Here is a 138,266-nt window from a genome sequence, read left to right as displayed (position 1 = left end):
CTGAGATGAACTCTGCCTTGTTGGCCGCAGACCGGCAGTTCCAGAGGCTGCCGGAGACCTGGAACTCCACGTGCGTCGTGCGCGCTGGGACCACCAGGTTAGAGTGGCAGCGGCCACGCGGTGTGAAGCGTTTGTGTGGCCTGTGCAGAGGGGAGAGAACAGGGATAGACAGACACATAGTTGACAGGCTACAGAAGAGGCTACGCTAATGCAAAGGAGATTGGAATGACAAGTGGACTACACTTCTCGAATGTTCAGAAAGTTAAGCTTACGTTGCAAACATTTTATTGACTAAAAATGACGAAGATGATACAGTACTGCTGGCTGGTGAAGTAGGCTAGCTAGCAGTGGCTGCGTTGTTGACTTTGTTTGAACGTGTAGCTGGCTAGGTAACCTATTTTCGTCACGGGGGACGAAAATAGCTGGCTAGCTAACCTCGATAATTACTCCAAACTACACAATTATCAAACTATGACAAAGTCAACCAGCACTGCACTAGTCAAATCGTTCCATTGAAAAGTATTAGTTTCTACAGTGCTGCTAGTCAGTAAAGGTTGGCTAGCTAGCAGTGGGTTTGATGATGACTAGGTGTGTTGACTAAGTCTGGAGTCTGGACAACGGCGTCGCGTCGCGGCTGGCTAGCTAACCTCGATAATTACTCTAAACTACACAATTATCTTAGATACAAAGACAGCAAAGACAGCTATGTAGCTAGCTAGCACTACACTAATCAAGTCGTTCCGTTGTAATGTAATCATTTCTACAGTGCTGCTAGTCAGTAAAGGTTGGCTAGCTAGCAGTGGGTTTGATGATGACTAGGTGTGTTGACTAAGTCTGGAGTCTGGACAACGGCGGCGCGGCGCGGCTGGCTAACTAACCTCGATAATTACTCTAAACTACACAATTATCTTAGATACAAAGACAGCTATGTAGCTAGGTAGCACTACACTAATCAAGTCGTTCCGTTGTAATGTAATAGTTTCTACAGTGCTGCTAGTCGGTAGAAGTTGGCTAGTTGGCTAGCTAGCAGTGTTGACTAAGTTAGGAGGACTGGTGGCATTGTCATGCTGGAGGGTCATGTAGGATGAGCCTGCAGGAAGGGTACCACATGAGGGAGGAGGATGTCTTCCCTGTAACGCACAGTGTTGAGATTGCCTGCAATGACAAGTTCAGTCCGTTCAGTCCGATGATGCTGTGACACACCGCCCCAGACCATGACGGACCCTCCACCTCCAAATCGATCCCGCTACAGAGTACAGGCCTCGGTGTAATGCTCATTCCTTCGACGTTAAACGCGAATCCGACCATCACCCCTGGTGAGACAAAACCGCGACTCGTCTGTCAGTGAAGAGCACTTTTGCCAGTCCTGTCTGGTCCAACGACGGTGGGTTTGTGCCCATAGGCGACATTGTTGCCGGTGATGTCTGGTGAGGAACTGCTTTACAGCAGGCCTACAAGCCCTGTCCAGCCTCTCTCAGCCTATTGCGGACAGTCTGAGCACTGATGGAGGGATTGTGCGTTCCTGGTGTAACTCGGGCAATTGTTTCCATCCTGTACCTGTCCCGCAGGTGTGATGTTTGGATGTACCGATCCTGTGCAGGTGTTGTTACACGTGGTCTGCCACTGCGAGGTTGATCAGCTGTCCGTCCTGTCTCCCTGTAGCGCTGTCTTAGGCGTCTCACAGTACGGACATTGCAATTTATTTCCCTGGCCACATCTGAAGTCCTCATGCCTCCTTGCAGCATGCCTAAGGCACATTCACGCAGATGAGCAGGGACCCTGGGAATCTTTCTTTTGGTGTTTTTCAGAGTCAGTAGAAAGGCCCCTTTAGTGTCCAAAGTTTTCATAACTGTGACCTTAATTGCCTACCGTCTGTAAGCTGTTAGTGTCTTAACGACTGTTCCACAGGTGCATGTTCATTAATTGTTTATGGTTCATTGAACAAGCATGGGAAACAGTGTTTAAACCCTTTACAATGAAGATCTGTGAAGTTATTTGGATTTTTATGAATTATCTTTGAAATACAGGGTCCTGAAAAAGGGACGTTTCTTTTTTTGCTGAATTTTTTTATTTTTATTTCCCGCGGATCTGCTCATGTCCAGGGCCCCTGACCTCCGGGGGCCCCCACTGATTCTGTTAATCACTCTCCCTTAGATATATTAGTCAAGGCAACATATGTAGAATTGCAGGAAATTAGCTTTTTAAACTGCAAACGTCTTCTGCTAACAGATCCCTCGTGTAGCGGCTAATTGTATAGCTAATAGGCTATGTTTGTAGATCTACTGAGGTGAATGAAGCTACAGCAGTCAATGTGATAATGGCTGGGTACATATTATTATTTTAAATTCTGTTCTCCAAATAGCATTTTTGAGATTTTAAATTGTATAAAAATGCAGTAAATGAGCTTCAACTGTCTTCAGTTATGTAGCTCACTCCTGCCTATGGATGTCACGTTCGTTTTACTGCTACAGTCGATAGATTGCATCTGAGTTATTTATTGGTGTGTAGGCAGGATGAAAGCTGCCATTTTTTTAAACTTCCTAAATTGTATAGAGGCAATGTAAGCTGATCAATATGGGTAACATATTGTATCTGAAACCATTTTCAAAGTATGATTTTCTAGTGATAAGGGATGGAAGACCAACACCTTAGTTGAGGCAGTGGTGGGAAAAGTATCATATTTTCATGCTTAAGTAAACATAAAGATACCTTAATAGAAAATGACTCAAGTAAAAGTCACCCAGTAAATACTACTTGAGTAAAAGTCTAAGTATTTGGTTTTAAATATACTTAAGTATCAAAAGTATAAATAATTTCAAATTGCTTATATTAAGCCAGGGGCACATTACAACATGCAGACATCATTTACAAACTAAGCATTTGTGTTTAGTGAGTCAGCCAGATCAGAGGCAGTAGGGAGGACCATGGATGTTCTCTTTAAGTGTGTGAATTGTATTTAATTACTTAATGCTAATTAATGCTATATGATACCTTGGGTAGCCTACCTAGGTAAACAGGAGTTGGCATTTCGTGGCAGCGATGAGGGCCAGCTCATCAAACAGGCCCAGGGACAACTATGTGGAACTATTACATGCATTTGCTGAATTTCTTTTAGTTAGCAACCCATTTAGAGGCCGCCACCATGTTTGCTTTTTGCTCATGGCCTATGATGGAATTTTCAATGAAACTGATGCGCTCTTCCGTCTTCTGCAGAACAAAGTGATGGATAAGGATTTCTGCCATACCTGTATCAGCGACACAATGAAAGCTTTAATTGTTTATATGATTTGAGCAGAAATGTAAACAGTCAGAGTAGAGAGGGTGCAAATCTACTATAACATACTGGACAATATCAATGTTCAGATGATAGCCAGGTTTGACCACTTTGGTGAACTTAATTCCCTTGGCTTAGTGCAATGCAAAAAATGTACAGCTGCAGCTATCGGTAAGCTGCTCAGATAGCTGATGCTTAAAGTTAGTGAGGGAGATATAAGTCTCCAACTTCAGCGATTTTTGCAATTTGTTCCAGTCATTGGCAGCAGAGAACTGGAAGGAAGGGCGGCCAAATGAGGTGTTGGCTTTGGGGATGACCAGTGAGATATACCTGCTGGAGCGCGTGCTACGGGTGGGTGTTGTTATGGTGACCAGGGAGCTGAGATAAGGCGGAGCTTTACCTAGCAAAGACTTATAGATGACCTGGAGCCAGTGGGTCTGGCGGCGAATATGTAGCGAGGGCCAGCCGACGAGATCATACAGGTAGTGGTGGGTGGTATATGGGGCTTTGGTGACAAAACGGATGGCACTGTGATAGACTGCATCCAGTTTGCTGAGTAGAGTGTTGGAGGCTATTTTGTAAATGACATCGCCAAAGTCGAGGATCGGTAGTATAGTCAATTTGCACCCGTGACCAGCTCCAAAATAGAGGAGGGTTGTTAAACATTATTTTATTTGCTTTGTGGATAGTTGTGTGTGTTTTTTTTTATTGGGCACAGTGGAGGGTAATGCATTTTTTCCCTGGTTTACCTTTGCTCTTTTGCAGGTTTTACTATATAATTTCTTCCATCCTAGCCAAATTTCCTCATCTGCTTGCATTCACCTCCCCTATATCAAGGTGTTTTGGTACTTCCCTTATACCACAGGTCAATATAGTCTACCAGTCTAACGGTCTATCCTTCCCTCTATCCACCATTCATAGTGACAATAGTGCAGTGAAAATGTCATTTGAATAACGACGCAAAAGCCCTGTGATTTGAATGTTTCATTTGATTTGGACCAGTTGTGGATCTACACTCAACAGTTTATAAGGCCTAGAAAGGCACAGTAGCAGGCTTGTCTGGCTGCATTTTTCCTTCTGATACTGAATGTGCTGTCTGTTACAGATCATCATTCTCCCATGTTGTCCAATATACAATGTGGCCATATGTGCTCCTGGCAGGCCCAGTTATTCAAGAAAAGCTTAACACAGGTCTGCCTCCTCTCCAATCCGAGCGGCTATTCCTCGCGCACCTAGAACCTTCAATATAGCCAAAATATTTATAATTTTACTTTTTCAATGTATTTATTACCTTTTATATGTGGCATAAACACAACCAGTCACATTTTTTAAAATCTGATTAGGCTACTTCAAAAGTCTCCTGTAGGCAGGTGCATGTTCATCCAAAATATAATTCCAGCATCCTCAAAATGGCTTGATGTTAACCAGGTTTCCATTCAACCTTTTTATGCGAGTAAAGTAGCCTATATGAATTTGACCTTTCGGGTAGGATTGATGAGTTTCAAAGGGAGAACAATTTTAGTAGGGTGAATAATTTGAGTGCAACATTCCCTACATCAATGTATATTATGAGCAATTTGAGGGATATGGAAATTACATCTACATTTTGACAAAGTCCGCATTCTTACTTGATAGCCTAGGCAGCCGATAGTGGGCGCTAGATCTGCATTATCATCTAGGTTTGATGTGCCCAGCTGGTAATACACTCGTGTACCCCATGGACCAGCTCATACATAAAGCATCATCACTTTCAGGCTGCAAAGGCATCATTTCCCTCCTTAACTAAATTTAATGGCGGGCCGACCCCCCCCCCCCCCCCCAAAAAAAAACGGGAAAAATATTTCTACTGTCTTAATAAAACAACATTTTTCACCAACATTTTCTGTTTTTCTGACATTTTAGGATGTTGCACACCCTTGGCTTACTTGAGGTGGCTAATATTTGTGTTGTGACATTTCTACAAACCAAATAATATCCTCAAAACTCTATAATGTTATTTCTTAGCATATTAATTAACAATAGTCTAAATAAAAATATGTATTGCTATGGAGCTGTTTTAGATATTTTTTTCTACACTGAACAAAAATATAAATGCAACATACAACAATTTCAAAGATTTTACTGAGCTACAGTTCATATAAAATATCAAAACTGTTCGCTGCTCTGGCACCCCAATGGTGGAACAAGCTCCCTCACGACGCCAGGATAGCGGAGTCAATCACCACCTTCCGGAGACACCTGAAACCCCACCTCTTTAAGGAATACCTAGGATAGGATAAAGTAATCCTTCTAACCCCCCCCCCCCCCCTTAAAAGATTTAGATGCACTATTGTAAAGTGGTTGTTCCACTGGATATCATAAGGTGAATGCACCAATTTGTAAGTCGCTCTGGATAAGAGCGTCTGCTAAATGACTTAAATGTAAATGTAAAATGTAAATGTAATATAAGGAAATCAGTCAATTGCAATAAACGCCCTAATCTATGGATTTCACATGACTGGGAATACAGATATGTATCTGTTGGTCACAAGGTAAATGGCCCACCTCGGGTTCGTGCCGTGGGGGAGAACTTCGTGGGCTATACTCGGCCTTGTCTCAGGGTAGTAGGTTGGTGGTTGAAGATATCCCTCTAGTGGTGTGGGGGCTGTGCTTTGGCAAAGTGGGTGGGGTTATATCCTGCCTGTTTGGCCCTGTCCGGACAGGGACACAGTGTCTCCCGACCCCTCCTGTATTTATCCTGCAATAGTTTGTGTTGGGGGGCTAGGGTCAGTCTGTTATATCTGGAGTAGTTCTCCTGTCTTATCCGGTGTCCTGTATGAATTTAAGTATGCTCCCTCTAATTCTCTCTCTCTTCTCTCGGAGTACCTGAGCCCTAGGAACATGCCTCAGGACTACCTGGCCTGATGACTCCTTGCTGTCCCCAGTCCACCTGGTCATGCTGCTGCTCCAGTTTCAACTGTTCTGCCTGCGGCTATTGAATCCTGACTTGTTCACTGGACGTGCTACCTGTCCCCGACCTGCTGTTTTGGACTCTCTCTCTCTACCGCACCTGCTGTCTCTAACTCTGAATGATCGGCAATGAAAAGCCAACTGACATTTACTCCTGAGGTTATGACCTGTTGCATCCTCTACAACCACTGTGATTATTATTATCTGACCCTGCTGGTCATCTATGAATGTTTGAACATCTTGGCCATGTTCTGTTATAATCTCTACCTGGCACAGCGAGAAGAGGACTGGCAACCCCTCAGAGCGTGGTTCCTCTCTACGTTTCTTCCTAGGTTCCGGCCTTTCTAGGGAGTTTTTCCTAGCCACCGTGCTTCTACATCTGCATTGCTTGCTGTTTGGGGTTTTAGGCTGGGTTTCTGTACAGCACTTTGTGACATCGGCTGATGTAAAAAGGGCTTTATAAATACATTTGATTGATTGATTGATTGAGATACCTTAAAAAAAGGTAGGGACGTGGATCAGAAAACCAGTCAGTGTGACCACCATTTGCCTCATGCAGCGTGACACATCTCCTTCGCATAGAGTTGATCAGGCTGATGATTGTGGCCTGCGAAATGTTGTCCCACTCTGTGCGAAGTTAGTGGATATTGGCGGGAACTGGAACACGCTGTAGTACACGTCGATCCAGAGCATCCCAAACATCCTCAATGGTGAGTATGCAGGCCATGGAAGAACTGGGAAATGTTCCGTTTCCAGAAATTGTATACTGACCTTGTGACATGGGGCTCTGCATTATCATGCGGAAACATGAGGTGATAGTGGCGGATGTATGGCATGACAATGGGCCTCAGGATCTCGTCGCGGTATCTCTGTGCATTCAAATTGCTATTGACAAAATGCAATTGTGTTCGTTGTCCGTAGCTTATGCCTGTCCATACCGTAACCCCACCACCAACATGGGGCACTCTGTTCACAACGTTGACATCAGCAAACTGCTCACCCACACGACGCCATCTGCCCGGTACAGTTGAAAACGGGATTCATCTGTGAAGAGCATACTTCTCCAGCATGCCAGTGACCATCGAAGGTGAGCATTTGCCCACTGAAGTCAGTCACAATGCCAAACTGCAGTCAGGTCAAGACCCTGGATAGCAGGCAGATGAGCTTCCCTGAGACGCTTTCTGACAGTTTGTGCAGAAATTGTTGTCCGGGTGGCTGGTCTCAGATGATCGCGCAGGTGAAGAAGCCGTATGTGAAGGTCCTGGGCTAGCGTGGTTACACGTGGTCCACGGTTGTGAGGCCGGTTGAACGTACTGCCAAATTCTTTCAAACAACGTGGAGGTGGCTTATGGTAGAGAAATGAACATACAATTATCTGGCAACAGCTCTGGTGGACATTCCTGCAGTCAACATGCTAATTGCACGCTCCCTCAAAACTTGAGATATCTGTGGCATTGTGTTGTGTGACAACCCCATTTTAGAGTTGCCTTTTATTCTCGCCAGCACAAGGTGCACCTGTGTAATGATCATGTTGTTTAATGAGCTCCTTGATATCCCACACTTGTCAAGTGGGTGGATTATCTTGGCAAAGGAGAATTGCTCGCTAACAGGGATGTAAACAAATTTGTGCACATTTTTGAGAAATAAGCTTTTTGTATGTATGGAACATTTCTGGGATCTTTTATTTCAGCTCGTGAAACATGGGACCAACACTTCACATGTTGCGTTTATATTTTTGTTCAATATATTTACAGTGCATTCTGAAAATGTTCAGACCCTTGACTTTTTCCACACTTTGGAACGTTACAGCCTTATTCTAAAATTTATGAAATTGTTTTTTCCCCTCAACAATCTACACACAATACCCCATAATGACAAAGCAAAAACAGTTTTTTAGAAATGGTTGCAAATGTATTCAAAATAAAGAACTGAAATGTCACATTTACATAAGTATTCAGACCCATTACTCAGTACTTTGTTGAAGCACCTTTGGCAGCAAATTACCCAATTCTTATGTTGAAGCATGTCGGGGTAGGTTCCTTGATCCTTGTCAATCATTGGTGAAATCAGCAGTCAGACAATATCTTCTTTAAGTAAATCAATCAAACCTTTATTAATGCAATTGCAGACAGAAGTTAACAATGGAAACACAGCATGTATGTCTCAGAGTAAGTTCTGCGACCAAGCAAAGGGCGCATCGGATTATATACCTGTGATCACTCCCTGGTGGTGTGATCACCTACATCAATGTATATGTCCAATGAGTTGAGGTTATCTTAATGCAGATACCTAGAACAGTAGTTTCTCTAAATTCTAAGTATCATCAGCATTTTCCACTGTCGCACGAGATCAAAGTGGCCAACCTAGACAGTGTTTACTTCTCAGCTCTTTACCTAGTTCTGGCCTGTCTCTCGCCTAGCCTGCAGGTACGTTCTTGCAACAGCTAGGGCATAACTGCAATGACTAATATAGATAGCTTGTGCAAAGTATAGTGGCAGAGTTCAGACACATCGCAACAGTATAATAGTGAGATCTGCTATTATAAGGCCTGTACCAAGCAAATGCGTCTTAAGGTCCCCTTAATCAATAATGAGGAGGGTCTTTGGGACCCTTCCCCTACAAGCACCTTTGGCAGCTGCCCCCACCATGCTTCACCGTAGGGATGGTGCCAGGTTTCCTACAGACGTGACGCTTGGCAGTCAGGCCAAAGAGTTCAATCTTGGTTTCATCAGACCAGATAATCTTTTTTCTCATGGTCTGAGTCCTTTAGGTGCCTTTTGACAAACTCCAAGCGGGCTGTCATGTGCCTTTTACTGAGGAGTGGCTTCCGTCAGGCCACTACCATAAAAGTCTGATTGGTGGAGTGCTGCAGAGATGGTTGTCCTTCAGGTAAAGGTTCTCCCGTCTCCACAAAGGAACTCTGGAGCTCTGTTAGAATGACCATTGGATTCTTAGTCACCTCCCTGACCAAGGCTCTTCTCCCCCGATTACCCAGTTTGGCCGGGCGGCCAGCTCTAGAAAGAGTCTTGTTGGTTCCAAACTTTTTCCATTTAAGAATGATGGAGGCCACTCTGTTCTTGGGGACCTACAATGCTGCGGACATTTTTTGGTACCCTTCCCCAGATCTGTGCCTCGACACAATCCTGTCTCGGAGCTGTACTGACAATTCCTTCGACCTCATGGCTTGGTTTTTGCTCTGACATGCACTATCAACTGTGGGACCTTATATAAACAGGTGTGCCTTTCCAAATCATGTCCAATTTACCACAGGTGTACTCCAATCAAGTTCTAGAAACATCTCAAGAATCAATGGAAACAGGATGAACCCGAGATCAAAATTTCGAGTCTCATAGCAAAGGGTCTGAATACTTATGTAAATAAATTAGCTACATTTTCTAAGAACCTGTTTTCACTTTGTCATTCTAGGGTATTGTATCTAGATTGATGAGGGAAAACATATTTAGTAAATTTTAGAGTAAGGCTGTAATGTAACAAAATGTGGGAAAAGGGAAGGGATCTGAATACTTTCCTAATGCACTGTAGGTAGGTGATAGAAATGGCTTACTATTCCTCGCCAGGAGAGGGCGTAATCCCCTTGTGGGATGAAAAGTACTTGACCTAGGCCAAGGAGGGTTGTGGAATCATTCAGGTCCCAGACAGTCTTGAAGGTAGCTATTGAAGTGATACGTTTTTTAAGGTGAGCAGAGTTGGATTAAACATTCACGTTAGAGGTAGCAGGTAGCCTAGCTGTTAAGCGAGTTGGGCCAGTAAACGATACTGTCTCTGTTTGAAGGTTGTGGATCTTCCACAAGGATAACAATCCCAAACAAGCATCAAAAGCAACTTGGAATGGTTGAAGAAACAAGGAGGGGCCAGTGGAGAGTCCAGGCCTGAATCACATCCATTATCTATGGTGAAAGCTGAAAACAGCAGTTGGTGGAGGGCACCCCTCAAACATTGAAGAATTAGAGCAGTTTTCTCCTGAAGTGGGCCAAATTGCCAGTAGAAAGGTGCAGCAAGGTCATTGATGGCTACAAGAAACATTTGTTGACAGTGATCTTGGCCAAAGGCTGTGCAAACAAGTATGAGTGCCAGAGAGACAATAATTTAGTCCATGCTATTTGTCTTTATTTTCTCAATCAATATTCTAAACTTAAGTTTACAACAAACAAAAAAATTCTGCCATGTTGAAAGTTCAATAACAAGGTGTGGAGAAAAGTTTATTTTTAATTTCAATTTATTTTAGAGGAAATAGGGGATTATTTAAGAAAGTTCAGGGGTGCCAATATATTTGGAAGCAACTGTATATCCAAGACTAAAGTGTCAGCTGAGATTACACATAAACATTCTCCAAATTACTATGATGGATCATACATGAATCATCACTGCTGAAGTGAAGGCCATCATCTCTTGGAGAATGCTACTTTTTTACTAGCTTTGCGACAGTATCAAAAATACATTTTGGATTGTTCTTATTCTCAATTAGGTTTGAAAAATAGGCTGATCAAGCAGCAGTGAGGGTTCTTCGATATTGCACAGTACTGTCTTTCCAAGCTACTTGGAAGACTTCCAGTTTGGTGGAGCACCATTTCCGTTCCAATTTTCTGGAAGCTTGTTTCCGGGCTCGAGTATTTTCTGTATACCAGGGAGCTCATTTCTTGTGACAAATGTTTGTTTTTAGGGGTGCGACAGCATCTAGGGTATTAGATCCTCAGGTGGTTAAGCGATTTTTGTAATCCGACATCCTTGGGTAGATGGATGGAGTCTGGAAGGACATCTACCGGTAAACAGTAGCAATAATTTTCTGTTATAAATGTTAGCAATACCTCTGCTTTTGTAGGATATGGTCACTAGTGTAACCAGGAGGCCTCATTTAACACAATTCATCAGGCTTGAGCCATGTTTTCATCAGGCCAATCACATCAAGGTTATGATCAGTTCATTGGCTATGACTGCCTTGGAAGTGAGGGATCTAACATTAAGTAGCCCTATTTTGAGATGTGAGATCAAGTCTGATTGTAGTCAGCTCTTTCAATAATGACAGGAATGGAGTAGGTCTTTATTCTAGTGAGATTGCTAAAGCGAACACCGACATGTTTAGTTTTGCCCAACCTAGATCGAGGCACAGACACGGTCTCAATAGGGATAGCGGAGCTGACTACACAGACTGTGCTAGTGGCAGACTTCACTAACACGGCAGGGTGGCTAACAGCCTGCTCTGCACCCTGTCTCACTGTGGAACTAGAGGAGTTAGAGCCAATTATCAACTTCCTCACTATACTTACACCATGAAGCCACAATTCAAGACAACTTCATTTCCCCAACATTCTTGCCCCATATAGCCAAGTTGTACAAATGACATACAACCAGTGGAGGCTAGGAGGAGCTATAGGATGGGCACATTGTAATGGCTGGAATGGAATAGTATGAAACCACATTTGACACAGCTCCATTAATGCCATGCCAGCCCTTACAATGAGCCCATCCTTCTATAGTATAGCCCACCAGCCTCCTGTGCGTACAACAGTTGTGATACAATGGAGTTTTTCTGTACAAAAATTACAAGTGTTGTGAAGACACCAATGGCTGGGTAAACATTGCATAAACAAACTTTATAAAGTTTCTTCGAAAAAGTAGTTCACTACTGCTTGATAAATTATCTAAATGAGACATTTCTACAAAATTGCAAGAACGGCTCATGCTGGAGTCAGATGTTAAGTGTAATTTTGCCTATTAAAACAAAAACGGTTTCAAATGATAATTAGGCAGGTCTGATGCCATAAAAGGAAATGGCCTACTTCACCTATATTTTATTTCCTTTTGTAAAAAACAGGCCTCCGTCTGTACAAACAAACCAATCAAGCATTACGTCATACTGTAGTATTGTTTTAATCTTGTATTGAAAAATAAATTAACGAAAATAACTTTAAAACTGCAACAGAAGAAAATTAAGTTTACAAACATTCTTTGCCAGCAGGGGTGGAATTGCAGTGCTCAATGTAGATTACTTTACAAATGTATATAAAAAGAATTTATTGGACATACACAAATCACGAAAGCATTCATTTAAATACAGTAAACTGCACAGTGGCCTACCACGAAACCATTGTTCTCCCAGCTACAAAAAAGGTATAGAAAATGTATTTATATATGTATATTTCGTACACATGCCCCATTTGGGATGAGTAAAAAAAAAAAAAAAAAAAAAAGTACAAAACAGCACACATTAGCAGTAATGGTCTGGATGGAATAATTGCAACAGAATAACAATTCTAATACTTCAATAGAAATATACAAAATGATTCACCTTAAGAGCAGCTGGTTGAGAGATGTCGTGGGAGGTGGGAGGGTGACGCTGAACTAATAGGCAGGCTACAACTAGCTATACCTCGATCGGTGTGTAACTGTGAAGTTTCAAAACGGCAATGACAAGTGTTAGAGAAACAGAGCAGTGGTTGTTCTTACATTGATTGATATCCATTCACTCAGACAAGCAGGAAGGAAAACGAGAAAGCTCTTAGAGAAGACAAGGAGCACATTGTAGCTTAAATAGTTACTATAACAATCAGTTTCCATTGGCTGGAGGGGGGGGAAGATGCGTCTCACAAGACATCCAATCAGCAGTCTGATCAAAGAAAAGGAGGCGGGCTCATCCTTCTCCACACTGCCAACCGCTCGTAATACCGCCTTCTCATTGTGTGTCCGAGTTAAGTGACGAGCAGCTAGGACCAATTACAGAGGGTAAAGCTGTAAACTTTGGTTCTACGGGCGAGTTGGCAGTGTTAGTGTGGGCAGTGGTCCATCGGTCTCCCATTTACTCTAACTTGCCGTGCTGTGACACCGGCTCGCTCAGACAAGCAGAGATTGTTGACCACACTCAGCCTAATGTTATCCTCCATATAGTGATCGCCCAGAGGCTTCAACACCTGGGGAGAGAGACAAGAGTGGTGGGAAAGAGAAGGAGGGGAAGACGTCAGATGAAAGGGAGGGGGAAAGGAGGATAAAACCTATAACTGGAGGTGTGGAGAAAGGAGCAAAGAAAGGAAAGCAAGCTTCATTTGTTTGTTCGTACATTCATCCGTGGCAGCTCATCATGCGCGCACACACACACACACCCACCCACCCCCGATGTCACCCTACCCGCCCTAAACCCCACAACACATGGGAACTCAACCATGAAAGTGCCAACCTGTACTCTACATTTGTGGTGAGAACCAGGTATAAAATGCAGTTTTTAAATACTAAACCAGCATGGCATGGGGACCATGAGCTATCAAAAAAGAAAACATTTATATATAGTCCTAAAAATGGACACCGGAAACCAAGCGAAGGGGGGGGGGACAGCAGGTGCTAGTTTTTCTTCTTGACATTGTTGTTCGAGGCCAGTCTCGTTCTCTGGGCCGTTATCAAGGAATCCAACGGGACTCGACTCCTCGCCACCTCAAAGAGTTTGGAAAAGATCTGAAAACAAGGCAAGGGAAGTATTGTGGCCGTGTTAATGACATTAGTAGTGACGTTTGAAGTTATTTCTGCCTCAAAAATGACAAAAGGAGCCTTTTTCCCCTCTGTCCACCTCTCACCTTTCGTGGCGTCCTCTGTGGCAAGCACAAAGTAAAAAAAAAAAAAAAAAGAGGGAAGACTAATTAGTGGGGAAAGTAGTGAGGGAGGTGTCCCAATTCTCTTTCCCCTTCTTCCAAAGTGTGCACTTGCACCCTCCCTCTCATGGATTTAACAATGGTTGAAACTCCCTCAAGCCAACACTTACACCAATACATTTATTTTAAATCCATGGCGGGCGCACACTTCTGGAGAAAGGGTAAAGAATCAGGGTGCAACCAGAGAGACAAAGGCAGATAGGGAACAAGGAAAGGGAAGAGATGGGCTGATGAGGAAAACAAACTTCATTTGGGGAGATTGTAGTTTGAGGGGGAGGAAAGAGATGTTTGGGTGAATCACATTCGGTCACATCCAAATAGGTTAGGAAAAGAACAGCACAAAGAGTTTGGGAGCAAACACTCTCTGTGACAGAGTAAGCAGGAGAGGGACATGGTGTGAGACAGGGAAAGGGAAGAGAGTGAGGGGGTAGAAAGAGAGAGCAAAAGGGAGTAAAAGAAGAGGCATACATTAAAAAGGGAGATAAGAGGTGTTCAAATAGGAGTGAAAGAGCCTGGGCAAGAGAAACAGAACATGCATAATATTCTGATTGCTCAAGAGACGTGCGGCAGCCATTTCTTGCCCCCCCACCCTCCACTCCCGGGTCACCCACCTGCTCCCACAGGGTCTCGGCAACCTGGTCGATGACACTGCCCACCTCGCGGAACTCGCCGGAATACTTCACATAGGCCCAAAGGCAGAGCGCAGCCAGTGCCACGCCCATAATGAGATTACACACCGTGGCCACTGTGTTGATACCCAGGAAGCCCGTGACCAGCGATGCCACGTACATGGCGAACATGACAGCGAAGAGCGTGGCGGGCGTGCGCGCCGCGTAGAAGATGTTCTTGCCATCGTTGTGTTTGATGAAGTTAGTGAAGGCCTCGTCCAGCTCTGCTTCCAGCTGCTCCTGGTAGCACCGGCAGAAGTCCTCGCCGCCCATTTTCTTGACCGAGCGGAAGTGTTTGACCGCCACCTGCCGCAGGTTCGCGTGGCCGCACTCCAGTTGATCGGGGGCCATGTAGGGCTTGTCGCCTCCGCACACCTGGGAGAAAGGAGAGTTCGCCATGAGGGACAAACACACTGCAACTCATTTACTTATTGAATATTCAGTGTTTTCTAAGCCCATATGGGCTGGGCATCTGACAGATGCAAGACAATTTAATAGCAATCAAACATACACGCATTTCCGATCGCAAATCAACCCCTAGCCTCTAAGTCTAGACACGTCTCTTTGACACTCAGATCTGGGAGAACAATACTGGTCAAAAGTTTTAGAACACATACTCATTCAAGGGTTTGTTTATTTTTTACATTGTAGAATAGTGAAGATATCAAAACTATGAAATAACACATGGAATCATGTAGTAACCAAAAAAAAAGTGTTAAACAAATCAAAATATATTTTATATTCTTCAAAGTTGCCACTCTGCCTTGATGACAGCTTTGCACAGTCTTGGCATTCTCTCAACCGGCTTCACCTGGAATGCTTTACCAACAGTCATGAAGGAGTTCCCACATATGCTGAGCACTTCTTGGCTGCTTTTCCTTCACTCTGCGGTCCGACTCATCCCAAACCATCTCAATTTGGTTGAGGTCTGGGGATTGTGGAGTCCAGGTCATCTGATGCAGCACTACCTCGCTCTCCTTCTTGGTCAAATAGTCCTTACACAGCCTGGAGGTGTGTGTTGGGTCATTGTCCTGTTGAAAAACAAATGATAGCCCCACTAAGCCCAAACCAGATGGGATGGCGTATCGCTGCAGTAGCCATGCTGGTTAGGTGTGCCTTGAATTCTAAATAAAATCAGAGGTCACCAGCAAAGCACCCCCACACCTCCATGCTTTAAAGTGGGAAAACCGTATGCGGAAATCATCCGTTCACCCACACCGCGTCTCACAAAGACATGGCGGATGGAACCTCACCTCAAGCTGGTTGAGAGAATGCCAGGAGTGTGCAAAGCTGTCATCAAGGCAAAGGGTGGCTATTTGAAGAATCTCAAATATATTTTGATTTGTTTAAACTTTGGTTACTGCATTATTTCATAGTTTTGATGTCTTCACTATTATTCTACAATGTAGAAAATTAAAAAAAAGCTTGAATGAGTAGGTGTTCTAAAACTTTTGACCGGTAGTGTACACTGAACTAGAATATAAAAAGCAATATGTAGTGTTGGTCCCATGTTTCACAGAGCTGAAATAGAAGATCTCAGAAATGTTCCATACAAAGCTTATTTAGCTTAATTTCATGCACAAATTAGTTTCCATCCCTGTTAGTGAGTATTTCTCCTTTGCCAAGATAATCCATCCACCTGACAGGCGTGGCATGTCAAGAAGCGGATTAAACAGCAATGATCATTAGACAGTTGCACCTTGTGCTGGGGACAATAAAAGGCTACTAAAATGTGCAGTTGTGTCACAACAGCACCACATACGTCTCAAGTTGAGGGAGCGTGCATTTGGCATGCTGAGTGCAGGAATGTCCACCAGAGCTGTTGCCAGTGAATTTCATGGTTATTTCTCTACCATAAGCAGCCTCCAACATTGTTTTAGAGAATTTGGCAGTACGTTCAACCGTCCTCACAACCGCAGACCACGTGTAACCACGCCAGCCCAGGACCTCCACATCTGGCTTCTTCACCTGTGGGAGAGTCAGACCAGCCACCCTAACAGCTGATGAAACTGAGGAGTATTTCTGTCTGTAAAACAGCCCTTTTATGGGGAAAAACTCATTCTGATTGGCTGGGCCTAGCTCCCCAGTGGGTGGGCCTATGCCCACCCAGTTCCACCCATGGCTGCGCCCCTGCCCAGTCATGTAAAATCTATAGATTAGGACATAATGAATTTAATTTAACTGATTACCTTATGAACTGTAACTCAGTAAAATCATAAAAACTGTTGCATTTCTATTTTTGTTCAGTATAGATCAATACAGAAGAAACAACGTAAATGTGAACATCAGCACACCAGACTACACAGGAGTGCTATACACCGGACTAAATCCACCAAATCCTTTCAGATCTACAAGGAACCATGTATGTAGACGCTAGGAGGGCACAACTTCGTTGAGAGCAAAAACGGAGCCATTTCCCCGAGTTTATTTAGAGCCGTCTAATGAAGATTGATGGTTAAATGGACAACAAAAAAACGAAACAAAAAAGCTTTACGACTAAATCAATCTTGAGTAAAATGTAACTAGTAACACACGCCACAACTCCTCCGCACAGATGAAAACGCTCCGACTGCTTTTATTAGTCAGTCATACGCTAAATTGGATGCTTAAAACGGAAAGTAATTGTTCAATTACCTGCTCCATGCCTTTGTTGTAAATGTCTTTTGCTCCTGCAACAGCTGCGAGGTTGTTGGCTTCAGCTGTTGCCTAGGTGACAGCGGGAGAAAGCAGAGGGGAAAAACGCAGGATTCCTGAGATTAGGTTCCTTTGGTCCATCGACGTTCTCCTACAGTCTCATGAAATTCTACTCAAGTTTTAAAGAGCCTATATGGAATATGTGTTGCCTCTGGAGGTATTCTTCAGCCAAAAGGGCCCTCTAAATAGACAGAAATTGGTCAGAAATGACTTCATTGGACAGAAAGGGGCACAACTCACCACACCCATTGTTTGCTAATCTCTCATTGACTAAGTAACATAAATGGTATCAAAAGGCTTTGGGATGCAATGAATGTTCATTTCACAATACATTTGGTCAACTACAAGTGAAAACACGAGAATGTTTCAGGGTTGTATTTACAAGAACATTTTGCAACAGAAAACAAGCTTTCTAATTGGATAAATTCAGGTAGTGCCTCCCCGTTTTACACCCCCCCCCCGGTCTCAAACTATTCCATTCCATTTTGTGCCTACTGAATACAATCCAGTTTTTTGTTAGGGGAATTTATCATTGGCCATCTGGAGAGTGAACTACCTGTAACATTGACTTGGGATGAGGCAGCTCCTCCCCTTGGTATATTTTCATGTATGCCTGTGTCGAAAAAAAAGAAAGAAGCAAAATTTTTTTCAGAAGAAGAAAAGGAATTGAGGAAAGGTGGAGAGGAGGAAAAAAGGGTATATAAAAGTTGAGGCATATAGAAAATAAAATGTTATTGGTCACATACACATATTTAGCAGATGTTATGGAGGTTGTAGTGAAATGCTAGAGTTCCTAGCTCCAACAGTGCAGTGGTATCTAACAATACAAACGAAACGCAAAGTAAAAGAATGGAATTAAGAAATATATAAATATTAGAACGAGCAATGTCGGAGTGGCATTGATTAGAATACAGTACATACATATAAAATGATTAAAACAGTATGTAAGCATTATTAAAGTGACCAGTGATTCCACGTCTATGTACATAGGGCAGCATCCTCTAAGGTGCCGGGTTGAGTAACTGGCCGGCTAATGATGGCAAGCTATAAGCTTAGAAGGAATGTTTGAAACGATCGACTTACTTTGAAATACTGTACAAGGTCTCGACACGTCACTTTGGATCCTCCGATTTCTTTCTCCACCAAGTTCTCCGGGGACAACAAGATTGGCACTAGGTTGACTAGCTCAGTCTTGAAATCGTCATCAATATCTAGAGGGGGAGACAAGTGGGAAATGCATTTCTTATTTAAGGTCTGTTGACATTTTCCTTTTAAAACACCATCGGACCTTAAATGCAACTATATAAAGGCAAATGTGTTGTTTTAGAACTTTGAAAGGTGACCTTCGTATTGTAATAGATGGCATTTATGTAGCACTTTTCCTCTAAGATCTAAAAATGCAAGTCCGCAGTGAACCATCTTCCCTACGCACACCTGGATATCTGAGATGATTGATATAGCATTATGGTAATAGTTTCACCTTACCTTCTGATTGGCTAGATAGACTTTTGACCATAGTGATTAGACCTATCCAATCGCTTCAGATCGACAGGAGTGCCTTGGGGTAGGGGCTGGTTTATTTGGAATTGACAGAATTGGCTAGGGGGTACATTGACTAAAGCCTGTTTTAACATGGACAGCACCATCAACTCTCAACACACTCAGAAGTAGAAGAGGAAATCGACTACTTTAAAAATAGCGACAGCTCTCAATGGCGCTGTTCATGCTCTGAGACAGGTGTGCAATCTTTCCTCAAGGGTAATTGAGCAACCTTTTCCTACAGCGTACCTGTGAGTCTGCCATCAAAGTTGGGGTTGGTGGCCACCTTGAGGCCGGGGTGGGGCAGGAGGAAGCAGCCAATGTTAGAGAAGCAGGAGTGGATGTGCTTCCTGACATTCTGCAGCTCCTCGTGCTGGTTCTGTTTCACCTGCACACAGTGGAGAGACCCTTGCTTATTCAAGAAAATGGTTGGACAAATATAGTTGGAAATAGCCTGGTCTCAGATCTGTTCGCTCTAAAAACCCTGACAAAGGCAGCATAGCTGTCAGTGTTGGCATCTACTCCATCTATTCCTTCAGAACCCAAGTGTGCAGCTTTTGTTGTCCATGTGCTGTATAGCCTACTACTGGTTGTTGTCATGCCAATGTCCTGTGCTGTATAGCCTACTACTGGTCGTTGTCATGCCAATGACCATAGGAGTTGGCAAGACTGCACAAACATAGGACACCAGGCTGTTTTAACAGCAGATGCAAAATTAGAACATGTGTAAGTGCTTTAGTTCCTGAAATGTCAGATGTTAAAGCTCTTATTTTCTTCGAATGGAGCAAGTGAAAAAAATACGTACTTGTAATCTCTTTTCCAGGAAACTCTTCCCTCCCTCTAAGCCATAAGAATGCTCGTATGGGTAGCTCCAGTCTCTTATAAGAAACATTAAAGTCTGTTGTGGAAGTCAAGGAATAAATATTAAACAAGATACTACATGACTATCGATTTTTCACAAAATGTCAAGTAATGGCGACCATATTGAATAAGACTCTAGAGATGCCCATTAGCTCCATCTCAATGACTTAAAAATCTCCTCTTCATTATTATCCAATAAGAAAGGCATTGCAGGCCATTCATTCAGGAAAGGCAGCAGAGAAATGCAATCATACCTGAAAGGGTTTCTCATAGATTTCTTCCAAGGCCAGCCTTCCATATTCAGTAAAGAGCTAGGTAGGGGAAAAACAAAAAGTCAGGGATAAAGCAGAGTTATACTTCACGTCCTTGTCAAAAAGGTCAACAGTCAATCTATTAATAACAAGGAGCCGTCATGCAGCGGACTGTTGCTGTCTAATAGGATAGTAATGTCAATAACACGCTTCATTTCAGAGTCGTCTGTTGAGTAGGTTTTAAAGAGGCTATATATACACACGCATATATAAATCACTTTTGCTTCTAGGGGTGCTCGAGTCAAAAGGGGTACAGTCACATTTCAAGTCAAAATGTGACGTTCATTTAGCATTTCAAACATCCATATCTTTAACAAGGGAGGAAGCAGCTATACACTTCCATACAAGCGCTCTAATTGTGACCCACTAAGTACAATAGTTCCACCTGCATGGTTGATCAAAGGAATATCATGTACACATTTTCCCCTCGGAGGGCTATGATATAACCTCAAAGGAAAGATCCTTGTCAAGTTGTTCGTGGAGTTCAACGTCCAAGGCAGTGTTGAAGACTGGATTGTTCTGGAAGGGGGAGTTAACAAACATGGACACACACAAACCTGGAGATGTTGAAGGTCATCTTCCTGCACATTCTGAGACAAGTTGTAAACCTAACGGGTGACAAAACATCAATAACCTGAAGTCTACATAGATCACATTTTCAATCACTGTTTTGCATGAATTGAAAAGTTGGTACAGGGAGGAGGAAAGTCTGGTGTTCAATCATAGTCTAGAACTAGCACATGACAGTATAACTTCAACTGTTTATTTAGCATGCAATAACATGCACGCAAGTCTCAGGAAAATTGCCAATTTTTCAATTCCTCAATCCAGATACTTACTGGCGAAAAGGGGAATAGGTAGAGTGGCATTCCTCGTCCAAACAGCCTAGAATCACCCATTATTGTTTGTTCAATAATGGCAATTAAACATACGCACATTGTCGATCTCCCCTAATTCTTTGAGCAGTGAATACCTTAATATAAAGGGTACACAATACTGTGAGGGGGGGGGTTGCATCATACCTGTACAGAGCTGGTCATGGTGCTCAACGCAAACAGTGTCGCACAATCTTTGATGGTTGATTGGCTGTCGAAAGCCCCCTGTGTGTCGATTAGAAGAACAGCAACCTGCAGAGAAAGGATAAATCAATTAATAAGTCGTATTCTTTACCAATCAAGGGGTATTAAATCAGTTGAAATAACCAATGGACAACTGGAAATCTTATATCGTGTATTTTAAGGGACATTGCACTCCAAAATCGTAAATACATTTTGGAAATCCAGCTATACGCCGCAATCCAAAATGAATCGAGACAAAACAGCATATCATTTCCACATTTTACTGGTGGTGTTGGATACGGACTCATCTTGATTGTTTTAGTGGTCTGAACATTTCAAACAAACTTTGATTTTGGAGTGCAAAGTCTCAACAATTCAAACCTTAGTTGGGAGAAAATGTGTGCCCATCCAAGGGTAAAGCGACTTTGTATTTACCTTGCTCCCGTCTGGCTTGTCCACCACAAACACCTCGCTCCAAGCCAGGATGCCCGTGGTCTCCCTCTCGCAGCCCCCCCGCCAGGTGAAGCCCGTCAGTGGCTCCTCGTGCCCACCCAGCCAGGAGCAAGATGTCTGAAGAGGAAGAGGACACATCAAAGCAGGAGATTGGCGATCATATGAGCCATGTAGCTACAGTACCACGACTCTCGTTGGCTGAAACAGTCCTCTCAGGCCCTGCCCAGAAACGACCTCTAGCCATTTCCCCTAGACAATTCATGTAAACCTGAAAGGTATAAGCGAGCAATATGGTCAAGGCCCTACCAAGCCTATTAGAGGGCAAGAAATACTACCATCTACTTCAGTACCTGCTTATACCCATCAGATGTAGTCCAGATATCCTTGAAGTGTCTAGAAGCTAGATATTTTTTCCTCTGGACCCTACTCTCATATTGAACACCCCTAACCCAGGCCCTCCTGTTTGTTAGCATACCTGAATGACATATTGATGGCGATCCCCGCTCAAACCTTGAGGGCCACACACACACACACAAAAGCAGCCTTTATACCTGGAATAAAGTTCTTGCAAAAGTGTGCCAAAGTCCCAAGCATTGTGCTGCCCAAAAATCAGCTTAAAGCACAGCTCAAATGGATTACGGTCACCCCCCCTAAACAAGTTATGAACAGCAAACAGGTTTAGCAAGTTGTGGCAGAAATTCTGATAAGTTTACTCCCTAAGCAGCCAATGAATGGAGTGAATTAATTCCTCACAGCTCTTAGTTTCACTGAGTGAAAAGTATAAGGACAATGTTTTCCAACTCAAGATAAGCATCTCTGGTTGGTTGTGTGATTTCATCTAACGAGTTGTTTGAAGTCCATGTAATATTTTCGAGCAGGGCCAATAGTGTACTGAATTTCAAAGGACACTTCATGTTAACAGATGTCCCAAAGCACTACCAGGTAGCCCAACAGGCAATATTTTCAGTAAGTGATACTGGATCATTTCACAGCGCATCTGCAGAAAATAGCTCTTCAATGCGGCAAAACACCACAGGTCATAAAGCACTCAGACTCACAAAGTTCACCAGACATGTGACATGAGCCGTGCTCCAGTTCTCACAAGGGTTTGACAATGGGTTCTCTCCGGTCGGGGCAAGTAGGCCAGAAGTCTACTGGTCACCAAGTGAATTTCTACTTGGAAATCTACTGGCCTCTATCGACTTAGCCAAAAAGCATGAGTTTACATTCAACAACAAAAAACAGAGTTAACCTGTTGGGGATAGGGAGTCAGTATTTGCACGGCCGGATAAAAAACGTACCCGATTTAATCTGGTTACTACTCCTGCCCAGTAACTAGAATATGCATATAATTATTGGCTTTGGATAGAAAACACCCTAAAGTTTCTAAAACTGTTTGAATGGTGTCTGAGTATAACAGAACTCATATGGCAGGCCAAAACCTGAGAAGATTCCAAACAGGAAGTGCCCTCTCTGACCAATTCTTGGCCTTCAGTCATCTCTATCCAAAACAGAGGATCTCTGCTGTAAAGTGACACTTTCTAAGGCTCCCATAGGCTCTCAGAAGGTGCCAGAACGTTGAATGATGACTCTGCGGTTACTGGCTGAAAAACAGTAGCGCATTTGGTAAGTGGTCGATCTGAGTACAATGAGACGGGTGCGCGCGTGCACGTGAAGAGTCCATTTTCTTCTTTGAGTCTGAACGAAAACAACTTCTCCCGGTCGGAATATTATCGCTATTTTACCAGAAAAATCGCATAAAAATTGATTTTAAACAGCGTTTGACATGCTTCGAAGTACGGTAATGGAATATTTTGAAATTTGTCACGATATGCGCCGGCGCGTCACCCTTCGGATAGTGTCTTGAACGCACGAACAAAACGCCGCTATTTGGATATAACTATGGATTATTTGGAACCAAACCAACATTTGTTGTTGAAGTAGAAGTCCTGGGAGTGCATTCTGACAAAGAACAGCAAAGGTAATCCAATTTTTCTTATAGTAAATCTGAGTTTGGTGAGTACCAAACTTGGTGGGTGTCAAAATAGCTAGCCTTTGATGGCCGGGCTATCTACTCAGAATATTGCAAAATGTACTTTCACCGAAAAGCTATTTTAAAATCGGACACCGCGATTGCATAAAGGAGTTCTGTATCTATAATTCTTAAAATAATTGTTATGTTTTTTGTAAACGTTTATCGTGAGTAATTTAGTAAATTCACCGGAAGTGTTCGGTGGGAATGCTAGTTCTGAACGTCACATGCTAATGTAAAAAGCTGGTTTTTGATATAAATATGAACTTGATTGAACAAAACATGCATGTATTGTATAACATAATGTCCTAGGAGTGTCATCTGATGAAGATCAAAGGTTAATGCTGCATTTAGCTGTGGTTTTGGTTTTTGTGACATTATATGCTAGCTTGAAAAATGGGTGTCTGATTATTTCTGGCTGGGTACTCTGCTGACATAATCTAATGTTTTGCTTTCGTTGTAAAGCCTTTTTGAAATCGGACAGTGTGGTTAGATTAACGAGTCTCGTCTTTAAAATGGTGTAAAATAGTCATATGTTTGAGAAATTGAAGTTATAGCATTTTTGAGGTATTTGTATTTCGCGCCACGGGATTCCACTGGCTGTTGACTAGGGTGGGACGCAAACGTCCCACCTAGCCCAGAGAGGTTAATGTTGAACCCTGCCTTATATTCTAGTATGTTCCAGACTGGCAGGTTGAGAGCCACTGTGTTTGCATTGTGTTTTAAATTGTATTTGCCTTAAATTCCTGAGGGCCGGGGGCAGTATTCAGAAATTCAGATGACTGACGTGCCCAAAGTAAACTGCCTGCTACTCACGCCCAGAAGCTAGGATATGCATATAATTAGTAGATTTGGATAGAAAACAAATCTGAAGTTTCTAAAACTGTTAGAATAATGTCTGTGAGTATAACAGAACTGATATGGCAGGCAAAAACCCAAGGAGAATCCATCCGGATAATTTTTGTTTTGAGGCGTCTGCTCATTCAAATCCTTGTTATTGGGAAAATCTAAGGAATACCTCCCAGATTGCAGTTCCTAGGGCTTCCACTAGATGTCAGTCTTTAGAAAGTTTCAGGCTTGTTCTTTGAAAAATGAGCTAGAATTTGTAGTTTTTCTAGGTGGCTCCCATTTTGACTGTAGTAGTGTCGCGTGTTGATGAGGGCGTGCACTTCGTTATTTATCTCCGGTAATGAAAATACTATTCTCCATCTTAAATTTGATCATTTATTTACATATTAGGGTACCTGAGGATTGATTAGAAATGTTGTTTGACTTGTTTGGATGAAGTTTATTGGTAACTTTTGGGATTCCTTTGTATGCATTTAGAACGAGGGAAACAGGTGGATTACTGAATCAAGCGCGCCAACTAAACTGACTTTTTTGGGATATGAAGGACTTTATCGAACAAAATGACCATTTGATGTGTAGCTGGGACCATTGGGATTGCAAACAGAGGAAGATCTTCAAAGGTAAGTGATTTATTTTATCGCCATTTCTGACTTTCGTGATGCCTCTGCTCGTTTGGAAAATGTTTGTAATGCTTTTGTACGCGGGGCGCTAACCTCAGATAATCGCATGGTATGCTTTCGCCGTAAAGCCTTTTTGAAATCTGACAAAGTGGCTGGATTAACAAGAAGTTAAACTTTTATACAATGTAAGACACTTGTATTTTTATGAATGTTTAATATTACGATTTCGTATTTTGAATTTGGCGCACTCCGATTTCACCGGATGTTGTCGAATTTGATCCCGTTAACCTCTGGGACAGGGGGCAGTATTTTCACATCCGGATGAAAAGCGTGCCCAAAGTAAACTGCCTGCTACTCGGGCCCAGAAGCTAGGATATGCATATAATTAGTAGATTTGGATAGAAAACAACTCTGAAGTTTCTAAAACTGTTAGAATAATGTCTGAGTATAACAGAACTGATTTGGCAGGCAAAACCCCGAGCACAATCCATCCAGGGAATTTTTTTTTTGAGGTCACTGTTTTCCAATGGTTTTTATGGGAGACCTGATTTATTAGGGCCCATATTGCAGTTCCTATAGCTTCCACGTGGTGTCAACAGTCTTTAGAAATTGTTCGATGTTTTTCTTTTGAGAAATGAAGAAGTAGGGCTGTTCTTTGTAGGTGTCACTCTGAAGGGCTTTAGTCTTTTGTTGCGCGTGAACTGGAGCGCGCTTCACGTTGTTTTTATCCGGTATTAGAAACAGTTTATTCCGTCTTAACTTTTATCGTTGATTTACATTTTAGGATACCGGAGGTTGGATTAGGAACGTTTGAAATGTTTGGAGGTAACTTGTTTACAGGTAACTTATTAGATACTTTGTAGTCATGTTGGAACCGGTGTATTTCTGAATCAAACGCGCCAAATAAATTGACATTTTGGAGATATAAAGAAGGAATTTATCTAACAAAACGATCATTCATTGTGTCACAGACATTTGAGATTGCAAAAAGAAGATCTTCAAAGGTAAGGCATTTTTTATATGGCTATTTCTGACTTTTGTGTCGCACCTGCCTGGTTGAAAAATGATTTTCATGTGGTTGTATGCTGGTTTGCTTTTGCCGTAAAGCCTTTTTGAAATCTGACAAAGCGGCTGGATTAACAATAAGTTAAGCTTTATTTTGATGCATTACACTTATATTTTTGTGAAGGTTGAATATTGATATTTCTGTAGTTTGAATTTGGCACGCTACAATTTCACTGGTTGTTGTCAAATCAATCCCGCTAAAGGGATTCGAGCAGGATTCGCAATTAAGGGATCCATAAGAGGTTTTAATGGGATTTCCGTACTAAGAGGTTAATGTTGCTGGTCCCCAGGAAGAGTAGCTGGAATCCTTAATAAATACAAAATACAACATGTAACGATGTATGCCTATGTACATATACTACATAAGCCTGAGTTTCCTCTCCTGGTTGTAGGTCACATGTATAACAGTCCTGGTTATACATATAAGCCAGTGTGATGAGAGAAATTACATATTTACCTGATTTGTTTGATATTAATAGTTAGCAATTAATACTTAACCTGTTAGGGCTAGGGGGCAGTATTGACACGGCTGGATAAAAAACATACCCGATTTAATCTGGTTACCACTCCTACCCAGTAACTAGAATATGCATATACTTATTACATATGGATAGAAAACACCCTAAATTTTCTAAAACTGTTTGAATGGTGTCTGTGAGTATAACAGAACTCAAATGGCAGGTCAAAACGTGAGAGATTCCTTTACAGGAAGTGGCCTGTCTGACCATTTCTTGAACTTGTTTTCCATCTCTATCATTTACTAAGGATCTCTGCTCTAACGTGACACTTCCCACGTCTTCCATAGGCTCTCAGAGCCCGGGAAAAAACAGAATGTCGTCATTCCAGCCCCAGGCTGAAACACATTATCGCCTTTCTCAAGTGGCCGATCAAGGGACACTGGCTTATGCGCGTGACCCCGACCGCCCCCGCCTTTGGGATTTTTTCCTCTGTTTGCCGAAAAGGAGATTCCCTGTCGGAATATTATCGCTTTTCTACGAGAAAAATGTCGTAAAAATTGATTTTAAACAGCGGTTGACATGCTTCGAAGTACGGTAATGGAATATTTAGAATTTTATTGTCACGAATTGCGCCATGCGCGCGACACTTCTTTACTATTTCGGATAGTGTCTGGAACGCACGAACAAAACGCCGCTATTCGGATATAACGATGGATTATTTTGGACCAAACCAACATTTGTTATTGAAGTAGCAGTCCTGGGTGTGTATTCTGACGAAGACAACAAAAGGTAATCAAACTTTTATAATAGTAAAGCTGATATTGGTGAGTGCTAAACTTTCCGGGTGTCTAAATAGCTAGCCCGTGATGCCTGGGCTATGTACTTAGAATATTGCAAAATGTGCTTTCACCAAAAAGCTATTTTAAAATCGGACATATCGAGTGCATAGAGGAGGTCTGTATCTATAATTCTTAAAATAATTGTTATGCTTTTTGTGAACGTTTATCGTGAGTAATTTAGTAAAATGTTAGCGAATTCCCCGGAAGTTTGCTAGTTCTGAACGTCACATGCTAATGTAAAAAGCTGGTTTTTGATATAAATATGAACTTGATTGAACAAAACATGCATGTATTGTATAACATAATGTCCTAGGGTTGTCATCTGATGAAGATCATCAAAGGTGAGTGCTGCATTTAGCTGTCTTCTGGGTTTTGGTGACATTATATGCTGGCTTGAAAAATGGGTGTCTGATTATTTCTGGCTTGGTACTCTGCTGACATAATCTAATGTTTTGCTTTCGTTGTAAAGCCTTTTTGAAATCGGACAGTGTGGTTAGATTAACGAGAGTCTTGTCTTTAAATGGCTGTAAAATAGTCATATGTTTGAGAAATTGAAGTAATAGGATTTAAGGTTTTGAAAATCGCGCCACAGGATAGCAGTGGCTGTTACGTAGGTGGGACGAATTCGTCCCGCCTAGCCTAGAGAGGTTAACAAATAGGAAATAATTTCTATCCTGTTAGAGTCTGTTTTTATGGTCTCCACTCGTTCCCTGCAGGTAATCTGGGTATGGTCACTAGAGATGGCTTGAGCTGACAAATGAGTTAAAGACTGCATTACATAGACAAGATGTGGTGGGTCCAACTGAGATAACTCTTCCAAGCTTAGAACAAGCCCTCATTGTCTCAAAATTATCCTTCCATCTGGGAAACTAAGCCAGGGTGGGGTTAAGACAACAACCCTGTGTTGATAATGACAGGATGAACCCAGAGTGGCTTATGATGCTCCTTGGTCTGCATGGGAGGGGTTGAACCAACCACGTCTAAGCATTCTTAGTGTCAGCTATATAAAAGAACTCTGCATTTGTGTAAAGGTTAGGTGACTCGGTCCAACACTCAAGGGTGTGGGGTCGACCAGCCTCATTATTGCAATAATGAATCAATATTAAATAAAGATGATTGTTTGAAGAAATGACACTCGATTAGAATATTCCACCACAGTGTAGCGTTACATGTATAGTATGACAAGCTTTCATCAAGCCTCACCTTGTTGTACACAGGGCCTAAGATGAACACCCGCATCTAGATTTTGACATTGGCGGGTAAGATGTCAATTTCACCAGTCACATTGGCGGGTGGTCAGGGCTCCAGTGCGGGCACTGGCACAGGCATAAAAGTAGGTCTAGTTTACTTGAAACGAAAGTCTACTGAAGTGAGGCTTTGTCCTTGTGTTTCTTGGCTATTTACATTGTTTTTCAATGTTTGAATTTCAACTGCTAGGGAAGAGAACACAGCTAGTAGTCAGACTCAATCTCACAGGCAGAAAGTCACATTACCAAGGTAACCTGTGAACATTTGTCTCATCTGTGATATTTTTGGTAAAAAAAAAAAAAAACTCAGGGTCACAAACATATGAAATATACCACATTACTTCTTACTAGTAATACATACATTTTAGAAACATTACATTGGGTTTAATGGGTTTTGTGTAATTTCAGCAAAAAAATATTTTGGCTGGTCAAAACAAATCTGTCTGGTAGATTTACCTGCCACAGTGACTGGTGGACCAAAAAGTTAATTTTAGGCCCTGATTTTAGGCCCCTCATGTAGCCTGTACAAGGAAAGCCTATGTATAACCTCACCTGGTTGTACATGAAGCGCAGCATGAAGTCCAGCAGGAAGGACTTGCCCTTGCGGAAGGCACCGGCCACCGACACCACCACCACATTGAGGTTGCGCACATGCTCCTGCAGCAGGATGCACTCCAGCGCCGCCTCGTCGAGCTCAAAGGCGTGGTCGTCCTCGTGAGCCACAACGATCTGGACCGGCCTGGCCGACAAGGCATCTTCCTCCGACAACAGGGCCTCCTCTTCCTCAGGGCTCATCTTATGAGGCACACCCTCCACACCATGCTCACCTGGTAGAGATGTTTAGAATCATGAATTGAGGATCTTCCCCTTAATAGAGAATGTCCACCCCCAAATCAGAGTTTGTTAAACATGATCAAAGTGGTTACTGGTTAGATAAAGTGGATATTGCACACAGATACCTGCATATGCCTAGTAGTTCACCCACAATATAAATTCAACTGTGTTACTTATTTTCAGGGAATATTAATCCATTACGCAATCTTTTTCCATTCAACAATGTTAAAATAATCTGGAGCCATGTTAAACCTAAATCTTGGATTACTGGAACTAGGCCAAATCTTGGAACTATAGTGTCCTTTTAAAGACAAAGGTACAGTGATTCCTCTAAGTTACGTCATACTGCGGCACACCTTGCGGGCTGCTGCAGCATGTTATCTATTTGTCAGCCATTTTTTTCTGTTAATGCAAGTTATTGCTAGTTTGACTACCAGAGGGCATCTTTGAGAAGCATTTGATAGTCTTCCGTATCGGCATTACCAGAACTTAAAACCTTTTGTAATAACATCGTATTGATTTTAAAAAAATTGGCTTAATTAATATTATGGTGTTTCTATTCAGAGAAAAACAAAACCATCAGGGTCTCCATTAGGATGGGAATGGAAAATATGGCGCTGTACAACAGGACCAAGGAGTAGGCCGTCCTTGTAAATAAGAATTTGTTCTTAACTGACTTGCCTAGTTAAATAAAGGTTACACTAAGAGCATAACATTTCTGCACCCTAATTTTCAAATTCTTGTCTAAACAATACCCAAAACAGACTAAGTGAAAATAAAAATCTCATTGATTTATCAAGACCAGTCCTCATGCTTGTCTCAGAGGAGCACGAAACAGTGCCAAAATATTAGTAAGCTTTTGCTATTAACTTCAACATGCTCTTTAAATAAGACCTTCACCATATCTAAAAATATTTTTCTCAATGATTACATTAAATGATTGGAGGACTATATTAACATCTAAAGGGCATTTTCCATTAGATATTCTCCGATATTCTCACAGATCCTAAGGGGCTTTTATATAATTCTAAATGAATTAATAATAATCGCTTTGTTTAAAAAGTAGCGATATTGGAGATTTCGTTTTCGTTTAACCTGGAGTGAGCGAGAAAAAGGCAATTCTTGAACATGGGGTGAGACATTCTTACTGATTTGTAAATAAAGCCAGTTTGTCATTTAGAATTATTTCTTTCTGGAGAAACCTAACTTGATTATTTAGCAGATATCACTTGCTTAAATTCAGTCAACACATATCTTAAGAATATTATCGAATATTTGAACACTCGTTTCTCCATGCTTGTCTCAGAGCAGTGCGAAACGGTGCTGAAATAGACGTCCACAGCGGGAAGGCTATGTATTCTGTGCCCACTCGTGTTCTCTCTTCGGTTACACATCCTTGGAATAGCAGAACAGCATAACGGTCTGGGCGGCCCTTGTTGCGCCTGGTGAGCAGTTGGTCAAGTTCTGTTGTCAGAAGAGGAATGGAAATGTTAGGGTGAACAGAAAACCTGACGAACCCGCCACGTATGTTGACTCTACCTGTCGGAGTTGTAGTTCCAGAGCTCACAGTTGTGCCTGGCATGGATTGTGACTCAATCTCGTTCCTCGCCCTATTCAACGCGAGTGAGTCAATGATTCATCTGACAAACAAAGAACTTTGTGTCCTGCAAGCCCAGGCATTGATCAAAGCTGGCGAGACATTCAAGAACATCATCTTCACAGACGAATCAGCTGTGGCTCTTCAGCAATTTGATCAAAATTGACACAGAAAAAAAAGATCAAAAAGATTAACAAAAGCATAAAGATGTTGAAGAAATGTTGCTTTGAGTTAGAAATGTAACACTTTAGAGTACTTAAGCATTGAATACATTGCAAATTGAGGGATTTCACATCAGTAGCCGGGCTATAAAAAGTCTATTGTCCTGATAATAGGAAACATTTGCATGATATGGTTACAATAATGTAGCACAATGTATCTACCTTTCCAATTACTTTTAGAGTTTGGGATTTACAAATGTGCGCTTTCATTAATTAGTTACATTGTTTTAGTTCGAACGAAATTGTTTTATGTAGGATGCTACATTTGACCAGTTGCAATTGAAAGTAGGCAAAAAAAGAAAACATCCTACTTCTATTAGGTTGTTAAGCCTCAGCCTACCACAGACAGTTAACTTATTTTATATAGGTCTAGGCTCCAAAGAAATAGACTCCAATTAAGCCCTTTTGTTTGTAAAGTCAAATTAAAAATTCTTATTTACAATGACGGCCTACGGCCAAACCCGGAAGACACTGGGCCAATTATTCGCCGCCCTATGGCACTCCCAATCAAGGACTCAAACCAGGGACTGTGGTAAAGCCTTTTGCACCGAGATGCAGTGCCTTAGACGGCTGCACCACTCAGGAGCAATGACCAAAATATATAAACTCAGCAAAAAAAATAAACGTCCCTTTTTCAGGACCCTGTCTTTCAAAGATAATTCATAAAAATCCAAATAACTTCACAGATCTTCATTGAAAAGGGTTTAAACACTGTTTCCAATGCGTGTTCAATTAATCATTAACAATTAATGAACATGCATCTGTGGAAGTCGTTAAGATACTAACGGCTTACAGACGGTAGGCAATTAAGGTCACAGCTATGAAAACTTAGGACACTAAAGAGGCCTTTCTACTGACTCTGAAAAACACCAAAAGAAAGATGCCCAGTGTCCCTGCTCATCTGCGTGAATGTGCCTTAGGCATACAGCAAGAAGGGATGAGGACTTCAGATGTGGCCAAGGAAATAAATTGCAACGTCCATACTGTGAGACGCCTAAGACAGCGCTACAGGGAGACGGGTCGGACAGCTGATCATTCTCGCAGTGGCAGACCACGTGTAACACCTGCACAGGATCAATACATCCGAACATCACACCTGCAGGACAGGTACAGGATGGCAACAACTGCCCGACACCAGGAACGCACAATCCCTCCATCAGTGCTCAGACTGTCCGCAATAGGCTGAGAGAGACTGGACTGAGGGCTTGTAGGCCTGTTGTAAGGCAGGTCCTCACCAGACATCACCGGCAACAACGTCACCTATGGGCACAAACCCACCATCGCTGGACCAGACAGGACTGGCAAAAAGTGCTCTTCACTGACGAGTTGTGGTTTTGTCTCACCAGGGGTGATGGTCGGATTTACGTTTATCGTCGAAGGAATGAGTGTTACACCGAGGCCTGTACTCTGGAGCGGGATCGATTTGGAGGTGGAGGGTCCGTCATGGTCTGGGGCGGTGTGTCACAGCATCATCGGACTGAACTTGTCATTGCAGGCAATCTCAACACTGTGCATTACAGCGAATACATCCTCCTCCCTCATGTGGTACCCTTCCTGCAGGCTCATCCTGACATGACAATGCCACCAGCCATACTGCTCGTTCAGAGCGTGATATCCTGCAAGACAGGAATGTCAGTGTTCTGCCATGGCCAGCAAAGAGCCCGGATCTCAATCCCATTGAGCACGTCTGGGACTGGGTGGATCGGAGGGTGAGGGCTAGGGCCATTCCCCCCCCAGAAATGTCCGGGAACTTGCAGGTGCCTTGGTGGAAGAGTGGGGTAACATCTCACAGCAAATAAATGCAGTTGACAGTGAGAGGACATTTCTGTTTTTACTGTGTACACACACACACACTTTTTCCCCCAGAACATTAACCGTGTGTAGGTAGATGTGGAAAGAAAGATACAAATGATTTGTTGCAAGTTGGGGGGGGGTTCACACCTGGCTCAGCTATTAGACAATTCTTTAGTAAAGGTTGAATAGTCTATTGTTCAGCTAATGGCCCATCCTGCTACGCTTGTGAAAAACTAATAATACTTTTCCCCCTTAGATTCCAATTGATAGTGTTTTTTAGCCACAATCGGCCCCAACATCAATTAGTACATTTGGGCACAGGCGAGCATGCTGGACTTCGGGCTAGAATGTTGAGGGTTTGAAACCTGCTCCCTGCTTGTTTCATTACATTATGCCGTCTCAGAGCAAATAGCCTGGATTGTTACTCCCATCTCATTCATCGTCCTCTTCCACGTGTCATTCTTCGCCTGAGTGGCTCGCTTGTGGGCATGATGTACTGTTTTTTATTCTGTATATATGAATTACAAATCAGCCTTTACTTAAATCATGTTTCTACTCTATTGCATAGTTACAATGTGTAATCATTGATGTCCCAGGCGTGGTAAACACTGTTGAAGTGTATAATTGTAATACATACATGCAGACACAGCATCATTCAAAGAATGGATTTTGATACACCTGGTATTGGATATGGCTGACAAAAACCTTGCCAAATAGCAATTTTCGTAAATCAACTTTACGACAAAAGAATACGCACAACCGTTTGTCTCTACGGTAACATCCCTCTCAATTGTACATTTTTTGCTTGACTCGTTATGACGATATAATTACTTAAATTTGCTTCCACCATAATGTTTTGTCAGCCATCTTTGCTGAAGAAAGTCACCATGGAGGGGTGGCTCGCGTCAAATTTGTCATTGGAACCACTCGATATGATTGGACATGTAAAAACCTTGGGACCCAAAAGCATAATCAGTGCTCCAACGCCCCCTTGCGGTGGTCTGGAGCAATGAAGCAGTGATGCTGGGTACCGCTAAGTCCCGCGGTGTAAACTCGCAACTTTTAAAGGGAGGAACCCCTGTACTCTGCAGTGAACCCGATCAAGATGCCGGGATGTCAAAGGTTTTTGTTTTCTAAATGTTTGGAGTGTTAGCTAGCAGCGAGTTGGTGTCTGTCTGGTTGCCTTCCTGTTTCCTGTTTCACTACGGTGTGGTTTAGACAGGTAGTCTATGGTCTGAGAGGTAGTCTACGCCCACTCCGATCACACCAGTAAGGTTCTTGAGAGGAAAATAGTTTCATTTGTGGGAACCGTCTCTTTAAAACAGCAGAAACAGCAGACTGCAGTCATAACAATAATGGGTCCCAGTCATAAGTCACAAGCTTGGATGTCAAAAGTTCTTGAAGCCAAAGCAACAACACTGAAGTCAAATGATACGAGAGCAGTAATCATGAGTAGGCCTAAATGACTTCATGATTCATTTGATGGATGCAATTCAATGAAGTTGAACTACAATATATGCGGATGTTCTTTGAATAGTTGAGCTGCTCTTTGGGTGAAACAGAGCTGAAAGAATACTGTCTGTACCATAAGCTCACTGAAATGCACAACAGGAAACTAAGTGGCCGAAACTGGGTTGCCAAGTTTGCGAATGGTAAGAAACAAACATTGGTTAGAGCAGTTAGAACACACACACACACACACACACCACTAGATTGCAGACTGTGCAGCCATGCCAGCGCGACATCAACTCTGCCTCCCCGGTCCAATTGTTTCATTAATAAAGTCTGTGGGCTCTGGTTCGGTTCCCCCTGTCCTTTCAAGGACGGTTATGGGGGAGGGGGGGGCATAATGAGGGGCACACGCAGCCACCCTCATCACATTACAGTAGATAACACTGCAGTAATCGCCAGCCAGTCGGGGAGAACGCAAGACAAATAAAGCCCCCGTCGTTTCAGACTAGATCAGCACAACATGAGTGCGACATTTAAGAAGGGGGTTCAAAGGCAAAGCAACCAGTCATGTGCTAATTGCTTGGCTAATCGAACAACTCGATAGACATCTACACAACAAGCAACTGTTCATATCCATGGCCTTGACTGGCCTTGGCTGACCATGACTGATTGGGGGAGGGGGGATTTGACCACCATGACCGGACCCATCGTATATACTTAATATGGGCAATAAGGGTGCTTGACTGAGCACCTCAATGGACATCTATTAAGCTTAAAAATAAAATACTCGTCTCAGACCAGGTCAATCAATAAAAACGCATAAGTCTCAGACCAGGGCACAGCGGGTAACATCCGGACAACTCCGACAAACCTAAACCTGGACTAAAAAGCACGTTCAATGGAGAATGGCCGGAAAATGTCCGTAGAGGCATAGGCCGACACCTAGCGCAGCACCGGAACGGGCATACACGGCCGTGGAGGGTTCAAAGTGTGCGCAGGCCTTTGTTCGTGACCAGCACTAGCTAAACGCACCTGGAGTCGCACTGTTACAGCTGGAATGGAGCAAAAGCCCGCACACACGGCAGCCCTCCCGGAAACCTAATCTAGAGTAACGGCCAGAGGATGACCATTCACAATGTCTCCATCTGGCTAGGCTGCATTCCAAACTTGAAAGCCTACTCACTAGCCTCCGTCGCAGTCTACTCCACCTTCAAAGACCTGAAAGGCCTGAATGGGTTTAGGCCTATGCCATAGCTGGCTGGGCAATATGGTTTTCAGATTACAAGGGGAGTTGGAAGATGGACTGAAAAGGTTTAGCAGAGGGAAGGAGATTTAAGATGGGATTCGACACAGTTTCATAAAACCCATTGGTTCTAACAGTAGAACAAACCACCTATGAGGATAAAAGCTCCTTTGGCCAAATTAGCAGCTGGAAGTCAATGCTGCTGGGAGGAGCGAGTGATGAACGATCTGACTAAGTACAGGATGAGAGCGAGTTCTCATGGCTGAGGAAGACTTTCTGCATTATTTAGAGCGCTTTGCTCATATACCAACATGTCATCATGCCAAACGTCAGGGGACCAGCCAAGATGGGTGCGAGTGACAAGAGTCAACTAGGTGCTTTTTTGAGCTCTCCTAGCGGTGCCGTTGAGGAACTACAGCAAGCGCACTGGTTTTGTTTGGAACAACACCTGCATACCCACCATCACACAATTACTGTTTACGCAACCCAAAAAACGTCTCATTATAAATATCGCAATTTGGGTCAGGTGAGCATAATTTGAAAGCTTGTTCTATTGCCAAGTTCTAAAAAAAATAAATAAAAAAAATAAATAAAATCACAGTAGAGACTCGGAATACATATCGTATCGGCACAAAAGTATCATGATAATATCGTGAGGTCCCGGGCAATTCCCAGCCCTGGCATTCAGATGTGTTCTGTGGCATATTTTCTTTACAATAGACAAACTGAAAAACAAGCTCACTGTTTAGAAACACCCAGGGTATGACGCCATGTCATCTTGTAACTGTACATCAAACATAGCGATCATAAAACACTGACACTGTATATGACACAAGTTTATGATATGGAAATGTGACGTGCACATTTGGACTCACGCGTGTTTGGCGGGGGGGGGGGGGCAATTTAGTCTGTTTTTTGTTGCTCCATTATGGTTCTGAAATCACCCACTAATTAACTTCTCATATTTGCAGATTAAGTGATTGAGCTAGTAATGTATGAATATTTATCATTTACAAAAAAAGCTATGACATAGCCAATGAATATATAGCGCAACTTCAGATTTCACCCCATCTCAAAATCAAATTGTTTTGACCGTTTGGAAGTTTAGTGCGCTTACTTTCTCCTCCTGCTTTGCCCATGCAGAGTGCCTCGCAAAGTGATTGCTGTCTACGTTATGAAAAAGGTCAACGTTACCCTGTATATCTAAAAATGACCATATACACGGATTGCTTAACGCAAAACTACCAAAACTATTGCTGATGGTGAACCTGAACAATCAAAAAAAAATGAAGCCCTGTTCAGCAGATAGCCTATAGCCAGATGAGAGTTGTGTCTACAGTAGCTTACTACACAGAATGTTCAACAGAGCATAGATAACTTATATAGGTTGTCACTAATAAAGTCAAATATTGCGCAAGCCATTTTAGCATTTGAATGCTGAAGATGTGCAAGATCAGGAACAGGCCACCTACTGCACATTGGTCAGCGTGTGAAACTGGGCAGTTTGACTAGGCTACTGATAATTCCTGGGGTTGTTTGGCATGCAAAATTACTTTTAGATCAATGACTGTCAGCACAGTTACATGCTTAGTTCGATACTGAAGAAGAGGACGCATCAGTTATCACAAAACAGGAGGACTTTTCGGGAGGTAGAAAAGTAAGGTGCGCAATAGAAAGTGAATCGTGAATTATAACATTCAAAAATCGATTTTCTGACCAATGCATGCTACATTTGGATCGGTTTTGGGACCGATGCAGTCTACGCGTAAACATTTGAATCGGTGAATCGTGACATACCTAGTGTAGAGCGGGACTGGTTTTGTGAGCTTTGGAAGCGTGCCTCATCAAGCCCTTTATCCAAAGGGCATCAACACCAGAGAGTTGTAAAGGTGGGGAGAAAAAGTACAGGAGGGATACAGTAGTGGTAGTAAACTCTAGGCTGCTGTGCAACTAGTGAACAGCAGTCGTCGCCACAAATCTGAAATCGATAATCAAATACCATAAACATGAAGCAAGATATTGGGCATGATGAGACCTATAACCCATATTACATCTCAACATCAGAAAAAACCCAAAACAAAACGATCTAGGCTAGAGTACAATGGCACTTCAGATGTGCTGGCATGCCTCCCTGCCAACAGTCTAGGGGAATCAACCATTCTTAATATGTTAGTGCTATGAGGTATTCTTGGGACATCCCTACCCTAAACACTAACCTTACCCACTTTAAAATTTAACCGTCAATGGGTTAGGGACGTTAATCTGTTAATCCAAACGAAACCGAACAAAATCCTGCCATAGGTCAAATGCAGCTAACCTAGGCCCTGCAATGTTGTTCACTTAGGCCAATGTTCTCTTGCTCACTTAAGCACTCTGTTCAGATGCATGCGAAGATACCAGTGTAGGCCCGAAGTTGCAGACATTCCTCTCGGTTAGTTTTGTATTTTCCCTTCTAATGGTTAAGGTTAGGATTATGAGAGGGGAAGCTGATCCTAGTCAATAAAATGCATTTATAGAGCCCTTTTTCATCAGCCGATGTCACAAAGCACTGTACAGAAACCCAGCCGAATAACCCCAAACAGCAAGCAATGCAGATGAAGAAGCATGGTGGCTAGGAAAAACTCCCTAAAAAGGCCAGAACATAAAAAGAAACCTAGAGAGGAACCAGGCTCTGAAGGGTGGCCAGTCCTCTTCTGGCTGTGCCGGGTGGAGATTATAACAGAACATGGCCAAGATGTTCAAACGTTCATAGACGACCAGCAGGGTCAGAATAATCACAGGTTGTAGAAGGTGCAACAGGTCAGCACCTTAGGAATAAATGTCAGTTGGCTTTTCATAGCCGATCATTCAGAGTTAGAGACAGCAGGGGCGGTAGAGAGAGAGTCCAAAACAGCATGTCCAGGACAGGGTAGGACTTCAAGTGAACAGGTCAGGGTTCAATAGCCGCAGGCAGAACAGTTGAAACTGGAGCAGTAGCATGACCAGATGGACTGGGAACAGCAAGGAGTTATCAGGCCTAGGTAGTCCTGAGGCATGGTCCTAGGGCTCAGGTCCTCAGAGAATGAGAGAAAGCAAGCCATCCTAGAGCCAGAGATCTCTTCCATCAGCAGTTGTCCACTGTGACAGAGATAAATGTCATGTTAGGATGACAGGACTCCCTTTTTAAGAGTGTGCCTTGCAGTGATGCAACTCGCACAACTGGAACTCGCCCCAGTCAAGCACAATTTATTGCTAGTCAGTAGACAGTCTAAGCACACAAATTAAAGCATACTCTGTCATTACTGCAGGGGAGGTATGTTGGTTGAGAGACTAAGCTAGGCTAAATGCCTACTCCAACTAAGCTAGCTAGCTCATAAAATGTTAGCCAAGAGGTGCAAAAGCTTGGCCTAGGTCTTAAAGGTGGAAATGGGGAGAAAAATTGGAAAGGAAAACATTTAATTTGACAGTCAGACAGAAGACCGTAGCCTCAAGTTGCCTATAGAAACAGGAGATGGGCTCCTGCCCTATGGTCCATCCTAGCTCAAGCCTCAGACAAGGCTTAGCCTACTTCTTAGACGGACGCAAAATATCCCAATAATAGCTTTCCTATTGCCATCCTCTTAATCTCCCATGCTTGGATGGATGGTCAGACAGTTCTCTCCTTGTATAGGAACATTTCTATTCCTAACAATTCCAAGACGTTTTAATTCCTACACCTCTGACCTTGCCTCATTTCAAGAACTCCAAATTAAGAAGTCCAAATGAGCAGAAACAACTTAAAGGGATACTTCAGGATTTTGGCAATGAGGCCCTTTATCTACTTCCCCAGAGTCAGATGAACTTTTGGATACCATATATATTTTAAAATGTAAATATATGTTAGTTTGAAGGAAGTCGCTAACTAGCGCAATTACTAACTAACATTATCACAATGACAGGAAGTCTATGGGTATCTGCTAGCCAACACTAGTTAGCATTGGCTCACAACTACCTCTTAACTTCTTCATACTGGACACAGATAAAAATGGTATTCACGAGTTCATTGGACTCTGGGGAAGTATCCCTTTAAAACATGAGCCCCCCCCCTCCCTCCAATCAACCATGCAATCCCATGGTATGACTGGCTTGGTCAATGTTCAAAAACACACCATGTAGAATAACCCTAGACTTGTGCAGCAGGAACAACTGCTGCAAGTAAACAAACTTGTTCTCTAGGGCTTAGTGGAAGCAGTGAAAGTGTAATGGCCTACTTCCATGCTTGTTTGTATGCAGTCAGTATTGAAACAGTTAATGATACAGTAGTTGGCAAGCTAAAGTATCACAAGTACGCACAGAATTCCAACATCGATGGTCAACTGGCTAGGCAAACTAGCTAGCTAATCCTCTTGAGAGGTTGTGTAAGAGAGAAGACGAGCAACAGCAGCTAACTAACGTCTAGCTGGCAAAATTAATTCCAAGTAGGCAAGACAGTAGACTAACTGCAGTAGACTAACATTAGAAGGTAAAGAGGCCAAGGACCCTATGCTCTAACAAACCTTTAACAGGTTAGCTAGCTATCCAACTAATTTAGCTAGCTAGTTACACAAGTTACACAAAACACTTATGCCACTCATGTCATCCTGTACTTAGGCAGATCATTAATTTTAAACAAGGCAATAATACTAGCAAGCTAGCAGTCTCAAACGTTTACAAGCTCACGCTAGCTAACAGTAGTAGCTATCTAATAATGGCATTGACACCTGAAGAGTACCGTTAGCTTTGACGTAGGGTGGATCATGCCTTCATATACTGTACGGCACCAGTGTTGGCTAATGGGTAGTTTGCTAGATAGCAAAAAAACTAAGATTAGTTGGATTTACTAAAACTAGCAAGTAAGACAAAAAAAATGTCAGCCAGCTAACATCAATTAGCTAGCTAGCATTACAAAAAGGAACAGTCAGTACCCAGCTTATTGTGAAGAGCTAACTTAATACCTGCTAGCTAGCTTTGACTTTGTTGGACCGAAACATTGGGGATCTCATAATATTTAGTTTGACACAATGAAGACGTTAACATTAATTCAACATTTTCTTCGCAAAACTGAAAGGTGATGGTGAGTAGGAAACGAATAATGAGATGGGATGCTCTACACTGGAACTCGATAGCATTCCCTCGTCCATGATAACGTTAGCTCAGAATGAAAATAACAGGGCTATTATCGTCAATCCCACAAAACAACCCAATTGTATTCATGTTTAGATATCATTTACTACATAAGGACAAATAATACCTTCGCCGAAAATGCTCTTTTTGCAATTTTGCTGAGAGTGATTCCGATGCTTCAACCTGCTCTCCTCCGCCATCTTGACCCGTTGAAAATAATCAAATTCAGTTGACGTCAAAAAACACAAACCCCCACTTGCCTTTATCAAGTTCAAACGATGAGGTTTTCCGCGGGGTCCTAAATTAATGAATGGAATAAGTAGAAGCATTGTTTGCGCTTTGATTGAAAGCCTCAACCTTCTGATTGACTTTAGTATTTTTTATTATGGTCTGATAATGGGCATTGTTCTTGCCATACAGACACACACACACACACACAAACACACACACACACACACACACACACACACACACACACACGACACAGACACACACACAAATGCCAAAACTAAATTAAAATATATTCAAAATATTAAATATCGTTTAATGAAAATCATGTTTTGATGTTCTATTTGATGTTTAGAGATCTAGGATGGTAATGTGTGATTATTGAGTTGCCCATGTGATCATGCATTTTTCAGTTGATGTGCCAATTACTCAACCATGTAGACTGTGTAGAACCATGTAGACTTTTTATAAATGGGAGAACAAAATAATGACAATTTCCCCCCCACAAAATATATAGACAGACTGTGGAACGTAAACTAAAACTATACAGAAATAGTTCAACTCCATGTCACTTATCACCAATTCCACAGGTGTACAAGGACCGAAAGAGAAATAGGCCGAGCTCACTATAATCTATTAGACATGGGCCGGTATTGTGAGGGTACCGAGCCATCAATGATCTAGCACATGTGAACCAATATAACAACCTAAAGTATCATATTTATATAACTAGGCTACATTCATTTTCACCGCCTTAACTGTGGTACATAAAGCAAAGCAAGCAGGGGATTGTAATGTTATGTTTCACGCTTCACTGACTAGACACGTTAAAGCAGTCAATGAAGTAAAGATTGACTCAGTGGTCTTCCCATATTGATCCAAAATGTTCTCTATCCTTTTTTTGGTCACATTTAAATTGTTCATTAAAGGATTAAAACCTACAAAGTCAAGCGTGCATCTTCGTGGACCATTGTTAGTTTGTGGGATGATCTAAGTGGAGCATGCTATGTGATGCAAATAAGTGGTGTTAGGAAAAGTCCTTGCAAATGCATTGGCCATTTCACTATCAAAGCGCTCAGACCTTTTAGATAGAAGCCAATGAGTACATTTACGTGCACACTAATAATTCGATAACAAACGGATTATGGCAGAAAGCCGAGAATGCCATGTAAAAACCTTACTCTGCTCATCTTAATCGGCGTAAGGTCATAATCGAAGTAAGCATGCGCCGATTAAAAAACTTGGTTTTCTGAGAAATATTTCGAATTATTAGGACATGTAAACAGTTTAATCGAAGGTTCCAGCGGTGTATCTGATCTGCGCATGTGCAAAACACTGTAAGCGCGAGTGAAGTTAGTTCAGAAAAACTGAAAGTTTGCATCTTAAAAATAGTTTTCATATTCAAACGTTATATTAACACAGAATCAAATAGTCTTAGTAAAAACTAATATGGTCACTGTGATTTCAGATGTGTCATGTACACATGATTATTAGGGAAGTCATTCTTATTGCAAAGCATGTAAACGTTTTAAACGTGCTATTATATTAACCTGACTATCCATCACAATAAATCGCACTGTTGTGTACATGTAACCGTGCACGATGAGTCTGATTGCCTCTTAGGGATCGGTCGAAATTTACACAATTATTACCCAGAGGAAAATGGGGGAGGGTCGTGCTTTTTCAATTTCACTCAGGGGAAGGGTTTAGTATTTTTTTGTATTTCATTCATGGGAGGGTAATGTAATTTGTTATCGATTAAATGTCAGCATTTGTCAGCATTTTGGAATTTAAGTATTGAATTTGACTATGTATAACTTTGGTGTACAATCCTCCCAGCTAGCAATGAGGAATCGGCCCATAAACGGGGATGGAATTGATTGAATCGGCCCGGCATCGGGTGTCGGACTTGGGAATCAGTCTACCGGAATTCAGCCGACTTTGCCGGCATCTTATCAGAATCCCCCCAGAAGCGGCTTGATGCAAATTGTAATAAATGTATACAAAATTACCCGATTTAGTCATTTTAAATATTACTATTATACATTTTATGCATACAAATTATACCCATCCACCAAAAAAAGGTTATGTCGGAGGAAACACCGTACACCTGGTGACCACAGGCACAGGAGTTGCTACAGCACAATGGGACAAGGAAAACCCCGGCTGGCCAAATCCTCCCCTAAATCAGACGACGCTGGGTCAATTGTGAGTCGCTTCATGGGTCTCCTAGTTGCTGCCGTCACAGGCATCAACTAGCATCTGTAGCAACGCGCAGTGTCTCAGACCACTGCGCCACTCGGGAGGCTTCATCAACATTTGTTTTCAATGCTTATCAATTGCCTTGCACAAAGTATCAAAATACTAAAATACAACTTAAACAGGACTCTTAAAGAATTTAATTTAAATGTTAATTGTATGTTTTGATCACAGAAGCAATGAGAAAATATGGAAAAATAAATACATGTTAATTAAATAAAGCAATCTGTGTAATCGTCTGCCAGAGAGTAGCCCCAATCGGCCAGAGACCCAAGTAATACATTTGCGCCAGATAAGTCACACCGGAATCATCCTGAGCTCAATCCCCACATCCTAGCCATAAGTAATACTGCCTAAGGCGGCCCAGACTCGGGCCACATGATGTTGGCCGAGTCTGACTCTCAGCCGAGTGCCCCGACGCAGCTTCCCTGTGGCTCAGTTGGTAGAGCATGGTGTGTGCAACGCCAGCATGGTGTGTGCAACGCCAGGGTTGTGTGTTCGATTCCCACGGGGGTCCAGTACAAAAAACAAAACATAAAAACAAAAACAAAAAAGTGTATGAAATGTATGCATTCACTACTCTAAGTCGCTCTGGAGAAGAGTGTCTGCTAAATGACTAAAATGTAAATGACTCTCAGCTGGGATCGGTGCTGCTCTCTCTCATTCTTTCTCTTGCTTTTTACCTTTCCATTGACTGTACAATCAGTCCCTCTTTGTGCTTAGCCTATCCAGCACATTGGCATGTAGAGTATTTGGTGAATAAAGTATTGCTAGTAGTAATGATGTAGGGGGCTAGTGCGCAACAGAAATGCTGCATTCAAAACAACTGGGAACTCTGACATCAAATTTCTGCACTTATTTCAGCATGAAGCATTAAAAACATGGCATTTAAGAGGTTATTGTCTTGTTCTTCACTGTAATCAGAGGGCAAATATCAATAATTTGCATGCCAGTCTCTCCTGGCTGAAAGTAAAGGAGAGACCGACTGCATCCTTTTTTGTTTTAATGTAAGAAGCATTAATGTAGTTAAAGAAAATTGTGATAAATAAAAAAGTATACCAGTTTCCCGATGTATCAATTCCATGGCACACGGTTTATGAACTGATACGCAACCAATATAATGTTATATATATATATATATATATATATATATATATATATATATATATATATGAGGGATACAACCTTCCCAGCTCAGCAGATTTTGCTGCGAAGAGCCAGAGTCATTAGATCATTTATTTTGGTACTATCCATACCGTATGTAGCTTGTTTTTGGTCACAGGTCCAGGATGGCTAAAGAATTGCAACATTTACCTGGAGATAACACTGCAGATAGCACTACAGATTGATTTGAAAAGTCAATCAATCAATAATCTAAAAATACTTTTAGGAAAAATGTATCTTTCGTTTACAGTCTGTAGGAACTATGAGAATAGAAAGGTTCAGAACGTTTGTGGAAAAATCACAGCACAGTTGACGAATATATGGCAAATAGATGTGTGGATATGGATGGTGTTATGAGACAGATGGGAGGGGCTGAATGGAGCTGAAGGGTGGGACTAATAACAACAAGATAGCTCATGTAAAATATACTGTGTCCGTAAAATGCATATAGGTTCAGAACTTTTGTGAAACAGCACAGTTAAAAATATATGGCAAATAGAAATCAAACTGGATGGACATCAGAAATAGATGGGAGAGGTTGAGGGTAGAGGAAGGATAGTACTAAAACAAACAAAATATAACTATTCAACTATATAACTAGTAAAATAGATGTTGTCTGTAAAATGTATATAGTATGTATAAGCTGAAAGTAGAAGCCTAAGTTGTTCATTAGTTTACTCCAATTACGGGAGGCGTGGTAGGGTTGGTTGAACCCTGATCTGTTTCACCTGTCCTTGTGCTTGTCTCCACCCCCCTCCGGGTGTCGCCCATCTTTCCCATTATCCCCAGTGTATTTATACCTGTGTTCTCTGTCTGTTGCCAGTTCGCATTGTCCGTCAAGCCTACCACCGGTTTTCCCCTTGCGCCTGTCTTTTCCTATAGTTCCTGTTTTCTAGTTTTCCAGGTTTTGACCATTCTGCCTGCCCTGACCGTGAACCTGCCTGTCGTTCTGTACCTTGTCACACCGCCCTGTATTATTGACCTCTGCCTGCCCTGACTCTGAGACTGCCTGCCGTTCTGTACCTTTTGACTCTGACCTGGATTACTGACCTCTGCCTGCCTTGACCTGTCGTTTTTCCTGCCCCTGTTCTAGTAATAAACTTTTGTTACATCGACACTGTCTGCATCTGGGTCTTCCCTAAAACGTGATAAAAGGAAAATATATTTTTAAAAGGTGTGTGTGTGTGTGTGTGTGTGTGTGTGTGTGTGGTGTGTGTGTGTGTGTGTGTGTGTGTGTGTGTGTGTGTGTGTGTGGGGGGGGGGGGACAGTACCAATCAAATGTTTGGATACACCTACTCAGGGTTTTTCTTTATTTTTACTATTTCTACATTGTAGAATAATAGTGAAGACGTCAAAACTATGAAATAACGCATATGGAATCATGTAGTAACAAATATATTTTAGATTCTTCAAAGTAGCCACCCTTTGCCTTGATGACAGCTTTGCACTCTCTTGGTATTCTCTCAGCCAGCTTCACCTGGAATGCTTTTCCAACATTCTAGAAGGAGTTCCCACATATGCTGAGCACTTGTTGGCTGCTTTTCCTTCACTCTGCAGTCCAACTCATCCCAAACCATCTCAATTGGGTTGAGGTCGGGTGATTGTGGAGGCCAGGTCATCTGATGCAGCACTCCATCACTCTCATTGGTAAAATACCCCTTACACAGCCTGGAGGTGTGTTGGGTCATTGTCCTGTTGAAAAACAAATGATAGTCCCACTAAGCGCAAACCAGATGGGATGGCGTATCGCTGCAGAATGCTGCAGCCATGCTGGTTAAGTTTGCCTTATTCTAAACCACTGACAGTGTCATCAGCAAAGCACCCCCACACCATCACACCTCCTCCTCCATGCTTCACGGTGGAAACCACACGCAGAGATCATCCGTTCACCTACTCTGTGTCTCAAAGACACGGCGGTTGAAACCAAAAAAAAAACATTTGGACTCACCAGACCAAAGAACAGATTTACACCATTCTAATGTCCATTCCTTGTGATTATTGGCCCAAGCAAGTCTCTTCTTCTTATTGGTGCACATTAGTAGTGGTTTCATTGCAGCAATTCGACCATGAAGGCCTGATTCCCACAGTCTCCTCTGAACAGTTGATGTGATGTGTCTGTTACTTGAACTCTGTGAAGCATATATTTGGGCTGCAATCTGAGATGCATTTAACTCTAATGAACTTATCCTCTGCAGCAGAGGTAACTCTGAGTCTTCCTTTCCTGTGGCAGTCTTCATGAGAGCCAGTTTCATCCAATCAAATTGTATTCGTCACATGCGCCGAATACAACAGGTGTAGACCTTAAAGTGAAATGCTTACAAGCCCTTAACCAACAATGCCATTTTATTAAGAAAATACCCCCCAAAAAAGTAAGACATAAGAATAACAAATTATTAAAGAGCACTATTTAGGAACCTCTTGGACCTAGACTTGGCACGTAGGGTACCACTTGCCGTGCAGTAACAGTGAGAACAGTCTATGACTAGGGTGGCTGGAGTTTTTGACAATTTCTAGGGCCTTCCTCTGACACCGCCTGGTGTAGAGGTCCAGGATGGCAGGAAGCTTGGCCCTGGGGAAGTATTGGGCCGTACGCTCTACCCTTTGTAGTGCCATACCAGGCAGTGATGCAACCCAACAGTATGCTCTTGATGGTACAGCTGTAAAACCTTTTTGAGGATCTGAGGACCCATGCCAAATCTTTTCAGTCTCCTGAGGGGGAATAGGTTTTGTCGTGCCCTCTTCACAACTGTCTTGGTGTGCTTGGACCATGTTAGTTTGTTGGTGATGTGGACAACAAAGAAACTTGAAGCTCTCAACCTGCTCCACTACAGCCCCGTCGATGAGAATGGGGGCGTGCTCGGTCTTCCTTTTTCTGTAGTCCACAATCATCTCCTATGTCTTGAGCACGTTGAGGGAGAGGTTGTTGTCCTTGCACCACACGGTCAGGTCTCTGACCTCCTCCCTATAGGCTGTCTTATCATTGTCGGTGATCAGGCTGTTGTGTCATCAGCAAATTTAATGATGCTGTTGGAGTCATGCCTGGCCGTGCAGTCATGAGTGAACAGGGAGTACAGGAGGGAACTGAGCACGCACCCCTGATGGGCCCCCGTGTTGAGGATCAGCGTGGCGGATGTGTTGTTACCTACGCTTACCACCTGGGGGCGGCCGTCAGGAAGTCCAGGATCCAGATGCAGAGAGAAGTGTTTAGTCCCAGGGCCCTTAGCTTAGTGATGAGTTTTGAGGGCACCATGGTGTTGAACGCTGAGCTGTAGTCAATGAATAGCATTCTCACATAGGTGCTCATTTTGTCCAGGTGTGAAAGGGCAGTGTGGAGTGCAATGGAGATTGCATAATCTGTGGATCTGTTGGTGCGGTATGCAAATTGGAGTGGGTCTAGGGTTTCTGGGATAATAGTGTTGATGTGAGCCATGACCAGCCTTTCAAAGCATTTTATGGCTACAGATGTGAGTGCTACAGGTCGGTAGTAATTTAGACAGGTTACCTTAGTGTTCTTGGGCACAGGGACTATGGCGGTCTGCTTGAAACATGTTGGTATTTCAGACTCAGACTCAGACAGGGAGAGGTTTAAAATGTCATTGAAGATACTGGCCAGTTGGTTAGCGCATGCTCGGAGTACACGTCCTGGTAATCCATCTGGCCCTGCGGCCTTGTGAATGTTGACCTATTTAATGGTCTTACTCACATCGGCTGCAGAAAGCGTGATCACACAGTCGTCCGGAACAGCTGATGCTCTCATGCATGTCTCAGTGTTACTTGCCTCGAAGCAAGCACGGAAGTTATTTAGCTTGTCTGGTAGGCTCATGTTACTGGGCAGCTCTCGGCTGTGCTTCCATTTGTAGTCTGTAATAGTTTGCAGACCCAGTCGGAGCCGGTGTAGTACGATTCAATCTTAGTCCTGTATTAACACTTTGCCTGTTTGATGGTTCGTTGGAGGGCATAGCGAGATTTCTTAGAAGCTTCCGGGTTAGAATCACGCTCCTTGAAAGCGGCAGCTCTACCCTTTAGCTCAGTGCGAATTTTGCCTGTAATCCATGGCTTGTGGTTGGGGTATGTACGTACAGTCACTGTGGGGACGCCGTCCTCAATGCACTTATTGATGAAGCCAGTGACTGATGTGGTGTATTCCTCAATGCCATCGGAAGAATCCCGCAACATATTCCAGTCTGTGCTAGCAAAACAGTCCTGTAGTTTAGCGTCTACTTCATCTGACCACTTTTTTATTGACAGAGTCACTGGTGCTTCCTGCTTTAATTTTTGCTTGTAAGCAGGAATCAGGATTAATAATTATGGTCAGATTTGTCAAATGGAGGGCGAGGGAGAGCGTTGTACGCATCTCTGTGTGTGGAGTAAAGTTGGTCTGGAATTTTTTCTCCTCTGGTTGCGCGTTTAACATGCTGATAGAAATTAGGTAAAACTGATTTAAGTTTCCCTGCATTAAATCATAGCACTTGATGGTTTTTGCGACTGCACTTGAAGAAACTTTCCGTATTGACTGATCTTCATGTCTTAAAGTAATGATGGACTTTCATTTCTCTTTGCTTATTTGAGCTGTTCTTGCCATAATATGGCCTTGGTGTTTTACCAAATAGGGATATCTTTTGTATACCACCCCTACCTTGTCACAACACAACCGAAGGAAAGAATTTCCACGAATTAACTTTTAACAAGGCACACCTGTTCATTGAAATGCATTCCAGGTGAATACCTCATGAAGCTGGTTGAGAGAATGCCAAGTGTGTGCAAAGCTGTCATTTCATAGTTTTGATGTCTTCACTATTATTATACAATGTAGAAGATAGTAAAAATCAAGAAATCCTGTAATGAGTAGGTATCCAAACTTTTGACTGGTACTGTAGATATTATAGAATACTAGTAGGCTACTAAATAACATTTCCAGTGGCACATTGACTCATCTAATGATGAAGATGAAGCCATTATCTATTTCTGACGGTGATGGACGATGTGCTTATCTTGAAAATAGCCCATGTCAAGATGACTTACTTTGAAAAACAGTGCTGCTGTTTCTATTTTTTCTAAAAACAGATAAGTCCTCTCTTTTCAGCAATAAGCATTTGCTTTCCAAATGGAACATTTTTCCCACAATTGCAAACAGACAGCTGCAACCAACCATAGAAATGTAATCCATAGATGGCAGTTCCCATTCAAGTCTTGACTGGCAGCCATTGCGAGTGTACCCTTGAGTTCAATAGTCAAATTGCCAGGGTTAGAGGATCCAAAGCCCGTCTATGGATTGATTATATGACTATGGCCACAATGAAACAAATTGTATGTTTTGCTAGCATGCTGGCCAAATTGCAGCCTTTCCGACTGTAGGCAACCGGTAACTGCCAAAATAAAGGAAACACTTGAGTAAGTGAGGGATAGAAATAATATGTTATGGTGTGGGTGCATTTTCCTGGCATGGTTTAGGTCCACTTGTAGACTCTATGCCAAGGCGCATTGAAGCTGTTCTGGCAGCTTGTGGTGGCCAAACACAATTTTAAGACACTATGTGGGTGTTTCTTTTATTTTGGCAGTTGCCTACATGTGCTTGTGATAAAATTGTATCCACAGTAAGTTTTTAGAAACTATTGATCCTATGTGGCAAAATTATGCTCTCTGTTGTATTCTGAACACTGACAGTGGGCTCCTGTGGTTGGGCCCCCTTTAGGATTGGGCCCAGTCCCTGACTCACACAATTTATGTATTATGCAGTTTTTATTTGTCGTTTTTTATGAATCAGTTACCCAATCAAGGCACGGCCCCCCCAGTTACCATCGTGTGCCCCCTACCTCCTCTACTCCCCCCATCTGACGATAAGCAGAGCGGCAGCAGGCAGGAGCAGGCTCCTGAATCCTCCTGTGCTTGACGTTTGCAGTAAAAATATATACACTGCTCAAAAAAATAAAGGGAACACTTAAACAACACATCCTAGATCTGAATGAAAGAAATAATCTTATTAAATACTTTTTTCTTTACATAGTTGAATGTGCTGACAACAAAATCACACAAAAATAATCAATGGAAATCCAATTTATCAACCCATGGAGGTCTGGATTTGGAGTCACACTCAAAATTAAAGTGGAAAACCACACTACAGGCTGATCCAACTTTGATGTAATGTCCTTAAAACAAGTCAAAATGAGGCTCAGTAGTGTGTGTGGCCTCCACGTGCCTGTATGACCTCCCTACAACGCCTGGGCATGCTCCTGATGAGGTGGCGGATGGTCTCCTGAGGGATCTCCTCCCAGACCTGGACTAAAGCATCCGCCAACTCCTGGACAGTCTGTGGTGCAATGTGGCGTTGGTGGATGGAGCGAGACATGATGTCCCAGATGTGCTCAATTGGATTCAGGTCTGGGGAACGGGCGGGCCAGTCCATAGCATCAATGTCTTCCTCTTGCAGGAACTGCTGACACACTCCAGCCACATGAGGTCTAGCATTGTCTTGCATTAGGAGGAACCCAGGGCCAACCGCACCAGCATATGGTCTCACAAGGGGTCTGAAGATCTCATCTCGGTACCTAATGGCTGTCAGGCTAGCTCTGGCGAGCACATGGAGGGCTGTGCGGCCCCCCAAAGAAATGCCACCCCACACCATGACTGACCCACCGCCAAACCGATCATGCTGGAGGATGTTGCAGGCAGCAGAACGTGCTCCACGGCGTCTCCAGACTCTGTCATGTCTGTCACGTGCTCAGTGTGAACCTGCTTTCATCTGTGAAGAGCACAGGGCGCCAGTGGCGAATTTGCCAATCTTGGTGTTCTCTGGCAAATGCCAAACGTCCTGCACGGTGTTGGGCTGTAAGCCCAACCCCCACCTGTGGACGTCGGGCCCTCATACCACCCTCATGGAGTCTGTTTCTGACCGTTTGAGCAGACACATGCACATTTGTGGCCTGCTGGAGGTCATTTTGCAGGGCTCTGGCAGTGCTCCTCCTGCTCCTCCTTGCACAAAGGCAGGGGTAGCGGTCCTGCTGCTGGGTTGTTGCCCTCCTATGGCCTCCTCCACGTCTCCTGATGTACTGGCCTGTCTCCTGGTAGCGCCTCCATGCTCTGGACACTACGCTGACAGACACAGCAAACCTTCTTGCCACAGCTCGCATTGATGTGCCATCCTGGATGAGCTGCACTACCTGAGCCACTTGTGTGGGTTGTAGACTCCGTCTCATGCTACCACTAGAGTGAAAGCACCGCCAGCATTCAAAAGTGACCAAAACATCAGCCAGGAAGCATAGGAACTGAGAAGTGGTCTCCACCTGCAGAACCACTCCTTTATTGGGGGTGTCTTGCTTATTGCCTATAATTTCTACCTGTTGTCTATTCCATTTGCACAACAGCATGTGAAATTTATTGTCAATCAGTGTTGCTTCCTAAGTGGACAGTTTGATTTCACAGAAGTGTGATTGACTTGGAGTTACATTGTGTTGTTTAAGTGTTCCCTTTATTTTTTTGAGCAGTATATATATACACTACCGTCCATTAAAATAACATGAAATTGATCAGAAATACAGTGTTAATGTTGTAAATGACTATTGTAGCTGGAAACAGCAGATTTTTTATGGAATATCTACATAAGCGTGCAGAGGCCCATTATCAACAACCATCACTCCTGTGTTCCAATGGTACGTTGTGTTAGCTATTCCAAGTTTATCATTTTAAAAGGCTAATTGATCATTAGAAAACCCTTTTGCAATTATGTTAGCACAGCTGAAAACTGTGTTCTGATTAAAGAAGCAATAAAACTGTCCTTCTTTAGACTAGTTGAGTATCTGGAGCATCAGCATTTGTGGGTTCAATTACAGGCTCAAAATGGCCAGAAACAAAGATGTTTCTTCTGAAACTCATCAGTGTATTCTTGTTATGAGAAATGAAGGCTATTTCATGTGAGAAATTGTCAAGAAACTGAAGATCTCATACAGCGCTGTGTCCTACTCCCTTCGCAGAACAGCGCAAACTAGCTCTAACCAGAATAGAAAGAGGAGTGGGAGGCCCTGGTGCACAACTGAGCAAGAGGACAAGTACATTAGAGTGTCTAGTTTGAGAAACAGACGCCTCACAGGTCCTCAACTGGCAGCTTCATTAAATAGTACCCGCAAAACACCAGTCTCAACATCAACAGTGAAGAGGCGACTCCGGGATGCTGGCCTTCTAGGCAGAGTTGCAAAGAAAAAACCATATCTCAGACTGGCCGATAAAAATAAAATATTAAGATGGGCAAAAGAACACAGACAGGAAGATTGGAAAAAAGTGTTATGGACAGACGAATCTAAGTTTGAGGTGTTCGGATCACAAAGAACATTTGTGAGAAGCAGAAAAAATGCTGGAGGAGTGCTTGACGCCATCTGTCAAGCATGGTGGAGGCAATATAATGGTCTGGGGGTGCTTTGGTGGTGGTAAAGTGGGAGATTTGTACAGGGTAAAAGGAATCTTGAAGAAGGAAGGCTGTCACTCTATTTTACCCTGTGGATGGCGCTTAATTGGAGCCAATTTCCTCCTACAACAGGACAATGACCCAAAGCACAGCTCCAAACTACGCAATAACTATTTATAGAAGAAGCAGTCAGCTGGTATTCTGTCTGTAGTGGAGTGGCCAGCACAGTCACCAGATCTCAACCCTATTGAGCTGTTGTGGGAGCAGCTTCACCGTATGGTACGTAGGAAGTGCCCATCAAGCCAATCCAACTTGTGGGAGGTGTTTCAGGAAGCATGGGGTGAAATCTCTTTAGATTATCTCAACAACTTGACAACTAGAATGCTAAAGGTCTGCAAGGCTGTAATTGCTGCAAATGGAGGATTCTTTGACGAAAGCAAAGTTTGAAGGACACAATTTGTTTTTTCAATTAAAAATCATTATTTATAACCTTGTCAACGTCTTGACTATATTTCCTATTCATTTTGCAACTCATTTCATGTATGTTTTCATGGAAAACAAGGACATTTCTTAGTGACCCCAAACTTTTGAACGGTAGTGTAAATAAATGTGATATTTCAGGTTTTATTTTTAAAACATTTGCATACATTTCTAAACCTGTTTTTGCTTTGTCAATATGGGTTATTGTGTGTAGATTGATGAGGGAAAAAAAGAATTGTATCAATTTGAGAACAAGGCTGTAACGTAACAAAATGTGGAAAAAGTGAAGGGGTCTGAATATTTTCCGAATGCACTGTAAGACCATATATGGTCATAAATATTTTAAACATTGCACCCAACGACCCAAAGGGATAATGTTACATTACCATCACGCACACAGTGATGATTGCAGATGTGCTTATCTGATTTCCAAATATTATCGTGGATTGGACTGTGGCAACACACCTGTCAATAAACACCAATCATTGATCAAATCAATAAACCCCCTCATCCTACCCTTGGAACACATTAGTAACATCACATTATGTGTCCAAATCGTAAATATTAGCATCAGTGCCCTTTCGTTGACCTTCACACATGTCAGTGTCCTCTTTGGACTAGGGAACATACAGAGGAACAGGGTGTTTTCACAGGCCTTTCTGTGGTGGAGAATAGAGAATAGAGCCATAATGGCAGCCATTTCATACAGTGCTGACTTGGTTTTCATGTTTTCCTCTCTCTTAGTGGCCTGGGGCACTAGGAAGCCCTGTGCCCATGTCATGTGATGGGGGCCCAACCTGAGCAAGTGAGGGTGATTGAATCATACCGATATACTGAGAAATGTCAAGGCCCGGAGCTGTCCTGATACACACGTACATCCACACACAAGGACTAACAGACCCACACGCAAAGACATTTACCAAAGCAACATTTACACAAAGGCTTACTCACAAAGGCTTACTCATGGAGCCCTCAAACTCCATTGAGAGAAAATGTTTGGACAGGGAGATTCAATTAGACGTGGGCGAACCATTCTAAAGGCCACCACTTTCATGCTACAGCTATTAGTAATGGTAATGGACATTTACCCTGTCCCCACCCCAATGGACATTTATCATTGTTACAGTTGTAAATATGTATTTAAAAATAAAATGTATTATTTAATTAGTATTATCATTATTGTTTCATTCAGATGGAGCTCTGAGCTTAAGAATTTCACTGTACCCTGCAACTAAATCTGTGACCCTGTGCACGTGACTAATAAAATAAAATCTAATGAAATTACAGTTGATTTTCACATTTGGAGGAATTTAACTGCCCATCGATATGAATCTTGTCACGTCGTTCGTCGGAAGGAGCGGACCAAAGTGCAGCGTGTGTATCGTTCCACATATTTTATTGAACTGTGAAACTATGCAAGATACACAAATAAACTAAAGAACAAAAACAACAAACCGTGACGAAGAGGCGCAACATACACTAACTCAAAAACAATCTCCCACAAACCCAGGTGGGAAAAACAACTACTTAAGTATGATCTCCAATTAGAGACAACGATGACCAGCTGCCTCTAATTGGAGATCATCCCCAAAAAACAACAAAGAAATACAAAAACTAGAACATAACATAGAAAATCCAAACTAGAAAACCCCCATCACACCCTGACCTACTGTACCATAAATAAATAACAGCTTTCTATGGTCAGGACGTGACAGTACCCCCCCCCCCCCCCCCCAGAGGTGCGGACACCAAACGCAACCTAAAACAACAAAAAAAACAGAGGGTTAGGGTGGGTGACTAATGTCGGTGGCGGCTCTGGTGCAGGACGAAGAACCTTCTCATCCCGCGGATCCTCCAACAGAGGAGGCGGCTCCGGTTCGGGGCGTAGCCCCCGCTCCACCCGCTGATCCCTCCGCTTTTGGGTCACTGGACCCTGGATCGTCGCCGAAGGACCCGGACCGTGGATCATCACCGGAGGTTCTGGACTGCAGACCGCCGCCGGAGGTTCTGGACTGCAGACCCTCGCTGAAGACTCTGGACTGCAGACCGCCGCTGGATTCTCCGGACTGCAGACCGTCGCTGGAGGCTCCGGACTGGAGGACGTCGCTGGAGGCTCCGGATTGGAAGACGTCGCTGGAGGCTCCGGACTGGAGGACGTCGCTGGAGGCTCCGGACTGGATGACGTCGCTGGAGGCTCTGGACTGTGGGCCGTCTCAGGAGGTTCCGGACTGTAAAACTGTCGCCAGAAGCTCCGGACTGGGAATGCGCACTGGAGGCCTGATGCGTGGGGCTGGCACAGGTGGAGCCAGACTGGTAACACGCACCTCAGGGCGAGTGCAGGGAGCAGGAACAGGACACACTGGACTGGAGACTCACTGGAGGCCTAGTGTGTGGAGCCGGGACAGGTGGCCCCAGACTGGTGACACGCACTTCAGGGCGAGTGCAAGTAGCCGGGACAGGATATACTGGACTGTGGAGGCGCACTGGAGGTCTGGAGCGTATGGCTGGCATAACCCGTCCTGGCTGGATGCTCAGTTTAGCGCAGCAAGTGCGGGGTGCTGGCACAGGATGAACTGGGCTGTGAAGGCGTACTGGCGACACAGTGCATAGAGATGGCGCAGGATATCCTGGACCGAGGAGGCTTACTGGAAACCAGGAGCGCTGAGCCGGCACAATCCGTCCTGGCTGAATGCCCACTCTAGCATGGCAAATGCAGGGTGCAGGCACAGATCGCACCGGGCTATGAATGCGCACTGGTGATATAGTGCGCATCACAGCATAACTTGGTGCCTGACTGGTCACATGCTCCCTACGGTAAGCACGGGAAGTTGGCTCAGGTCTACAACCTGACTCCATCAATCTCCCCGTGTGCCCCCCCCCCCCCCGAATTTGTTTTTGGAGCTGTCTCTCGGGCTTCCGTCGTTGCCGTGCTAGTTCCTTGTTTTGTCGCCGTTCCCCTCTCGCTATCTCCGCCTGCTTCCATGGCAGGGTCCCCTGCCATTACCTCCTCCCAGGTCCAGGATGTCCTCCACTCTCTTCTCTCCCGAGCCCAGGATCCCTGCTCCTCCTGGGCACGCTGCTTGGTCCTTTGGTGGTGGGAGATTCTGTCACGTCGTTCGTCGGAAGGAGCGGACCAAAGTGCAGCGTGTGTATCGTTCCACATATTTTATTGAACTGTGAAACTATGCAAGATACACAAATAAACTAAAGAACAAAAACATCAAACCGTGACGAAGAGGTGGAACATACACTAACTCAAAAACAATCTCCCACAAACCCAGGTGGGAAAAACAACTACTTAAGTATGATCTCCAATTAGAGACAACGATGACCAGCTGCCTCTAATTGGAAATCATCCCCAAAAAAACATAGAAATACAAAAACTAGAACATAACAACATAGAAAATCTAAGCTAGAAAAAAAACCTGTCACACCCTGACCTACTCTACCATAGAAAATAACAGCTTTCTATGGTCAGGACGTGACATCTTGGTAGATAACATGTATGTATAGCAGTATTATTCACTATACGTCTGTAGCTGTATATTTGCAACCATTATATAAAAGTTACTTTATTTTGGTCATATTCATTTTGTTGTTATAGCATAATAAATATAATTGTTGTCAAATGAATTGGATTAGGGTGTTTGTTCAGACATATTTTCAGAATGAATAGTGTTGTCACGGGTGTGCGTATTGGTAGTGAAGTCAGGTGCAGGAGAGCAGAGAGTTGTGAACAGGCGCACTCTTTATTTGGGCAGAAGCACAACAAACGGACGCAACAGCGTCAAACCTCCAGCCAAAATGCAAAAGAGAAATGCGCAAAATACAGTCACAAAAACAAACGTTAATAATCCAACCTCCTATGGATTACACAAGAATACCCAGGGAGGAAATAATCAGCCTGGCGCGTCACACTGAACATGTAACAAAACAATTCCACACAAGGGCATGGGGGGAACAGAGGAATATATACTGCTCAAAAAAATAAAGGGAACACTTAAACAACACATCCTAGATCTGAATGAAAGAAATAATCTTATTAAATACTTTTTTCTGACAACAAAATCACAAAAATAATCAATGGAAATCCAATTTATCAACCCATGGAGGTCTGGATTTGGAGTCACACTCAAAATTAAAGTGGAAAACCACACTACAGGCTGATCCAACTTTGATGTAATGTCCTTAAAACAAGTCAAAATGAGGCTCAGTAGTGTGTGTGGCCTCCACGTGCCTGTATGACCTCCCTACAACGCCTGGGCATGCTCCTGATGAGGTGGCGGATGGTCTCCTGAGGGATCTCCTCCAAGACCTGGACTAAAGCATCCGCCAACTCCTGGACAGTCTGTGGTGCAACGTGGCGTTGGTGGATGGAGCGAGACATGATCTCCCAGATGTGCTCAATTGGATTCAGGTCTGGGGAACGGGAGGGCCAGTCCATAGCATCAATGCCTTATCTTGCAGGAACTGCTGACACACTCCAGCCACAAGAGGTCTAGCATTGTCTTGCATTAGGAGGAACCCAGGGCCAACCGCACCAGCATATGGTCTCACAAGGGGTCTGAGGATCTCGTCTCGGTACCTAATGGCAGTCAGGCTACCTCTGGCGAGCACATGGAGGGCTGTGCGGACCCCCAAAGAAATGCCACCCCACACCATGACTGACCCACCGCCAAACCGGTCATGCTGGAGGATGTTGCAGGCAGCAGAACGTTCTCCACGGTGTCTCCAGACTCTGTCACGTCTGTCACATGCTCAGTGTGAACCTGCTTTCATCTGTGAAGAGCACAGGGCGCCAGTGGCGAATTTGCCAATCTTGGTGTTCTCTGGCAAATGCCAAACGTCCTGCACGGTGTTGGGCTGTAAGCACAACCCCCACCTGTGGACGTCGGGCCCTCATACCACCCTCATGGAGTCGGTTTCTGACCGTTTGAGCAGACACATGCACATTTGTGGCCTGTTAGAGGTCATTTTGCAGGGCTCTGGCAGTGCTTCTCCTGCTCCTCCTTGCACAAAGGCGGAGGTAGCGGTCCTGCTGCTGGGTTGTTGCCCTCCAACGGCCTCCTCCACGTCTCCTGATGTACTGGCCTGTCTCCTGGTAGCGCCTCCATGCTCTGGACACTACGCTGACAGACACAGCAAACCTTCTTTCCACAGCTCGCATTGATGTGCCATCCTGGATGAGCTGCACTACCTGAGCCACTTGTGTGGGTTGTAGACTCCGACTCATGCTACCACTAGAGTGAAAGCACCGCCAGCATTCAAAAGTGACCAAAACATCAGCCAGGAAGCATAGGAACTGAGAAGTGGTCTGTGGTCCCCACCTGCTGAACCACTCCTTTATTGGGGGTGTCTTGCTAATTGCCTATAATTTCCACCTGTTGTCTATTCCATTTGCACAACAGCATGTGAAATTTATTGTCAATCAGTGTTGCTTCCTAAGTGGACAGTTTGATTTCACAGAAGTGTGATTGACTTGGAGTTACATTGTGTTGTTTAAGTGTTCCCTTTATTTTTTTTAGCAGTGTATATATACAATGTGATTAGGGAATGTAAACCAGGTGTGCGGGGAACAAGACAAAACAAATGGAACAATGAAAAATGGAGCGGCGATGGCTAGAAGGCCTGTGATGTCAACCGCCGAACGCCGCCCAAACAAGGAGTGGAGCCGACTTCGGTGGAAGTCGTGACAAGTGTACTATCATAGTGTGACTATAGTGTACATATTATTCACAAATATGTCATACTATGATTCTGACAAAACACAATATTATTATCAAATACCTAAGTAAGTGAAATATATATCCAACATCTGTATCAGGGATAAGACTTCAGCCAAGTGGAACACCCTTTAAAACACTACAGCCAGCATAAAAATACTTTTTCTAGACTCCCGTCTCTGAAGTCCAATCCCATTTACAACAATAACAGAGACATCTTCCGTCTTCCTCCGAGGTGATTGGTCACATGGACTGGGGATGAAAAATGGAGTCCTCACGGCCTAGTATTTATCTGTGACCTTTGGTGCATGGGTGAGTTCATTAGGATAGTGATGTACAGTGGATCGGTAAGAGATCAATACCAACACTGTGTTCCAAATGGCACCCTTTTCACTACTTTTGACCAGGGTCCATAGGGCTCTGGTAAAAGATAGTGCACTATGTAGGGAACAGGGTGACATTTGGAATGCACACAGGTCTGCTGACGTGGTGAGGGCAACATGGAGTGGCACACTTTCCTTGCTGTTATATGTTGTTTTCAGTAGCTCCCTATTGATCTAGCTTGGCTAATGACCTCAGGGTTGGCTAAGGCTCTGGTCTTAGCTCGTTAAGCAATACTGCTGAACTGCATGGACCTGTGTAAAACTGGTGTTAGGGTTCCAGGGACATAGTGTATATATACAGCCTTCAAACCTTAATTGTTAGTACAAGTTTTTAAGCCCCTTTGCTCAGCCTATTAGCCTGGGGCGGTATGAAACAAGCGTCTCAGAGTAGGAGTGTTGATTTAGGATCAGTTTTGCCTTTTAGATTTTAAACAATAAGACTAAATGGACGGTGGAGGGCTTGCAAACCATTACAGACTACAAAGGGAAGCACAGCCGAGAGCTGCGCAATGACACGAGCCTACCAGACGAGCTAAACTACTTCTATGCTCGATTCGAGGCAAATAACACTGAAACATGCATGAGAGCACCAGCTGTTCTGGAAGACTGTGTGATCACGCTCTCCGCAGCCAATGTGAGTAAGACCGTTAAACAGGTCAACATTCACAAAGGCTGCAGGGCCATACGGATTATCAGGATGTGTACAGCGAGCATGCGCTGACCAACTGGCAAGTGTCTTCACTGGCATTTTCAACCTCTCCCTGTCCGAGTCTGTAATACCAACATGTAATACCACCATAGTGCCTGTGCCCAAGAACACTAAGGTAACCTGCCTAAATGACTACCGACCCGTAGCACTCACGTCTGTAGCCATGAAGTGCTTTGAAAGGCTGGTCATGGCTCACATCAACACCATCATCCCAGTAACCCTAGACCCACTCCAATTTGCATACTGCCCCAACAGATCCACAGATGATGCAATCTCTATTGCACTCCACACTGCCCTTTCACACCTGGACAAAAGGAACACCTATGTGAGAATGCTATTCATTGACTACAGCTCAGCGTTCAACACCATAGTGCCCTCAAAGCTCATCAATAAGCTAAGGACCCTGGGACTAAACACCTCCCTCTGCAACTGGATCCTGGACTTCCTGATGGGCCGCCCCATGTGGTAAGGGTAGGTAACAACACATCCGCCACGCTGATCCTCAACACAGGGGCCCCTCAGGGCTGCGTGCTCAGTCCCCTCCTGTAGTCCCTGTTCACTCATGACTGCATGGCCAGGCATGACTCCAACAGCATCATTCAATTTGCCGATGACACAACAGTGGTAGGCCTGTTCACCGACAACGACGATACAGCCTATAGTGAGGAGGTCAGAGACCTGGCCGTGTGGTACCAGGACAACAACCTCTCCGTCAACGTGATCAAGACAAAGGAGATGATTGTGGACTACAGGAAAAAGAGGGCCAAGCCCGCCCCATTCTCATCGATGGGGCTGTAGTGGAGAAAGTTGAGAGCTTCAAGTTCCTTGGTGTCCACATCACCAACAAACTAGCATGGTCCAGGCACACCCAGACAGTCGCGAAGAGGGCACGACAAAACCACTTCCCCCTCAGGAGACTGAACAGATTTGGCATGGGTCCTCAGATCCTCAAAAGGTTCTACAGCTGCACCGTCGAGAGCATCCTGACTGGTTGCATCACTGCCTGGTATGGCAACTGCTCGGCCTTCAACCGCAAGGCACTACAGAGGGTAGTGCGAACGGTCCAGTACATCACTGCGGCCAAGCTTCCTGCCATCCAGGACCTCTATACCAGGCAGTGTCAGAGGAAGACCCTAAAAAATCTCAAAGACTCCCCTGGTCATAGACTGTTCTCTCTGCTACTGCAAGGCAAGCGGTACTGGAGTGCCAGGTCTAGGTCCAAGAGGCTTCTAAACAGCTTCTTCCCCCAAGCCATAAGACTCCTGAACATCTAGTCAAATAGCTACCCAGACTATTTGCATTGCCCCCCACCCACCTTTTACACCACTGCTACTCTCTGTTGTCATCTATGCATAGTCACTTCTATAACTCGACCTACATGTACATATTACCTCAACTAACAGGTGCCCCCACACATTGACTCTGTATCGGTACCCCCCTGTATATAGTCACTATTGTTATTTTACTGCTGCTCTTTAATTACTTGTTACTTCTATTTCTAATTGTTATCCGCATTTTTTTTTAAACTGCATTGTTGGTTAGGGACCCGTAAGTAAGCATTTCACTGTAAGGTCTACACCTGTTGTATTTGGAGCATGTGACTAGTAACATTTGATTTGGAGAGCTGATCCGATATAAACACAATTTGCTTGATACTGTACATACGGCCCCTGGTCCGAGATCTGTTTGTGCTGTAGAGCCAACTCCTGTGGTCATTATCATGTTGTGCACCAATATCCCTTTTAAAAAAAGCCAGCAGTCCAAACTTCAGGGCTGGATTAGATCATGAATTCAATAAAATCATTTTTTGTTGTTGTTTTTTTTGTTTTTTTGTACATTATTATGGTAGTTTGCTACCATACGATCACTACAGGCGTCACTACAGACCCTGTAGTGAGGCGTCATTAAAGACCCTGGTTCGATTCCAGGCTGTATCACAACCGGCCATGATTGGGAGTCCCATAAGGCGGCGCAGAATTGGCCCAGTGACGTCCGGGTTAGGGTTTGGCAGGGTAGGCCGTCATTGTAAATAAGAATTTTTTCTTAGCTGACTTGCCTAGTAAAATAAAGGTTAAATAAAAAATGTAATAAAAAACAGCACAAACAGATCTGGGACCAGGCTATTAGCCTAATGCTCCGGCCAGCAGATATCCCTTCCTTAAAGTGACATTCCAGTCTCCTTTTCCTTGATGTTTGCAGTTGTCTATAAAAAAACACTATTTTGCGCAAAACTTTTTTTTGTCTTTAGTATGTGTACTTTACTGTATTGAAACTTGGGATATTGCTTTTCAACAGAAAAAGTTCAAAAATGGCTGGAGGACGTCTTTACGGCTCTGTATCAGGGGCTATTTATATGGATGGTCACAGACTTAAGGGGTCAGGGGTTTGAAGAAGGCCACACTGGTCCTAAGACTAAGGACTTCAACTAAGGACAATGTGTCCAAGATCCTGTGTGGCTCAGTTGGTGGGCACATGGCACTATCAATGCCAGGTTAGTGGTTTCGATTCCCACTGGGGACACATATACAAAAAATGTATGCACTCACTGTACTGTACATTGAATTGGGTAAAGTGTGGCTATATGGCATATATTATACATTATGGGGTGGTTTCCCAGACACTGATTAAGCTTAGTCCTGGACTAAATACATATTACAATGGAGTATCACATTTGACAATTCTTCTGAGTCTTGTGCTAGGCTTAATCTGTGCCTGGGAAACCGGCCCTAAAACATTCAAATAGCATCATAGTGAAGCAATGACTGTATATATGAATGGACAAAGACATCGATCGCGTGACAACATTCATTCCTATGTGAAAAGTCAATTGCGCACTGAAGCCAAATTAAGTTGATTAAGATAACATGCGTAGTTTGAGCTACTCCAGGAAGTGACGTTGCAGGGTAGCTCAGTGTTGCTCCCTGTCATTGAGTAACTCAAGTAGGAGGCTGACCGGGGTACTGCAGGCTGCTATTAGAAACTATATAAAACTTATTCTGTGTGATTTTTAAATAATCGGTTCAAGGACATACATCTGGTGTATTAGAAGCAAATATTGGTAACTATTGTACCATGACTGTCTTAAAAAAACATTATTTACACGAAGACTGACCACGAATATAACACGTTTTCCTTTCACTATAATGGGGGATCTTGTGTTCTGCAAACAATGCCTGCAGTACCGCGGTGTGCCTTAAACTTCCGTGGCTTCAATGCGAAGGGGCAGTCGTTCTCCCTTGCAGTGAAGACACGTTTATTTATTTACAGGGGAATTGGCAAGACATCGAATCTGCATGCCACCATTTTGGCGGGGTCGAGATATGGCCTGATTACACTCTGATCCCAAGACAGGTATGAGTTATCCTGGGGTGGGCTGAAGTGTGTCAGAGGAGTATGTTTTAGCCAAAGTATTAATGTCCTTGCTCCACTGCCTGAAGCGGGGGGGGGGGGGGGGGGGGGGGGGACTCAATGATTAAAGACATCAGGGAAATGCTCATCAACTATTCCCTGCCTGTTTCAGTCCATTGTCTTCTGTTTGGTACATAATGACCACAACCCTGAGTTTTTACCCCTTTTTGTGATATCCAATTGGTAGTTACATCGACGCAACTCCCGTTCGGACTCGGGAGAGGCAAAGGTCAAGAGCCATGCGTCCCCCGAAACAATACTCTGCCAAGCCGAACTGCTTCTTGACACTGCCTGCTTAACCTGGAAACCAGCCGCACCAATGTGTCAGAGGAAACACTGAACAACTGGTGACCGTGTGCATGCACCTGGCCCACCACAAGAGTCGCTAGAGTGTGATGGGACAAGGACATCCCGGCCGGCCAAACCCTCCCCTAACCCGGACGACGCTGGGCCAATTGTGCATCGCCTCATGGATCTCCCTGTCACAGCTGGCTGCAGCACAGCCCAGGATCGAACCCGGATCACTAGTGACGCCTCAAGCATTGCGATGCAGTGCCTTAGACCGCTGCGCCACTCGGGAGACCCTGAGTAGAATAATCTAAAGAAAGCCTAGAGGGTAGACTAGATACAAACCAGGTGAGTTTTTACCTCCGGCCAGTGAAGATGAAGATGACTGTTCAAAATGCTGACAAAAACTACTGTAGCAGAAGCCAATATAGGGTGTAAACTAAGAAGAATCCATGTTTAAGATGAGAATGTCTTTATACACTGCTCAAAAAAATAAAGGGAACACTTAAACAACACAATGTAACTCCAAGTCAATCACACTTCTGTGAAATCAAACTGTCCACTTAGGAAGCAACACTGATTGACAATAAATTTCACATGCTGTTGTGCAAATGGAATAGACAACAGGTGGAAATTATAGTTAATTAGCAAGACACCCCCAATAAAGGAGTGGTTCTGCAGGTGGGGACCACAGACCACTTCTCAGTTCCTATGCTTCCTGGCTGAGGTTTTGGTCACTTTTGAATGCTGGCGGTGCTTTCACTCTAGTGGTAGCATGAGACGGAGTCTACAACCCACACAAGTGGCTCAGGTAGTGCAGCTCATCCAGGATGGCACATCAATGCGAGCTGTGGCAAGAAGGTTTGCTGTGTCTGTCAGCGTAGTGTCCAGAGCATGGAGGCGCTACCAGGAGACAGGCCAGTACATCAGGAGACGTGGAGGAGGCCGTAGGAGGGCAACAACCCAGCAGCAGGACCGCTACCTCCGCCTTTGTGCAAGGAGGAGCAGGAGAAGCACTGCCAGAGCCCTGCAAAATGACCTCCAGCAGGCCACAAATATGCATGTGTCTGCTCAAACGGTCAGAAACAGACTCCATGAGGGTGGTATGAGGGCCCGACATCCACAGGTGGGGGTTGTGCTTACAGCCCAACACCGTGCAGGACGTTTGGCATTTGCCAGAGAACACCAAGATTGGCAAATTTGCCACTGGCGCCCTGTGCTCTTCACAGATGAAAGCAGGTTCACACTGAGCACATGTGACAGACGTGACAGAGTCTGGAGACGCCGTGGAGAACGTTCTGCTGCCTGCAACATCCTCCAGCATGACCGGTTTGGTGGTGGGTCAGTCATGGTGTGGGGTGGCATTTCTTTGGGGGGCCGCACAGCCCTCCATGTGCTCGCCAGAGGTAGCCTGACTGCCATTAGGTACCGAGATGAGATCCTCAGACCCCTTGTGAGACCATATGCTGGTGCGGTTGGCCCTGGGTTCCTCCTAATGCAAGACAATGCTAGACCTCTTGTGGCTGGAGTGTGTCAGCAGTTCCTGCAAGAGGAAGCCATTGATGCTATGGACTGGCCCTCCCGTTCCCCAGACCTGAATCCAATTGAGCACATCTGGGACATCATGTCTCGCTCCATCCACCAACACCACGTTGCACTACAGACTGTCCAGGAGTTGGCGGATGCTTTAGTCCAGGTCTGGGAGGAGATCCCTCAGGAGACCATCCGCCACCTCATCAGGAGCATGGCCAGGTGTTGTAGGGAGGTCATACAGGCACGTGGAGGCCACACACACTACTGAGTCTCATTTTGACTTGTTTTAAGGACATTACATCAAAGTTGGATCAGCCTGTAGTGTGGTTTTCCACTTTAATTTTGAGTGTGACTCCAAATCCAGACCTCCATGGGTTGATAAATTGGATTTCCATTGATTATTTTTGTGTGATTTTGTTGTCAGCACATTCAACTATGTAAAGAAAAAAGTATTTAATAAGATTATTTCTTTCATTCAGATCTAGGATGTGTTGTTTAAGTGTTCCCTTTATTTTTTTGAGCAGTATATATTCTAGATATCGTAGCGATCCTCGCTATATGAGCCAAGTTACAATCCCCACCAAGTGGGTTAACCCAATCAGTGCGATGCATAGGGTGTTTGCCTTTCACGCCATCGACCTGAGTTTCCCTGCAATGTTGCCCATGAGGCTATCGGAGAGGCGTGTACACGTGAGGACTTGGTATAGAAAAGCGTATGAAGACACACTCCTGAAAGAATGGGGGTAATGTAGCGACCTTAACACACCTCTCGACCTCTTTCAGGTTTTGACCTCTTGGCGTAAGTTGTTGGCTTGGCAGTCGCTGCATCAGTGTTCGAGTCCCGGTCATGGGTACCCTCCTATTCGCTACAATATACAGTAAGAGATTATTAATTTGACATTTTATTCAAACATTTTCCCCCCTATATTTCTTGTCAGTCCACCAGTAGTATGGTCTCAAAATACAATTATTTTGCACATACAAGCCTCATAGCTATATTAATCTCAGGCCTGTGTTTACTTCCTGGAAAAGTCTATTGATGATGGAAAAAGGAATCATCATAAGACTTTTTTGCTCTTGCTTGATTTTTGAGCCCAGTTTAAAGAAAAACATTTAAACCAGGTCAAATGGATCCTGTGTTGGGTTATATTCTGCTCCCCCTTCAGATTTGGTCGCTCCTTGTTTTTTGGTGCAATTTTAAGCGATAGTTCAACCACAACTCTAATATACTACATAATCTGCTGCAACAAAGATCATGTTATAAAATCTCATGACAAGTGAAAATATTTTATTTCTGTGTCCAAAATGTTGGGGGAACAGAATTTTAATGGGGGATCAGGATTTAGAAAACACAGGATCATTTTGATATGGATTAAATGTTTTAGAAAACTGTGCCCAGTAGGCTGAAAGTAATATCATAAAAACTATAACAATGATATGTTGGACTGTATCAAAAGTGGACTAATGAAAAATATACAGTACCAGTCAAAAGTTTGGACACACCAACTCATTCAAGGGTTTTTCTTTATTTTTCACTATTTCCTACATTATAGAATAATAGTGAAGACATCGAAACTATGAAATAACACATATGGAATCATGTAGTAACCAAAAAAAGTGTTAAACAAATCAAAATACATTTGAGATTTGAGATTCTTCAAAGTAGCCACCCTTCGCCTTGATGACAGCTTTGCACACTCTTGGCATTCTCTCAACCAGCTTCATGAGGTTGGAATGCATTTCAATTAACAGGTGTTAATCATGTTAAAAGATCATTTGTGAAATGTATTTCCTTCTTAATGTGTTTGAGCCTGTCAGTTGTGTTGAGACAAGGTAGGGGTGATATACAGAATATAGCCCTATTTGGTAAAAGACCAAGTCCATACTATGGCAAGAACAGTTCAAATAAGCAAAGAGAAATGACAGTCCATCATTACTTTAAGACATGAAGGTCAGTCAATCCGGAACATTTCAAGAACTTTGAAAGTTTCAAGTGCAGTCACAAAAACCATCAAGCGCTATGACGAAACAGGCTCTCATGAGGACAGCCACAGGAAAGGAAGACTTCTGCTGCAGAGGCTAAGTTCATTAGAGTTACCAGCTTCAGAAATTGCAGCATAAACTTTTCAGAGGAAACTGCGTGAATCAGACCTTCATGGTCGAATTGCTGCAAAGAAACCGCTACTAAAGGACACCAATAAGAAGAAGAGACTTGGGCCAAGAAACACGATCAATGGACATTAGACCGGTGTAAATCTGTCCTTTGGTCTGATGAGTCCAAATGTGAGATTTTTGGTTCCAACCGCTGTGTGTTTGTGAGATGCAGGGTAGGTGAACGGACGATCTCCGCATGTGTGGTTCCAACTGTGAAGCATGGAGGAGGAAGTGTGATGGTGTGGGGGTGCTTTGCTAGCGACACTGTCAGTGATTTATTTCAAATTCAAAGTACACTTAACCAGCATGGCTACCACAGCATTCTGCAGCGATACGCCATCCAATCTGGTTTGCGCTTAGTGGGACTATTATTTGTTTTTCAACAGGACAAAGGACCCAAAACACACCTCCTGGCTGTGTAAGGGCTATTTGACCAATGAGAGTGATGGAGTGCTGCATCAGATGACCTGGCCCCGACACTCACCCACCTCAACCCAATTGAGATGGTTTGGGATGAGTTGGACCACAAAGTAAAGGAAAAGCAGCCAACAAGTGCTCAGCATATGTGGGAACTCTGTTGGAAAGCATTCCAGGTGAAGCTGGTTGAGAGAATGCCAAGAGTGTGCAAAGCTGTCATCAATGCAAAGGGTGGCTACTTTGAAGAATATAAAATATATTATCTTTGGTTACTACATGATTCCATATGTGTTATTTCATAGTTATAATGTAGAAAATAGTAAAAAATAAAGAAAAACCCTTGAATGAGTAGATGTGTCCAAACATGTGACTGGAACAGTGTGTATTTTTTTATTTTGAGTGAAATGCCTCTTTAAGGGTTACACACCCACCATCAACAATTAATATTATCAAAACGCTTCCAAGAAACATGTTTTCTGAAATAATAAGCTGATGGTTTCGGGAACTCATTGTGATTGTATATTACGAGTAAGGTGCCACAGGTAACAAAGAAAAAGAGAGTTGATGATTTTCTTCATCTGCTTGTGTGTAGTGAGCCTTTGATACTCCAGTGTGGTCTTGAGGGAGAAAATCAACTCTGGCAAAACTAGACCACAGAGTTCTACAGCGGAGTGTTTCTATGACATGGGTGACTGAAGGCCATAATCTCCTTCGCTCTCTCTCCCCCTCTCTGATGGCTCAAGAGGAATTCTTCTCACTTCTCTTCTTCTCTCTATCAGTATATTGAGTACATTTTTACATCTCAAAGGGGTCAGGCATAGCCTACAAAGTCACGTCACATTAGTAGCCCGTTTTGGCTTCTAACACTATAGGCTAGCTAGTTTACTCTCTCACTGCCGCGGGGGGAACCCAGGTTATAACTCAAAAGCCAGCGCAGTAATGGAAACACACCGATGACGAGGCATGTTGCTGTACTATGTCGCTGCACTGTAAACAAACATTGTCTGACACTCGTCCCATATGTAAATCGACCTGCACCCCGTGACTGCTGCTGATTTCCTTAAGATTCCCAGTGCCAGGGCAGGTGTAAAAAAACAAGCGCATTTTTGGCACTAGGCCTTTGTAATTTTAGAAATGTACAAAGGCCTATTGCCGTCGACGACAGTAGCAGGTTGAGGTTAATTTAGAGCCAGATCATCCAATCTCAGGCTCTCACAGCTGGGTCGTATACATTAGTGCAAAATATAGCTAAATGTGTTGGAACGGATTTCAGTCTGTTTTCTTCCGTTTGTGCCAAGTGAATATGACCCTGGTGAGAAAAAGATGGATTGCTACAGCCAGGGAAGTGTGAAGAAAAAGAAGAGGGAATTAAGGAAGGCCAGACGGTTGCTTTTCATGCTTCACTGAAGCACACAGACATGCTGAGTGGGTTTGGTCTTTTTGGGACACAGCTCTGTTTACCCCACACACATCTTCTCAAGACCCCAAGACCAGAGGGGCAGCCGGGCAGGAGACACTACCATGGGCTGCCGTGGTTACAGTTGAATATAGAGCAGAGGTCTCCAGATCATTTTTTCACGAACCTCTCCCAAAGTACCAGCATCAGTGCTTAACAAACCTCTGCTCAAGGACCCCCCCGCTATTCCACATATTGGATCTAGTCCAGCACTAGCACCCCTGATTCAACTAATTAAAAACGTGATTAGTTGACCAGTTGAATCAGGTGTGCTGGTACAGGAATAGATCAAATAAATGGAACAACTGGGGGTACTCAAGGAAATGTCTGGGAAACACTGTTCTAGATAATGCAACCCAGAGCTACAGTGCATTCGGGAAGTATTCAGACCCCTTAACTTTTTCCACATTTTGTTACGTTACAGCCTTATTCTAAAATCGATTAAATACATTTTTCCCTCATCAATCTACACACAATACCTCAATATGACAAAGAGAAAACAGGTTTTTAGAACATTTTGCAAACGTATAAATAACCCCCCCCCCCCAGAAATATCACATTTACATAAGTATTCAGACCCTTTACTTAGTACTTTGTTGAAGCACCTTTGGCAGCGATTATAGCCTCAAGTCTTCTTGGGTATAACGCTACAAGCTTGTAAAAAACAGAAACACCTTATTTACAACTTGATCGGAGTCCACCTGTGGTAAATTCAATTGATTGGACATGATTTGGAAAGGCACACACTTTGCATGTCAGAGCAAAATCCAAGACATGAGGTCGAAGGAATTGTCCGTAGAGCTCCAACACAGGATTGTGTCGAGGGCACAGATTTGGGGAAGGGTACCAAAAAACTTATGCAGCATTGAAGGTCCCTAAGAACACAGTGGCCTCCATTATTCTTACATGGAAGAAGTTTGGAACCACCAAGACTCTTCATAGAGCTGAGCAATTGGGGAAGGGCCTTGTTCAGGGAGGTGACCAAGAACCCGATGGTCACGCTGACATAACTCCAGAGTTCCTCTGTGGAGATAGGAGGACCTTCCAAAAGGACAACCATCTCTGCAGCACTCTAACAATCAGACCTTCATGGTAGAGTGGCCAGACAGAAGCCACTCCTCAGTAAAAGGCACATGACAGCCTGCTTGGAGTTTTCCAAAAGGCACCTAAAGGATTCTCAGACAATGAGAAACAAGATTCTCTGATCTGATGAAAGCAAGATTGAACTCTTTGTTCTGAATGCCAAGTGTCACGTCTGGAGGAAACCTGGCACCGTCCCTACGGTGAAGCATGGTGGTGGCAGCATCATGCAGTGGGAATGTTTTTCAGCGGCAAGGACTGGGAGACTAGTCAGGATCAAGGGAAATATGAATGGAGCAAAGTATAGAGTCAACCTTTATGAAAACCTGCTCCAGAGTGCTCAGTACCTCAGACTTGGGCAAAGGTTCACCTTCCAACAGGACAACGACCCTAAGCACACAGCCAAAACAACACTTGAGTGGCCCAGCCAGAGCCTGGACTTGAACCTGATCGAACATTTCTAGAGAGACCTGAAAATAGCTGTGCAGCGATGCTCCCCATCCAACCTGACATAGCTTGATAGATCTGAAGAGAAAAATGGAAGAAACTCCCCAAATACAGGTGTGCAAAGCTTGTAGTGTCATACCCAAGAAAACTTGAGGCTATAATCGCTGCCAAAGGTGTTTCAACAAAGTACTGAGTAAAGGGTCTGAATACTTATGTTAATGTGATATTTCAGTTTTTTATATTTTATACTTTTGCAAACATTTCTAAAAACCTGTTTTTACTTTGTCATTATGGGGTATTGTGTGTAGATTGATGAGGGGAAAAAACGATTTAGAATAAGGCTGTAACGTAACAAAATGTGTAAAAAGTCAAGGGGTGTGAATACTTTCCCGAATGTACTGTATATTGATAGTTTGGCAATTGCTTTTCCAAGCAAGACGCTTTGCAAACCTCTTCACTGTGGGGGCCAGCCGAATGCCAAGATGCGACCAAAATCGACAACGACTATATCCTCAAATCATTTTGCTCATAATCATAATATGATTTGCCTGCTTAATTGCTTCCACATAACTTCAAATGGTCTAAAGTGTAAAAGTGGTTTCCATAACCCTGTGACCTAGATGTCAGGACACCAAATTCTAGGTTAGGAACTGCCAGTCCAACTTTGATCTTGCTAAACTGCTGAATATCCCTCTCTGTATCATGAAACATGACAAAGCTGCAGAAATCTCAAGAAGTCTCACTGTTCTCATTGTTCAAATAAAATTTAGTAGCTATATAACGTTCTATAAATGTTTAATGAAATAATAAACAAATTATAACCCCTTAAAGGTAACCTTATTGCAAAGTGTTACCAGAACTGAATATATAATAGAATGCTAATTGGATAGGCACCTATCGGAATGAGAATAAAATGACATCGTTGTGTATCGACTGGCAAATGTTTTAATGACTGCACATGCTCACAGTGAATTCTTCAGACGTGGTGGTGGTGTGCCAAGTACAAACATGGAGACACAGTATAACTGGGAACACTAAACACATCCAACCCGCATGGACCTTCAGGGTTTGGAACGCTTGAAACACAGTTTGAGATGTCTTCTTCGAAAAATGTAGTCTTGAGAGAAGACAGACATCTCGTAACAGCTGAGTATTTTCCAACCCTAGATCCAGGGACAGACATGGCGGGTTGCTGCTGACCATCAGATAGTAAGCTGACAGTCCCAAGTGTTCATTTTAGTTCTAATTCAAATGGCCCTCCAAAGAAGAGGACCATCGACAGAAAAAGGTTAGAAACACCCCTTACAGAAAAAAACACCTGATTTCACATGTGGAAAATCATATGATTTGAAATCACATGGAAATGTTTTTTCTTGGAACAATTCACATGTGAAATGTAGTTTTTTTCCATAAGGAACTGTTCTTATTAACATAGTGCCCGGACGCCCACTCAACTGCTATACACACATATGTACAATATAATGTGAACGGGTTGTTCATTTACAAACGCTGAGTAATCTCTTATATTGCAGAGTTAGGCACACGCATTTCCACTAGTTTGAACCAGTGTTTCCTCTAGCTGAGAGCAGCCCTCCACTGTCTAAATTGTTTTGCCCTCCATTGGTTTCAATTTGTAATTTTTATCCCAGCTGCCCTTTGGGAATCTTCTGAAAGTTATAAAACTGGCCACTGGCCATTGACATCACCTTAGAAATGAAAATGTACCGTAGGCCACTGTCTTTTGACCACTAAAATAGGTCACGCAACAAAAAGACAGAAGTCAAATTCGGCCCTCATCAAGTCAGCACAGGAAATGTCAAATCAATTGTGGTGCAGAGTAAGCAGCCCTGCCAGGATGCATAGTTGGGCTTTCTTCTCCCGCTATCAGTTACAACTGTCAGCCCAACCACTCGTAGCTCCTTCAAATAATTTTTGTAAACAAAGGAAAAAATACAACTAAAATAATTCATTAAAATAGTTCATATGGGGGGGGGGGGGGGGGTGATCTTAAGTGTTTTTAACACCTCGCTTTTCCATTCTCAGGTTCGAGAAAGTGTGTTGACTCTCCACTCTCGCGTTGTTTCTTTCGCTCTCCTTCATTCGGCGCTCTTCCTTTCTCCCCTATCCGCTCCTCTCCTTGTTGATGGCGAACTAGTGCGGCGGCCATCTTGGTTTTCCAGGTCTCAGAGGTGTGAGGAAGTGGAGAAGCAAAGCTTGAGGGTGTAAGGGTTGGAACCATCTGCAGATGGAAAGACAGAATAGGAAGAAGGGATGAGGAGAGGATAAAAAATACATGACTTGCACACACGTTTAACTCTATACATTTACTTTGTGGGGTGTGTGTGTGTGTGTGTGTGTGTGTGTGTGTGTGTGTGTGTGTGTGTGTGTGTGTGTTTGCTCTATAGATTTCCTAGATCACAGGGGAGGTAGCCTGCAGGTATAATCGTTTACTACTTGTTATAAGCATGCACAAGCCTTTATAATGTATTTTAATAATGATTATAACATGTCATGTCTCTTTATGCATCAACATTTCAACTGAATGCCTGGTATTTACTAGTCAGGATCATGTCTCAAGTTTTAATGTCACATGCACAAGTACAGTGAAATGCATACTATAAGCATACTATATACAGGAAATATTTAAAAAGTCAGTTCCAGTACAATATTTACATGTACAGGGATACTGGAGTGACGGAGGTAGATATGTATAGGGGTAAGGTGATAGGCAACAGGATATATGTGTAGAGTCAGTATACATGTATGTACATATCATGTGTGAGTGAGCGAATGATGGAGTGAGTGTTTGTGTGTTGTGTTGTGTTGCCCCAAGGGGTTACTCCTTATATTCTGTATTCTGACTATTTTCAGCTAACTGGGACCTCAGGCCTGCCACCCACAAAGAGACTGTGAAAGCTATTATTACTAGAGAAAACAAAGCTTTCTCCTGCAATTTTCCTCCTCTGCCACAAAAACAAATAATGAAAGCACCCGATGGAGTTGTTTGAGGGGGGCTCCATTTTTGTTTTACCTCACAGTAAAAAAAAAAAGAAAAAAAGACCAAAAGTCTATTGGCTTTTGTTTGCGTTGTCAGGCCAGTGTGAAGGTGAATACCTGCTGTGTAAGGGAGGAGCACAAGGGAAGAATAAAACAAACATGTCTTTAACTTGTATTGTAGTCGAAAAATAGAGAGAGTGAACAAATGTGAACGATGATGAAGGCCAGTGATGAAGAGGCGTCTAGCAGCTAGCTTGGCGTGTTGATTCTATTTGGCATTGTCCGGATGGATGGCGGTATATTCAAGCGGTTAGGATTCCTGGTTCTCACCCAGGCGGCCCGGGTTTGACTCCCGGTATAGGAACGAGTCCTTGGGCTCCCGAGTGGCGCAGCGGTCTAAGGCACTGCATCTCAGTGCTAGAGGCGTCACTACAGACCCTGGTTTGATTCCAGGCTGTATCACAACCGGCCGTGATTGGGAGTCCCATAGGGCGGCGCACAATTGGCGTCGTCCGGGTTAGGGTTTGGCCGGGGTAGGCCGTCATTGTAAATAAGAATTTGTTCTTAACTGACTTGCCTAGCTAAATAAAATTAAAATAAAATGGTATATTGGGTTGACGGGTTATTAGGCACATTCCTGTTGTCCATCATAACATTCAAATTGAGTTGATTAGATAAGAATCTGGGTGTGTTGTTCCTACCTTTCGTTTTCACTAGTAAAGCATTAAGAAGTGTTCATTCAGATTGGGGGTGCGTTCCCGCTTGAATTTGGTTAAGAGGGGAGTGAATTCGCTCATACTTTGAGAACTTCCTACCAAGCTCCTATGTGCGTCAGACACACACAGTTTTTCCTCTTAACAGATGATTCTGAACTGAAGACTTGTAACCACATTAAGGCTTAGCCTATTGGGTGATTGTCATTTACTCTGAGTTACTCTGTAATGTATAACGTATTTCATGTACACTGTAATTGTTTGAATCTCAAGTCTTTCGTGACTAATACATTATATTAGCTGAATTGAGTAAATGCATTCCTCGTTTTACAGAGCCATTATTTGATTGACTTTGATTTGCCTTTCATTTGATAGTTGATTAATTACACTAAACACATAGAGCATGCTTGGGTAACACCTTAACATCCCCGAACTGCTTGCCTCAATAAATTCATGCTTGAACATTGGTCGCCAAGATTAGCTATTTGTATCTAGCCTCTTAATAATTGCATTTGTATTATGCTAATTAGATTTCCATGTGGGCGTCAACCTTATATATATATTTTTTTTAGGTGGACAGTTGCATTCAGAACCATGTTAAATGTCTCGAAGATGTCACTTAAAAAGAGACAGAGGAGTTGGCATGGGTTTTCTAGGGCTGCAGTCTCTGGCACACATATGGTGCTGGCAGAGGTTTGAATCCAGCCTTGTGACCCATTCTCTTTCTGGCATTCTCTCATCATCTCTCGCTCTACTTTTCCGTCATCGAAGCAAGCATTCTCTCCGGAGTAAGACACAGTACTTACTTGGTATTCTGATCTGGTGGTGGTTGAGGACTGTTAGAACCTCCACAGCGTGTGTCTTGTTGTCAAATTCGAATAAGCCCGAGATCGTTTTGGAGCTGGCTAAAAGGGAGAGGGAAAAACATCAGCACAAATTGAAAAAAAGATAGTGATTGGAAAAGATAACATGTGAAAGTGCTTGTTAATAGTAAATAACAATATGTTATACGCATTTAATAAGTATTTCATCATTCGTAAACATTGATACGCATTGCAATTTATAAGCATTTACAACATGTATGATAATTTGGAAAGCATTTATGAACATTTATAGAAAAGCATTCATAGTGGTCTATTCATATCAATCATAGTAGAATACAATGTATCTATTTATTTTATTCCTTATTAATTACATTTAGGTGCCTAGCTGTTGCTGACACATTTAGAAAAACAGCTGAATGTCTATGACTAGTACCTCTACTGAATTGACGCATGCTATATAACATCCATTTAGTCCAACACAATGAATGGAATGAGCACTTACGTTTTGCATCGAAGACTTTGAACTTGATGAAACCAGGTACCTCATGCTCTGTACATAACTAAACATAAAAGCACACAACAGAAAGGATTCAGCTATTGCGTCAACATTGCTTCATTCAGTGTTTTGTATAAATAATCCACTAGATGGTGATGGTATGATGTGAATCTCAACACTGGACAATAAATAGGCTACTACAGGCAAGTGTTATTCAAACCTGGTCTTGGAGGGCCACTGTCTGTCTGATGCCAAATAACTTATTGCAAACATTTGAATGCCTGTTTATTAAAATGTTAAGAACAATCACCCCACTTGCTTGTGTCCTCTCTACCCTATAGGCAGATGTCTCCTGTTACCCATTCTCAGGGTCATCCAAACTTTTAATTCCACTATAGAAAGGGTTCAACCTCCCCTTAACCCAACCTCCCGCCTCTCTAAACATCAGTCACCATTCCAGCCTAAACACCCACCCCTTCCTTCCTTCCTTCCTTCCTTCCTTCCTTCCTTCCTTCCTTCCTTCCTTCCTTCCTTCCTTCCTTCCTTCCTTCCTTCCTTCCTTCCTTCCTTCCTTCCTTCCTTCCTTCCTTCCTTCCTTCCTTCCTTCCTTCCTTCCCTCCCTCCCTCCCTCCCTCCCTCCCTCCCCTCCACACCCACCCTCTGCAGCTCGTCCTCAGTGATGCAGGGAGGGACATTGTAGAAGTGCAGCACAGTGGCGGGCGGCTGGATGATGTTCTTGGACGCCTGGCCCACGCTGCTGAAGCGGTTGTTCCGGGTCATGGCGAAGTCCTTGTAGCTGCTGCTGCCGTCCTCCAGCTCAAACACCTGACTGGGGATGACCGCGTGCTGCTTGGAGACACTGGAGGGAGGGAAAGATCGAGGAAGGGAGGGATGAATGGATAGAGCAATAGATAGATAGACAGATAGATAGAGAGTGTGTAACAGGAATGATAAACAAGGGAAGGGAGGGATGGGGAAGAGATAAGAAGATGAGTAAAGGAGAGGAATCAGAACGCAGCTGATAGATTTCCAGCCATAGAAAATCTATATGTAATTCTATGTTGCCAGCTCTCCTTTAGTGGGTGAACAAAAAGGAAGCATTTAAAATGGGGTTTATACATTCATGAGGCCAAGGTAAAGATAGGGATAGGAAGACATGTCTTGACCCTCTAACAACAAATTGGCTCTCAAGGGCCGAGGGGAACAAGAGGTTAGGTACGTATCAGGTTAGTGCTGCAAGAGGCTAATTCCCAACGGGTTGAAGGGGATTTATGAAATGCCCTTTAGGTTTTTCAATGCTATGCAGTCTCTCATTTAGAGGCCTTGTGATATAACTATCGCTGTTTGTTTAACATGCTATAATTATTCTGGCATTGTTTGTATTGTAACATTCTATACTATTTGGGGCATTGTTTATAACATGCTATGGAAAACTATGTATTTTATGCCACGAAATCCATCTCTTTCACAACATATAGCATGTTACAAACAACGCCCCGCATGTTGCAGCAATGTCTTCAGATTGGTATGCAGTCAGTTGGTGGTGGACCGTCCACCAACATAATGAAACGCTGTTTGAATTCCTTGCGGCGAGGTTGAGGCCCAGCGGAGCTGAACGAAGCCTCATCTGAACTGGATCTAGCAGCTAAGGCAATTCATTATTCTGATAGATGGAGGCTGCCAATTTGATAGGGCAATGCAACCCACACAGAGGCTTTGAACAGCCAATGCTGTCGAGACAAATAAGTGCGCCTCCTCTGTCGCTTTTGAAGATTCCAAAACACAAACTTGCTAAGCAACAGACTGATGATAATGATGTTGGTAATAGCTATTTCTAAAGTAAATGTTGACATTTTTTATCGAAATGTAAGAGTGTTATATCTAGGTCATAAATTACAACATTTACTGAAGGAAAGTTTTATTTTATGTAAGGCCAAAATAAAGAGTTACAAGTTATGTAAGCCAAACTATACATTTTTGTTTCTGTTGCTTTAGCGAAAACATGCTATTAAGTATCATGGTATAGGCCCTGTTAAAATCCTTCTAAAATCCTCTTTTCCTTCCTTCCTAGAAGTAATTATTGATCTAAAACTAGATGAAACCAAGGGGACCATTAGGTTCTAAGTGTTCAAACAATGTCTCTTTCAAAAAATGACCTTGCATCCTCTCTTCTTGCCTCCTTCTCAAAACGCATTTGAGGAGAAGATCCAAGGTTCTTCCCTTACACCTGTTCTTCCAACGTATTTTGACAAGGAGGCACGGAGCGATGACGCGAGGAATCGAGGAAAGATGAATGTCACGCTCATCAAGGTAGGGTTCAGGTGGTGGGGGGGGTCAAAGGTGAAACATGTAACCTCCTCACCAGACGTTGAGCCTCTTGCTGAACACCTTGATGCTGTTGAGGTGTGTGATGGATCGGTCCACAGCGTACTCATCTCCCATCTCTACCAGTGCGGTGCCCGGGACGCTCTTCATAAACTTCACCTGGGGCGTAAATAAGACCGAATGGCATCACTGTGAATCAATACAGACCTTCTGATATTCTACTAGATGACACTGATCTTGGGTCAGTTTTGCATTTCCTCTACTACTTGCTGCTCTTCGACGACGCCAGTACTACTCCAGTACCAACACACATGATTCAATTGGTCAACTAATCACTAAGCACACTTTTGTTTTTAATCCAGGTTAATACAGAGACCAAACGGAATAAGTCTCAATCCAAAACATATTACGGTTCAGGGTTCAATTGAATCAAACTGGTAGGCACTCCCCTCACAGTGGTAGATTGCTGGCAGTTTTTCTGTAACCAAAGCTACTGCATAAAGATTGCCATGGCAACTTTGATTGTATCCACCCCCGAGTCACACTAGCTGTCACTCGACTGCCCTCAAACCTCTCATTTAAAAAGGGGCAATCCAGGCAATCCAATCTAGCTTTAATCGCGTGTGAAAACAGTCGCTGACACTGACCTTCTCAATATTCCCGTACAGGCAGAAGAGGTTGAAGATGCGGGTGCAGTTCATCTTGGCGGGGTGCAGGCCGCTCACCATGGCGACCGACGAGCTGGAGGCGTGGCCCATATAGGAGGAGGTCTGGGGCAGGGGGTAGGCGACCACCTCCTGGACGTCATGGGGGGAGCTCCTCTTGTACCTGTTATTGCTGGGCACGGGCAGCAGGGGGCAGTGTGACCCTGGAGAGTGGGAGAGAGAGAGAGAGAGAGTGGGAGAGAGAGAGAGAGAGAGAGAGAGAGAGAGAGAGAGAGAGAGAGAGAGAGAGAATAAGACAATGAGAGAAAGTGAGAAATAGAGAGAGAGAGAGAGAGAGAGAGAATAAGACAATGAGAGAAAGTGAGAAATAGAGAGAGAGAGAGAATAAGACAATGAGAGAAAGTGAGAAATAGAGAGAGGAGATGGGGATAGAGAGAGAGAGAGAGAGAGAGAGAGAGAGAGAGAGAGGGGGGCAGGAGAGAAAGAAAGAGAGACAAAATATAGATTAGGGGAGAGAGAGAAAGTGAGAGAGAGAAAGAAAGAAAGAAATAGAGTGGGTGAGAGAGGGAGAGACAGAGGGGGCAGAGAGTACGAGAGAGACAGAGGGGGGCAGAGAGAGAGAGAGAGAGAGAGAGAGAGAGAGAGAAAGAACAAGAAAAAGCTGCCACAGACATAGAATGACCTTATTGGGGATGGTTGAGATGACAGTGCAAACTTCTCCCCTCACCCCTCAGCCCCCAGTCCTCAGCCCCCAGTCCTCAGCCCCCAGCCCTCAGCCCCCCACGAAGAAGGAGAAAGAATTCCAGCAGTACTAAAAAAGGTCCTAGACCATTTTCTACACCACTGCACCCAGTTTCCCCTGCAGATCTTGCTAATTACCAAGTGCCTTCAAGAGTAGCCGCTCACATCACCACATTCTTTCCAAACTCCCGACACACACATATGCACACACACGCACGCACACACGCACGCACACACACACACACACACACCTATGACTATATGACACACGCACACACACACATACGCAGACACCACCCCTCCTCCCCCTGTGTTTCCATCCATCCAACCTCCACCACCTCCTCCAGATGTAAGTGTCTGTAGGGGATGGAGCTTAATTACAGGATACCCAAAACCCAGCTGCACAATGACAGTCACACACACAGAGAGAGAGAGAGAGAGAGAGAGAGAGAGAGGAGAGAGAGAGAGAGGAGAGAGGAGAGAGAGAGAGAGAGAGAGAGAGAGAGTGAGAGAGAGAGAGAGAGAGAGAGAGATGGACAAATAAAGAGAGGGATGGGGGAAAAAATAGATAGAATGAGAGATTCTGAGAAAGAGAGAGATGATGAGTCTGAGAGAGGGATACAGAGAAAGGGAGAGGCTGGGAGAAAGAAAGGTGGAAGAAGAGAGACTGAAAGAGGAGAATGAAAGAGGGATCTAGAGAGAGAGATGCTGAGAGAGGGAGCGAGAGATGGAGAAAGAGAGAGGTGAGTCACAATGAGAGGGATAAAGAGAGAGGGAGTAAGCATGTGTGTGTTTGTGTGTGTGTGTGAGGGAGAGACATGAGATAAAAAGAGAGAAAGAGCGAGGGAGGGAGGGAGGGAGGGAGGGATAAAGAGAGGCAGCGAATTTGAGCGACACTGACCATAGCCGTTGTCGCTGTAGGAGGACGGATGCTCTCCCAGAATGGCCTGGCGTTGCCTCCCCTTCCCCCGCTCTGCAACACAGAGAGAATACACAGTGTAAGGCAAATGTGAAGTGACAATGCCACCAGGTGCCAACTGCACATCCATCCCCTCAAAATGCACAGACACGCACAGATACACACACAGAGACTAACAGACACAGGCACACACACATGCACACATGGGATTAACACACACAAGACTAACACACAAGCACATATACGCACACACACACACACAAATTGGCACATTTGCACGCCAGCCTAGGAATGACTGAAAACCATAAAACCACACTACGCAAGCCGATTCGATTTAGTAACAGCAAATCTAGACACTACTTGACACTTGTGGTAATTGGCATAACAGCAAAGCAAGACACGTTTGGTTCACATTTGGCCTTTCACTTCAAATGACACATTTCTCTTCTTTGGCTGACTGAGCCTGGGTGAATTGCAGAGGAACGATAAAAAAGTGTGGGGGGGTTTCGGGAAGAGGGGCGTGTTAAAATGACAGTTAAAATGTCACAGTTACAGTTCAATGGCCTCGGGTGGAACGTTGACCCAGATAGGAGGGAAAATGCACTGACATGGAAAAAGGTATATTAAGCAGCCTTCTACCCTAATCCTCTTACTGTGAACCAGGAAAGGGACAAACAGAACAAAGATAAGTCTTTTCAGCCCATCTTTTCCCCAATGCAGCTTACTGGCAGAGTCGCAGACAAACCCACTCGAGGTGCTGTCAGAACTAAGACTGAAGCATATGTAATATAATTGTTTTCATGTAAGGTGTCCCAATGAAGTTACAGATATGGAGCACTGCTGGAAACGGCCTCCGTCTTTGTTAGCCTGGTCCCAGATCTGTTTGTGCTGTATACCTCTATGGGGCTTTGTCTGTACAGCACAAGCAGATATAGGACCAGGCTATCTCACTGCAACCTTCACTCATCAAACAAACGTCATCTAATATGAAACGATTCCTTAACATTTTCGAGGAGCTGGTTGGAGGTGGTGGCGTGACTATTTCAATGACCTACGGACAACCATCAACTCAGTGAACCCCGTTACAGTGAGGATTTGAGAGGAGTGTGTGCGCCAGACTGCTGTTCACGTGCACGTGTCTTTCAGCGCAAGCGCCAATGACTCAACCTGCGCTACATCATTTGAACATCATTTCAAAGTCTCATTTCAACAATGCGAGAGAGAACTGGTGCTGCTCGACGCAGACACAAACGGAAGGTGCAGCGCGGAGTTGAAAGAGAACGCATGCCGTCCACAGGGGACCAAGCTCATGCAGAGCTAAGCTAATTGGTACAAAACGAGCAGTTAGGCGGGCAGGAACCGGTGGGATTGGTGGGTTGCCGTACTTGTACAGAAACCCCAAAGAGAGGGGGAGAGGAGAAGGATTAACTGAGAGGAGAGGAGGAGTGGCCTTGATGCCTGCACTGAGCCGACAGGTTCGCCATTCGCCTGACAGAGTGGCAGAGAGAGAGAAAGAGAGAGGGGGGAGGAAGAGCGAGAGAGACGGCGGGAGAGAGTGAGGAGGGGAGAGAGAAAGAGCAAGAGATACAAAGAGGCCTCTGACAATGACGTCATCCCAGTAGTTGGGATAAATCTATGGAAATTGTATCTGCCCACATAAACCTGGCAGTACATAGGGGATCAATAAATGTAAAAAACGATAGAGATACTGTGAAACAGGTTTTTTTTTTTTTACAGGTAAGGGGTAAGAGATGTGTGGAACACACCTGACGTGTTTCTCTCGTGTCTTATCTAAATGTTTAATAAGGCACGTCCACTGCAGGTGCGAATACACTTCTAGACTTTACTTGAAGTGTTTTGAGGCAATGTTCTTGAGTACCTTCGAGGCAATGTACTCAAAAGAATGAACAAGAGGTTTGAAAGACAACATCCATAAACTACTATGTGATTCTGATGAGAAGAATTACATCTATTTACACGCAGTCCTTCTCTATGTTTGTATAATAAGCTACTGTATAGACACCGAACAAATCCTTTTTGAAGAGCATCTGATATGGTAAGGGCCTCAAGTTCGAATATAGCATTTCAATTTCCCCAAAATGCAAGCTGATTAGGATTTAAATTTACCATCTGTGGCTCAAGAGGATTGTGTGGGGTTGTTTTATTTTAATTTCTCTCTGTTTGCACTAAAGTTCTTCCAATCCATTATTATTCAGCCTTTTTTCATGTCAGCATTTTATTCTCCGCTTCTTGCTATTTTTCTATTTGCTTGTCTGTCTCCTTCCTCCGGTCAATAGAAACAATTGGAAGCTAACCACACATCTTCAACTCCACGGCAAAAAGTCCTTGACGCCGTCAAAGTCAAACAGACCTTCAAATCCAATACACGGCAAGGACGATCGATTGGAAAGCAGCCCTGGCTTGTGGGTGATAAGACACTGTTTACCCTCCATTTGTGGCAAGAGAATTGGAATCGGGGTTGGCCGTGTCAATCACACTGTCCAACAGACGTTTAATCAAGCCCAAGTCACACAAGGCAGGCTTTCTGCTTGGTTAAAAACCATGCTCCCATTTATATGAATATGATTATGGGATGTAGTCCATCTACGGCACCTCATATTGTTAAAGAATCCCCAGTACATGAGAGCTTCAAATTCAGAGAACAAGGGTTCTCTTTTATTGAGCATTGCAATGCTATAATATTTGGTGTGGGGACAATGCTATTGTACAGTGCATTCGGAAAGTATTCAGACCCCTTGACTTTTTACACATTTTGTTATGTTACAGCCTTATTCTAAAATTGATTAGATCATTGTTCCCCTCGTCAATCTACACACAATACCCCATAATGACAAAGCAAAAACAGGTTTTTAGAACATTTGGCAAATGTCACATTTACACAAATATAACATTTACATAAGTATTCAGACCCTTTACTCAGTACTTTGTTGAAGCTCCTTTGGCAGCGATTATAGCCTCGAGTCTTCTTGGGTATAACGCTACAAGCTTGGCACACCTGTATTTGGGTAGTTTCTCCCATTCTTCTCTGCAGATCCTCTCGAACTCTGTCAGGTTGGATGGGGAGCGTCGCTGCACAGCTATTTTTATGTCTCTCCAGAGATGTTTGATCGGGTTCAAGAACAGGCTTTGGCTGGGCCACTCAAGGACATTCAGAGACTTGTCCCAAAGCCACTCCTGCGTTGTCGTGGCTGTGTGCTTAGGGTCCTGTTGGAAGGTGAACCTTCACCCCAGTCTGAGGTCCTGAGCGCTCTGGAGCAGGTTTTCATCAAGGATCTCTCTGGACTTTTCTCCGTTCATCTTTCCCTCGATCCTGACTAGTCTCCCAGTCCCTGCCGCTGAAAAACATCCCCACAGCATGCTGCCACCACCATGCTTCAGGTTTCCTCCAGATATGACGCTTGGCAGTCAGGACAAAGAGTTCAATCTTGGTTTCATCAGACCAGAGAATCATGTTTCTAATGGTCTGAGAGTCCTAGGTGCCTTTTGGAAAACTCCAAGTGGGTTGTCATGTGCCTTTTACTGAGGAGTGACTTCCGTCTGACCACTCTACCATAAAGGCCTGATTAGTGGAGTGTTGCAGAGATGGTTGTCCTTCTGCAAGGTTCTCCCATCTCCACAGAGGAACTCTTGAGCTCTGTCAGAGTGACCATCGGGTTCTTAGTCACCTCCCTAACCAAGACCCTTCTCCCCCGATTGCTCAGTTTGGCCGGGCGGACAGCTCTAGGAAGAGTCTTGGTGCCGATTTTGCAGTTTTTCCTACTTACAAAGCATGTAGAGGTCTGTAATTTTTATCATATGTACACTTCAACTGTGAAAGACTGAATCTAAAAAATCCAGAAAATCACATTGTATGATTTTTAAGTAATTCATTTGCATTTTATTGCATGACATAAGTATTTGATCACCTACCAACCAGTAAGAATTCCGGCTCTCACAGACCTGTTAGTTTTTCTTTAAGAAGCCCTCCTGTTCTCCACTCATTACCTGTATTAACTGCACCTGTTTGAACTCGTTACCTGTATAAAAGACACCTGTCCACACACTCAATCAAACAGACTCCAACCTCTCCACAATGGCCAAGACCAGAGAGCTGTGTAAGGACATCAGGGATAAAATTGTAGACCTGCACAAGGCTGGGATGGGCTACAGGACAATAGGCAAGCAGCTTGGTGAGAAGGCAACAACTGTTGGCGAAATTATTAGAAAATGGAAGAAGTTCAAGATGACGGTCTGGGCCTCCATGCAAGATCTCACCTCGTCGGGCATCAATGATCATGAGGAAGGTGAGGGATCAGCTCAGAACTACACGGCAGGACCTGGTCAATGACCTGAAGAGAGCTGGGACCACAGTCTCAAAGAAAACCATTAGTAACACACTACGCCGTCATGGATTAAAATCCTGCAGCGCACGCAAGGTCCCCCTGCTCAAGCCAGCACATGTCCAGGCCCGTCTGAAGTTTGCCAATGACCATCTGGATGATCCAGAGGAGGAATGGGAGGTCATGTGGTCTGATGAGACAAAAATAGAGCTTTTTAGTCTAAACTCCACTCGCCGTGTTTGGAGGAAGAAGAAGGATGAGTACAAACCCAAGAACACCATCCCAACCGTGAAGCATGGAGGTGGAAACATCATTCTTTGGGGATGATTTTCTGCAAAGGGGACAGGACGACTGCACCATATTGAGGGGAGGATGGATGGGGCCATGTATCGCGAGATCTTGGCCAACAACATCCTTCCCTCAGTAAGAGCATTGAAGATGGGTCGTGGCTGAGTCTTCCAGCATGACAACGACCCGAAACACACAGCCAGGGCAACTAAGGAGTGGCTCCGTAAGAAGCATCTCAAGGTCCTGGAGTGGCCTAGCCAGTCTCCAGACCTGAACCCAATAGAAAATCTTTGGAGGGAGCTGAAAGTCCGTATTGCCCAGCGACAGCCCCGAAACCTGAAGGATCTGGAGAAGGTCTGTATGGAGGAATGGGCCAAAATCCCTGCTGCAGTGTGTGCAAACCTGGTCAAGAACTACAGGAAACATATGATCTCTGTAATTGCAAACAAAGGTTTCTGTACCAAATATTAAGTTCTGGTTTTCTGATGTATCAAATACTTATGTCATGCAATAAAAAGCAAATGAATTACTTAAAAATCATACAATGTGATTTTCTGGATTTTTGTTTTAGATTCCGTCTCTCACAGTTGAAGTGTACCTATGATCAAAATTACAGACCTCTACATGCTTTGTAAGTAGGAAAACCTGCAAAATCGACAGTGTATCAAATACACTGCTCAAAAAAATAAAGGGAACACTAAAATAACACATCCTAGATCTGAATGAATGAAATAATCTTATTAAATACTTTTTTCTTTACATAGTTGAATGTGCTGACAACAAAATCACACAAAAATAATAAATGGAAATCCAATTTATCAACCCATAGAGGTCTGGATTTGGAGTCACACTCAAAATTAAAGTGGAAAAACACTACAGGCTGATCCAACTTTGATGTAATGTCCTTAAAAGAAGTCAAAATGAGGCTCAGTAGTGTGTGTGGCCTCCACGTGCCTGTATGACCTCCCTACAACGCCTGGGCATGCTCCTGATGAGGTGGCGGATGGTCTCCTGAGGGATCTCCTCCCAGACCTGGACTAAAGCATCCGCCAACTCCTGGACAGTCTGTAGTGCAACGTGGTGTTGGTGGATGGAGCGAGACATGATGTCCCAGATGTGCTCAATTGGATTCAGGTCTGGGGAACGGGCGGGCCAGTCCATAGCATCAATGCCTTCCTCTTGCAGGAACTGCTGACACACTCCAGCCACATGAGGTCTAGCATTGTCTTGCATTAGGAGGAACCCAGGGCCAACCGCACCAGCATATGGTCTCACAAGGGGTCTGAGGATCTCATCTCGGTACCTAATGGCAGTCAGGCTACCTCTGGCGAGCACATGGAGGGCTGTGCGGCCCCCCAAAGAAATGCCACCCCACACCATGACTGACCCACCGCCAAACCGGTCATGCTGGAGGATGTTTCAGGAAGCAGAACGAGTTTTTCCTAGCCACTGTGCTTCAACATCTGCATTGCTTGCTCTTTGGAGTTTTAGGCTGGGTATCTGTATAGCACTTTGTGACAACTGCTGATGTGAAAAGGGCTTTCTAAAATAAATGTGATTGATTGGTTGCAATAAAATATTTATTTGAGTACGTATACACAATCAGGACTTGATTCAATCAGATGTCTCTCTTCCTAACTATGTACGTAAACACATCTGGATAAGATAAGGTTGGGTTAGTGGATAAAATACAATTTGTGATTAAAAAATGAAGGCACTACTAAACTCGGGTTTCCCAAACTCGGTCCTGGGGCCCTGCCTGGGGGCACATTTTGTTTTTTTGCCCAAGCACTAACTACCCAGCTGATTCAAATAATCAAAGCTTGATGATGATTTTGGGAAACCCTGTTCAAGACAGTGACGCCTGTGCCCTACCCGCTCTGATCTGCAGCACTGAGAAAGAAGTAGGGGACGCTAAAGCAACAGCAAGCTACAGCACTATAAGCACAGGAAGTGGTACACTGAGAGGGTGACCATCATCAGCAAAATCTGACATTTCTATTGACAATTAATACATAAAACAGAAGGATCTGTATGTAACCAAGGTTCTCTGATGGAACAAGTGCGAATGACTGTAAGAGAAAAAAAAAAATTTTTTAACAGAGAGGTTATTTTGACTAATTTTAGTTAGGCGATGAAGAAGACTAGGCAGGGACAAATACTGAGGCCTAATGTTGAAGAGAAATCAACAGACGAACTGGCAAATTGAGATTCATGGCCACTCTTTAAGGAACGAATGTAAAACCACAATGGCGGAACTCATTTCTTGTCACAGCCCATTTCAACTGATTATGCGTCTGTAGGAGTGTGAAGGTTGAAATGGTTTTGAAATGGTTTGACAACCACGGCTACAGATTTGAGGGTTGCTCTGCTCACCATATTTTAATTTCAGCTCTTTGTAAAACAGAAGTGACACACACAACAGACACACACAAATGTTGTATTCATTAGAGCATGCAATGGGAGAATGGTTTAAAAACGTCTTGCAACAGAGAACTAAAATGTGCGTTTCTTATTGGACACGTCCAGGTAGTCTCTCCTTGTTCCAGTCCGTTTTCTTCAATTTGCTACCTAATGAATACGACCCTAGTACATGAAGAGATTCAGCAGGAAGGAAGGATATCGTACCTCGCCTGACGAGAAAGGGCTTGGTGTAGTCCCAGCTATCATTGTCGTTGCGGAGGACGTTGAGTCGCGTGGGCTGCATGGGGAGAGAGAGCAGAGCACCGCTGCATGTGTGTTAGGGGTCCACAGGAATCCTGGTGGAGTGTGTGTGAGCACTGTGTGTGTATGGAGGGTTTGTGAGTGTGTGTGTTTACCCGAGCGTATTCTATCTTCAGGGTACAGCAGCCGGCGTATATGTCTGCTCCGTTGAGTGCTGATTTTGCCTTCTGGGCATTTTTGACAGTTTCGAACGTGGCGACACCATTAAGGAAGAGCAACTAGGAGGATCTCAGTGGAATAATTCAAAACATTGTGTGGCAAACAGAATAGATCAGTGTAGAATCACAAATGACCAGAAGGAAATAACATAGGAGATGGAGCAAGAACTACAAGCCAACCCTGCAGATGACTAAGGCTGTTTGCATACTCTTAGGTCACTCAGCCCAATGTAGTTATGCTTCAGAGAAGCTGTAATCAGCTCAGCAATTGCAGATTTGTTTATAGAATAGGGCCCTGTTCAAATCCTCCCAAAAAGCATTCTCCTCCCTCGCTTCCTTGTAAGTCATCACTCATCTGACATGGCATAATTGGTGCAATACAATGGAAAGCTTGCTTACGTCAATCCATTCATGTCAGAACAGTAATTAGTTGAAGAAGGTAGGAAGGAAGGGTTGATTTTTAAGAGTATTTGAACAAGGCCCTATTCTATATCCATATTGGCAGTGACTGAGCTGACTCCAGCTACTCTAAAGCACAGTTTCAATGGGTTGAGTGACTCTAGTCTCTAACCATCATGAAATCTGATCAAGCTGCTCTGGTTCCAGTAAGTTGCAGACGGCTAGATCTTTATGCAAATTTGGTAGTAAAAGTAAAATGCACTATAACAACCTAAGAGCATAAAAAGGTCGAAAATGTCTGTGTTAATATAATATAATTGAAATCTAATTGAGGTGGGCCAAATTGTCTTTCTGTTTCTCGCTTGTTGAGCCAATGTCTTCAAATGTTATATGATAAAATACAGTATGTGATGGTACTCCCATTGGAACACACACACACACACACACACACACACACACACACACACACACACACACACACACACACACACACACACACACACACACACACACACACACACACAGATAAGATCAAACACACATGCAACACAGAGCGCCTTAGAAACCCCCATTACCACGGCAACCACATCCCAGTGGCAATAAAACAGGGGATTTAAGCATCCATCTCCCATAAACCCCAAACCTGAAACAACAGTGACAACAATCCCTTGTCTCCTGAGATTCCATTGGCCAATCTCTGCTCCTAGTGGTACCATTAGCAAGAAACTCTAGACCAATATCTGTACATGATCCACATAATGAGCCAACTTGGGGACAAAGTGAAATTTTTATAATGCTAGACAGTAAATATAAACAGAGGCCCATTGCGTTACAATGTAACTACAAATAAGGGAACAATATGGGAATTAGTTATCAAATTACTATTCATGTTATTTTATTTCACCTATATTTAACCAGGTAGGCCAGTTGAGAACAAGTTCTCATTTACAACTGTGACCTGGCCAAAATAAAGCAAAGCAGTCCGACAAAAACAACAACACCGAATTACACATAAACAAACGTACAGTCAATAACACAACAGAAAAGAAAATTAGAAAGATCTATGTACAGTGTGTGCAAATGTAGAGGAGTGGGGAGGTAGGCAATAAATAAGCCATAGAGGCGAAAATAATTACAATTTAGCATTAATACTGGAGTGATATACTGCATGTGCAGATGATGATGTGCAAGTAGAGATACTGGGGTGCAAAAGAGCAAGAGGTTAAGTAATAATATGGGGATGAGGTAGTCGGGTGTGCTATTTACAGATTGGCTGTGTACAGGTACAGTGACCGGTAAGCTGCTCTGACAGCTGATGCTTAAAGTTAGAGAGGCAGATATAAGACTCCAGCTTCCGAGATTTTTGCTATTTGTTCCAGTCATTGGCAGCAGAGAACTGGAAGGAAAGGCGGCCAAAGGAAGTGTTGGCTTTGGGGATGACCAGTGAGATATACCTGCTGGAGTGCGTGCTACGGGTGTGTGTTGCTATGGTGACCAGTGAGCTGAGATAAGGCGGGGCTTTACCTAGCAAAGACTTATAGATGACCTGGAGCCAGTGGGTTTGGCGACGGATATGTAGTGAGGGCCAGCCAACGAGAGCATAGAGGTCGCAGTGGTGGGTGGTATATGGGGCTTTGGTGATAAAACGGATGGCACTGTGATAGACTACATCCAGTTTGCTGAGTAGAGTGTTGGGGGCTATTTTGTAAATGACAACGCCGAAGTCAAGAATCGGTAGGATAGTCAGTTTTATGAGGGTATGTTTGGCGGCATGAGTGAAGGAGGCTTTTTTGCGAAATAGGAAGCCGATTCTAGATTTAATTTTGGATTGGAGATGCTTAATGTGAGTCTGGAAGGAGAGTTTACAGTCTACTATGAACTAGGTATATCAGTACTTCAGTATATCAGTTAAAAAGTACTTCCCATTGGTGATTCTTTTTCCAAGAAGATACAAAAACTGAACACAAATGTGGTTCACACTCCAGAACTATATGCACTGACTGACCTACAACATGCTAAATATTACATAGGTTGTTATAAGGTTGATATAAGGCTTGCATAATGAAAAGTGTGTTGAAATATGGCCTCTAACCCACTACACATACTGGAGGTGTGCAAACCATAACAGACACACACACACACACTGCTTCCGACATACAAGCGAGCGCTGATGCTGTCAGGTGTTTATTCATGCGAGACGTGTGTGTGCCAGGAGTGTGTGTGATGCCGAGAGACAGTCATCCATATTTGATGAAGGGCCATCTCGTCCGCTGGAATGCTGCTCATGCTGCTCCAGCGCTCTCGAGGACCCGGTCGAGTAGAGTGGGTTCTGCTCCTCTACTCTGAAGCTTTTTACAGCCTGAGTGTGTGTGTGTGTGTGTGTGTGTGTGTGTGTGTGTGTGTGTGTGTGTGTGTGTGTGTGTGTGTGTGTGTGTGTTTCTGTGTGGGGCCAGCACTGACTGACAGCTTGTTTCCCACTCCAAAGTGACATACTGATGCAGGTGTGCAAACTCACACAAACCCACAGGGAGACATACACAGACATTTACGCAAAATCACTCATACAGACATACTCCTGAATCCACCCACATGTACATGCATCCACAGTAGATGCATCCTCGGCACACACCCGTGCATGCACGAACACACACGCACGCACGCACGCCTGCAGTAGCCCAGCTTGACTCCAGAAAGGATATTCCACCATGGCCTGGATTCCATTGCGTTTGAAGATGACAATGCGCAGCACGTTGCCTATGGGATTGCAGACTGTGTACAGAACATCCTAGAAGACAGAAGAGCAACGACTGGGTTTTGACTAATGCCGTAATGAACACAATAATAAGTCACAATTCAGGGGTGAGTTTCCTGAAAGCTTAGTAGTTCATGTGGTATTTTTCTAGATGACCCAGACCAACAACGCACGTCGAAAATAATTTAATGTTGCTTATTTTGATTATATTTGTTCATGGATAGAAGATTGGCTGTCAGTTAAACATACATTTTAGACTTTACGTTACTCTCTTGTGGCTGAGCAGCTGGGTTGTCGAGATAAATAACATGCCACATTAGCTACAAGGCTTTCGGGAAACCCAAGCTAAATCGCTGTGAACTAAATCATCGTAAGCAACACCATTGTAAAGTTAAACCATTCTGAACATAAACATTGTAAACTATTGTGACCAAAACCATTGCGGAACTATCGCAAACTTAACCATTGCATCGTGAACTAAACCATCATAAGTTAAAATACTGTAAGCTAAACCATCATAAGCAAACCTATCATGAATTAAAACAAGAACGAAACTATTGTAAGCCATACCATTGTGAACTAAACTATTTTAAATGAAACCATTGTAAACTAAACCACTGTGAGCAAAATCCTTGCAAGATTCCCACTGGGCACACAACGTCATTTCAACGTGGAGAATTGGGTAATATTTGGTAGATCCGTTGATCAATGTGGTTCCAACCTATTTACACCCACTCAAAAAGACAGCCAAAAGTTTGTTGAATTCCCAATGTGTTATCACTATGCTTTCAACCATCTAAAAGCACAACCAAATTCCAACGGAAAATCAATGTCTGATTTTTGTTTTAGTTTTCACCTAAATGTGTTATCGCCGCGCTTTAAACCATTTAAAAGCACAACCAAAGTTCAAATTGGAAAGTCAGATATTTAGGTCACCTAGATACAACAACTTAATGTGTTATCACTGCGCTTGATCTAATAGCACAACCACATGACCTAGATTGCAGTTACCTGAGACTACGTTAAAGAACATGGTGGATAAATGGCGTTTGAGTTTTTGTACAGATTATTAGTGCAATTGCAAAGATTTCCACAGACCTGCGGCCCTGAACACTTTCCATAAGAATACATTTATATTTACAGTAAACTCAAAATGTAGTCTTGGATGTGTTACTCATGTTCAGGTTGAATAAATACTGTTATATTAGTTTGTAAGATAGTAAATAGCATAATGTTAAGGCTGTCTTACAAAGGTAATATTGAATTGTGTTTGGTTGACAATGCAACCAAATATCAACATTTAAAGGAGATGTATCTACTGCTTGGATAGTTCCATCTGGGCCATTGGCTTAATTTTAGTATTTAACTTGTATTTGTGGTTGCGATGGAGACGTGAATCCAACATATAATTTGTTAACTTGTCGACAAGTTAATGGGCTATTTACCGTATTGCAAAAGTGATATTGAATTGTGTTTGGTTGTCAACACAACCAAATATCAACTTTTGAAGGAGATGCATCTTCTGTGTGGATAGCACTATCTGTACCACTGAGTTTGGCTTCAATTCCAGTTTGTAAACAAATGAATAATTGATTTGTTGGATTCACGTCTCCATTTCAACCAAACAATATATGTTAAAAAATAGGACTAAATCAAATCAAACTTTATATTCACTTTAAATCAAGTTTTATTTGATTTAATCCTATTCTTCAACTTGTATTTTTGGTTGCGATGGAGACGTGAATCCACATAAACCACAGCGTGCAACCCTAGGCCTACATGCATTGGCTATTTTTTGTTGAATCCTGGGCTGAATTTAAACAACAGCTGTTGATTACTTCCCAAATGCTACATAGGCCTAAATAGCGTCATTGATGATACACAGAATGATCGATAAAGAATGGTTACATTTCATTTGCTTTGTGAACCTACCCTTTGGAATGACTTTCATAGCAACAACGAGATTTCTCTACAATCATTCTCACGATAGCACATTGGCAAAGACAGAATCTCTAAACTTGCACGACAATCGTGTGCCGTATTCTATAGATGTAATCTCTGAACCCATGACCACATTCCATGCTACTTAGCTATCTACATTTTCTACATTTGGTCTGTCACTAGAGATCAGACTCAATGTTGCGGCGGGTTACTAATTTGTGCCTTTGTCACTGGTTCTTCCTTTGACAGCGATGTCATGATGATGGTGTTCAAGCGCCAGGCGCCGGTGGAGTTTAAAGACACAGAGAGTACCGACCAGTGTGTGACATTCGGCGTCAACGAATTCATATAGCATCAATGACGATATATGTCCTGTATGGCTCAGTTGGTAGTGCATGGCGCTTGATAAAGCCAGGATTGTGGGTTCGATTCCCTGGACCATCCACAGAGCCACCCACAAGTCAAATGTATGCAAGCATTACTGTAAGTCGATTTGAATGAAAGCATCTGCTAAATGACATATATATTATTGATAATAGTCAGTGACAAATATCAATGCTAAGCAGGGCTTGGTTACCGAAGGAATAGCTGTAGAGAGATCGACTGTCCAGTAAGAGGTGCTGCCCAGCCTATTGTCTTTTTCTTATAGTGGATATTACGTTGAAAATATGACGCTGTTAAAATTTGTACAAATTCAACATATTTTATACAAGGTTTGTCTATGTTGAAAATTGGTTACCACGATGACATAATCCTGTGGTTGAAATGATACCCCTCAAAACAACAGTTGATTACTTTTTTCAAATCCAATGTATTTTCCACGTAGATTCAACATCACAATATGTTGACAAATTATGTTGAAACAACGTTGATTTAGCCAGCTTGTGCCCAGTGGGTTGACTACCGTAATTTAAACTATTGAAAGCTAAACCATTGTAAACTAAACCATCGTCAACTAAACCATAGTGGACTAAACTATTGTCAACATTGTAAACTCAACCATTGCACTGAACTGGCATGAAGTTCATGAACTTACAGTGGTGATGGGATAGAGGGGATTCTGAATGGAGAGGAGCAGGACTTTGTTGCCACTGTTGGGGTCATCGGCGTTAGTTGGCCGCGTGATCCTCTTGCTGGTGGAGTAGTTGAAGAAGGCCTGCTGGCCGGCAATGTAGACCGCTTCGTTGGCGCCGCATGTCACGCACTGGTCGGCACTCTCCATGGCTTCAAACTCCACCAGCGCCTGACGCTTGAACGGCATCATCATGACGTAGCTGTCAAAGGAAGACCCAATGACAAAACACAATTAGTAACCCACCGCAACATCGAGGCTGATCTCTGGTGACCGACGAAATTGAGAAAATGTTGATAGCTACCTAGCATGAATGTGGTTATGGGTTCTGAGATTTCATCTATGGAATACGGCACACGATTGTCGTGCGGGTTTGTCATTTTGTCTCATGACAAAACTTTTCCCTTTTTATCGGATGCTGTGCAACACTCGACCAAAAAAATCAGACTGCACTATCAGTTGAAAACAGTGATAGTGGAAACTACCTGGAATCTACAGTACCTGCCATCTTGCTGCCAAAGAGGACCAGAATGGGAATAAACCTTAGGGCTTTAATGTGTTTTTATCCTCAATAATGTTTTATGTATGTAATGCTGGAGCAGCCAGCTACTTTTAATGATCTAATAAATTCAATCAATAAATCAATCAACAAACCTTGTTTCAGTCATGTTACAGATATTTGATGATTGTCAAACAACAATCCATGTTCTTACTTCTCAAACAATCCAAAGAAAATGATAGTTAATTTTACAACAACAACACATTTTTTATTTTGGGGGGAGGGGGGGGTGTTACAACAACATTTGTCACAAAGTGCTTTACAGTAACATGACCTAGCCCCCCAAAAAGCAAGCAAAAGGAAAAAACTCCCTAGAAAGAAGACATCTTCTTCCATTGATGTACAATCCATATGCACACTATCATCCTCAACTTTAGAATTAGTAAGCAACAAGCCCTACGTGTAATATATATCTCTTTACACAGCTCTCCTTTGGCAACAATCGTATCGATCAGAATCAGCATTCGGGAATCATCTACATCCTGCCACAGGAAACAGAGACAGCATTCATACACAGTAAGCGTCCCCACACACTGAAGACCTAGCCAGTGTTTCACTCAGTGGCCCATATTCAATTTTAGCTCCCCAGTTCCCTAGTTAGATATCTCAATGTTTTTCTTATACAGACTCCATGCAGGGATGGTAAAACAAAAGTAGATGCTCGTGTGAGAATTTGTCTCGTCTAACAGAACCCCAAAACACACTGAGGTTATTGCTTTGTAACTCAACATTTGTGAAGAGACCCCAGATAGAAACCAAACTCTTTTTAAGTTCTCGCCTCTCCTGAGGTGCTGTTGTTCACCGTGCATTCTATTTTTGTTGAACTAGAAAGAGTTCAACATAAGTTAAAATAAAATGTCCCTCTGGTTATGCTTTATTTTACAGTCAACAACTATTCATCTAGCTAGTATCTTATAATATATACTAAGAATGGCTGGTATTGGATAATTGTGATTATAAGACATTATAAGGTGGTCATCCCTGCATTATAACGGCATGATAATGCATTATACCCGCAGGCCCCAAAAATATATACCTTCTTGTTTTTGAAAGAACAACAAAAAGTACCAGAGAATGCACTACTTAAATTGCAGACAGAGCACACTCCACCCCCATAAATAACATTGCACAATAAAGCCTCCCCATCATTCTAATGTGAACGCTGTCTTTGAGGCTACTGTTTGAGTGGAGCTGACAGCTCCCGTTCACCGTGTCACAATATGTCTGCCTAAGGCGTACTCAGAGGGGTCTACAGTATATCGATATTGCACCGACCTAAAAATACCTTCGCCCGATCTCAATTCCGACTACAGCACCGGGAAACCTACTCCACCAGTGCACAAGTCAAGTCCTTCGCAATCAAATCCACATCCCATAATATCCTCAAAGCGGTGACCCCCCCGAGTTACGGAAATATCAAGTGACACTGGGATGGATGGAGGCAGAGAGATAGTTACAATAATCACAGGCATATTGGCCCCGTACACACTAAGGTTGTAAAACTGATGTACAACGCATTTGACACAATGGTTGTGATACAACTGCTATGTTTGTGATACAATGGAGAGTTTGCCTGCATAAGTCTACACAACCATAAGTCTACACAACCATTCTGCGGTGTCTCCGCAAAACGTGTGTATCAATACTTTTGTGCAGAAAAACTCTTCCTTGTGTCCCAACCGTTGCGTCGAATGCGTTGTATATCAGTTGTACAACTTAAATGTGTCTACGGGGTCATTGCCTTTTTCCAAATTTCACCCAAATTCACCTCGACTTCAAATCAAAACCTTCTAGATTCTCTAAGTGAACATGAAGGGGCTCTGCAAATAGGTCTCTGCTGTGTATTCCCCGTTGTGTGAGTGCCCCAAATGAGGCTTCCTCAGGCAGTCCATGCAATAAGAGTATCATATGTTTGTCCCCTGAGCAGCTATACTCTTGAGTAAACATGTGTGGTCTGATGCTAAAAGCAGCCAATTTAGAGGACAGACATGAGCTAAAAATACAGGTCCTAAATGGCACACGTTAATGTTTTCCAAGCCCTTAATGTCCCTTGTTCTACGAGAAATATGGTAACTGGGAGATTGTTATTGGATTTAAATGGATTCAAATGGATTTCCCAAGAAATGGCTAATGGGAGATAAAAAAAATCAAGAAAAAGGGAGTTGTATTCTAACAGGACAAAGAGTCCAATCCCACTGGCTTTGTTGGAGAAAAACAATCAAACTGCACACAGGGAAAAAATATGCATCTCAATACATTCCGTTGATGCATGCAATCAGTGAGCTGCTCAGAAGCATAGCGTTAGAATACTAACTAAAATGTATAGTCACAAGTATTTCGCTACACTCGCAATAAAATCCTCTAACCATGTGTATGTGACCAATAAAATTTGATTTGATTTTAGTAATATAGTAGTTGGTAAGTGAAAACTCAGTTACAGTAAGTGCCACTCTGAACTATGTACTACAGTTCTGTAGTACATTTAAAATAATCATATGCACATGTAATGGAAATGAGGCAAAAGATTGCCGCATGTCCTTCAAAGCAGAACAGACACACAAGAAATATCACCTACCAGATGTTGCCAAACTTCTCCAGGGCCTCAACCAGGTCCCCTTCCACCACTGACTCACAGAGCCCCCGCACGTGGACCACCGGAGAGGGGGCGATCCTGTGGGCATCCTCCCCATTGTCCTGGAGGAGAGAGGGGGGACACCGGTCAAATGGGGTTCAAAGGTCAAAGGTCAAATGAGGTATACCACAAGGTACATACGAAGGCCGCTTTCACAGCAAAGGTTTAACATAACGGAAATGTAACCAAAGTCCTCGTCAGCACTGGCACTAAGGACATTTGACATGCTGTTGGAGTGCACAAGGAGCGAAATTGCCAAATGTTCCCTTGTCAATGCCTTAACACTGTTTTCTGCATGTTTATAGTTCATTTGTTTGTGTTTTGTAGCAATGTTGGTTTGGTTTGAATGACTTCAATCATCATTTTTTTAAATTCTAACTCATTATTGAGGCCTAAGGAAATTCAGCTTCTTCCGATTCCTTGACCGGAGGGCCACCTACAGACCGGCAGACAAATACAGCGCATTTGGAAAGTATTCAGACCCCTTGACTTTTTCCACATTTGGTTACGTTACAGCCTTATTCAAAATGGATTAAATAAAAAAATGCCCTCAATCTACACATTTCTAAAAACCTGTTTTCGATTTGTCATAATGGGGTATTGTGTGTAAAATCAAATCAAATCAAAGTTTATTTGTCACGTGCGCCGAATACAACAGGTGTAGACCTTACAGTGTAAGTAAGCATTTCACTGTAAGGTCTGCACCTTTTGTATTCGGCACACGTGACAAATAAACTTTGATTTGATTTGATTTTACACACAATACCCCATAATGACAAATCGAGCTCAGGTGCATCCTGTTTCCATTGATCATGCTTGAGATGTTTCTACAACTTCAAAAAAAATAATCAATTGATTGGACATGATTTGGAAAGGCACACACCTGTCTATATTAATCAAATAACATTTTATTAATCACATGCGCCGAATACAACAGGTGTAGACCTTACAGTGAAATGCTTACTTACGAGCCCCTAACCAACAGCGCAGTTTCAAAAAATATGGATAAGAATAAGAGATAAAAGTAACAAGTAATTAAAGAGCAGCAGTAAAATAACAATAGCGAGACTATATACGGGGGGTGACTGGTACAGAGTCATTGTGCGGGGGCACTGGTTAGTTGAGGTAGTATGTACATGTAGGTAGAGTTAATTAAAGTGACTATGCATAGATGACAACAGAGAGTGGCAGTGGTGTGGTGGGGGGGGGGGGGGATGCAAATAGTCTGGTTAACCATTTGACTAGATGTTCAGGAGTCTTTTGGCTTGGGGGTAGAAGCCTATTGTCTTGGACCTAGACTTGGCGCTCTGGTACCGCTTGCCGTGTGGTAACAGAGAGAACAGTTTATGACTGGGGTGGCTGGAGTCTTTGAAAATGTTTAGGGCCTTCCTCTGACACCACCTGGTATAGAGGTCCTGGATGGCAGGCAGCTTGGCCCCAGTGATGTACTGGGCCGTTCGCACTACCCTCTGTAGTGCCTTGCGGTTGAAGGCCGAGCAGTTGCCATACCAGGCAGTGATGCAACCAGTCAGGATGCTCTCGATGGTGCAGCTGTAGAACCTTTTGAGGATCGTACAACCTTTTGAGGATCCCACAGTTGATAGTGCATGTCAGAGCAAAAACCAAGCAGTGAGGTCGAAGGAATTGTCTATAGAGCTCCAAGACAGGATTGTATCGAGGCACAGATCTGGGGAAGGGTACCAAAACATTTCTGCAGCATTGAAGGTCCCCAAGAACACAGTTGCCTCCATCATTCTTAGATAGAAGAAGTTTGGAATCACCAATGCTCTTCCTAGAGCTGGCTGCCCGGCCAAACTGAGCAATCGGCGAGAAGGGCCTTGGTCAGGGAGGTGACCAATAACCTGATGGTCACTCTGCCAGAGCTCCAGAGTTCCTCTGTGGAGATGGGAGAACTTTCCAGAAGGACAACCATTTCTGCAGCACCAACCAGGTCTTTATGGTAGTGTCAGACGGAAGCCACTCCTCAGTAAAAGGCACATGACAGCCCGCTTGGAGTTTTCCTAAAAGCACCTAAAGAACAAAATTCTCTGGTCTGATAAAACCAAGATTGAAATCTTTGGCCTGAATACCAAGTGTCACGTCTGGAGGAAACCTGGCACCAGCCCTACGGTGAAGCATATTGGTGGCAGCATCATGATGTGGGGATGTTTTTCAGTGGCAGGGACTGGGAGACTAGTCAGGAATGAGGGAAAGATGAACGGAGCAAAGTACAGAGAGATCCTTGATGAAAACCTGCTCCAGAGTGCTCAGGACCTCTGACTGGGGCGAAGGTTCACCTTCCAACGGGACAACGATCCTAAGCACACAGCCAATACAATGCAGGAGTGACTTTAGGACAAGTCTCTGAATGTCCTTGAGGGGCCCAGACAGAGCCCGGACTTGAACCCGATCGAACATCTCTGGAGAGACCTGAAAATAACTGTGCAGTGATGCTCCCCATCCAACCTGACAGACCTTGAGAGGATCTGCAGAGAAGAATGGGATAAACTCCCCAAATACAGGTGTGCCAAGCGGTATCGTCATACCCCAAAAGACTTGAGGCTGTAATCACTGCCACAGGTGCTTCAACAAAGTACTGAGGAAAGGGTCTGAATACTTATGTAAATCTCAGTAGAACTACTGATTTTCAGAGGGTTTGTTGTCCGGCAGAGGTGAAAGAGAGAAAAGGAAAGAAATATACGCATAAGAGGAAGAGAGGGGTCTGCATACTTTCCGAATGCACTGTATGTCCTGGTCTGTCACACAAATTAAATGTAACATAATTTAAACCCAACTCTACTGCAAGCCTTTGGACTGTGGGTCCTTGTCTTGCAGCTGGATGTTGTTAAATTGCAGCACAGGCTGTTAATCCATAGTGCTTCACACCTGTTTTACAGTGGCTTCACAACTCACACTGCATTCACCCTTTTCTCAAAGTGAGGAAAATATGCTAATGATGAAAACCTCTAGGGGAAGGACTTCTGAAATAGCAACTTGCAGAGCAGGAGAATCACTTTGTAAACTGTTGCGCAACACCTTTGTGAGCTCTGTTTGAAAATTCATGAATGCTAACGTACGACAATACAAGGGGAATTGAAAGTAGAGGAAAATCATATCTGAATACTCACTGATACATTCATGTTGGACTGGCTATTTAGGCATTCAAATATGCATTGCCAATATTGCTTATATGCTTCACAGACCAACCATGAAAATGCAAGTCTGGCAACAGCACCAAAAGCCAATTCCTAAAAATTACACAATTAATCTGCGAATTGAACGCTGTACATTCAAAAAGCTTTTCTTAGTCTCCAATTAAATTGGAAAACAGAGTACAAACAATGATGAACAACACACAAAAAAAAACAAATTAAAAGAATTATCCACTAAAAGCCGCTATGAAACGAGAGGAGTAAAACTGGGAAGACCAATATGAAATTACTATAAAACCACTTCCCGATGAATGAATGACCTCAGCCTGATTTTAAGTAATGAGATTTTTTCAGAATAACAATGAACCAAAAAAGCAGCAGCTGCAGTGAACAGGTTACAGCATCCATTCTTCCAAATGGATACAAATTGTCGGAATTAAGAAACAAGTCACCCTGATGAAACTGGAGCTACAATACATAAGAAAATAAGATAACAGTAATTGTAATCAGACTGTCTGACGCTGTATTCGTAAGACGACTTGGTCTGCCTTGTTTCCACCATAGACCGGCTTTGAGAAACCGCATCGACAAGGGCCACAGCACTTCTGAGACAACCAATTACTTGGCCCTCTTCTTCGTTCGACGCTAGCTCTTCCAGAAGCCCAGGATGGTTCATTACAGGAGCTGTCCATCGCGACGAATTCCTCCCGTCTAGTCTAACCCTCCATGCGCTCTGGGACAACGCCGAGCCCCACGCGGCTCTACTTCAGACACACAGACAAATTGAATCCTCGCCGACAGGCACTGTGCTTAAGATGAGATTCGTTTACAATTGACCACATTCTTACCCCCCAGCCTATCTAGAAAGAGAGATAGATAGGCTATGTCCCGATTCACCACCCTTCTCCCGGAATATGCACTTGCACACTTTCTTCCATGGATTTAACAATGATGGAAACTCCCTACAGCCAATGTTTACACCGATCATTAGCTTTCAAATCCATAACGGGGAGTGTGTGAGTGCACACTTTTGGAAAAGTGTGGAGAATCAGGACGCAGACAAACGTCCCTGAAAATAACTCAAATACGCCCTAGAAATGACAACCGCAATCCAGGGACGGTGTTTGTCTGAAGTAGAACGTCAATTCATTCTGAAAGCAACATGTAGCTCAACAAGCTCCTGTAAAGACATTGATATATTCATATCCCTTTCCTGGGGATCTTTTTAATGCTCAGGAAATTGGAGAGTGGGGAAAAAAAACATGCAAAACTGTCGCCTGTCACAGTGGTAAAGGAAAGACTCAAGTTTCTTTTGTGCAGTTCTATGACACGTTGAGACAGACGACGAATAACAGAATAACTGGTGTGCTTTTCGCTGGGGTAAAATTAAGCATAGAAACTATTTCAAAGCTGCTTTATGGCTCTCGAGCAGTTGCTGTTTGGAAAATATCTGAGCTGTCTTCTTTTGATGCCTGCACTTGAACACAGTCAGGCATACCTACCACTACTTTAACTACCCTAACTTTCAAGGGTGTCTTCAAAACTGAAAGTATCTCTCTGTACCTTTCCTTCTTCTATTTCTTTCTTTCATTGTTCCCTCTTTCTTACCATCTATACTTTCTTCCTGTCTTTAGTTTTATTTCTTCCTCCTCCTTCCTCTTTTTCACTCGGTCTGTCTGTATTTCTTTCTTTCCTTTCCCTCATCTCTCTCTCTCTCTGTCACCTAGACAGACCATGGCCCCTTTTGTCAGTCCCACGTGCAAAGCTATTTTCACCAACTGACACTTGCAGTCTGCCTCTTCCCTCCTTTAAAAATAGCACTGAGGAAACGTGAGCAAAAGTTCTGTCCCCAAGAAAGGGGGTCTTGGAGCAACGATTCATCCCATGAATCCAGCCAATAATCCAGTGCAGGGAGCCGAGGAGATAAAACGCAAAGTCACAAGAGGTTAAGGCACTCTTGTATTTGTAAATAGTATTTGTTCACATTGTTCACACACTCCTGATAATGACAATTCCCACTGATTCAGGCTCAACCACAGTGACAAGCTTATGCTGCTGCTGCTGTGAAACAGCATGGAGACGAACACAGCAGCAGAGGGCCTAGCAGGTCACACACACAGGATACAACATCTCCCCGGCTCTGTTTTGCAGTTTGATCTGAGACATAGCTACATCAAAGGCTATTGCACCACTTACTCCACCTCTACTGCTATGCAAGCCACGTCCCTCTGGCTTACACCCTGCAGAACAATGCCCTAACAATACTATTGAGCGATATTCTCAGAAAGTGTTTTTTTTTTAAATTATTATATTTTTTTTGGTACATGCTTTACTCCCTGTGATGTTGAAAGAGTAACTCTTCTGTCTTCTGAGAGACCCGCTAATTCAGGAGTCCTTTTTTTTTGGTTTATCTGAACAATCAGCAGTTGCGGTCGGAAAATCACCTCACTCAAAATGGTAAAAACAACAACAAAATAACAAAATGTCAACCTTCCTAAGCTTTGCCACTAACACCTTAGCATGAGCAAAAGCACGAGAGCTTGCAGTTTTTGCTCGATGCAGACAGCGACCTTGTTTCCGGCAGCTGAATTGAAGGCTTTGTGAGGCCATACCACCTCATCTCACGATACGGTACAAAACCTGGGAGACAACCATCTGCCAACACTAAACACACGCTTTGGTTTGTCGCTGCTTGAGCAACCTTTTTGGGATAACTCTCCTAACGGCTCTTTAAAGTACACTTTAAAAACCATTCTAGTGTAGATATAACCATTGCCTGCCACAAAGCACATCTCAAGAATTTTTACAATCCACACACACACACACACACACACACACACATAAACACACACACACACACACACACACACACACACACACACACACACACACACACACACACACACACACACACACACACACACACACACACACACACACACACACACACACACACACACTATTGATTGTTATCCTTTTCAGATGTTATAGAACTGTCTCAAAAGGGTTCAATATAGTATCATTTGACAAAACCGTCCCCAAAAACAACTAACCTCTCCAGAAGCCTTCTAAGAAAAGTGTGCACTTTACAGTTTTTTACAATCACTTTGGCACTAATTTCGGTACCTTGATGTCATTTTTCAAAACTCTAGACACAAAACTCACAACCAATGATCAAAATGCAAATTTTGCAAAACGCTAACACTTTTTCCAATGGCTTGGATACAATACACATAAAGCTAAGATCATTTGTTCATTGAACTAAAATCACCTGTTCAAAATGACACAACTTAACATCAGTGTATTACCATTTCAAAATACAATTCACACATTACATCTGAGATGACTGTCTATTCATTTCATTACAATGATCTAACTATCAATTGATACAACTGATCAAAATGATAAGTAACTGTTGCATTACTCTTAATGCATAGTTTTATGGAAACTGACAAACAATATTCCATGTTTAGGTCATGAAAGTTTCAGGATCACGAGATCCATTGACACCACTTACTGTGGAACGTGAACCAATTGGACTACATTATCTATGGATGTAATATTTCATCATCATTATTTATCGGACACTGTTTCTATGGTTCCATGTACCACTTTTCCAGACCATGTTTTCAGTTTTGACATTACTGTACACTCACCGGCCACTTTATTAGGTACACCTATCTACTACTGGGTAGGACCCCCTTTTGCCTCCACAACAACCTGAATTATTCACGGTGTTGTACGTTAAGAGATGCCCTTCTGCACACCACTGTTTTAAACAGCTGTTATTTGAGCATTTGTGGCCTTTCTGTTAGCTTGAATGAGTCTGGACATTCTCCTCTGACCTCTCTCATTAACAAGGTGTTTTGACCTATGTCATTGTGTGGGATAATGTCAGATTCCACCATGCTCAAATGGTGCAAGCATGGTTTCAGGCCCATCCACAATTTACTGTACCACCCTGTACTTACCCCCATACTCTCCTTTCCTTAGCCCGATTGAGGAATTTTTCTCCACATGGAGGTGGAAGGTATATGATACCTTCCACGAACAAGCCACCCTTCTCCAGGCCATGGATGACGCATGCAATGACATCACGGCAGACCAGTGTCAGGCCTGGATTCACCATGTCCAAAGATTCTTTCCAAGATGTTTGGCTAATGAAAACATCCATTGTGATGTGGATGAAAACCTGTGGCCAAATCCACAAGACAGGGTTGATGGAAGTACAGTAGAAGTACAGTAATCAATCTTTTGTTCTGGTTTTTACAGTAAGCCAGGTGAGGAACACTGCAGTTGACCTTTAACTGTTTTTTCTTTTTTTGTAGCTAATCATTTTAGCTTTGATTCAAAGAAACCTATGTTGTGATTTTATTGTATTTCATCATTACATTTCATATTTTGTTCAATTTTAGAAAAAGCTGTTGCACAGCAACTCACTGCCTTCCTGAAGACAAACAATGTATACGAAACGCTTCAGTCTGGTTTTAGACCCCATCATAGCACTGAGACTGCACTTGTGAAGGTGGTAAATGACCTTTTAATGACGTCAGACCGAGGCTCTGCATCTGTCCTTGTGCTCCTAGATCTTAGTGCCGCTTTTGATACCATCGATCACCACATTCTTTTGGAGAGATTGGAAACCCAAATTGGTCTACATGGACAAGTTCTGGCCTGGTTTAGATCTTATCTGTCGGAAAGATATCAGTTTGTCTCTGTGAATGGTTTGTCCTCTGACAAATCAATTGTAAATTTCGGTGTTCCTCAAGGTTCCGTTTTAGGACCACTATTGTTTTCACTATATATTTTACCTCTTGGGGATGTCATTCGAAAACATAATGTTAAATTTCACTGCTATGCGGACGACACACAGCTGTACATTTCAATGAAACATGGTGAAGCCCCAAAATTGCCCTCGCTAGAAGCCTGTGTTTCAGACATAAAGAAGTGGATGGCTGCAAACTTTCTACTTTTAAACTCGGACAAAACAGAGATGCTTGTTCTAGGTCCCAAGAAACAAAGAGATCTTCTGTTGAATCTGACAATTAATCTGGATGGTTGTACAGTCGTCTCAAATAAAACTGTGAAGGACCTCGGCGTTACTCTGGACCCTGATCTCTCTTTTGAAGAACATATCAAGACTGTTTCAAGGACAGCTTTTTTCCATCTACGTAACATTGCAAAAATCAGAAATTTTCTGTCCAAAAATGACGCAAAAAAATTAATCCATGCTTTTGTTACTTCTAGGCTGGACTACTGCAATGCTCTACTTTCCGGCTACCCGGATAAAGCACTAAATAAACTTCAGTTAGTGCTAAATACGGCTGCTAGAATCCTGACTAGAACCCCAAAATTTGATCATATTACTCCAGTGCTAGCCTCCCTACACTGGCTTCCTGTTAAGGCAAGGGCTGATTTCAAGGTTTTACTGCTAACCTACAAAGCATTACATGGGCTTGCTCCTACCTATCTTTCCGATTTGGTCCTGCCGTACATACCTACACGTACGCTACGGTCACAAGACGCAGGCCTCCTAATTGTCCCTAGAATTTCTAAGCAAACGGCTGGAGGTAGGGCTTTCTCCTATAGAGCTCAATTTTTATGGAATGGTCTGCCTACCAATGTGAGAGACGCAGACTCAGTCTCAACCTTTAAGTCTTTACTGAAGACTTATCTCTTCAGTAGGTCCTATGATTAAGTATAGTCTGGCCCAGGAGTGTGAAGGTGAACGGAAAGGCTGGAGCAACGAACCGCCCTTGCTGTCTCTGCCTTGCCGGTTCCCCTCTTTCCACTGGGATTCTCTGCCTCTAACCCTTTTACAGGGGCTGAGTCACTGGCCTACTGGTGTTCTTCCATGCCGTCCATGGGAGGGGTGCGTCACTTGAGTGGGTTGAGTCACTGACGTGGTCTTCCTGTCTGGGTTGGCGCCCCCCCCCCCCCCCCCCCCCTTGGGTTGTGCCATGGCGGAGATCGTTGTGGGCTATACTCGGCCTTGTCTTAGGACGGTAAGTTGGTGGTTGGAGACATCCCTCTAGTGGTGTGGGGGCTGTGCTTTGGCAAAGTGGGTGGGGTTATATCCTGCCTGTTTGGCCCTGTCCGGGGGTATCATCGGATGGGGCCACAGTGTCTTCTGATCCCTCCTGTCTCAGCCTCCAGTATTTATGCTGCAGTAGTTTATGTGTCGGGGGGCTAGGGTCAGTCTGTTACATCTGGAGTATTTCTCTTGTCTTATCCGGTGTCCTGTGTGTATTTAAATATGCTCTCTCTAATTCTCTCTTTCTCTCTTTCTGTCTTTCTCTCGGAGGACCTGAGCCCTAGGACCATGCCTCAGGACTACCTGGTATGATGACTCCTTGCTGTCCCCAGTCCACCTGGCCGTGCTGCTGCTCCAGTTTCAACTGTTCTGCCTGCGGCTATGGAACCCTGACCTGTTCACCGGACGTGCTTGTTGCACCCTCGACAACTACTATGATTATTATTATTTGACCATGCTGGTCATTTATGAACATTTTAACATTTTGACCATGTTCTGTTATAATATCCACCCTGCACAGCCAGAAGAGGTGTGGCCACCCCTCATAGCCTGGTTCCTCTCTAGGTTTCTTCCTAGGTTTTTGGCCTTTCTAGGGAGTTTTTCCTAGGGAGTTTTTCCTAGCCACCGTGCTTCTTTCACATGCTTTGCTTGCTGTTTGGGGTTTTAGGCTGGGTTTCTGTACAGCACTTTGAGAATATCAGCTGATGTACGAAGGGCTATATAAAAATAAATTTGATTTGATTTGATTTTGATTCCACTGTGTCTGTAGTATTCTCTCTACTAGTCATTTTACAGTGATGTATTTATGTGTAGTAGCATAATGAAACATGTATCACATATTTTGTACTACAATATTTAATGATTGTACGAAGAACTACACAGTGAAACTATCGGTATCTTGTGTGTGGGTGATCTAAATGAATGTTCCTATGGTATTTCAGGATAAACAAGTTATTTGAACCAATGATTCTGCAAGTGCAAGGTTTCTTTAAAGATATGAATGCACAATGCAATGTTTTGAACATTGGACAGCCTGTGTTACAAGCGATGACTGTTTTTGTGTTTTGTGTCTAGAGTTTTGAAAAATGACCACAAGGTTCTGAAATGAGTGCCAAAGTGACTGTTAAAAACTGTAACAGCAGGTGTCAGCATCAGATATCTCTTCTCCACTCACACGTGTTATATTTAAAATGCTGCAGACACTCAGAGCAACTTAGGGCAAACAGGGTTCTGTCAGAGAATAGACACTTAGACATGTTTAACAGTGTTGTGTAACTGTAGGCCAGATACAGGGGTTGACATACTGTGTGTGTGTGTCTGTGTGTGTGTGTGTGTGTGTGTGTGTGTGTGTGTGTGTGTGTGTGTGTGTGTGTGTGAGAGAGAGTGTATAGGTGCGTGTTTGTGTGTGTGAGAGAAAGAATGTGCATTTGTGAGAGCATGTATGTGTGCCAGGTTATGTGTGTGTATGTTCATGTATGTGAGAGAGTGTGTGTCTACACTGCCTTTTCCCAAACTGGGGTATGCGTACCCCAGGGGTATGCCCGATGCCGTCGGGGGTACGCCAAATAAAACGGGGCTATACATTTGGGTGATGTTTTTTTGTCGCCTGAGTAGCCTGGTTTCACTGCCAAAAATAAACCATCTAGTGTTCAGCGAAATAACAACACAATGTCAAATACCGGTAGCCTAGTCAAATAATTAACATCCAATCACATTAACCGTTACTCTCTCACGGGAATTCCACTAACGGGCCGTATGTAGCCAAAAGTAGCTGCTGCTCATTCCGTTTTCTCGAAAATTGATAAATGGTTAAAAAAAAGTAAGGCCCACCTCCATAGAGACACATACCAGCTCTACTGGTAGTACTGCGACTACCAGCAGTACTACACCTGCACCTGTCGACGACACAAGTTGTTCTGCTTCCACGAGCACATTCAATGCTAGCATCAGTAATTCTACATTTGTTGCTAGCTCAGCTAGCATGGACACTGACAGTTGTGAATTCGATGCAGCCGAAGAGCTACTGCCCCCTTACCCGGGAAAACACCCAACAACAGACAGGGACTTTGGACCATCGAAGAGGCATAAATATGATGAGAACTACATTGATTTGGGGTTCACTTATATTGGTAGTAGTGCCTTTCCTCAGACACAGTGTGTTATATGTGCAAAAGTACTATCTCACAACTCGATGAAACCTTCACTCTTGCGCAGACATTGAGAAACAAAACATGCCAATTAGAAAAATAAGCCACGGGAGTTTTTTGAGCGAGAATTAAGACGACTTTCGAGTAGTAAGACGTGTATAAAGCAACAGATACCATTAATAAGAAGGGGCTAGAAGAGTCTTATATGGTGAGCTACCGAGTGACTAGGACAGGCAAGCCCCATACTATGGTGGAGGACTTAATTCTTCCCGCTGCCGTGGATATGGCTGGGACAAGCCAGTGAATTATATGCATTACAGCTGGATGAGTCAACAGATGTTGCAGGCCTGGCACAGCTCCTGGTATATGTCCGTTACGTTTATGGGGGGGGTCAATTAAGGAAGACATCCTCTTCTGCAAACCAGGATAGGATATTTTTTAAGTACTGGATAGCTTTGTGACATCAAGTGGACTTTGGTGGTCAAGATGTGTTGATATCTGTACTGATGGCGCAAAAGTCATGACAGGGAGACATAGTGGAGTGGTAATGAGCGTGCAGGCAGTTGCTCCCGATGCCACTTGGGTAGACTGCAGCATCCACCGAGAGGCTCTTGCTGCCAAGGTAATGCCTGACAGCTTGAAAGACGTTAAGGATACTACAGTGAAAATGGTTAACTTTGTTAAAGCAAGGCCCCTGAAGTCTCATGTATTTTCTGCATAATATGGGCAGCGACCATGTAACGCTTTTACTACATACAGAAGTGCGCTGGTTATCAAGGGGCAAAGTATTGACAAGTTTTTTTTAAATTGAGAGACAAGCTTAAAGTTTTCTTTACTGACCATAATTTTCACTTGTCTGCATGATGACGAGTTTCTCACACAACTGGCCTATCTGGGTGATGTTTTTTCTCGCCTGGATGATCTGAATCTAGGATTTCAGGGACTCTCCGCAACTATATTCAATGTACGGGACAAAATTGAGGCTATGATTAAGATGGACAACAAACAGGTCTTTCCATCATTGTATGATTTGTTTGTGTGTAAATTAACTCAAGCTTACAGACAATGTCAAATCTGATACAGCGAAGCATCTGAGTGAGTTGGGTGTGCAATTATGCAGGTACTTTCCCAAAACGGATGACACAAACAGCCAGATTCGTTATCCCTTTCATGCCCTGCCTCCAGTCCACTTACCGATATCTGAACAGGAGAGCCTCATCGAAATTGCAACAAGCGGTCCTGTGAAAATTGAATTTAATCAGAAGCCACTGCCAGATTTCTGGATTGGGCAGCGCTCAGAGTATCCTGCCTTGGCAAATCGCGCTGTTAAGACACTGACGCCCTTTGCAACCACGTACCTATGTAAGAGTGGATTCTCGGCCCTCACTAGCATGAAAACTAAATACAGGCACAGACTGTGTGTGGAAAATTATTTAAGACAGACTCTCTCCAATACAACCCAACATTGCAGAGTTATGTGCATCCTTTCAAGCACAACCTTCTCATTAACCTGTGGTGAGTTATTCACCATTTTTGATAAACAAATAAGGTTTTATATGTAAGATGGCTAAATAGAGAGCAACATTATTGATTCTTATTATTTGTTCCCTGGTCCTATAAGAGCTCTTTGCCACTTCCCACGAGCCGGGCTGTGACAAAACCTCATGCTTATGTTTAATAAATGTATTGTATAGTGTGTGTGTGGCAGGCTTACAATGATGGTAAAAAACATTTGAGAGTGCGCTGACCCTGGTGCTAGAGGGGGTACGCAGCTAGAGGTTGAATGTTTGAAGGGGTACAGGACTACAAAACGTTTGGGAACCACTGGTCTACACCATAAAATCTACGGTAGAGTATTTCATTAGAGAGGAACCAATCTAGAAACCAACAGATTATCAACTTCGAGCTACAAATATCCAATACTTTCTCTAACTGCACAGCCCGCCAGCCCAAATGCATCGAAAACCTTACAGCATTGATTTTTCGCTCTGGCTCTGTGCGCGCCGCAATGCCCTGCCTGCTGAAGCACGACCTCTCCTGTCACTGGCTGGATGTGATTTTCTGCTGAGTCAGTCACCATTTTGGGCCAGCCAGTCTCTTCACGCATCACTTTCCGTTCAGGTTGGGCATCCCCAACCGAATCTACTCAGACTAAAGGGTTGAGTTGGAAGTTGGAACATGGCCTATTATAAACGCATTAACTGTCTTAAAGCAGTTCCCCACACAAAGTTAGAATTAAATTGAGAGCAAGTTATTTTTGTTGTCATTGCTAGCTAGCTCACTAGCACTTAGCCTTTGGGACCAGAGCAGCAGAGTAGAGCAGAGGGAGATGCTAGCTGTAGGTCATCAGTGAAACATCCTGACAACTGTAAAGCCTGTGGCATTAATCATTGTGGCAGTTTGTTTCACATGACGTTAGTAGGGGGTCGGGGTTTTATCGTCCGTGCCAGGCGAGACGACCATGTCTCTACCCCTCGCGCAGACACACACACACACACACACACGCGCGTGCACGCACACACCACCACCACCATCAGACAGAACAGAGTGGATATGACAGGTGAACAGCTATCTCATAGTCGCGGCACAGCCGCGGCAAAGGGCATTAAGTACCACCCCCCGCTCTCCTCCCTTGCCCTTTTCTCCATCTCCATAGCAACAGGATCTCCGCCTTTTTTGGAGGAATGAGGGGTGAGGGGGTGACAAGCTTTGACACATCCCTTTCAGTGACATTTGCGATCAAGGACGGATGTATGCATAATTACAATTTTAACATACATATTCATCATCCCTGGCTTTCTACTTAGTTTCTAGGCACCCATTGATTTGCTACTAACAGGCATTTTGGTTTTGCCGAGCGAGGGCCATTAACTAAACCAAGTTCCTCTTCTCTCATTTCTTTTTAATTCCTCCTTCTCTTCCAGAATGTTCTCATTAAACCTGGCCTTGTCTGCTACTGCTAAATGAGAGCGGTAAACATTTGCCAGGTCAAACGCTGCACAAACAGGGCTAACAAGGCAGAAGTAATGCATAATTTATCTCGCCAACAGCCAGGGTTCCACAGAACAAACAATCTGACAAGGGAACATTTGTTTTAGTGCGGTTTTTCGAGAGTCGTCATTAATTTAACCATTCTGATAATGTCTCAGGCTGCGTCCCAAATGGCACACTATTCCCTATATATTGCACTACTGTTAACCAGGGCTCATAGGGCTCTAGTCAAATGTAGTGTGCTATATAGGGAATAGTGTGTAAATAGAAATGTCAGATGACGATTCCCTTCAGGCTGTCGGATAGAATGGAAGAAAATCAGGAGGTGCAAGTAGTGTGAAATATCTTGGGCTTTCTTTTGTCAAAAGCGATTACTTTTCTGGGGATGATATGAAAACAAGGCTCCTCTTCTACTGCAAGGAACCACATTTGAATTGATATATTTTGGTCATGAACAATTAACATTGTTTTATTGAGCAAACCTGGCAGGCAGGTAGTAGAGACTGCATAACCACATTTGAAACTGAATTTGAAGATTATATAGAGAGTCATATACGTATATAACAAAGATACAACATGAATTGGTTCCTAAACGTAGATACCATTACGCAGTAGCAGTTCTTATAAACTGTAGTAGTTGTAGTTGTAGTAATTGGTTGTAATATGATGTCTCCTCAACCAGAAAACCAGTCTACAATGAGAAAATTACGCCATGAAGTCCCCATATGCCAAAAGTTTGACACACTTTAATCACATAAAATAAAAAATTGTTCTGGATCGTTCTCCAATCAAGCATGCGGTTCAGCGGACAAATTAAATGCCCCCGTCATATTCAATCATTCTGCTCGCCACTTGGGTTCGGAAGGGCCCCTTTTCTGTTAGAACAATCCTGGTTAAATATTTTATATTGTTTCCTCATGCAACAAACCCCCTCAACCCCCTTCTTCTCTGATACCCCCATGTCACATTAGTTCAGCTGCACCATCGAGAGCATCCTGACTGGAGCATCAGGGCCTGGTATGGCAACTGGTATGGCAACTGCTCGGCATCCGACCGTAAGGCGCTACAGAGGGTAGTGCGTACGGCGCAATACTTCACTGGGGCCAAGCTTCCTGCCATCCAGGACCTACAGTATATACTAGGCGGTGTCAGAGGAAGGCCCAAAAAATGGTCAAAGACTCCAGTCACCCAAGTTATAGACTGTTCTCTCTGCTACCGCATGGCAAGCGGTACCAGAGCGCCAAGTCTAGGTCCAAAAGGCTCCTTAACAGCTTCTCCTCCCAAACTATTCGACTGTAGAACTATTAATCAAATGGCCACCCAGACTATTTACATTTCCCCCCCCCCCCCCCTTTGTTTTTACACTGCTGCTACTCGCTGTTTATTATCTACGCATAGTCACTTTACCCCTACCTACATGTACAAACTACCTCGACTAACCTGTACCCCCGCACATTGACTCTGTACCGGTACCCCCTGTATATAGACAGGTTATTGTTATGTCATTTTATTGTGTGACTTTCTTTTTACTTTAGTTTATTTAGTAATATTTTCTTAACTCTATTTCTTGAACTGCATTGTTGGTTGTGACAAATACAAAATGTATTTTATTTGATGGACAAGGCAAGACAAGGCAGATAAAGAGAGCCTAGCTCACACCACCAGACCTGGGATCCAATATTATTATATCTACTCAAATACATCAAGTGTTTCCTCTAGCCTGTCTGGATTGCCAGATGGGCGTGGTTTCAATCAGGCACAGATTAAGTATTTAAAAGGATTTCAAATAGTATTTGAACCCAGGTGTGCACCATACACAGGATATTGAACCCAACCATCTTTCCTGCTTTGGACAAATTTGTATTTCAGGCAGAATTCCAGAGGCCAGAAGGTGAGACAAGACGGCATTTTAAAGCTTTTGTTCTCTACCGGTACCTATCTGTGTTTTTTCAGGTAAAGGGTGATAGTGGACACTAGTGTTTCCCAATATCATTCCATTAAAACTTCTTCATGAAACTTCTTCATGAAATATACAAACTGAGGATGGGTATACAGAACAGAGGTCTGCTTCAGGTCTTTCATCTGAGAAAAGATGGACCATTGTTCATTTGGTTCAATTAAAGGCACTTCTCAAAAAAATGGAAGTAGATATTTTCCCAAAGTCCTTGAACACAGGAGAGGAGATATCCACTCGTCTATTTGTCATCAATTTTGGCGTGTGTGTGCCTCAGACACACAAACACACACACACACACACGCGCGCGCACACATCCACACCCACGCAAACACACGGCCGAATCTTTTCAACTCCTCAACCCAGAACTGCAGAGTATGAGCATAGCAAGCAATATCCTGCACAATACATCACTTAGGGATGCCTTCGAAGCCAGCTGTCAGAAAAATACTGCATTGCATTGGCCAATGTCGACTCCCCTCTGCAGCCACGGTAATCAACAATGTTCAAACAGTGTTAGCGTCATCAGGCTAAGGCCACAACAGACACAAACACAACTCAAGAAAGGGCTATAGTGTGATCCCTATCCTTAAAGCCCTTTGAGTTGATGCTGGAGGCTATTTTTGTATCCTTCTTTATTAAATAGATGGCTATTCTCTCAAACAATCATCTGGAGGGCAATTGGGACAGCACACGATCCTGCAGTGTAATAGACACACACGCACCCATACACACACACACACACACACACACACACACACACACACACACACACACACACACACACACACACACACACACACACACACACACAGCACCTTAAAGGGATAGTTCAGGATTTTGGCAATGAAGCTCTTTATCTACTCCCCAGAGTCAGATAAACCCGTGGATACCATTTTTATGTCTCTGCGTCCAGTATAAAGGAAGTTAGAGGTATTTTCACAAGCCAATGCTAACTAGCGTTAGCGCCATGACAACCTAACCCCAGCGGGACTCTGGACTTTTGCCCACTCGAAGGTAGTGCGCCATCCAATAAATTATAACTCATCACCGTTTCCTCTATATGAGAGTGGGCTGGCCTTCCTTAGCTCTTCGGAGACTGAGGAAGGCCAGACTACCTAAGTTTTTATTAATAAGGCCATACTGAGACAGCTCCCATTTGACCTGTGTACCTACATTGTCCAGCAGACAAATGACAACTACCGCCTGTGCTCATATGACAGTGTTTTGTTGACTGTGCCTTAGGCCCGTACAGTTCCAGTTATCAGCCCCTTCCGCTTGGAATGAGCTTCAAAAGACCCTGAAATTACAGGAGCTCATCCCTCAAAATGAGTTTAAAGGTAAGATAAACACTATGATGGAAAATGAAGTGGGGGGGGGGGGGGCTGTCAATAATTTGAAGCCTAGTTGCTCCACACCTCCCCAAACCATCTTGCTGCTCAATGTGTAAATGTATGCTTTTAAACTGTAGTGCTTTGTGTTTTATGTTGTAAAAGTGTCGGAAACTTTGTGTGCTACTATTCCGGCCAGGTCTCTCTTGTAAAATAGATTTTGAATTATATTGAGACGAACCTGGTAAAATCAAATAAATAAAAGAACAAAAACTGGGTGATTACCATCATCAAACGACGAGAGGAAGGCATAAAATATCCCCATCGTCCGGTCAAAAGTAATGCAGAGAATAGGATGCCATTGGAGATGTACACCTTCTCTCTCCTTTCCTTCTCACCCATGCAGCCACAGAGGTTATTAATATGGATATGATTGGATTCTATGCCCTACTTTTAAAATTACACACTGACATTCGGGAGGAAATTTCCACCGCTTTGATGATCTTCATAGATTCCCCCCCCATCTCTTTCTCTATATTGTTTTAACGTTGTGCGCGCCGAAGCTTGCTTTTTATTTCCACTTCAAAGAGGAAGCCTATTTTCACCAGGCTGCAGGCTTTTGGATTGTTTCTGTGTTGTTGCGTGCACAATGAAACTGTTATTGATGATCATGCGTTTTTGGCATGTGAAAAACGAGGCTTTGACGAGACTGCGATGCGCACGGTGCATTGCGATCAATGTGTGAATTTTTGAAAATCATTCAAGGTCGTTATACGTGATAATCCCCATATTCACCATGAAATTGATCATCAACCTTTGACAGAAAGTTACTTGAAAAACATGATAACTGTTCATAGATCTCATCTGATGGACCAGGGCCTGTATGATGATAATAATCATGCTAATTTGGGGGTGCTTACTGTATATAGTCTTGGTTTACTATATGTACAAGTGGGTAACCTGTACAGGTGTGAGGTTTTTGACATATCCCATTTCCCCTGAGACCTCCTCGGAGAGGGTCGGGGAGTGTTAATATAGGATCAGTTTTGCCTTTTACATCATGATACGATTATATGGGCGGGGGGCACCTGATCCAAGATCCGAGATGCTTTTTGGTTTCTTGATTTTCTTTTGGTGTAAAGATTCCAGTCGCATGGCTGGAAAATATCCCTACGCCCACTCCCATTGCTGTTTGAATATGATCATTTTCTATTCATTTAATTCAAACAGCAGTGCAGCTACCACCATATTGCTTTTCCTCTCGTTGATTACAATGTATTCAGAGTTAATACATCCCAGTGCTCCTTTGAGAAATTCACCTTCAACCTCGAAGTTAAATAATGTCCCCACTGATCAGCATATCTGTTGAATGTGAGGTTAATAAACTACTTAGTATTAGAGAGAACATGCTTTACATACATCCTAACACACACACACACACACCCACGCACACCCACACGCACGCACACACCCATGCACACGCACGCACACACACACACGCACGCACGCACGCACGCACGCACACACACACACACACACGCACAGACGCACACACCCACGCACACACACACACTAGCCATATGCCTCAGTGGCTCAACATTGGAATGTGCCTTTGACTTCTAATTATCGCAGAAGAAAAAAGATTCACATCCAATTTTAATTTGGGTAACATCATTGGCATGCAGGTCTGTCTGAAATGCAAATGTCTTATAATTATGCCAACGTAAAAAAGGGCCAAACTTGTCAACAGATGTGGTGGAATATTCATTCTCATATCTTTACATATCAGACGAGTATTTTTAATCACTCAAACGCATAATCACCCTAATCACACGAAGAGATAACGAAATGATTGTTATTCTCATCAGACGCTGCCTAAAACATACAGGAAAAGGTGAAGAGGACCTTTTCTACCAGATGAGTGAACGTGTAATGAGGTGAACCCATTCTCATGAGATGGCTAACCTTGCCAGAGGCCTGAGGATTTGTGTTAACTTCCCGAGCTAATGACCAGCCTTGGCTATAGCTCAGCGAGCTAGCAGTCTTGTGACACGCGAGAGACCCTTATATGAACCTCGGTTGGAACCATACTGAAATAGCCATTGAAACGCAGTTATTCAAAATAAACTAATGTTCCAAATGTTTCAGAAGGGCCAGTGAGGTGTGTCCGTCTCTTACTCAGTTTAGGCCATCATCAGACGTGCCATTATGTAGCCTGATTGCATTTCAAGCTGAAAAGCGCCAATAAATGCGAAGCATTTACTTGATTATTGATTGGCAGACTTTGATGATGTTAGTCCATCATTTTGAGGCTGACAGAAACAGTTAAGACAGTGGCCTGGATTGGTCTAGCAGTTACTGTTGCTGTCGGCTTCAGAGCACATGTACAGGTGTACCTGATGTAGAGATTCATTTGATCAATTTGTTGTTGCAGAGAATTTTTCTGCGCAGCAGGAAATGCGAACTTGTTATGTATTAGAGGTTTAAAAAGGCTTCTAAAGTTTGTAATTTCCACTTTAAAATGAAAAATGTATCAACCCCTACCAAAATGACCATTAATTATAATCCACATAATAATTCACATTTCCTATTACTGCAGGATTATTTTCCTACATTTACATTTTAGTAATTTAGCAGACACTGTTATCCATAACGACTTACAATAGTGAGTGCATACATTCCTGCTGTGAGAAACTGGTCATATTAAGATATGCAGGTGTTGGCATTTGAATTTAGTTTGCACCGCACCCATACTTTCCTGTCTCTCTTCACTATCTCTGTCCAGTAAAACAAAATAAAAATAAATGAAAAAATACATAAACGCGTTTGAGAGTGATGGTAAGGGCTCGGCCATACGATCTCACAGTGGGTTACATCACGGCATGTTGCCACTACTACCAAAGTCACACCTGGTTGAGGAATCTCGAGAAGGCCACCAGCTTGTTCATCATGCTGACAGACCAGCAGGATTTAGCCGAGTGCCAATATACCCTCATACTGAATTATTATTCTTTTTTTACTGAATCTCGCTCATTGTCTCCAATACTCCAAATGCCATAAGGTTTTTTTTCACCTCTATAACTGACTACAATGTCGAGGCTCTGCTAGAAGTTGGCGGTGTGAGGGGGAATCATTTTGATATCATGGATGGTCAGTCCTTGCATCCATAGCTCTGTCTATACATTGACGAGTGGTTACATTTCTCTAGCCCCATCCCTCAGCTTTTTACCGAAACAGGGGCGGGGACTAGGCTTTGTTATTGTTTCAATTGCTGCTTGCCGCTTTAATGTGGAATCTAGTGCGGGGAAAGACTGGGACCAGAAATCAGCCCAGCATTTCTAACACACCAGGACATTTTTTTCCCTCCAGGCCCCCGTTATTAGCCAAATAATGATCGTTTTGCGCAAAACCCCCAATTTTGACATGCCAACTGATGTGCTACAGCTTTCTCCAGGTGTATCTTACTTCGTCTTACTAATGGCAGTGAATCTCTTTCTACACCAACAATATTAACGCAGTACTTTCCCCAAACAGGAAATTAAAGAAGATAATGAAAATGTATAAATAAATCAGCAGCAATAGCAACATATGTAATATCCTCATCTCGTCTGTTTGGTGTTCTTGCGTTGAAAAATGCTAAGTCGTGTTGACCAAATGCCAACAGCTACTATATGTAAATAAAGCCTCCTCAAAATGTAAATTAGTCGTAAATCGAGCACGTCCTCAACACAACCTGTTTCAGTAAGTGTGCCTATCTCTGCGTGACGTTAACCATGGTTAACAACACTAAAAACAATGTAAATGGTGCGGAAAAACCAACATTTCGGCTCTAGGCGAAATGATATTAGCTTTGGAGAAGCATTAATAGACTAGGTCACAGGCCTCATTTACATATACTTCAATAAACCAGACAACAACAAACAAACTGTTGGGATCAGCATTAATTCCAGCGCCGGATTACATAAGACACTGACTCGCAAAAGCCAAGGAATACTAAGGAACGCCTCTCCGCCAGTATCTCTGATGTCAGAAAGGGTTGGGAGAAATAACGGCCCGCAGTGCGATGTGCCAGCTAAGTAGGGCATGTCGGGAGCTGCCGCCGCCAGCACGCCTGCCTTCAGAACTCTCCTTTTGCAAGGAGGCAAACTGCTGCTTTCAAGCTCTCCCTCTGAAGACGATGCTGAGATCACAGAGTTGCGGAGATAAAGCGCCTGTGATTCAACTCCCCCACATCCCTCCTGCGCCCCACCCCCACTGGAGTCTCAAAATTAATCTTTAATGAAGACAGACAGGGCAGCAGAGTTAATATGGAGCTGCGCTGCCCGGTCCCTGGCTGGTTGCGGTGCAATGACGAGCAGCCAATGTTCAGCAGCACAGCCTTGAAGTCATGCTGGTACCCAGTGAATGTAGCCAAGTTATCGTTACTCATTGTGTATTTATTATTACTTTTATTAATACGTGTTATTACTTTTCTATTATTTCTCTGTTTTATTTCTCTCTTCATTGTTGGGAAGGGCCCGTAAGTAAACATTTCACTGTTAGTTACACTTGTTGTTTACGAAGCATGTGACAAATAAAATCTGATTTGATTTGCATTGAGAGAGTTGCCAGACCAGTTGCTGTATGCTTATAAAGGGGGTTTCGAAGAAGATGGTGGCCACTGGCAAGGCCACAACCAACACCACCTATATCATATCAGCCCTTGCTAATGTTACCATTGAATTGCTGTTTAAAAAATTCTGAGGTACCAGTATTGCCTCAAGAGATTTTCCATGTTGCTTTGTTTGGACTGGCACCGTAGAAAATGGTCATTGGCCACAGCAACCACTGTACCAACCCCCCCCCAAAAAAAGTTTGTTGTATATATAATGAACACAAATTAGGAAACAATATTTCCTATAAGTGAAGTGGACTGCAATTTTACATCTAGGCATTGCTTTGTAGGTGTGTAGACTAGGAAATGTTGAATAATATTTCAAAGAAAAGAAGCTCTCTCTCACTGCGCTCGCAGAGTATCACTTATTTATTAAATGCCGACATTTCAGCCTCGCGACCGTCGTCAGAGATCTTAACCAGTATTTCCTAGAACATGGTCATGTCAGTCTTGGTAGGGGGAACTGACTCTGGCTCACCCTATTCCCCATGTCTTACAGCAGTGGTTACATCAAGCGCAAGCTCTTGGCATAGTCTGGCCATGACGCTGCAACTACTGCTGTACTGTGTTCACGGGAGAGAGAGTTGGAGAGAGGGATAGAGAAAAGGAGATGAAGAACGAGAGAAAGGGAGAGGCCCAAGACAGAGGGGGAGGCCTCTGCTAAAGAGAGGGCGAGTTGGACAGAGAGCCTTATCCTGGTAATGAAGAGAGTCGGTCAACAAATCCTATCCCTCTCTCCCTCTACTACAGTCATCTGTTAATGTTTGCCTTTTCAATTGTTTGCACAGTGATTTCCGATGGGAATACACTTCACAGCACTAGCCTCTCAGTTCTTGTTACACTCTCCAATTGTTTTCCTGTTTTAGGTACAATAGCTTTAGGCGATCTCAACACCACGGCCATCTTCACAGACTAGGTTTCAAAATGTGTATTTCTGTGGCATTACAGCTCTAGCATGGTCCCGTATCTCTTTGCGCTGTCATGCTAACGGCCATAGCACTAGAAACACAGAGGCAGAAAGGTTGACTGCATATTCAACTCAAATTGAAATCTCTCTTTTTAAAGTCATCCTCCCCCCCACCTTCCTCGACTTTTCCTAAATAAGTCTATTTAACACAGGTATGTTCCGCAGAGCATCTAATCCTCTTGCAGAGTCGCACGCAGGTCAGATGTTTTGATTTCTAGATATTATCAGAAAGAGCAGATTCCCAAAGTGTCCAAAACACTGACCTTTTGACAATAACTCTCAAGATCGAAGAGATTAGCTCTATTTCAAAAGTTCCGTTTCTCAGAGAACAACCCCTGTTCCGTGCACTACACATAATGAGCATGTGGCAGCAGACAGCCTACAGTAACATAATGAAAATGCTAACGTGTTCTTTGAATTTTTGTATTCATTCATTCTAATGTTACCAAATACCTTCATAAACACAACCAAATAGCATGTATGAAATGTGTCTATTAGACTTATACTTGAACGTTGCAGTCAAAATGACTGCTCACTGGCTCAAAGTTGGGTCCCTCGAGGCCCTGCTTTTCTAGTGATAGGAGTTGGCTACAGAGCACAAACAGTTCTGGGATTAGACTGCAATACCTCATTTTCCCTACTGATTTGGGAGCAATATAAAATGATATCAAATAGAAAACTGTCGCAGCGGGCATAGCTGCCTCACTGCCTCACTGCTTGACACTTATGGGGCCAGCTAAGCTCCTGGAGGAAAAGGAAGAGACGATAGATCGAGAGACTGAAAGAGAATGGGGAAAGGTGGAGAATTTCGTTACACTCAAGCCTCAGCTGAGTTTAAATCATAAGCTCCTAAGTGACTCCTGATAACATCATCACAGTGGGAATCTGCCCAAGAGCCTGTCAGCAAGGTAGAAGAAGAAGAAGAAGAAGGGTAGGAGATAGTTTTTTCTAACGATAATGATTCACTTCAAACACCCCCCTGGGAGCATAAAGCCTTTCCACTACAGCTCAATGAATTTAGGAGAGCGAGACAGAGAGATAGAGAGAGACAGAGCGCAAGAAAGCACAAACAGCGAAGCTAAGAAAGATAGCATCAGTTGAACACTTCCTCTGGTGCAAGGAAGTCAAAAGGAAAGAAGAGAAAAAAAGAGCCACAACCACTTTAACATAAGCCATCTTTGCCATCTTCAGCATCTGTCGCAGGCAATAGTATTTCTTAAGAGGTCAACAGATGCTTGCGTTGTAGCTACCTTGTGGTGGAATGTGGAAAACAAGTGTACTAGACTGAGAGAAGAGAACGACACTTAGCAACACACAGACGTGTTCTTCAACCTTGACAGTGTTGATTGCTGGTTCGTCAAACATGAAACGCCTTGGAGTCTCCTTTATCTCAGCTCAAATGTAGGTTTTTAGTTTCTAACAACTTTACATCGCTCCTTGAATGTAACATATTTTCTAAATGATTCTCTTTTTTTTAGTGTAATACTAGATTACCGATTGCCTGCCCCTGATACTCATCTTTATGACAGGATAAAAGCATACGATTTCAGATTTTATTTTGATCGAAGACAACACATGGGATTGGATCACTTTCAATGCAAACCAGCATACTTTATACAGGTACAGGCCAAGACAAAGACTGTTTGGTATACTTCAGTCTGCCTCAGAATGACAGGATGTCAGGAGGCAGAGACAGAGGGTTCCGCCCATCTTTGACAAACGGGCAATTCTACGGTGACAGAAAGACGCCAAGACTCAGACTTTTCCACTTTAAAAGGATGCCAAACAAAAACCATTGATTGCAAAGTTAAACAAACCATACAACTCTAGGACTTTCAACAGAAAATTTGACAAAAAACGATTTAATCGAAAAAACTGTGAAGAGTAAACAGGATGACATTTTCCAACAACTCTGTCAAATACTGTGTCTAATCCAAAGTAATATTCAGAGATGTCTGCATAAAGAATGGGGTGTCAGCTATGACATGACACCTTGACTTTGAAAAAAATCTATTTTGGCTTATTGAACTACAGTAAGTGCAGTGGATTAACACCCAGTAACAGAATGATGGAAGCAGAGTGACATCATGGGGCCCTCCCTGATCTGTGCTATACACAGATGCATGGTGGTGTATCCTGAATAGGTACACAAAGCTAGAACAATGATATATCCTCCTTTGCATGGTTGGGTGTTATTCTACACACTAGCTATTATTATAATGAGCTCAGACCCCAAATAATACCACATTTGGTTGGTCCGAAACGGACCAAATCTATGCCAATAATAGACGTCTGTTGTTTCACAAGTTTGGGCATCCCAGTACAACACAGTAGAGCTCAGTACAGTAAAATACAGTGGAGTTCAGTACAGTACTGTTTAGTAGACTATAAGCTAGTTTAGTACAGTACAGTAAAGTACCGTACAATACAGTAAATTATACTGTACTTTACTTGTGTGCTCTACTGTGCTGTACTAAACCATTCTCTACTGTACAGTAAAGTACTGTACTTTATTGTACTGACCAATACTATACTCTACTGTACTGTATTGTGCTGTTCAAACGTGAAACAGATGTCTATGATTGGTTCAGATTTGGACTGACCATATTTTCACTGCTTTTCAATGTCCATGGATGTCCGGTGTCGGTCAGTGCTCAGTGGGTGAGAGGGCTGGCTACAGTAAAGAGGAAGAGAGGGGGCTTGTGGGTAGGTGTCAGTAGTGACGGGGAAAAGATCTATACAGTTACATATTGGGATATTATCTGACGATATATCGTATAGTAACATTTTGACAATATCGCAATATAATTTTTGCGCTAGTTTGCTGTACCGACACAAAAAATCCAGTATTTTTCCTTCATAGCTTGTTCTCCATCTTCTTTTTAAACAGGGAGCCAATTTGTTTTCGGTACTTTTACTTCCATGACTGATCAAAACTAGTTTTCTCATGGCTCCCTCTTGTCCCTCCGGTGAGCATTATGTTCGGAACATCGCATCGCAATAAAATCACAGTATGGAATTGCAATACATATAGAATTGTGAGAATCGCAATACATATCGTATTGGCACCTAAGTATCATCATAATATCGTATCGTGAGGTCCCTGGTAATTCTCAGCCCTAGGTGTCAATAAGAGCTGGAAGTGGTGACATTAACTGGAGAGAGAGTAGATAGAGAGGGAGGTGGTGTCCAGACTGTTTTCACACTCTTGGTTTGACCATGAGACAGAAGGAGAAAGAAAACAGTTATGAGCTGAACATAACAGTAGGACAGTGGAAGGGAGGACAGTAGAAGGTGACCCAACTGTGGTTTGTGACTACTATACATTTTCATTGCAGCCATTCCAGTTTCAGTCATTCTGTTACTGATTTGGTAATAGAATAACACGCTTTAATCACATAATAAATCATAAACCAAATGTTATCCGTAAAAACACTATAACTAATTAGCAGGTCTACCTTTACAGTACTTGTTACTTCTGTGAACTTTCATTATCCTCCCTCCTCATGAGGGAGAGAAATTAGAAAATATCTTAAAGATATGTGGTGTTTTGGTAACAGAATGACAAGACACTAGGCAATATTTCTTACAGATGGCAAATCATTTTGGCAAAACTAAATATAAATGATATTAGTTGGCAGGGGACTTATTTCAGCATTATTGCGTTTTGATGTATTTCTAATACCCTTTAAGACTGTTTCTACTGGATGTTTTCTAAGATCCCTTTTCCATCTGTTTGACCAGAAATCAAAGCCTTTGCTTATTCCTAATTTTTAGGATGTAAAATGTAGAGACATTTATATATGCCTTCATTTCTCAAAGGTATTTACTCTTAGATGTCATTTGACACCCAATTTGATGTGCTCCTATGACCTTCTCATGTTAAATCAAATCAAAGTTGATTTGTCACGTGCGCCGAATACAACAGTAAAATTCTTACTTACAGGCTCTAACCAATAGTGCGAAGAAAAAAAAGAAGGTGTGTGTGTGTGTGTGTGTGTGTAGGTAAGTAAATAAATAAAACAACAGTAAAAGACATTTGAAAAATAAGAGTAGCAAGGCTATATACAGACACCGGTTAGTCAGGCTTATTGGGGAAGTATGTACATGTGGGTATGGTTAAAGTGACTATGCATATATGATGAACAGAGAGTAGAAGCAGTGTAAAAAGAGGGGTTGGCGGGTGGTGGGACACAATGCAAATAGCCTGGTTAGCCAATGTGCAGGAGCACTGGTTGGTCGGCCCAATTGAGGTAGCATGTACATGAATGTATAGTTAAAGTGACTATGCATATAAGATAAACAGAGAGTAGCAGCAGCGTAAAAGAGGGGTTGGGGGGACACACAATGCAAATAGTCCGGGTAATCATTTGGTTACCAGTTCAGGAGTCTTATGGCTTGGGGGTAAAAACTGTTGAGAAGCCTTTTTGTCCTAGACTTGGCGCTCCGGTACCGCTTGCCATGCGGTAGTAGAGAGAACAGTCTATGACTGGGGTGGCTGGGGTCTCTGACAATTTTCAGGACCTTCCTCTGACACCGCCTGGTTTAGAGGTCCTGGATAGCAGGCAGCTTTGCCCCGGTGATGTACTGGGCCGTACGCACTACCCTCTGAAGTGCCTTGCGGTCGGAGGCCGAGCATTTGCAGTACCAGGCAGTGATGCAACCGGTCAGGATGCTCTCGATGTTGCAGCTGTAGAACCTTTTGAGGATCTCAAGACCCATGCCAAATCTTTTTAGTTTCCTGAGGGGGAATAGGCTTTGTTGTGCCCTCTTCACGACTGTCTTGGTGTGTTTGGACCATTCTAATTTGTTGTTGATGTGGACACCAAGGAATTTGAAGCTCTCAACCTGCTCCACTACAGCCCTGTCAATGAGAATGGGGACGTGCTCGGTGCTTCTTTTCCTGTAGTCCACAATCATCTCCTTAGTCTTGGTTACGTTGAGGGATAGGTTGTTATTCTGGCACCATCCGCCCAGGTCTCTGACCTCCTCCCTATAGGCTGTCTCGTCGTTGTCGGTGATCAGGCCTACCACTGTTGTGTCGTCAGCAAACTTAATGATGGTGTTGGAGTCGTTCCCGGCCATGCAGTCGTGGGTGAACCGGGAGTACAGGAGGGGACTGAGCACGCACCCCTGGGGAGCTCCAGTGTTGAGGATCAGCGTGGCAGATGTGTTGCTACCAACCCTCACCACCTGGGGGCGGCCCGTCAGGAAGTCCAGGATCCAATTGCAGAGGGAGGTGTTTAGTCCCAGGTTCCTTAGCTTAGTGATGAGCTTTGAGGGTACTATGGTGTTGAACACTGAGCTGTAGTCAATGAATAGCATTCTCACATAGGTGTTCCTTTTGTCCAGGTGGGAAAGGGCTGTGTGGAGTGCAATAGAGATTGCATCATCTGTGGATCTGTTTGGGCGGTATGCAAATTGGAATGGGTCTAGGTTTTCTGGGATAATGGTGTTGATGTGAGCCATTACCAGCCTTTCAAAGCACTTCATGGCTACGGATGTGAGTGCTACGGGTCTGTAGTCATTTAGGCAGGTTGCCTTTGTGTTCTTGGGCACAGGGACTATGGTGGTCTGCTTGAAACATGTTGGTATTACAGACTCAATCAGGGACATGTTGAAAATGTCAGTGAAGACACCTGCCAGTTGGTCAGCACATGCCTGGAGCACACGTCCTGGTAATCCATCTGGCCCCGCAGCCTTGTGAATGTTGACCTGTTTAAAGGTTTTACTCATGTCGGCTACGGAGAGCGTGATCACACAGTCGTCCGGAACAGCTGATGCTCTCATGCATGCCTCAGTCTTGCTTGCCTCGAAGCGAGCATGGAAGTGATTTAGCTCGTCTGGTAGGCTCGTGTCACTGGGCAGCTTGCGGCTGTGCTTCCATTTGTAGTCTGTAATAGTTTGCAAGCCCTGCCACATCCGACGAGCGTCGGAGCCGGTGTATTATGGTTCAATCTTAGCCCTGTATTGACGCTTTGCCTGTTTGATGGTTCGTCGCAGGGCATAGCGCGATTTCTTGTAAGCTCCGGGTTAGAGTCCCGCACCTTGAAAGCGGCAGCTCTACCCTTTAGCCCAGTGCGAATGTTGCCTGTAATCCATGGCTTCTGGTTGGGGTATGTACGTACAGTCACTGTGGGGACGACGTCCTCAATGCACTTATTGATAAAGCCAGTGACTGATGTGGTGTATTCCTCAATGTCATCAGAAGAATCCTGGAACATGTTCCAGTCTGTGATGGCAAAACAGTCCTGTAGTTTAGCATCTGCTTCATTCTGACCATTTTTTTATAGACCGAGTCACTGGTGCTTCCTGCTTTAATTTTTGCTTGTAAGCAGGAATCAGGAGGATAGAGTTGTGGTCGTATTTACCAAATGGAGGGCGAGGGAGAGCTTTGTACACGTCTCTGTGTGTGGAGTACAGGTGATCTAGAATTTCTTTTTTTGTGCTCATGGGTCTTTTTACATGGAAATTCCCAAATCTAGTTTAGGAAGTAGACCATACACTGGTAACCTAGCCTGGTCCTAGATCTGTTTACGCGATGTAGAATAAAATAGAATAATATTTAGCGGAAATATAAATACAAGCAAGGCACTCAAAGTAATTTACAGTAAAATAATTACACATGTACCTTGGAAGGGGATATGCAGAGCAAAGCTTTGAATTGAGAAAATGTACGTTTGTAGCATTCAATCTAATATCCACAGTTAGTATGGATATTGGAATATAGTCCCAGTCAAAGTTCTCCCAGAGCTGTGCCACCCAGATCCACACTGAAGCTAATTTCTTAGCTAAGCTGCCGCCGCCCTTTCTCTGAAAACAGGTTCCATGCAGCCCAAAGCTGAGGCTTTAGTCACACTGGTATGAGCCGCCGTTTGCAACATGCTATATTCTGTGGAAATGATTAATTCCGTGTCCCAAAATGCAAACATTGCCATCTTTTGTGCCCACAAAATGCCAAACAGTTATACACCGAAACCCCATGAGGGACTGTTTGCCTCCCAAATAGCACCCTATTCCCTATATAGTTCACTACTTTTGACCAGGGCCCATATGTCTGTGGTCAAAAGTAGTGCACTATATAGGGAATATTTTGCCATTTGGGAGATTCATCCCGGCATCTGAACAAAGCTCTGCCACCCACCCAGATGTTTATCAGCCAGGGCCCTTGGCGTTATGAGATAGTGCCTAGCGTCGCGCCAGTAGTAGCATTACTACCATCCACGAGACCACGATGTAGTTCCCTCTTTGCATATGCCAATGGGATACGATTAAGAATGCAAACTGCACCTCAATCTATCTCTCCCTATCAAACACACCCACGAGGCTCATTGTTAGGCACGTAATAAAAATGTTCATGTTCTATTGAGCCCCGATAAGGCCTACCGCCGCCCACCTAGGCTCTTCTGATGTGCTTGTCAGGGCTGGGGATCACTTTCACATAGGGGACGCTGTCTGGTAGCATTCCAAATGGCACCCTATTCCTTATATAGCGCACTGCTTTTGACCAGGGACCTGACATTTGGGATGCATCCTCTGCCATTGCCCAAACCGAGGAGCTATTGTTGCAAAGCCAAGTAGGAGATTGATATACCAATAAAAAGTGTAGTGAATAAAACCATATAGGAAGTCTCCACTTCCCCCTTCCTCGTGCCAATAAAAAATGATAGACAATCAGTTACCAGAAGGTGATGGTGATAATCCGTTAACAGGCAGGCTATTAAAAGAGGAGCGGAGGTAACCGTAACAACATGCTACTGTTGAACACATGAGAGGGTGTGATGTCATGTGTTATATACCATGGTTGGAAAGTGTTTCCCCTTGATTTGACTCTTATTGATAATCCTTTAACGGACAATCTATCAAAAGGGGAGCAGTGCTACCATTGAACACGGGAGGTGTGTGAAGTGTCAATGTCATGTATACTTCCTTCCGGCCTCTAGGTCATCAGGCCGCTGATTATCCCGCACATCCTGTCACCATCGTCAAGCGCCCCCGCGCCTCATGACACTCACCTGGACTTCATCACCTCCTTGATTATCTTCCCTATATCTGTCACTCCTCTTGGTTCTTTCTTCAGGTGTTATTGACTCTGTTTTCATGTCGGTGCGTTGTTGTGGTTATTGTTTATGTTTATTTATTAAAACACTCACTCCCTGTACTTGCTTCCCGACTCTCAGCGCACTCGTTACAGTCAAAGTATGCCAAAGAGGAAAAGTGTTCCCTCTTGATTTGACTCTTTCTTAAATTACCAATTTGAGGCATCAGGGCGAAATACAAAAATCTGTTTTATTTTATTAACTCTTATTTTACTAGGTACTAGGTTGACTAAGAACACATATTATTACAGCAACAGTTTGGGGAAGGGATATCCAATATCCAAGATTGAGAACATTTGGCCCAGTTTTTCAGACACAGATTAGGCCTAGTCTTGGACTAAAACGTGCTTTCAATTGAAAATCTCCATTGAGAATGCTTTTTTTACTCCAGGACTAGGACAAAAATGTTTAAAATTAATGTTTAATTTATTTAGACTGTGGGTCTTTAAGAAATGCCAGGAGGAACACACTGGATGTCTTGGCAGCCCACAAAGGTACTGGTCCAAAGTTTGAACAGGAGTGTGTGTTTTCGGTTGATTGGACGAGTGATAGCACTGTCTGTGGCTTCACAGGGAGCAGCAAATGTCAAATACGGCCAGATAAGCAGTGCTCAACCAGGCAGACTCCATGACCACTCTGTATTCAAATGGTTACATTTCTCTTACAGCTCTCTCTGGAGATGGACCTGATGCAGCATGTGTGATTTGGAATCCTAAACTAACCCTCCTGTATTTCTCATAAAGGATCCTTGACCACAAATCTAGATATAGTATACTTTGGGTTTTGAAGTCTATTTCAGCATGTGGATAAACATATGTGTTCATACTTTTGTAGATAACCATGTAAATACATATTTATGAGGATAATATTATGTTGTGACTGTGAATGTACATACTTCAGAGCATCTCTGTCATCCTCTTTGGTGAAACAATGTTAGCCTTGGGTGAGAAATGGGATATGGTCCTTCACAGTGACATTCATCCAAATGTTATAATAAATATTTTAAGCCCCAGTTCATAGCGTTTGTCTAAATTTAGTTAAACTAAGACACCCACGGATACATTTCTTCGGGGGACAGTCTCTAAATCGATGGTAGCCTGCGTATTATTTGTCTCATTATTATTAAGACAAAATAGATTTCAAGCCGCCAGACTGTCGGGGACACTAATGTAAAATCAAATTACGGGGTAACGAAGTTAAATAGCGTGCTTCGTTCGGCTGAGAACTCCCAAGTCTTGTGTTCTGATAGCTATGAGCTACACAGCTACACACACTTTCTATGGACAATTTTTGATCTTTCATTTTTAATTTGTAAGCTTTGTAAAGAAAATTGCTAGATATATTGGACACAAAACTAAATTGTCATTATTGGAAATCAGTCCTTAAATAATCAAGTAGCCTAAAGATTCTCAGAACTGCGGCTGGATCAAAGGCCCATCTGTCAATCCAAGTCAAAAAACTTTATTGAAGACTGTCACTTGCCCAATAAATGTATGAGAGATAGAAAACAACACTGACTTGTTTCTTTGAATATGGTCATTGATGATGCTCACTTTCTTTTTCAAAGCCAAGCATCCGTCTAAGGAACATAAGACAATGGGCAATGTTATGTCTACACCCACCTTTCTTCCAGACCCATATTTTTTGGTGGACCACCGGGCCCGGTTTTCCCCGGCGGTCCCCGTAGCATCCTCCTCATCTCCTAGCAGCCCCGCGGAAGCCGTATCTGAATCCTCCCCCTCCTCCAAATCCTCTCCCTCCTCCACGTCCATCGTTTTGAGACGCTTAGGTGCTCTCTCGTATTCCCCTTCCTCGTATTCCTCAATGAGAGACATTGTTGATGAATAGCAACAATTTTTTGGTGTTAGATGAATTCGCCACCTGAGAAATAAATCACAAAAAAAGCAGTCCGGAAAGTTGCATGCACGTGGCTCTAAAACAGAATGTCGACCAAGCGAACTAGAATTCTGACAGCTGTGCGCATTGACGGTAATGCCACCCTCCAATACGCCCCCTTCTTGTGCGTGCACCTTCACTCTTTTGTTCACATTGCAGATTTTCTTCCATTGGACAACCTTTGCTTGTGTTCTGAATATAGTCGTTGATTGGCTATGGCGGTTAGGCGTTAAAAGCGAAAATATGATCGAAGCTTCTGTGTCGCCGAAGACGAGCCACAGTTTGTAGTCTATGTGCATACCATCAAAGAGTAAACCACTAGGCCTAATTAAAAGGTAAACAATGAAGCAAATGTATCCCATGACATTTCACATTTTAGTCATTTAGCAGATGCTCTGACTTACAGGAGCAATTATAGTTACGTACCTAGTTAGCTCAGGAATTTCGAACCAGTGACCTTTCGGTTACTGGCCCAATGCTCTTAACAGCTAGGTGACCTGCCGCCCTACTTTCACATGCAAATAGCACTTCATTTCTATAGGCAATCCATAGGCTATTGATCAAGTACTATTCTGTTATTAGTATGTAATAGTACGGTAGTATTAGACTTGGAACTACACAATGAAGAAAACAGTCTAGTTGTTTCAACTAATTACTATTAAGTAACTGGTTCCACGTGTTAGGCCTACCTGAACTTAGCTCCCAAACTTAGCTCCCAAATGTATTTGGGCATCTTACCTAAAAAAGGCTGTGGAACCAGCAGGGTTGGAATAATGCAGGGGCTTACCGGGGCTGAAGCCCCTGGGCCCAGGCCCGTGGGGGGCCCAAGAGGCAACAATTTTGTATTAAATAAACAAATATATTTACAGTACCAGTCAAAAGTTTGGACACAGCTACTCATTCAAGGGTTTTTCTTTATTTTTACTATTTTCTACATTGTAGAATAATAGTGATGATCATCAAACAATGAAATAACACATGGAATCATGTAGTAACCAAAAAAGTGTTAAACAAATCTAAATATATTTTATACTTAAAATTCTTAAAAGTAGCCACCCTCTGCCTTGATGACAGCTTTGCACATGCTTGGCATTCTCTCAACCGGCTTCATGAGGTAGTCACCTGGAATGCATTTCAATTAACCTCTATGGGCTAGGTGGGACGCTAGGTGGGACGCTACTCAACAGCCAGTGTAATCCCGTGGCGCGTTATTCAAATACCTTAGAAATGCAAAACCTTCAATTTTTCAAAAATATGGCTATTTTACACCATTTTAAAGATAAGACTCTCGTTAATCTAACCACACTGTCCGATTTCAAAAAGGCTTTACAACGAAAGCAAAACATTAGATTATGTCAGCAGAGTACCCAGCCAGAAATAATCAGACACCCATTTTTCAAGCTAGCATATAATGTCACATAAACCCAAACCACAGCTAAATGTAGCACTAACCTTTGATGATCGTCATCAGATGACAACCCTAGGACATTATGTTATACAATACATGCATGTTTTGTTCAATCAAGTTCATATTTATATAAAAAACCAGCTTTTTACATTAGCATGTGACTAGCATGTGACTAGCATTCCCACCGAACACTGCCGGTGAATTTACTAAATTACTCACGATAAACGTTCACAAAAAACACAACAATTATTTTAAGAATTATAGATACAGAACTCCTCTATGCACTCGATATGTCCGATTTTAAAATAGCTTTTCGGTGAAAGCACATTTTGCAATATTCTCAGTAGATAGCCCGGCATCACAGGGCTAGCTATTTAGACACCCAGCAAGTTTAGCACTCATCAAAGTCAGATTTACTGTAAGAAAAATGTTATTACCTTTGCTGTCTTCGTCAGAATGCACTCCCAGGACTTCTACTTCAATAACAAATGTTGGTTTGGTCCAAAATAATCCATCGTTATATCCAAACAGCAGCGTTTTGTTCGTGCGTTCAAGACACTATCCGAAAGGGTAAATAAGGGTGACGTGCATGGCGCAATTCGTGACAAAAAAATTCTAAATATTCCATTACCGTACTTCGAAGCATGTCAACCGCTGTTTAAAATCAATTTTTATGCCATTTTTCTCATAAAAAAGCGATAATATTCCGACCGGGAATCTGCGTTTAGGTAAACAGACAAAAGAAAAGAAAGCATTCGGTCGACTCGGGCACGCGCCTAAGCCCATAGTACTCTGAGCTGCCACTTGCCAAAAGCGATAAAGTGTTTCAGCCAGAGCCTGCCTCGATATCGTTCAGCTTTTTCCCGGGCTCTGAGAGCCTATGGGAGCCGTAGGAAGTGTCACGTTATTGCAAAGATCCTCAGTCTTCAATAAAAAGAGCCAAGATGAAACACTACTTCTCAGACAGGCCACTTCCTGCATGGAATCTTCTCCGGTTTTGGCCTGCCATATGAGTTCTGTTATACTGACAGACACCATTCAAACAGCTTTAGAAACTTTAGGGTGTTTTCTATCCAATGCCAATAATTATATGCATATTCTAGTTACTGGGCAGGAGTAGTAACCAGATTAAATCGGGTACGTTTTTTATCCGGCTGTGTCAATACTGCCCCCTAGCCCTAACAGGTTAACAGGTGTACCTTGTTAAAAGTTAATTTGTGGAATTTCTTTCCTTAATTCATGCGTGAGTTCCAAATATCTCCAACGGTCGCCCCAGTGTGAGTTTTTTTTATGCATGTGATGTTAGAACATTCTCTCCATTCCAGAATGTGATTGTTACGCAACATTACATTTAATCCGCGCTGCCCTCAAACCAAGGAATTTAGTCTGTTTTTATTCATAGTTTCAAATTCAATTTCAAATGATTTTCTAACAAGTTTTTATTTTCTAAGAACAGTTTGAATTGAGGTGTGTTCTGCCTCCTCATTCATTCACCAAAAAATTGTCCTTTTGACTTTTGCGGAAAATTAAATTTTTCGGACATTTCTGACCAGGACAAAATTCCCCAAGCACTTCCCAATTGTTTGTGCAGTTCAAGTCTGCAGACATTTGCGCATCTCCCGTCAGAACAGGATCTGCACACATGTTCACATTTTCCATCTGTTGCCCGCATCGCAGTCGTTGTTGATTTCGTTAATAATAATAACTTTGGAAATGTGTGCGTTTCTATCAAAGTAAGTGCCTTATTACGTTGTAATAGTTTCTGTATGTCGTTTCTATTGTAGCTTACTTTATGTATGGAGCATAATCTATTTGTGTATATTCCTTATAACCGCAGATACGTGAGGTAATGTTACTAATTTCATAACCTTTATGGTGTTATATTCAATCAAGCTTATGTAGCTAGCTACATTCTTATATCATCTCTGTAAAACATTGCTAATTGCATCAGAGAAGTATTACCTTGTGTTGTATTTTGAAGCTACCCTTTCTTTATGACTCCCAAGTGGCAAATAGTCCGGGCACACAATGCAAATAGTCCGGGGAGCCATTTGATTACCTGTTCAGGAGTCTTATGGCTTGGGGGTAAAAACTGTTGAGAAGCCTTTTTGTCCTAGACTTGGCACTCCGGTAGTAGAGAAAATAGTTTATGACTGGGGTGGCTGGGGTCTTTGACAATTTTTAGGGCCTTCCTCTGACACCACCTGGTGTAGAGGTCCTGGATGGCAGGCAGCTTAGCCCCAGTGATGTACTGGGCCGTTCGCACTACCCTCTGTAGTGCCTTGCGGTCAGAGGCCGAGCAATTGCCGTACCAGGCAGTGATGCAACCGGTCAGGATGCTCTTGATGTTGCAGCTGTAGAACCTTTTGAGGATCTCAGGACCCATGCCAAATCTTTTTAGTTTCCTGAGGAGGAATAGGCTTTGTCGTGCCCTTTCACGACTGTCTTGGTGTGTTTGGGCCATTCTAGTTTGTTGGTGATGTGGACACCAAGGAATTTGAAGCTCTCAACCTGCTCCACTACAGCCCCGTCGATGAGAATGTGGGCGTGCTCGGTCCTCCTTTTCCTGTAGTCCACAATCATCTCCTTAGTCTTGGTTACGTTGAGGGATAGGTTGTTATTCTGGCACCACTCGGCCAGGTCTCTGACCTCCTCCCTATAGGCTGTCTCGTCGTTGTCGGTGATCAGGCCTACCACTGTTGTGTCGTCAGCAAACTTAATGATGGTGTTGGAGTCGTGCCCGGCCATGCAGTCGTGGGTGAACAGGGAGTACAGGAGGGGACTGAGCACGCACCCCTGGGGAGCTCCAGTGTTGAGGATCAGCGTGGCAGATGTGTTGCTACCTACCCTCACCACCTGGGGGCGGCCCATCAGGAAGTTCAGGATCCAGTTGCAGAGGGAGGTGTTTAGTCCCAGGATCTTAGTGATGAGCTTTGAGGGTACTATGGTGTTGAAAGCTGAGCTGTAGTCAATGAATAGCGTGTGGAGTGCAATAGAGATTGCATCATCTGTGGATCTGTTTGGGCGGTATGCCAATTGGAGTGGGTCTAGGGTTTCTGGGATAATGGTGTTGATGTGAGCCATTACCAGGAAGGTATACGTTTCACTAATTGTTGTCACCCATTTATCGAGTTTCCCCCTCACTCCTGGCTCTCTCTTCTCCTGTAGCTCCAAGGCATAGCGATTGGTCTCCTCTACTATGTTTCCCACCAGCTCCTCTGTCAGAAACAACTTGAAGCACTCTGCCTCAGTTGGAAATGGCAAGGGGCATTGCACTCCAGACTGCCACTCGTCAAAGCAAACAGCAGGGCCAGGAGGGGTGAAATGGCTGGCGGCCTTCCAGCTACCACAGAACTCCTGTACTTCATCCACTGTCTGTCTGCTTCCATCACCACCAGCATCTTCAAATGGACCTGGGACTTCGTCAGTGGACAAGGGAACCTCAGATTCAGGGTTCTCAATGGCTACAAGGTTGGGGGGCAACTACTCACTGTCACTGTCAGAATCTGATTCCTGACTTTCATACTCAGACTCTCCTTTTGAAAGACACTGCTAATTCTACAGTTTAGCTCACTAGCTACATACATAAACAACAACACTGAATGGCTCAGAGTGGGAGTGAGAGGTTACGTGGTTGACTGCCGTCACGCGCCACTTGTATCAATAAATCACTATCAGAAAATGTTTTGTGTGGCAATTATTTATATATTTACTGTTTTATTCACATTTTCAATTACAGGTGACAAATCATGCATTCCGATTCTTGCATAGCTTGTAATGGGCACATATTATGTGTGTAAAATACTTTTTTGAAGGTTGTACTGATTATGATGAGCTAAGCTAATTCCAGCTGTGTAGGCATGTTTGTTGACATACAATGCGTTCTGGGTTTCACGTAATCGTCTGTTTGACCAAAGATGTTATAACAAAATGAGGTGAGTAAGGGTTCACTTGTTTTTTGAGGACTTCCGGAAATGAATGGTGGGATGTGAACGATGGTAGATGACACACCCCTTCAACATGCATACTATAAACAGACCAAACTCATCTTGTCTTCTCTTATTATCTTTGATTTCTGTGAGGAAAAAAGCATGGCTGCACGCTGAAACTAATCATCGTCAGATTACTTTCGATTTCTAGAAAGTGTTTTACTCAATTATTTAGATCAATGGTGAGCTCACCCGTGATGTGATTAATTATACATGGTAGTTGCTATTAGCTAATTCATATTGTCGTTTATGTCAGCCGAGAGTTAGAAAATATGACCGCTGTGTTGCATCAAGCTTTCCTCAGTTAGCTCTAGGACAAATGTAGCCTACATTTTTTCCGGTTAGGATGATTGTGTTATGCTATAAATACTTCTGTGATTATCTGAACATTGCATCCAAAAATAAACTGCTCACATTCTGGACATAAATTTGTAAGGACTGTGTTTGTGTAAATAGTTTCTGAAAAAAGTGTGGCCAGCTCAAATGCTTTCGAAACTGTCCGTTCTAAATTAGCTTTCTAAATAAGCATTCTGATCACAAGGGTGTGATCGTACGCTTCAGGGACCACTGTAGAACGATCACACCCGTGTGATGGTACGTGTGAAAGGGTTAATGCATTTGAACCAATCAGTTGTGTTGTGACAAGATAGCGTTGATATACAGAAGACAGCCCTATTTGGTAAAGACCAAATCCATATTATGGCAAGACCAGCTCAAATAAGCAAAACTATTATTCTACAATGTATATAATAGTGAAAAAGAAAGAAAAAACGTTGAATGAGTAGATGTGTCCAAACTTTTGAATGGTACTGTATATATATATATATATATATATATATATATATATATATATATATATATATACTGCTCAAAAAAATAAAGGGAACACTTAAACAACACAATGTAACCAAGTCAATCACACTTCTGTGAAATCAAACTGTCCACTTAGGAAGCAACACTGATTGACAATACATTTCACATGCTGTTGTGCAAATGGAATAGACAACAGGTGGAAATTATAGGCAATTAGCAAGACACCCCCAATAAAGGAGTGGTTCGGCAGGTGGTGACCACAGACCACTTCTCAGTTCTTATGCTTCCTGGCTGATGTTTTGGTCACTTTTGAATGCTGGCGGTGCTTTCACTCTAGTGGTAGCATGAGATGGAGTCTACAACCCACACAAGTGGCTCAGCTAGTGCAGCTCATCCAGGATGGCACATCAATGCGATCTGTGTCAAGAAGGTTTGCTGTGTCTGTCAGCGTAGTGTCCAGAGCACGGAGGCGCTACCAGGAGACAGGCCAGTACATCAGGAGACGTGGAGGAGGCCGTAGGAGGGCAACAACCCAGCAGCAGGACCGCTACCTCCGCCTTTGTGCAAGGAGGAGCAGGAGGAGCACTGCCAGAGCCCTGCAAAATGACCTCCAGCAGGCCACAAATGTGCATGTGTCTGCTCAAACGGTCAGAAACAGACTCCATGAGGGTGGTATGAGGGCCCGACATCCACAGGTGGGGGTTGTGCTTACAGCCCAACACCGTGCAGGATGTTTGGCATTTGCCAGAGAACACCAAGATTGGCAAATTCGCCACTGGCGCCCTGTGCTCTTCACAGATGAAGCAGGTTCACACTGAGCACATGTGACAGATGTGACAGAGTCTGGAGACGCCGTGGAGAACGTTCTGCTGCCTGCAACATCCTCCAGCATGACCGGTTTGGCGGTGGGTAAGTCATGGTGTGGGGTGACATTTCTTTGGGGGGCCGCACAGCCCTCCATGTGCTCGCCAGAGGTAGCCTGACTGCCATTAGGTACCGAGATGAGACCCTCAGACCCCTTGTGAGACCATATGCTGGTGCGGTTGGCCCTGGGTTCCTCCTAATGCAAGACAATGCTAGACCTCATGTGGCTGGAGTGTGTCAGCAGTTCCTGCAAGAGGAAGGCATTGATGCTATGGACTGGCCCGCCCGTTCCCCAGACCTGAATCCAATTGAGCACATCTGGGACATCATGTCTCGCTCCATCCACCAACGCCACGTTGCACCACAGACTGTCCAGGAGTTGGCGGATGCTTTAGTCCATGTCTGGGAGGAGATCCCTCAGGAGACCATCCGCCACCTCATCAGGAGCATGCACAGGCGTTGT

General features: G+C 43.3%; 2 protein-coding genes across 3 annotated transcripts; both read right to left on the bottom strand.

The window, feature by feature from the left end:
• Nucleotides 1-13,379: 13,379 nt before the first annotated feature.
• On the bottom strand, nucleotides 13,380-41,108 carry LOC106564786 (atlastin-2). 2 transcript variants are annotated; one of them, XM_014131153.3, is made up of 14 exons: nucleotides 40,962-41,108; nucleotides 29,125-29,399; nucleotides 21,445-21,579; nucleotides 20,974-21,078; nucleotides 20,509-20,559; nucleotides 19,895-19,951; nucleotides 19,585-19,677; nucleotides 19,029-19,167; nucleotides 18,324-18,451; nucleotides 17,797-17,853; nucleotides 17,181-17,252; nucleotides 14,490-14,921; nucleotides 13,804-13,818; nucleotides 13,380-13,684 (listed from the first exon to the last, which is right to left on the bottom strand). In XM_014131153.3, the coding sequence occupies exons 1-14, from the start codon at nucleotides 41,032-41,034 to the stop codon at nucleotides 13,574-13,576; spliced, it is 1,743 nt and encodes a 580-aa protein (XP_013986628.1). In that variant the 5' UTR covers nucleotides 41,035-41,108; the 3' UTR covers nucleotides 13,380-13,573. The 2 variants fall into 2 exon arrangements, with proteins under 2 accessions (XP_013986628.1, XP_013986629.1); XM_014131154.3 differs by lacking the exon at nucleotides 13,804-13,818 and having other exon boundaries at nucleotides 13,420-13,684.
• Nucleotides 41,109-71,881: 30,773 nt separating this feature from the next.
• LOC106564787 (heterogeneous nuclear ribonucleoprotein L-like) lies at nucleotides 71,882-130,839 on the bottom strand. The gene is made up of 13 exons (XM_014131156.3): nucleotides 130,456-130,839; nucleotides 97,448-97,566; nucleotides 94,278-94,515; nucleotides 91,248-91,333; nucleotides 88,087-88,183; nucleotides 87,896-87,968; nucleotides 80,622-80,693; nucleotides 78,962-79,182; nucleotides 78,352-78,473; nucleotides 76,647-76,848; nucleotides 75,996-76,053; nucleotides 75,476-75,574; nucleotides 71,882-73,198 (listed from the first exon to the last, which is right to left on the bottom strand). Exons 1-13 carry the CDS (start codon nucleotides 130,666-130,668, stop codon nucleotides 73,143-73,145), a joined length of 1,656 nt encoding a protein of 551 aa, XP_013986631.1. The 5' UTR covers nucleotides 130,669-130,839; the 3' UTR covers nucleotides 71,882-73,142.
• Between the last annotated feature and the right edge of the window lie 7,427 nt (nucleotides 130,840-138,266).

Source organism: Salmo salar, chromosome 12 (assembly GCF_965601325.2).
Source record: "Salmo salar chromosome 12, fSalSal1, whole genome shotgun sequence".
Lineage (NCBI taxonomy): Eukaryota > Metazoa > Chordata > Actinopteri > Salmoniformes > Salmonidae > Salmo > Salmo salar.
Note: the sequence above shows the minus strand (reverse complement) of the source record. Positions and strands in the feature narration are given on the sequence as shown.

Excerpts from the sequence above, each read along its gene's own strand:
- LOC106564787 (XM_014131156.3), bottom strand. The coding sequence starts at position 130,668 with ATGTCTCTCATTGAGGAATACGAGGAAGGGGAATACGAGAGAGCACCT. Across the intron at positions 97,567-130,455 it reads AATATGGGTCTGGAAGAAAG|GACAATGGGGAGGATGCCCA; the intron begins GTGGGTGTAGAC and ends TCTCTCCTCCAG. Across the intron at positions 73,199-75,475 it reads CCACCAGATCAGAATACCAA|ATGGTTCCAACCCTTACACC; the intron begins GTAAGTACTGTG and ends TTCCATCTGCAG.
- LOC106564786 (XM_014131153.3), bottom strand. The coding sequence starts at position 41,034 with ATGGCGGAGGAGAGCAGGTTGAAGCATCGGAATCACTCTCAGCAAAAT. Across the intron at positions 29,400-40,961 it reads AAAGAGCATTTTCGGCGAAG|GTGAGCATGGTGTGGAGGGT; the intron begins GTATTATTTGTC and ends CATCTCTACCAG. Across the intron at positions 19,952-20,508 it reads ATGACCTTCAACATCTCCAG|CTCTTTACTGAATATGGAAG; the intron begins GTTTGTGTGTGT and ends TCCCCTACCTAG.